At 43.3% G+C, this 127,490-nt stretch overlaps 2 protein-coding genes across 12 annotated transcripts; one reads left to right on the top strand and one right to left on the bottom strand.

Annotated features, from left to right (window-relative positions):
- The first annotated feature begins 11,038 nt into the window (after nt 1-11,038).
- POLR1E (RNA polymerase I subunit E) lies at nt 11,039-35,659 on the top strand. 2 transcript variants are annotated; one of them, XM_030884282.3, is made up of 12 exons: nt 11,040-11,228; nt 11,797-11,900; nt 13,095-13,171; nt 14,868-14,953; nt 18,723-18,781; nt 19,563-19,707; nt 21,439-21,546; nt 22,170-22,266; nt 23,768-23,910; nt 32,897-32,978; nt 33,962-34,093; nt 35,246-35,659. In XM_030884282.3, the coding sequence occupies exons 1-12, from the start codon at nt 11,153-11,155 to the stop codon at nt 35,403-35,405; spliced, it is 1,269 nt and encodes a 422-aa protein (XP_030740142.1). In that variant the 5' UTR covers nt 11,040-11,152; the 3' UTR covers nt 35,406-35,659. The 2 variants fall into 2 exon arrangements, with proteins under 2 accessions (XP_060156720.1, XP_030740142.1); XM_060300737.2 differs by lacking the exons at nt 33,962-34,093; nt 35,246-35,659 and adding an exon at nt 33,669-33,954 and having other exon boundaries at nt 11,039-11,228.
- Nucleotides 35,660-36,592: 933 nt separating this feature from the next.
- Nucleotides 36,593-117,800, bottom strand: FBXO10 (F-box protein 10). 10 transcript variants are annotated; one of them, XR_009564285.1, is made up of 13 exons: nt 117,659-117,799; nt 77,926-78,516; nt 74,038-74,859; nt 69,412-69,561; nt 66,775-66,911; nt 62,054-62,124; nt 60,240-60,392; nt 58,778-59,047; nt 56,731-57,041; nt 55,432-55,613; nt 52,859-53,243; nt 41,004-41,073; nt 36,593-37,391 (listed from the first exon to the last, which is right to left on the bottom strand). XR_009564285.1 is itself a non-coding variant. In XM_030884277.2 (12 exons), the coding sequence occupies exons 3-12, from the start codon at nt 78,508-78,510 to the stop codon at nt 53,069-53,071; spliced, it is 2,856 nt and encodes a 951-aa protein (XP_030740137.1). In that variant the 5' UTR covers nt 78,511-78,516; nt 114,509-114,601; nt 117,659-117,783; the 3' UTR covers nt 51,190-53,068. The 10 variants fall into 10 exon arrangements, 6 of the variants coding, with proteins under 6 accessions (XP_030740137.1, XP_069901821.1, XP_060156719.1 ...); XR_009564283.1 differs by lacking the exon at nt 41,004-41,073 and having other exon boundaries at nt 36,595-37,391; XR_009564287.1 differs by lacking the exons at nt 36,593-37,391; nt 41,004-41,073 and adding an exon at nt 48,567-48,668.
- Between the last annotated feature and the right edge of the window lie 9,690 nt (nt 117,801-127,490).

Below are 127,490 nucleotides of genomic sequence, written 5' to 3'. Positions count from 1 at the left end.
GGCGCCTCCGACGGCAGAAAGAAGCCCACCTTCCCCATGCGAAGAGCAGACAAGGAAGTCCGTAAGGGGCCTTCCGCGGCGGGAGCTGTCGGGAGCTCGGCGTGGCTCCGGAGACAAAGGCAGGCTGGGGAACGCAGTTCGGTTGTTTTTTGGGGGGGTGGGTTTGGGGGAAAAGACTATTTTTAAAAGGGAACACCCCACTTCTTCAGAACTCAACACCCAGTTAACATTAGAGCTGATCCATCCCTTCAGACCATACACATTGGAAATGTTGTCCTTGCAATATTGGGGTTGGGGTTTCTTTCTTTACGGCCTCAACGAAGTCTGATGGTAAATTGTGTTCATTAAGATTCCCTGACATTTTATTGCCCTTGCATGTATTTTACTGTCAGATTGGGCTGCTTAAAAAAAAAAAAAAAAGAATGCTGACAGTAAGCCAGGCAACGTGAGAGGTCCTTTAACATATGTGACCCTTACAGACATACTGTGAACTAGATGTTATCTCATATATACAGAGTGGCAAAAATTAAAAAGATTTGTACGTTTAGTACTTAGGAGAGCGTGTGAAAAAAGTCCCATCCTGTATCGTTGTTGGGAGTATCACTGCTGTTCTCTGAAGATAACTTGGTATCTTCAAATTTTTAAATTATGCATTCATTACCTTCTCGCTGGCAATTCCTTTCTAGAAAGTCTACTTAAATAAACAAATGTGGAAAAGTATGCACGAGACTTTGATCAAGCTTTATTAGCGGAAGAAAAAAAGAAACAATGTGAAATGTGCATCCATAGAGGATTACAATACATTGATATACACTGAGTATGTATTATGGCTCCTTTATTACTAATGATCCCATATACATACAAAACAAAACCAGAAAAACCCTGCGTGTGGATGTACACATAAAAGCTTGTAAATGTATGGCCAGGTATGAAAGGATACTATCAAACTGTTTGTAAAAATTACCTCAGTGAAGGGAAGTTAGGAGGGGGTGATGATAAGGAAATATTTTAAGAGGGCCTTCTTAATTTTTAGCCTTTACATACTTATGTATTAATTTAATTTTTATAATGACCTTTATTATTTTAGTAGTATATATGAAAACCAGGATTTCTTTTTTTTTTTGGTACGCGGGCCTCTCACTGTTGTGGCCTCTCCCGTTGCGGAGCACAGGCTCTGGACGCGCAGGCTCAGCGGCCATGGCTCACGGGCCCAGCCGCTCCGCGGCATGTGGGATCTTCCCGGACCGGGGCACGAACCCGCGTCCCCTGCATCGGCAGGCGGACTCTCAACCACTGCGCCACCAGGGAAGCCTGAAAACCAGGATTTTTAGGTTGAGTTTTCAACTCATTGACAAAATTATTCCTAAATTAGGCTATAAATTTCCCAATAAAAGTATCACTAAGGTACTTTTGGCTTGCACTGTTGGTGGGAATGTAAATTGATACAGCCACTATGGAGAACAGTATGGAGTTTCCTTAAAAAACTAAAAATAGAACTACCATACAACCCAGCAATCCCACTACTGGGCATATACCCTGAGAAAACCATAATTCAAAAAGAGTCATGTGTCACAATGTTCATTGAAGCTCTGTTTACAATAGCCAGGACATGGAAGCAACCTAAGTGTCCATCGACAGATGAATGGATAAAGAAGATGTGGTACATATATACAATGGAATATTACTCAGCCACAAAAAGAAAAAAATTGAGTTACTTGTAGTGAGGTGGATGGACCTAGAGACTGTCATTCAGAGTGAAGTAAGTCAGAAAGAGAAAAGCAAATACCGTATGCTTAACACATATATATGGAATCTAAAAAAAAAAAAGGTTCTGAAGAGCCTAGGGGCAGGACAGGAATAAAGACACAGATGTAGAGAATGGATTTGAGGACACGGGGAGGGGGAAGGGTAAGCTGGGATGAAGTGAGACAGTGGCATGGACTTATATATACTACTAAATGTAAAATAGATAGTGGGAAGCAGCCACATGGCGCGGGGAGATCAGCTCGGTACTTTGTGACCACCTAGAGGGGTGGGATAGGGAGGGTGGGAGGGAAACGCAAGAGGGAGGAGATATGGGGATATATGTATATGTATAGCTGACTCACTTTGTTATAAAGCAGAAACTAACACCATTGTAAAGCAATTATACTCCAATAAAGATGGTAAAAAAAAAATAGAAACTAACATACAAACCTAATAGTCAAAAACCAGAATGAATAGAACCATCTCACTTCTCTTAAGCATAATCTTTCCCTAATTTGAGGGGAAATGACAAAGATCACCCTATAGCTAATACAAAATCAAAGCAACAATAACAACAAAAAAAGATACTTTTGGAAACTAGACACTGATTCTAAATTCATAAGAGAGGATAATATTGCAAGAATAGCCAGGAAAAATGAAAGCCAGACAATGACACTACAAGAAAACTACAGATCCATATCCCTTATGAACATTAATGCAAAAACTCACAATAAAATATTAGCAAACTAAATTTAGCAGCATATCAAAAGGGTTATACACCATGGCCAAGTCGGATTTACTCCTGGAATGCAAGGATAGTTCAATATGTGAAAATTGATCAGTGTAATACATCACATGATCATCTCAAATGATGCACACAAAGCATTCAACGGAATTCAGAACCCTTTTAAAAACACTCAACAAACTAGGAATAGAAGGAAACTACTTCAGCATAATAAAAACCATATATGATAACACCCAGCAAACATACACATTGGTGAAAGACTTTAAGCCTTTCCTCTAAGATCAGGAAAAAGACACAGATGCCTACTTTCACAACTTCTATTCAACATAATGCTAGAATGTCTAGATAGAGCAATTAGGCAGAAAAAGAAACAAAAGACATCCAACTTGGAAAGGAAGATGTAATATTATCTCTGCACATGATATATTCTTATATGTAGAGAATCCTAAAGATTACACACACACAACTGTTAGAGCTAATAAATTCAGCAAAGTACAAGTTATAAAGTCAACATACAAAAATTAGTTGCATTTTTATACATTAACAATGAACAATCTCAAAAGGAAATTATGAAAATGATTTACAATAGCATCTAAAAGAATAAAATACTTAGGAATTAACCAAAAGTAAAGACTGGTACAAAGAAAATTACAAAATGTTACTGAAAGAAGAATTAATGGAAACACATTCGATGTTCATAGATTGGAAGACTTAATATTATTAGGATGTCAATGCTACCCAAAGCAATCTATAGATTGAATGCAATCTCTATAAAAACTCTCAACGATGTTTTGCCAAAATAGAAAAACCCATCCTAAAATTCATATGAAATCTCAAGGGATCCCAAATAGACAAAACTATCTTGAAAAAGAAGAACAAAGCTGGACGACTCACATTTCCTGATGTCAAAACTTACTAGAAAGCCACAGTAATCAAAACTGTGGTACTATCATAAAGACTAATGTATAGACTAACGGAATGAAACAAGGAGCCCAGAAATAAACCGTTGCATATACATATGGTCAAATGAATTTTGAAAAGGATGCCAAGACCATTTAATGGGGAAAGTTCAGTCTATTCAACAAGTGGTGCTGGGAAAACTGAATATCCACAAGTAAAATAATGAAATTGGACCCTTACTTAACACCACATACAAACATTAACTCAAAATGGATCAAAGACCTGAATGTGAGACCCAAAACTATAAAACTCTTAGAAGAAAACATAGGATAAAAGCTTCATGACATTGGATTTGGCAATAATTTCCTGGCTATGTCACCAAAGGCAGAGATAGCAAAAGAAAAATAGTCAAACTGGACTTTCATGAAAAATTTAAAGTATTGTGCATCAAAATCAACTGAGTAAAAAGGCAGCCCATAGAATGGGAGAAAATATTTGCAAATCATATATCTGATAAAGGATTAATATCCAAAATATATAGAGAAGTAAAACTCAACAACCAAAACAACCAAAAGACATAACTCAAAAATGGGCAAAGAAGTTGAATGTATATCCCTCCAATGAAGATATACAAATGGTCAATAAGCACATGAAAAGATGCTCAACATCTCTGATCATTAGGGAAATGCAAATCAAAACTACGAAACACCACCTCATACCCATTAGGATGGCTACGATCAAAAAAATTAAAAATAACAAGTGTTGGCAAGAATGTGGAGAAATTGGAACCCTTGTGCATGGTTGGTAGTAATTTAACATTATTACATTAATATAATATATGTATAATATTAATATTACATTAATATAACATTGTACAACTGCTATGGAAAAAAGTAAGGCTTAATATTGTACAGCTGCTATGGAAAAAAGTAAGGCGGTTCCTCAAAAAATTAAAAATGGAATTACCATATGATCCAGCAAGTCTACATCTGGATATGTACCAAAAATCCTTGAAAGTGGCATCTCAGAGATATTTCTACACCCATGTTCATAGCAGCATTGTTCATAATATCTAAAACATGACAGCGGCCCACATGTCTATCAATGGATGAGTGGATAAGTAAAATGTGGTTATATTCATACAGTGAAGTATTACTAATATCAGCTAAAGTGGACTTCAGGACAAGGTCTATTATAAGAGATAGAGGAGAATTCTAATGATAAAAGTGTTAATCCATCAAGAAGAGAGGACAAGCCTGAATGACCACCATCCTAATAACAAAGGTTCAAAACAAATAAAGGCAATAAAACTGACAGAACTGAAAAGAGAAGTTGTAGAGACTTAACAGTATCTACCCTCGAGCGAGCGTGCTTTTTTCCATTTTTGTGTTCCTCCTAGGAAGTTAATTCCTGAGGGCAAGGATAGTGTATTTTCATTCTTATATCTTCCAAAGTGCCTTGGATAGCGTTAGAATCAGGATTTGTAAAAGATCTGAAAATATTCTGGAGAAAAATTTGGCAGGATGTGTTAAGAATCTTTTTTTAAATGTTCATGCTCTTTGATTCATTAATGCAAGTCTTAGGACTCTATCCAAAGGAATCCATCCAAAAAAGCAGTTTTATGCTTTAAAAATTCACTGAAATATTCCACATAACAGTGAAAAAATTGGAAACAGGTTAAGTGTTCTACTAGAGGATTGGATACATAAACTCTGTGACAACATTCAATGTACTATCATGTGAGATTTGAGAAAATGCTTACAAGATAATGTTAAATTTCTAAAAGGATACAAAATTGAATACAATATTATACCAGTTATATAAATATACATATGCGCAGAGAAAATGTAGAAAATAATAAAACCATGTTAACAATGTTTGCCTTCAGGTGGGGAAGGGACCGTGGGTCAGTATAATTGCATTCTTTATGTTTTTCTATGTTTTCCTCAATATTGGACATCAAATATGTATTGGTTTGATAATTTTTTAAAATTCATAAATGTTATTGGGGAAAATTAAAATATCTGAACAGGGGCTTCCCTGGTGGCGCAGTGGTTGAGAGTCCGCCTGCCCCGGTCTGGGAAGATCCCACATGCCGCGGAGCGGCTGGGTCCGTAAGCCATGGCCGCTGAGCCTGTGCGTCCGGAGCCTGTGCTCCGCAACGGGAGAGTCCACAACAGTGAGAGGCCCGCGTACCGCAAAAAAAAAAAAAAAAAAATCTGAACAGGCTGAATCTAACACAATTAAATTTAACAGGCCTTCATTTAAGGTCTGAATCTTTGTTTTTAAAAAATTGCAGGGATGATGTGACTTAGCAGAAGCAAAGTCAAGAATTTTTGTTTATTGTTAACCCTAAATAAGTTAACCAAACAGTATAGATGTTTAGAATAAAAGCACTTATTGGTTTCATCAGGAGAGGCATGGCAAGTAGCACAAGGGAGGTGATGGATCCTTTCTGCTCTGTGTTACCCAGTCCAGAGCTAACGTATTGATCTGTGTGGGGTCCCACAGTGCGAGAAGGATACAGAGATATTGGTGTCTGTCCAGCAGTGGTAACCAGGATGAGGAGAGACCTAGAAACTTTGGTGTGGGAATTAGCCAAGGGGCTGGGGGGAGTTGCTGAGAAGGAGAGGAGCAGATAAGTGGAAAGCATGATCAGAGTATTCAGGCTTTTGAAGGATTCAGGGCAGAGGAGTCGGTCATGCTCTGTGTGGTCCTAGAGAGCAGAACTAGAACTACAGGGGAAGCTACAAAAGGCAGATTCAGCTTTGTGTAAGGAAAAGTCTGTCCAAGGTGAAAAGTCTGCTTTATAAGGAATAAGTCATCCATGTCTATAGGTATGCAAGCAGCGTCTGCATCAGGAATATAAAGGAAGAGGAAAGGGAAGAGAGGGAAGAACAGGAGAGGGAGACAAACACAGAAAAAGAGACAAAGGAATAAAAGAGAGAGGCAGAGAGGCAGAAGATACAGTTTTGAAAGCTCTATGTGAGTTACAGCAAATGACCTGACCTGCCTTCACGTCTTTGCTAGTGATATCCAGAGACGCCAGCAGATGGAGGTATTATCCCAGGAAAGGAGGACTCTGCCTGACCCCACCCGAACCCTCCAGTTCCTTACTTTCAAAAAATCATTTTTCTCCTCTGAAAAATAATGCCAAGAGAGAATTCCAGAAGTCTCCAAATTTACAAACTAAATTTATAAACAAACATTTTGTGGTAAATCCTGCCTGTGATTATCCCTGACTGTAAGTTAGAAGAGGTCACTATAGCTTTTGGCATTTTGGTCACTGCCTGAGTAGGGCTCCCTCCACCTTGCCCCATCACAGTTATGTATGCATGTATGTATATGTATATGGTATCTGTGTATTTAGAATCATTGTTAAATAGTTAAACAATATAGGGGTATACTACAGTCCCCTTCCCAATCACCTTGCCATTAATACTTTCCTTCTCCTGACAGATACTTTCCTTCTGACAGTCTGTCACTTTGAATTCTTGCCTGTGGTAATTCTGGGAGCCTTTGCTCTCAAACCATGTGTCATAGTCTTCACTCTTCCACTCAGCTGTAAAGCGGCAAATTCTGAGGGCTTTCACAGACTTTGACTGGTAAAGATGTGCCTTAAAAGGGAAACGTTCTTGTACAGCAGTGCTCCACAAACTTGAAGGGCGCATTAGTTATCTAGGGATCTTGTTGAAGTGCAGATTCTGATTCAGAAGATTTGATAGGGCAGGTTATTCTGCAGTGCTAACGAGTTCCCAGGTGATGTTGATGCTCTTGGCCCAAAGATCATACACTTCGAGTAGCAAGGGACATATAATATGTCCCTATATCAGGAGGGGCCAGGACACTGCTCTCAAGAACTATAATTGATTCTTTGTATCCACTTCTGTCTTCTTTGTCACTCGTTAGCTTTTTTAAATTTTTTTTTTTTTTTTTTTTTTTGCGTTACGGGGGCCTCTCACTGTTGTGACCTCCCGTTGCGGAGCACAGGCTCCAGACGCGCAGGCTCAGCGGCCATGGCTCACGGGCCCAGCCGCTCCGCAGCATGTGGGATCTTCCCGGATCGGGGCACTAACCCGCGTCCCCTGCATCGGCAGGCGGACTCTCAACCACTGCGCCACCAGGGAAGCCCTAAAAAATATTTTTTTTAATTATATTTTAGTCTGCGCTGGGTCTTAGTTGCAGCACGCATGCGGGATCTAGTTCAGCCACCAGGGATCGAACCTGCCCCCCCCCCCCCCCCCCCCGCACTGGGAGTGCAGAGTCTTACCCACTGGACCACCAAGGAAGTCACCTGTCACTTGTTAACTTTGATTTAACTGTTCATGTTTTCATTCAACCAACCAATGTTTACGGAGAATCTGCTATTTGTAAACTCAATGCTAGTTAAATTTAAGCAACTTTAGTGTCTTTGAGCTCCAGTCCCTATGCTAGGCTCCTAGGATTTGTGATGATTCAGACTCATTCCTTACCTTGTCACTCATTCATTCAACATTTATTGAGGGTCTACTATGTGCCAGGCACTGCTCCAGGAGCTGAAGATATGGCAGTGAACAAAACAAACAAATCTGTTTATTGTTTAACTCCAAATGAGTCTGTCTCCAATGGGGGAGACAGGCAAATAGTTAGACAATTAAGATTTTTTTTTCCTTCTTCCTTTTCCCTTCCTAAGCAATTCAATCTGAAAGCCATTTGGTGGGTAGTCTTCCACTCAGAGGGGAAGGGGAGCCTGCAGTGGCCTAGAGCAAGAGTACTGGAGTCCAAGCAGGATGAGAAGTTTATCCATGTGGAAGGGGTGGCCTGATACAGTGTCTGAGCCTAAGCTAGGTGAGACAGGCATCTGGGCAGGGGGCAACCTTGTGAGGGTTGTCAGAGCCTGATCAGAGTAAGGAGGGCATCTGGGATGGTTATCTTTATGTGTCAACTTGATGGGCTTCCAGGGTGCCCAGATTAAATATTATTTCTGGGTGTGTCTGTGAGGGTGTTTCCAGATAAGATTAGCATTTTAATCAGTGGACTCAGTAGATTGCCCTCCCCAAAGTGGGTGGGCATCATCCAATCTGTTGAGGGCCTTAATAGAACAAAAGTGGAGGGAAAAGGAATTTGCCCATGTTTTTCTTTCCTCATCTGTGAGCTGGGACATCTCATCTTCTCTGGCCCTCAGGTCTTGGAGCTATACTGTCAGCATCCCTGGTTCTCAGGCCTTCAGAGTACACCACCAGCTTTCCTGCCAGTTTACAGATGGCAGACTGTAGAAACTTTCAGCCTCCATAATCCTGTGAGCCAATTCCTCATAATAATCAATCAGTCTCTCTCTGTATCTCTCTCTGTATCTCTCTCTCGTTCTGTTTCTCTGGAGAACCCTAACTAATACAGCATCCATGCAGGGGCTTGGGCTTGGTTCAAGGTGGGAGGCTGAATGGGATAAGAAGAGCCTTCATGTCAGGTGATGGTGATGAGAGGTGTGTTACTTACAGGGGAACTGATCAAATAAGTAAATATATTAAGGCTAATTGGAACCAGGTTTCCCACTGTCAGAGAAAGAAGTTATAAATATGGGGGGGAAGAAAACCAGAATGAACCTTATGGTGATGGACTGGAATTAGAGTTGAACTTATCATTTCCAATATATACAGATTTAGAAATAAATCACTTTTAGTTGTAAAATTGTGTCTACATATATTCCCTAATTCGGTTAATTCAGGCCTGGGAGGAGTGACATCCCAAAAGCAGACCATACCTAACACGTAGCTCTTGGTCTCTAAATACCATTCCCTACCAAAAGAAACCAGAACTTGGAGAAATGGGTGATTTCAGGGCTGAGGCAGGGAAAGTACAGGGTCAACTGAAATATCTTGTGCCAGAAAGCAAAGATGTTCAAAAAAATGATATGAAAATGTTAAAAGCACACAGAAACCAGCTTATGGGGTCCCACTGGCCCAATCTGGGAAATTTTGAACTTAAAACTAAATGATGATAGTAGCAGATTCTATTCTATTGAGTAAAATAGGAATCCACAAGTCCATACTGATATAAATAAATAAATAAGTAGGAAGCGTGACGAACAGGATACTTTCTAAGTCTATATGTACCTGCCCACAAAATACTTATTAATTACAAAGGGAAAAGAATAAACTTTACAGTGGAGAAGCCTGGTTAATACCACTTTAATAAAGTGATCAAAGTTACTATAGCCAGTAATGGGACAAATCGAAATTGTCTACCACCTGACATGATACAATGAGAACAGCGTCATATCTGTAATATTCCTGCCAAAGATGCATAAACTGAGACTAATCACTTGAAAACATTAGATAAACCCAGATTGAGGGACATTCTACAAAATAACTGGCCTATAAACTTTAAAATTTAAAATTCAAAGTCAGTGAAGAACTGTTCTGGGTTGAAGGAGACTATAGAGCTATGACAGCTAAATGCAACATGTGATTCTGGACAAGATCTTTTGCTATAAAAACATTACTGGGACAGTCGGTGAACTTAAATGGGGCATGATGATTACATGGTAGTAATGCAGCAATGTTAATTTCCTGATTTTGATGGCTGTATTGTAGCTATTGAGGGATGTTCCTGTCTGTAGGAAATATTATACATGATCTTCAGGGGTGATGGGGCATCAGGTTGGTAACTCATTCAAAAAAGTTCAGGGCAAAAAAAGTTCTTTGCACTGTACTTGCAATGTTTTTGTAAGTTTGAGATTGAGTAATTAGAAAAGAGTGATGTGCTCAGGGAAAGGGGAGCTCAGGTGTTAAGGTTATTCGGATTGTGTTGGAGGTATGTGTGGGGGGAGAGGATGAGTCTCGAAAGAAGGCAATTTGGAGAACAGAGATTAGTCAATACGGTTCTTTCCCTTCAACAGCATTTGCCTTTGACTGGGCAAAAGGGGCCCTGGCTTGGGTCCAGGCTCAAAGGCCCTGCTTTGACCCTCCTTTTGTTCTAATAACTCCCCATGCAGTAGGGAGGGTTGAATCCACAGGGATGAAGGGACATGCCCATCAGATTAGGTTTCCCTTCTAGTTCACCCCAGAATCCTTGAGCCTGCTGGGCTTCTCCCTCTGGTCCATCCTCGGTGGGTTGATTGAGCCACAGTATGCACGTCTAGACCCGAGAACTGATCATGGTGCTGTTTACAGAATTGTGGACCAAGTTTTGGGGCTTAAGGACTGATGTCCAGGTGTGTGGAAGGAGGTCCTGGAGAATTGCTGTTCTCCGCGAGTCTCCACATTTAGCTGGAGCTCAAGGATTGCCTATCAGAGAATTCTAAATTTGAACTCGGACTTTCAGATCTTAGTAAGACATATTTACACCGTAGTAGAGACAGACCATAACCCTACCTAGACAGGGCTGAGGAAGAAACCCCACACAACATTTAAGCAAGACTTGCGTGCGCTGCTCACCCTAGAGGTACACAGCCTGAAATGCGCAGGCCGAGTGCTGGGCCAATCAGTTGCTGCGCCTTGGAGAGGCCGGCGGAGGAGGGAGCGGGACAGGGTGAGGATGGAGACCACGCCTCTCCGCGAGGAGGGGCGGGGCGAAGAGTGGGCGGGGATGGCGCTTCTCAGAGCTCAGGGAAAGAGCGGGGCGGTGCCTGCTGGGGGGCGGAGCCACGCGTCGCTGAGCGTGCAGGGCGGTGCCCGGCGAGGCCCTGCCTCTTCCGGCCCGGAGCGTTTCCTGCGCGTGTGCTTAAACGAGCTACTGGACGCGGCTGTTTTAGCTCCTGGGCTTGGCGTCTGGAGAGGCGAGATGGCGGCGGAGGTGTTGCCGAGTGCGAGGTGGCTGTACTGTGGAGAGCCTGACGAGAGCCAGAGAGCTCTACTGGGTAAAGACTGCGAAGCTGGAGCAGAGTTCCCCATAACTTCCTCCCCTTCCGTCTCGGTACCGCTACAGCCCTCCACTTCCCACATCCGTCGGGTGCCCGTTCCCAGATGAGCCAAGATCCCTTATAGTCTCCCCCACTACTTGGGGTTCGGCCAGGGCTCCTCTGTCATTGCACCATCTTTCTGGTACCACCTCCCACCTGGATGAGGAAATCCCAGTTACCCCCTCTCCAGGACTGTATGTACCCAGGAGCCCGTCATCTCTTCACCCACCAGGTCTCACACCTGCTCTATTTCCTTCTCTCTGCTGGCCAGGGATTCCCTCTGTCTTTCTAGATTTGGCCTAGGTCTCCTCAGTCAGCCCCATTCCCCTAATTATTCCCTCCTGTCAGAGCCCTTCCCCAGCCCCTCTTCCCACCTGGACCAGGACCTCCTTCAGTTCCCCTGTGGGTCAGGACCTGGGGCTCCTTGCCATACCCATTCCTCCAGTCACTCCCTCCCTTTGACAATCCATTTCCTCCCCACCATACTCTTGTGCTCTCATCTCATTCTTGGGCTGCAATCTTACAGTCCAGTTCTCCAACGGGAAGCTACAGAATCCAGGCAACATGCGCTTTACCTTGTACAAGAGCAATGATTCCACAAACCCCAGGAAGAGAAGTCAGCGGATCCTGGTAAGTGCTGCCGTGGCCAGTCGCCCCCACTCTTCAGGCCTCAGGAGGCCTCCTGGGTGTGGGTGGAGGTAGGAGGGAGTGAGTGGAGGAAAGGGGGGATAGCAAGTGAGCCTTTGAAGAACTTTGAGCCCCAGGTGGGGACAGGTTCCACTGAGTTTCACACTTGTGGTGAAGCGCTGGCCTTTTATTCATTTGTTCATTCAACAAGCATTTATTGAGCCCCACTGTGGCCCTGAGCTGAAAGCTGCTAGGGAAGAGCTAAGTGAGAGCTGGCCCCACTCTGAGGGAGCTCGTACTCCAGAGCAGCGTTTCCCAGTCTCAGCACTATTGACATTTTGACCCAGATAATTCTTTGATGTGGAGGCTCTCCTGTGCAGCACTGGGTATTTAGCAGCTTTCCGGGCCTCTACCCATTAGCTACCAGGAGCACCTCCCAGTTGTGGCAAACAGAATGTCAGACATGCCTAGATATCCCCAGAGTAATTCCCTGGGTTGAGAACCACTGCTCTAGAGAGGTGAGAACTGGATGTGAGGGACACTCGTACAGAAATAGATAAAGCTCAGAGTCCCTGGGAGAGAGAGTACAGAGCAGGGCAGAGTGGGTTCAGTCAGTGAAGTTTCTGCTTGCTAGGATGTCTTCCTGGGGGAGGGTGCATGGGAGCTGAACCCTGAAGGATGGAGGAGGGTTTAACAGCTGAAGTTAGTACTCCAGGTGAAGAGGATAGCCAGGGCAAACAAGGGGAAGCAGGAAAGCCTGGCTCTGATTGAGGAGTGAATTAACCATTTCCATGGTCCTGAGAGCATATAAGGAGCAGTCATGATAGAGGAGAGCAAAGAGGTTCAAGAAGGGCTTGGACTTTGGGGTTGCCTGCAGAATCATTTTGTTGCATGCCTCTAAGTGCTGAGAGCCCTGGGCCCATCTTCCAAGTCCTGTGGTACAGCTCCCCCAAGAACTTCTCAGACCAGCTAGAAGCAAGCACTACCTGGGACTTTTCAAAAGTCCTCTTGCCTTTCCCCCAGGGATACCCCAGATTCACTTAGACATAGGGAGCTGGATCATCTCAAAGAGGCTCTCGTTCTGATCCACCTGTGGTTTGGATTCTAAAGCTTCTACAAACGTGGAAAAGGGAGTCAAGATATTTACTATCTTTCAACATTGGTTGTAACGGAGCTTCCCCCCGCTCTACATTTTAGGCAGCTGAAACAGACAGACTTTACTATGTGGGAAACAATTTTGGAACTGGAGCCCTGAAATGCAACACTCTCTGCAGGTAGGGACAGGGGAAAGGGATTGTGGGAAGTGGGGGGGGGTGGCCCTGGCACTGCTCTTCGCTGTCTTTATTTTAGGGGCAGTGGGGGAAATCTAGAGAGATTTACCAAGTTCCTGTGTTCCCAGACCCCGGGGCCCTCACACCAGCATGTAGACATTCCTGAAACTGAAAAATGACTTACATTTGTTTAATTTCCTGAAAACCTCATTCATTTGTAGTCTTAAAAAAATTTTTTTTGTAAATTAATTTATTTTTGGCTGCGTTGGGTCTTTGTTGCTGCGCACGAGCTTTCTCTAGTTGCGGTGAGCGGGGACTGCTCTTCATTGTGGTGTGAGGACTTCTCATTGCGGTGGCTTCTCTTGTTGCAGAGCACGGGCTCTAGGCATGCAGGCTTCAGTAGTTATGGCACACAGGCTCAGTAGTTGTGGCTCGCAGGCTCTAGAGCGCAGGCTCAGTAGTTGTGGCACAGGGGCTTAGTTGCTCCGCATCATGTGGGATCTTCCTGGACCAGGGATCGAACCCGTGTCCCCCATTGGCAGGCAGATTCTTAACCACTGTGCCACCAGGGAAGTCCCCCCAATTTTTTAAATTGAGATATAATTGACATATTATATTAGTTTCACGTGTATAACATAATGATTCAATGTATGTATATATTGTAAGATGGCCACTACAGTGTCTAGTTAACATCCACACATAGTTACAAAATTTTTTTCTTGTGATGAGAACTTTTAAGACTTCCTCTCTTAACTTTCAAATATACGCTACAGCATTATTTTCTATAGTCACCATGCTGTACATTACATCTCTAGGACTTATTTTATAACTGGAAGTTTGTACCTTTTGACCACCTTCATTATTTCTGACCACATCATTAACTTGCAATATTCTTTGCTTATAACTATCTTGTTCCCGAAAGGCAGCTGTCTCCACTAATTTGGAATGTGTGATCAATAGGCCAGAGTTTACCAGAAGTCTGCCTTGGGACTAACTACAAGAAAAGGATTTGGTAGTGTCTGAGGCTCCAGAATTTCTGCCTAGCTCTGGAAAGATTACTGAGTTGGGGCAACTCTGCCCTTTACTGACCCCCAGTCTACTCCTCGGTACAGTGAAGATTGTCTAGCCTGAACAGTCTTAAGTGTCAGGGGTTGGCATAATGCAGTGTCCTTGTGAAGGTAGCCATCAGTGAATCACAAACAAGCCCCTTTTAGGGTCCCCCCTGAACCACCCTGATAGAAGTCAGATTAGTGTGTATATGCTTGAAACTTTTAACTTTTATCATCCCTTTACAAAGATTTTCTAGTTTAAACTGGTCTCATAATTACCAAGGTTTTACTTGTCTTTGCCTCCATAGAATTTATACATGCAGTAAATTCTAGTGTTTAATTCTAGATTCTTACATTCCAGGAGGGTTTCCCACTACAGCAGTGAGCCCAAATGTGATCAGCTACAAGAATCACCTGGTAGCTTCCCCCACTGCCCCCAGAGCCTCTTCATGAACCCTTTCCTCCTTTCCCTCCCCATGCAGAGAATTGCTGCTGTAGGGGATTATTGTTACTCATGAGCAAGTGATGTCTTCCTCATGTGTATTGCGGCAGAAAGAAGGTTGAGAACTTCTAAGTGGAAAAAAGGAGGTTGTATAAACAATAACTTTTGAATAATCCATTGTCACTGGTATTATTCCTTTTTTATTCAGGCACTTTGTGGGAATTTTGAACAAGACCTCTGGCCAAATGGAAGTATATGATGCTGAATTGTTCAATATGCAGCCACTGTTTTCCGGTAGGTCTTAGTCATGAAGGCTCAAAGAAATGCTGAATATTTTAGGTTTCCTGGATGAGTCGGTTTGACTTTTTGATTTGTAAAATACATCTTGTAGCTAGTTTTTCAAGGTTTTTTTTCCCATTTGAAAAAGTTTTAAAAGTGCTTTTACTCAGCAAATATTTATTGATGACCTACTGTGCTCCAGGCACAAGTTAGGGGCTGTGAATATAGCAAAACAGACACAGATCCTGTCCCTACAGTGTTTACAGACTTAAGATCAGGAAACTAATCTTAGTTAAAGCAAGTTGAGCACTGATCTGAGCAGAGTATTGGAGGGCATATATGATACTCTTTTCCATCGAGGGCCTTTCTTAATTTTTAATTGTTCTAGTTGGGGTAGAGGTTTAACAAAATTTTTTTTAATTTAATTTATTTATTTTTGGCTATGTTCGGTCTTCGTTGCTGCGTGCAGGCTTTCTCTAGTTGTGGCGAGTGGGGGCTACTCTTCGTTGAGGTGTGCAGGCTTCTCATTGCGGTGGCTTCTTGTTGCGGAGCATGGGCTTCAGTAGTTGTGGGTTCAGTAGTTGTGGCACACGGGCTTGTGGCACATGTTGCTTTGCAGCATGTGGAATCTTCCTGGACCAGGGCTCGAACCCGTGTCCCCTGCATTGGCAGGCGGATTCTTAACCACTGCGCCACCAGGGAAGCCCTGGAGTAGAGGTTTTAGAATCTCTGGTAGATGATAGAAGTTGCTTATAGGTTGGACAGTAACTTCCAGGTCGATGCAAAGTCTCTACACTTTCTAATTTGGGAAGAGATCCATTTTCTCTCTAATCCACTGGGAGAAGTTATAGTACTTCTCCAATTTGGCATTTTAGAATGTTCAGGGCTAGAGTGGGGTCTTCCAAAATGATAGATAAGAGGGTCAAACTCAAGGGGCTCCTGTTCCTAAATCTTAAATACTGAGAACCATGGTAGGGGAGGGAGTTAGATAAGGATCATTAGGATCATTGTGAATCTGCTCGATACCTTCAGAGGCATTAGTTCTAATAACTTCACTCTCTCAAAGCAGTGGTCTCAGCCCTTTTGAGAATCTCATAAGGACCTGGACCTACCTCCTAGAAATATACGTAATTTACAAAAAATATGAGATTTTGCATATAATTTTAAAGGGCTCTTGCATCCCAAAGCCTAGCTGTGAATTTCCTAGGGGTCCATAGTCTGTAGGTTAAGAATTCCCTGCTTTGCAAACAAATATAACTGCATATAAGTTATCCTCCAAACGCTCTTCTGTCTTCTGAGGAGGCAAAGAAAATTGTTCATTAATTTGTTGATTAAACACGTTTTTGTTTTTACAAGTAAAAAATTTGTAAATATTGGTTAATTCTAACCAGCATATATCAGAAATACGCACAGCATTTATTGGGTTCTTACTATGCTCTGGGCACTGTTCTAAGCACTTTCAATGCACTACGTCATTTACTTCACATAACAACCCTGTGGGGTAGGTATTGTATTCCTTTTGTTTAATCAATGATGAACCTGGCCCAGAGGCTAAATGGCAGGATCCTACTGCTGGCGTATATGAGAGACCTGGGATTTAAATGTGGCACCGTCACTCCAGAGCTTGTGCTTCTGTCCACTAGATTATATTGCCCCTTACGTGAATACTCTGTGGGAGATTACAGAGCTTCATGTAAATAATACATACCTCATGTTTATGCCTTGCTTTTAGGTCTTGAAAAAAATTTTTTTTTAAGTTTTAAAAAAAATTGAAGTATAGTTGATTTACAGTATTTTGTTTCAGGTGTATGGCATATGATATATATATATTTTTTTGGCAGATTATATTCCATTATAGCTTATTACAAGCTATTGGGTACAATTCCCTGTACTATACAGTACATCCTTGTTGCTTATCTGTTTTATGTATAGTAGTTTGTATCTGTTACTTCCATACTCCTTATTTGTACCTCCCCCACACCCTTAGTAACCATAAGTTTGTTTTCTATGTCTGTGAGTCTGTTTTGTTTTTTTTTAATTTATTTAAATTTATTTTTGGCTGCATTGGGTCTTTGTTGCTGCATGTGAACTTTCTCTAGTTGTGGTGAGCGGGGGCTGCTCTTGTTGCAGAGCATGGGCTCTAGGCGTGCAGGCTTCAGTAGTTGTGGCACACGGGCTCAGTAGTTGTGGCTCACAGGCTCTAGAGCACAGGCTCAGTAGTTGTGGCGCATGGGCTTAGTTGCTCCGTGGCATGTGGGATCTTCCCGGATCAGGGCTCAAACCTGTGTCCCCTGCACTGGCAGGCAGATTCTTAACCACTGAGCCACCAGGGAAGCCCTGTGAGTCTGTTTCTGTTTTGTATATACATTCATTGGTATTAAAAAAAAAGTTTTCTAATTAAATTATTTTTATACAGTTTTTAAAGGTTATTTTCCATTTACAGTTATTATAAAATATTGGCTGTATTCCCTGTGTTATACAGTATATCCTTGTAGCTTATTTTATCCATAATAATTTGTACCTCTTACTCTCCTACCTTTATATTGCCCCTCCTCCTTTCTCTTTCTCCTCACTGGTAACCACTAGTTTGCTCTTTCTGTGAATCTGCTCTTTTTTGTAATATTCACTAGTTTGTTTTATTTTCTAGATTGCACATATAAATGATAGCATACAGTATTTGTCTTTCTCTGTCTGACTTCACTATGCGTAGTGCCCTCCAGGTCCATCCATTTTGTTTCAAATGGCAAAATTTCATTCTTTTTTTTATGGCTGGGTAGTATTCCATTGTGTATATATGTATAATGGCTAGAATAAACCAATATTTACAACTTTTTTACCTATAAAAACAAAAATGTGTTTAAGAAATTAATGAACAATTTTACATACACACACAATGGAATGTCCTCAGGGTGTGGTGGCCGCTATTACCTTGATATGGGGTGTGGTTGGTGTTGGGGGTCTAACGCCCAAGGAGGGTGTGAGGTGGTCCTTCCTTTCTGCCCCATGGCTGTCACCTCCCTGTCAGGGGCAGGGGCTGCTCCCCAGCTGCTAGACCCAGTCTTCTTCCAGGGGCTGGTTGGCCCAGATCCTGCACCAAGCTGTGGTATGGAGTGAGCCCATGCAGACCTTCTCTTCCTTTCAGATCCCTCTCAGGGCGGGGCGGGGGGTGGTCCCAACCCTACTACCTGGTTACGTGGAAATCTTTCTTTTTTTTTTTTTTTAATTTAACTTTTTTTTTATATGGCAGGTTCTTATTAGTCATCCATTTTATACACATCAGTGCGCTTTGGTTGTATAGGAATTCTTCTGCAGGTTTCCAGTTAGTTTTCTGTGAGAATTGTTCCACATGTAGATGTATTTTTGATATATTTGTCGGGGGAGGTGAGCTCCAGGTCCCCCTCTTGATCCCTCCTCCTTAGGTCTTTTACAAGGAGGGCAGAACTGTATACTGGGAGGAGCAGAGGACTTTTTTTCTAATCCCATCTCTGCATTGCCTGGGGCAAGTCATTTCACCTGGAGGCCTCATGTTTCCTTATTTGTGAAATGAAGGGCTTGGATCCGATGACCCCTTCACTTGACTCTAATTTATTCTCCAAATCCTCTAACTGTATACTGAAGCTTCATATTAAATATTCACAGTATACACATGTTAAGCTCTGGAAAGCCCTGTACTAAAGAAATCTGTTTTTCTTAGATTAACTGTTAAACAAATATTAAACACTATTATGGTCTGTAGGCCTTACAGTTTGCTTGTTTTTCTTTGTTTTTGTTTTGTGTTTTGTAGATGAATCAGTTCAGAGTGAATCAACACTAGAGAGTCACACCAAATCTTTTAGAGAAAAGGTAAGTATGACAGAACTAAGATGTGAGACCTAAAGTGAGTTCCTTCCAGGCCTTGGGTTTCTCCATCAGTAAAATGAGCTGGTTGAACACAGGGGTCTCCCTAGCTGCTCTCAGCTCATTCAGTCTGTGGTTCTCTGGACAATTCCTACCTGCACAGGCCTCCTTGGCGTCACAGACTGCAGACCTCCTCTCTGGGGCAGCTATACACAGCTCTGTGCCAGTGTCTGGAACTGGTTTTCTGGGCTGTAGAATAACACTTATTTTCAGGATTTAATCCAAGTTTCAGAAAATATTGGAAGCCTGGAAACTTCACATCAAGACAAAGTAAACTTTAGGATTTTCAATGTAGAAGCTTCCTACAAAGCTCATCTCACCCCAGGATGGCAAACTGATTGAATCTCCAGTGCTGCCTGGAAGGGAGTGAAGCTGTCTTCAGGCTCAGAGGGAGAGTGAGCGATCTATTAGTAATGTCTGTTTTCCGTGTAGGATTAGAAAACCCATAAGCTGTGTGCCCCAGATTTACCAACCCTAATTGTAGTCTTTTTTACAGGTGAAAACACTGTTGATTTATAAATAGCTCATTACAGTTTATAAAGCAAGTACTTCAAATCTCTTAATATCTTTTGGTTCTTAAAACAAGCCTATGAGGTAGTTAGGTATGAGTCAGCCCAATTTACGGAAGTGGTATTAATGGCTCAGAGAGGCTGTTTACCCGTAGTGACACAGCTAGGAGTAGCAGTGCTCAGCCCGTTCCCAGTGACCAAATTTGTCTTTTGCACAGATGGATTCTTGCATTGAAGCCTTTGGTACCACCAAACAGAAGCGGGCTCTGAACTCCAGGAGAATGAACAAAGTTGGCAGTGAATCTTTGAATAGTGCAGTGGCTAAAGCTGCAGAGAGTATAATTGATACAAAGGGTGTGACTGGTAAGCAGCTGGAACTTGGGGTAAGAGGCTGCTGGTGGAAACAGCTTTCCCTTCTCTTGAGATCTTTCACCCACCCCACAGATAGAAATGATGGGAGTTAGGGCTGGATTCCTTCCTGCTTCTCCCTGAGGGCCTTCTTAGGAACAGACTCTAGAAATCATAAGAAACATCTGACATGGCCTGCTCTCAGTGAGCTCACAGTCGAGTAGAGGAGACAGACATGGGAACGGTTATGTGCCCTCTGTGTCCTTGGTGCCAGGGCTACAGCCTGCAGGGCACAGAGGAGGGAGATGGCCTCATGTCTCTGTGAGTTACAGGGAGGTTTTCGTCAAAAAGGCTGATGTGATGATGATGAACGAGCCTCTAGAGACACTTTGGGGTCACTGGATCTTTTTCTTTTCCTAAATTCTTAAGCAGCTTGAGTATTAAATTGTATTATTTAAAATGTGTAATGTGTTTATTGTTCAAATGCATTATAGGAACATAAGAGAAAGTTATATATGAGAGCAGTTTTTCTATTCAAATGGAATTTTAATAAGTTTTAGAAAATCTTTTCATACCCGATGATTATGTATTTTCCTATGTTATCTTTCAGTACTTTCACAGTTTAACTTTTTACATTTACAATTTAATGATTATTTTTTTTTTTTGGTCTATGGTACAAACCTAATTTTATATTTTCCAAATGATTAGCCAGTTGTCCCCAACTCCATCCTTTCCTTTTGTAAAAAATGATTTAAAAAATCATCTGTATCATTTTACCACATTCTTAATTGTGTTCTCGCTCATCATTCTGACTGGCTATTCTTGTAGCAGCATCAGGTCCTTTTGATTGTAGTAGCCTCACCTTCCAGTTTGTTGTCTGATAGGGCAAATTTATCCTCCATCCTTATTTTTCACAAATGTACTGGTTATTGTAGCATGCTTATTTATTTGTTTGTTTATTTATTTATTTATTTATTTATGGCTGCATTGGGTCTTTGTTGCTTCACGCGGGCTTTCTCTAGTTGTGGTGATCAGGGGCTAATCTTCGTTGCGGTGAGTGGGCTTCTCATTGCGGTGGCTTCTCGTTGCGGAGCACGGGCTCTAGGGTGCGCAGGCTCAGTAGTTGTGGCGCACGGGCTTAGTTGCTCCACGGCATGTGGGAACTTCCTAGACCACGGCTCGAACCCGTGTCCCCTGCATTGGCAGGCGAATTCTTAACCACTGCACCACCAGGGAAGTCCTGTAGCATGCTTTTTTTCCCAGGTGATCTTAAGAATTATTTTGTCAAGTTCTCTCAAAATCCAATTGGGATTAATATGGGGAGAATCAGCATCTTTATAATATTATGTTTTCCCATCCAGGAACATAGAAACATGTCTCCATTTAGTCAAAGATATACTTTAATGTCTAAGTAAATTTTTCAATTTTTTTTGTTCAGTTCACAGCTACTAAAGGACATTTAAAAAAAAATAATTCACCCATTTTCCCATCATTCTACAAGACCAACTATTACAATTTTCCTGTTTTCCTCTCTGTTCTTGTCTGTGTGCATACTTAATTTTTACATGGTTATTCCTGTGTGATAGTTAGCTTTATAATTTGATTTTTCTTTTTCACTGACAATATGTGAAGTTCAGATGAGGGGGTTCTGGGCGACGATGATCTTGAGTGCACGGGTTGCAGAGTGTTGGGGAACTTGAAGCCGAGCAGGGTGACACTGACACTGACTCTTCCTTCATTGAAAAGCCCTGGTCAGTGACGCCATCCACGATGACTTGCAGGATGACTCCCTCTACCTCCCTCCCTGCCACGCTGATGCCGCCAAGCCTGAAGACGTGTATAAATTTGAAGACCGTATCCTTCTTGTGGGAGAAATGCCACCTCATTTCCCAGGTTGGGATATGCGCACAGGAGTGGCATGGCCAGGCTCTCTGAGGGTGTCAGTGGTCCTGTGATACTCATAGAAGCTCGCCCCAGACTCCTGCAGTTGCCCCAGCGCTATTGCTGGGAAGTCAGCGAGGCTCCCTCACTAGCTGAGGCACCTGCTGCAGCAGAGGCCTCTCAGGCCTTGTAATTCAAACCCATCCCTCAGCAAAATGCAGAATGCCCACGGTTCGGCCCTGTGGGGGGTCACCTTCCGTGAAGAGTCAAAATACGACTTTTAAGTTGGCCAGTGCCCAAAGTCTAGGGCAGACTGGTTGTATAAAGAAGGGTTGGAATGTAGAGTTTCCGTACTTGTGGTTCTATTCAGATGGAAAGTGCCTGCAGTGGCTTTGTGATAAGAGAAGGCAGAAAGCCCAGGCAGGCAATGAGCTCTGGGCTGGGAGTCTGGAGAACTGAGTCCTGAAGCTCTGCCCGGACATACTGTGTGATCTTCCCCTCTCTAAGCCTCAAATTTTCCCATCTGTAAAGTGTGGCCGATATAAGATGATCTAGCTAGTTGGATGTTTCCATTTTTGTTCTTGACCTATAACTAGTTCTTTCCCCTGCGGAGTATGACGCTCTTCAGAGCCCTTCTGAAGCTTTCAGGAATGTCACCTCAGAAGAAATACTGAAGATGATTGAAGAGAACAGGTACCCGAATTGGGCAGATGGAGTGTCTCGGGAGTGATGTTGGGATACAACAGTAGTCAGACATGAAGCAGACCTTGGGTGTTAGTGAGAATATACGTCTGTTCAGCATTTGAACATGAGCAAGCTAGTGTTTTCTCAAATGGTTGAGCTCCCAGGCCTGTTGTCCCAAGGCTTTGGGTGGCTTTCAAGGGAGAGAATTGGCCTCTGAGTATGTGGAACCTGTGACTGGGCAGAGGGTGGTGAGGCCTTGTAGTCTAGGGCTGGGAACTGGAGCTGACCTGTATCGGTCCCACCCCCACCCCCAGCCAATGTTATGTTGTTGCCGATTGTCACTGGTGGGGCCCAAGTGCTGGCCTGGGAGTAGGTGCCAGCTGAAGTGATGGTTTATCTGTGGTGATGTGCTGAGTGAAAGTTAAATTATGTATTTTAAATATAGTATATTTTAAATCAGAGATGATTTCCTCTCCTCCCTCCACCCCTCCCCCACTTTTTGGCTTTTAAAACACCTTTTTTTTTTTAATGATAGGTTTTTTTTGCTTTTGAGTTTTTTCTTTTAATAATTTTATCTTGAGAAAATAAAAAGTTGTCAACCCTAGGTTAATTCCCCCAATTTTCGTTTGGAAATTTTACTGCTCAGTGAAATCCAGTCTTGGAAAATACATGTTTTTCCCTCTCTCCAAAGAAGTGCTCTTTACTGGTTCTTCGTTGCGTTAATGTGATTGTGGCTCAGGGGCAGGTGCAGGAATGAGTTCTGGGCTGGGAGTCTGGAGAACCGAGTCCCCATCTGCCTCATGGACTGTGTGATCTTCCCCTGTCTGAGCCTCAGTTTTCCTATAAGTAAAATGAGGCCGATACAAGATGATCTTGAAGAGCCTTTTATCGCTGCGAGTTCATGATCCTGACAGTGGTAGAACAACAGTATGTAAAAATAATAGCCAACATTGCTGGAGCTCCTACATGTGCCAAGCACTGCTTTCCTTGTCTCATTTAATCCACAAAAACCCGTAGGACAAGGGTACTATCATTGGCCTTAATTTACAGGTGAAGAAACCAAGGCAGAGATGTTCAGAAGCTTGTCCAAGCCACTGCATGGCAGAATGGGGATTCAAACCCAGATAGTTGAGAGGCTGTGCTCCAGACCGCCACATCAGGATTGGGCCCACTATGGCCCGAGTGCCGAGTCTGGCCCACTGCCTGTGAATAAAGTTTTATTGTAACGTAGCTTCAGTCATTTATTTATATGTTATCAATGGCTGCCTTTGCATTACAGTGGCAGTGACCATGTTGCCCACAAAATGTATAATATTTGTTATCTAGACCTTTACTGTCCCTGCATTAAATCATGCTCCTCCTATTATAAGGGGCTGGTTGGATGGCTGTTCCTCAGCTGTTGACTGTGTACCAGGTGTGAGGGGGGCCTGCTGTTTTCATTGTGAAGGAGTGAATGGCTCCTGACAGAGCCGGTCTTAACACATTTCTCCTTTTCCCTCCCTTGTTTTAGTCACTGCTCCTTTGTCATAGAAGCGTTGAAGTCTTTGAAGTCTTTGCCATCAAGTGAGGAGAGCCGAGACCACCAGGCCCGGTGCATATGGTTTCTGGACACTCTCATCAGATTTCGAGCACAGAAAGTGATTAAGCGGAAACGTAAGTCCATGCTAGACATTTTTTTAAAAATTGAAGTATAGTTGATTTATGTTGTTAGTTTCAGGTGTACAGCAAAGTGATTCAGTTACATATATATTTATACATATATATGTTCTTTTTCAGATTCTGTTCCATTATAGGTTATTACAAGATACTGAATAAAGTTCCTTGTGCAAGGAACAACAACAAGGACACTAGGTCCTTGTTGTTTATTTTATATATAGTAGTGTGTATCTGTTAGTCCCAAACTCCTAATTTATCCCTCCCTCCCCCCCTTTCCCCTTTGGTAACCATAAGTTTGTTTTCTATGTCTGTGAGTCTGTTTCTGTTTGGTAAATAAGTTCATTTGTATCATGTTTTTAGATTCCACATATAAGTGATAGCATATGGTATTTGTCTTCCTCTGTCTGACTTCACTTAGTATGGGAATCTCTAGGTCCATCCATGTTGCTGCAAATGGCATTATTTCATTCTATTTTATGGCTGAGTAATATTCCATTGTATATATGTATACCACATCTTCTTTATCCATTCATCTGTTGATGGACACTTATGTTGCTTCCATGTCCTGGCTGTTGTAAATAGTGCTGTGAACTTTGGGGTGCACATATCATGACAGACATTTTATTCTAATTATTTTCAGTCTGTTATTTGTCTATAATTCTTAGACTAGCTCTAGTGAGAGAGGAAATGGACATGTCTTTCCATGTCTTTATTTATAACTGTGTAACAGTGGGATTCTGATTGGTACTGCTGACATGCTGAGAGAACTTGCCAAGCCCTTTCCTTGGAAAATAGGGTCGGGTTGGATTATACGATTGCTCAGAGCTAACGTTCACTACTTCTGTGTTAGGCAAAGTTGAATATCCAGTCAAATCAAATGAACGTTTTAAGGGACAGTTAGACAAAGAGTTATATGGGGAGAAAAATTGGCCTTGCTTGTGAAGGCTTGTGGCACGTTGTTGTGTCAGCCATTTCTGACTGGGAAAGAAGTCAGTTTCTGCTGGTAACCCATGCCACTGATCGCCAGGGCATGGGTGGCTGCCACACACGCACATCCATCCAGAGTCGGAAACCCAGAGGGAGACACCTGTGGTTTTAGGCATAGGTGCATGCAGTCATGTTCCTGTGATTGGGCACCTAAGGGTCTGTACAGACACACCTCGTTCTATTGTGCTTCACTTTATCGTCCTTCGTAGATATTGTGTTTTTTACAAATTGAAGGTTTGTGGCAACCCTGTGTTCAGCAGGTCTGTTGGCATCATTTTTCCAAGAGCATCTGCTCACTTTTGTGTCTCTTTGTCAGGTTTCGATAATTCTCACAATACTTTAAACTTTTTCATTGTTATATTTATTATGATGGTCTGTGGTCAGTGATCTTTGATGTCACTACTATGACTCGCTGAAGGTTCAGATGATGGTTAGCATTTTTTAGCAGTAAAGTATTTTTTAATTAAGATATGGACTTTTTTTATCAGATGGTTTTTATTCTTCAACTTGTTAATATGGTGTATCATATTGACTGATTTGCGTATATTGAAGAATTCTTGCATCCCTGGGATAAATCCTACTTGATCATGGTGTATGATCATTTTAATGTGTTGTTGGATTCTGTTTGCTAGTATTTTATTGAGGATTTTTGCATCTATCTTCATCAGTGATGTTGGTCTGTAATTTTCTTTTTTTGTCTGGTTTGTCTGGTTTTGCTATCAGGGTGATGGTGGCCTCATAAAATGAGTTTGGGAGTGTTCCTTCTTCTGCAATTTTTTGGAAGAGTTTGAGAAGGATGGGTGTTAGCTTTTCTCTAAATGTTTGATAGAATTCACCTGTGAAGCCATCTGGTCCTGGACTTTTGTTTGCTGGAAGATTTTAAATCACAGTTTCAATTTCATTACTTGTGATTTGTCTGTTCATATTTTCTGTTTCTTCCTGGTTCAGTCTTGGAACGTTATACTTTTCTAAGAATTTGTCCACTTCTTCCAGGTTGTCCATTTTACTGGCATAGAGTTGCTTGTAGTAGTCTCTTAGGATGCTTTGTATTTCTGCAGTGTCTATTGTAACTTCTCCTTTTTCATTTCTAATTTTATTGATTTGAGTCCTCTCCCTCTGTTTCTTGATGAATTTGACTAATGGTTTTATCAATTTTGTTTATCTTCTCAAAGAACCAGCTTTTAGTTTTATTGATCTTTGCTATTGTTTTCTTTGTTTCTATTTCATTTATTTCTGCTCTGATCTTTATGATTTCTTTCCTTCTGCTAACTTTGGGTTTTGTTTGTTCTTCTTTCTCTAGTTCCTTTAGATGTAAGGTTAGATTGTTTGAGATTTTTCTTGTTTCTTGAGGTAGGCTTGTAATAGCTATAAACTTGCCTATTAGAACTGCTTTTGCTGCATCCCATAGGTTTTGGATTGTCATGTTTTCATTGTCATTTGTCTCTAGATATTTTTTGATTTCCTCTTTGATTTCTTCATGATCTGTTGGTTATTTAGTAACGTATTGTTTAGCCTCCATGTGTTTGTGTTTTTTACATTTTTTCCCCTGTAAATTGATTTCTAATCTCATAGCATTGTGGTCAGAAAAGATGCTTGATATGATTTCAGTTTTCTTAAATTTACTGAGGCTTGATTTGTGACCCAAGATGTGATCTATCCTGGAGAATGTTCCGTGCGCACTTAAGAAGAAAGTGTAATCTGTTTCTTGGATGGAATGTCCTATAAATATCAATTAAATCTGGTCTACTGTCTCGTTTAAAGCTTGTGTTTCCTTAGTAATTCTCTCTTTGGGTGATCTGTCCACTCGTGTAAGTGAGGTGTTAAAGTCCCCCACTATTATTGTATTACTGTCGATTTCCTCTTTTATAGCTGTTAGCAGTTGCCTTATGTATTGAGGTAATCTTATGTTGGGTGCCTATATATTTATTTATTTTTTAACATCTTTATTGGGATATAATTGCTTTACAATGGTGTGTTAGTTTCTGCTTTATAACAAAGTGAATCAGTTATACATATACATATGTTCCCATATCTCTTCCCTCTTGCGTCTCCCTCCTTCCCACCCTCCGTATCCCGCCCCTCCAGGCGGTCACAGAGCACCGAGCTGATATCCCTGTGCTATGCGGCTGCTTCCCACTAGCTATCTACCTTACCTTTGTTAGTGTCTATATGTCCATGCCTCTCTCTCACTTTGTCACAGGTCACCCTTCCCCCTCCCCATATCCTCAAGTCTGTTCTCCAGTAGGTCTGTGTCTTTGTTCCTGTCTTACCCCTGGGTTCTTCATGACATTTTTTTCCCTTAAATTCCATATATATGTGTTAGCATACGGTATTTGTCTTTCTCTTTCTGACTTACTTCACTCTGTATGACAGACTCTAGGTCCATCCACCTTATTACAAATAGCTCAATTTCGTTTCTTTTTGTGGCTGAGTAATATTCCATTGTATATATGTGCCACATCTTCTTTATCCATTCATCCGATGATGGGCACTTAGGTTGTCTTCATCTCCGGGCTATCGTAAATAGAGCTGCAATGAACATTTTGGTACATGACTCTTTTTGAATTATGGTTTTCTCAGGGTATATGCCCATTAGTGGGATTGCTGGGTCATATGGTAGTTCTATTTGTAGTTTTTTAAGGAACCTCCATAACTGTTCTCCATAGTGGCTGTACCAATTCACATTCCCACCAGCAGTGCAGGAGTGTTCCCTTTTCTCCACACCCTCTCCAGCATTTATTGTTTCTAGATTTTTTGATGATGGCCATTCTGATTGGTGTGAGATGATATCTCATTGTAGTTTTGATTTGCATTTCTCTAATGATTAATGATGTTGAGCATTCTTTCATGTGTTTGTCGGCAGTCTGTATATCTTCTTTGGAGAAGTGTCTATTTAGGTCTTCGGCGCATTTTTGGATTGGGTTGTTTGTTTTTTGTTATTGAGCTGCATGAGCTGCTTGTAAATTTTGGAAATTAATCCTTTGTCAGTTGCTTCATTTGCAAATATTTTCTCCCATTCTGAGGGTTGTCTTTTGGTCTTGTTTATGGTTTCCTTTGCTGTGCAGAAGCTTTGAAGTTTCATTAGGTCCCATTTGTTTATTTTTATTTCCATTTCTCTACGAAGTGGGTCAAAAAGGATCTTGCTGTGACTTATGTCATAGAGTGTTCTGCCCATGTTTTCCTCTAAGAGTTTGATAGTTTCTGGCCTTACATTTAGGTCTTTAATCCATTTTGAGCTTATTTTTGTATATGGTGTTAGGGAGTGATCTAATCTCATACTTTTACATGTACCTGTCCAGTTTTCCCAGCACCACTTATTGAAGAGGCCGTCCTTTCTCCAGTGTACATTCCTGCCTCCTTTACCAAAGATAAGGTGACCATATGTGCATGGGTTTATCTCTGGGCTTTCTATCCTGTTCCATTGATCTATATTTCTGTTTTTGTGCCAGTAACATACTGTCTTGATTACTGTAGCCTTGTAGTATAGTCTGAAGTCAGGGAGCCTGATTCTTCCAGCTCCGTTTTTTGTTCTCAAGATTGCTTTGGCTATTCGGGGTCTTTTGTGTTTCCATACAGATTGTGAAATTTTTTGTTCTAGTTCTGTGAAAAATGCCAGTGGTAGTTTGATAGGGATTGCATTGAATCTGTAGATTGCTTTGGGTAGTAGAGTCATTTTCACAATGTTGATTCTTCCAATCCAAGAACATGGTATATCTCTCCATCTATTTGTATCATCTTTAATTTCTTTCATCAGTGTCTTATAATTTTCTGCATACACGTCTTTTGTCTCCTTAGGTAGGTTTATTCCTAGCTATTTCATTCTTTTTGTTGCAGTGGTAAATGGGAGTGTTTTCTTGATTTCACTTTCAGAGTTTTCATCATTAGTGTATAGGAATACAAGAGATTTCTGTGCATTAATTTTGTATCCTGCAACTTTACCAAATTCGTTGATTAGCTCTAGTAGTTTTCTGGCAGCATCTTTAGGATTCTCTATGTATAGTATCATGTCATCTGCAAACAGTGACAGCTTTACTTCTTCTTTTCTGATTTGGATTCCTTTTATTTCCTTTTCTTCTCTGATTGCTGTGGCTAAAACTTCCAAAACTATATTGAATAAGAGTGGTGAGAGTGGGCAACCTTGTCTTGTTCCTGATCTTAGTGGAAATGCTTTCAGTTTTTCACCATTGAGGAAGATGTTGGCTGTGGGTTTGTCATATATGGCCTTTATTATGTTGAGGAAAGTTCCCTCTAGGCCTACTTTCTGCAGGGTTTTTATCATAAATGGGTGTTGAATTTTGTCAAAAGCTTTCTTTGCATCTATTGAGATGATCATACGGTTTTTCTCCTTCAATTTGTTAATATGGTTTATCACATTGATTGATTTGCATATATTGAAGAATCCTTGCATTCCTGGAATAAACCCCACTTGATCATGGTGTATGATCCTTTAAATGTGCTGTTGGATTCTGTTTGCTAGTATTTTGTTGAGGATTTTTGCATCTATGTTCATTAGTGATATTGGCCTGTAGTTTTCTTTCTTTGTGACATCCTTGTCTGGTTTTGGTATCAAGGTGATGGTGGCCTCGTAGAATGAATTTGGGAGTGTTCCTCCCTCTGCTATATTTTGGAAGAGTTTGAGAAGGATAGGTGTTAGGTCTTCTCTAAATGTTTGATAGAATTCGCCTGTGAAGCCGTCTGGTCCTGGGCTTTTGTTTGTTGGAAGATTTTTCTTTTCTTTTTTTTTTTTTTTTGCGGTAGGCGGGTCTCTCACTGTTGTGGCTTCTCCTGTTGTGGAGCACAGGCTCCGGACATGCAGGCTCTGCGGCCATGGCTCATGGGCCCAGCCGCTCCGCAGCATGTGGGATCTTCCCGGACCGGGGCACGAACCCGTGTCCCCTGCGTCGGCAGGCGGACTCTCAACCACTGTGCCACCAGGGAAGCCCTGTTGGAAGATTTTTAATCACAGTTTCAATTTCAGTGCTTGTGATTGGTCTGTTCATATTTTCTATTTCTTCCTGATTCAGTCTTGGCAGGTTTTGCATTTCTAAGAATTTGTCCATTTCTTCCACATTGTCCATTTTATTGGCATAGAGTTGCTTGTAGTAATCTCCTGTGATCTTTTGTATTTCTGCAGTGTCAGTTGTTACTTCTCCTTTTTCATTTCTAATTGTATTGAGTCTTCTCCCTTTTTTTCTTGATGAGTCTGGCTAATGGTTTATCTATTTTGTTTATCTTCTCAAAGAACCAGCTCCTAGTTTTATTGATCTTTGCTATTGTTTCCTTCGTTTCTTTTTCATTTATTTCTGAACTGATTTTTATGATTTTTTTCCTTCTGCTAACTTTGGGGTTTTTTGGTTCTTTTTTTAATTGCTTTAGGTGCAAGGTTAGGTTGTTTATTCGAGATGTTTCCTGTTTCTTAAGGTGGGCTTGTATTGCTATAAACTTCCCTCTTAGAACTGCTTTTGCTGCATCCCATAGGTTTTGGGTCGTCGTGTCTCCATTGTCATTTGTTTCTAGGTATTTTTTGATTTCCTCTTTGATTTCTTCAGTGATCACTTTGTTATTAAGTAGTGTATTGTTTAGCCTCCATGTGTTTGTATTTTTTACAGATCTTTTCCTGTAATTGATATCTAGTCTCATGGTGTTGTGGTCGGAAAAGATACTTAATACAATTTCAATTTTCTTAAATTTCCCAAGGCTTGATTTGTGACCCAAGATATGATCTATCCTGGAGAATGTTCCATGAGCACTTGAGAAAAATGTGTATTCTGTTGTTTTTGGATGGAGTGTCCTATAAATATCAATGAAGTCCATCTTGTTTAATGTATCATTTAAAGCTTGTGTTTCCTTATTTATTTTCATTTTGGATGATCTATCCATTGGTGAAAGTGGGGTGTTAAAGTCCCCTACTCTGAATGTGTTACTGTTGATTTCCCCTTTTATGGCTGTTAGTATTTGCCTTATGTATTGAGGTGCTCCTAATTTGGGTACATAAATATTTACAATTGTTATATCTTCTTCTTGGATCGATCCCTTGATCATTATGTAGTGTCCTTCTTTGTCTCTTCTAATAGTCTTTATTTTAAAGTTTATTTTGTCTGATATGAGAATTGCTACTCCAGCTTTCTTTTGATTTCCATTTGCATGGAATATCTTTTTCCATCCCCTTACTTTCAGTCTGTTTGTGTCTCTAGGTCTGAAGTGGGTCTCTTGTAGACAGCATATATATGGGTCTTGTTTTTGTATCCATTCAGCCAATCTGTGTCTTTTGGTGGGAGCATTTAGTCCATTTACATTTAAGGCAATTATCGATATGTATGTTCCTATTCCCATTTTCTTAATTGTTTTGGGTTCGTTATTGTAGGTCTTTTCCTTCTCTTGTGTTTCTTGCCTAGAAAAGTTCCTTTAGCAGTTGTTGTAAAGCTGGTTTGGTGGTGCTGAACTCTCTCAGCTTTTGCTTGTCTGTAAAGGTTTTAATTTCTCCATCAAATCTAAATGAGATCCTTGCTGGGTAGAGTAATCTTGGTTGTAGGTTCTTCCCTTTCATCACTTTAAATATGTCCTGCCAGTCCCTTCTGGCTTGTAGAGTTTCTGCTGAGAAATCAGCTGTTAACCTTATAGGAGTTCCCTTGTATGTTATTTGTCATTTTTCCCTTGTTGCTTTCAGTAATTTTTCTTTGTCTTTAATTTTTGCCAGTTTGATTACTGTGTGTCTCGGCGTGTTTCTCCTTGGGTTTATCCTGTATGGGACTCTCTGTGCTTCCTGGACTTGGGTGGCTATTTCCTTTCCCATGCTAGGGAAGTTTTCGACTATAATCTCTTCACATATTTTCTCGTGTCCTTCCTCTCTCTCTTCTCCTTCTGGAACCCCTATAATGCGAATGTTGTTGCGTTTAATGTTGTCCCAGAGGTCTCTTAGGCTGTCTTCATTTCTTTTCATTCTTTTTTCTTTATTCTGTTCTGCAGCAGTGAATTGCACCATTCTGTCTTCCAGGTCACTTATCCGTTCTTCTGCCTCAGTTATTCTGCTATTGATTCCTTCTAGTGTAGTTTTCACTTCAGTTATTGTATTGTTCATCTGTTAGTTTGTTTTTTAATCCTTCTAGGTCTTTGTTAAACATTTCTTGTATCTTCTTGATCTTTGCCTCCATTCATTTTCCGAGGTCCTGGATCATCTTCACTATCATTATTCTGAATTCTTTTTCTAGAAGATTGCCTATCTCCACTTCATTTAGTTGTTTTTCTGGGGTTTTATCTTCTTCCTTCATCTGGTACATAGCCCTCTGCCTTTTCATCTTGTTTGTCTTTCTGTGAATGTGGTTTTTGTTCCACAGGCTGCAGGATTGTAGTTCTTGCTTCTGCTGTCTGCCCTCTGGTGGATTAGGCTATCTAAGAGGCTTGTGCAAGTTTCCTCTGGACATTGTTTTTTAATTTTCATTTTTAATTAATTATTGGACACTTTTTTTTAGACATGATACTATTGCATACTTAATAGACTACAGTATACCATAAACATAACTTATATGCACTGGGAAACCAAAAAGTTCACGTGACTCACTTTATTGCGGTGGTCTGGAACCAAACCTGCAATGTCTCTGAGCTATGCCTGTACTCATGGTTTTCACTATTTGCTTAATTCTTATTTTCACATTCCAACCTCCCTTCCTTTCCCTCTCCCTGGGCTTTCTCCACAATCTGTTTTGCTTTCTAACATCTTTTGAACTCTCTATCTTTAGGCCTCACTGGAGTCTGCTTTTCTTTCCTGTCACTGCCCTGTCATGAACATCTCTTGTGCACGTATGGTCTGCAGGCTGAAGCATACCTGAGCACGTGTCCATTTGAAAGTGGCTGTTCTGTTTCACAAGCCCCTTCTTCTCTTCCCACATGCCTCTGTTTATTCCAGTGGCCCAACTGTTGTCTGCTTTTCCCAGCTCATAGGTGAGGTGTGTCCTGAGAGTTTTGAAAGAAAACGATCAGACTCTATTTTGTGTTGTAGGTGCCCTGGGACCTGGAGTTCCCCACATCATTAACACCAAACTGCTGAAGCACTTTACCTGCTTGATCTACAACAATGGCAGGTCAGGGGGCTTGATTTCTCGGCTTCTGCCTGTAAAGGAGAAAGCAGGACAGGGAGGGTGGTGAGAGTGGGGAGGGGGGCTTGGATTGCAGTCTGTATTCACGGAGACACTATGCTGAAGAGAGCACTGCCATTTGGAGGGCTCCTGGGGTCAAGTGAGTTTAGGCAACACTGTAGTACAGACTCTGTCCCTTTGGGAGAAGCTCATGTTAAAGGCTCTGGGAAGTCCTGTAACAAAGACTTCATGTCACACGCTTCTTCCAAGGACCCCTGCCTAATGTCCTAATGTTGTATGGAGAGGCAGTGTTGCAGGAAAGGGCAGGCCAGTGGGATGACTTTGAGGACAGCACCCCAAGCAGCACACCTGGGCTTCCTTCCTGCCGCTTGCTTGCAGTGTGTGTCCTGCTCTGAGTGTGCTTGGAAGAATCATCGGCAGCTGAGTTTGGGATGACTGTTCCCAGCAGCCCTGCTGAACAGGCCGGGAGGATGGGGAGGGTCCTCGCCAGTGCGAGGCTCTGACTGTGCCTGGGGAAGGTGCGGCCTTTTCTGTCCGCTTGGAGGGACACTGGCATTGGCTCACCGCTCCATTGTGCATGAAGGCTTGGGCAGCACAACAGGACAAGGGATGTTGCTCTAATTCCTTTTCTTCTCCCTGGGATGAGAAGACTTTTTATTTTTTTGTGATACGCAGGCCTCTCAGTGTTGTGGCCTCTCCCGTTGTGGAGCACAGACTCTGGACGTGCAGGCTCAGCGGCCATGGCTCACGGGCCTAGCCGCTCTGCGGCACGTGGGATCCTCCTGGACCGGGGCACGAACCCGTGTCCCCCACATCGGCAGGCGGACTCTGAACCACTGCGCCACCAGGGAAGCCCGAGAAGACATTTTGAATGCATAAGGGAACAGGCTTGGATGTTTTTCCTTTGCTTTTGGAGAAATCATCTTGGAGTTTAATTTTGCCTCTCTTTTATTGCCACTGATTTGCAGTTTGCGGAACTTAATTTCAGACTCTATGAAGGCAAAGATCACCGCCTATGTTATCATACTGGCTTTGCACATAAACGACTTCCAGATTGACCTGACGGTGTTACAGAGGGACTTGAAGCTCAGTGAGAAAAGGTGAGCACAAAAGAAGAAAAAGCTCCCTTAGGGCGCCTTGATGTAGTTGTGGTACTGCTGGAAAGCATGAGGCACTGTCGAGGGACCTGGGGACAGTTTTCAGATGAATGAATAATTGATTGAATGGATGGGCAACCAGATATTACCGTGTGCCTTCGCTTTGCTAGGCACAGTACCAAATCTGTCATAATATCTCGGTGATGTCGCTAAGAAACAGTGGAGGAATCTTTGGTTCAGAGAAGTCAGTGATTTTCCCAGGGTCATGCAGCCAAGAAGGGGAATAGTTGGGCTTCAAACCTGAGCCTTCCATCCCTGTGTAACTGAGCAACCTCCAGTCTCCAAACTGCTGTCTCTGGGAAGAGGGACTCTGTATGGTTCCGATGGGGTAACCTAGGGGTGGAAGTTATATAAGAGAACGCCAATTTCAGCTTAGCATAAAGCACTTTGCTCAGTCAGATGGAAGGAGCTGCCAGGGGTTGTCCAAGGCAAGGCAGAGCTGCAGTTTGGCAGGGATGTCACACTTGGGCTTCTCTGACCTGACTGGGAGGGTTGGCAGAGGTGGCAACCTTTAAGGCCCTTTCTAGCCCTGCTAGAAGGGATGCAGACTGAGTAGGGAGCAGAGCCTCCCAGGATGCTGAACCGTGGGGTATATTGGCCTTTGTCAGTGATTTAGGAGCGTCTGACCTCTGAGGACCCTGATGGTATTTCAGGAGAGCCTAGGAAAACACCCTTATCTGGACTGTTCTAGCAGTCCAGAGGGGGATTATTCTGAGGACTCCACAGATGGCATTCTCATGAGTAGTGAGTTTGAACATACAAGAGAAACAGATACTTGAAGTCTGTAAAATTCTAGCAAGTGCTTAATCCTTGCTACAAGAAGTAAACACAGTTATCAGTAGGATCTAGATAACCTGGTTTTCCATCATTTATATAGATATTTTCTAATGGCAACACATTAAAATGGGAACCTGATGGCTCTCGAGGGGATCTTGTCTGCCTCTCTGCTGGGAGCTTTGCCCCTTGTGGCTCTCTTGGGAATTCTGTCTTCATGGCCTGGAGCACGAATGTGCTGCCCCCTCCTGCCAAGCCTCCCTGAGCATTTGCATTGAGGAGACTCTCCATTTATTGTATGTGTTTGTGTTTGTTCCTTAGGATGATGGAGATAGCGAAAGCCATGAGGCTGAAGATCTCTAAAAGAAGGGTTTCTCTGGCAGTGGGCAGGGAGGAGGATCACAAACTGGGCACCCTGTCCATCCCACTGCCCCCAGCCCAGGCCTTGGACCGTCAGTCAAAGCGGAGGAAAATCACCTAGAGGTGTGCTTTCCAGACAGAGCATTTTGGCCACATCATAGCCACTCCTTCTATCCATTTGCATTTTTATTTGTAAAGAAAGAGGGATAAAGCAGCCATGCTCTGGCACAGGTATGAAGCCAGAAGTCAGCCTATCAGTTGTGCTGGTCTTAAGCAGAAACATAAAGTGTTGGCCCTACTGGACTCCACCTCCCTCCTTTGGTGTCTCTGTGGTTGTAAATGGCAGATGGTTCGTGTGTGGGATGTGGGAGGGTGGGCCTGGGTTAGGCGGAGGCAAAAGATCTCACAGGCTGAACCTTGGACCACATCTGACGGATAAAGGTTAATAAAGAGAAATGTGAAGTGCTGTGGAAGGCCCAGTGGAGGAGTACGTGGTGAGGACAAAGCCCAGTGAGGGGGGAAGAGGAGGCTTCAGGTCACCAATGTGATGGGCTTGCCAAAACAGACTAATTTAGTTCCGGGCTGCTGAAACAGCAGAGCCAAATCAGAGGAAATGATTAACCCACTTGCTCTGCCTGGCTTAAGCCACACAGAGGGTAGGAGTCAGCTCTGAAAGCCACGTTTTTGAGGGGAGTGAATCAGTCAGAGTCGAGTGCAGAAAACAAATGGTCCTAGATATTCTTAAGGAGAAAGGAGTTTAATACATGGATATAAAGTACTATAAAATTGTTAAAGGTTGCAGGAGCGGGAGTCAGGAGGTTGCTACTGGAACTGCTGAGTTCAAGAACACAGCTGGGGTGGCCAGCCAGGCATGAAGAAGCCACTTGAATTCATGAAGCTACTTGAATTCAGCTGCTTCTTGAACTCATGAAGCTGGCAACTTGACACTGAAATTCTGGTTCAGCCACCCATGCTATCAGTACCCATGCTCTACCTCCTTGCTTGTCAGCACAAACAGCCAAAAGATTAAGAGGCTGACCTCCATCTTGTTTCCTTTTTCTCTGAGTTCATATTTAGGAACTTAATTTGCAACTAGAATCCTGCAGCAAGGGAGTCTTTGAAATAGGTTTCAGCCTCTAGTTACAGGAAGCCGTACCAGAAGTAGATGGGAAGGGATGCTGACTGCCACCAACCTTATCTGCCAGGGGGAGATGGAGAAGTCAGTGTCCAGAGGGGTGCTGTGAGGAACGGGACTGTGACATGGAGAGACTTAGGTATGTGGCTAATGCTCAGACTAAGTTCTTTTTTTTTTTTTTTTTTAAAGAGAAGGTGACTACTTAAAAAACATTTTTTTAAACATCTGTGTTTTTTATTTTTATTATTATTTTTTTTGCGGCACGCGGGCCTCTCACTGTTGTGGCCTCTCCTGTTGCGGAGCACAGGCTCCGGATGCGCAGGCCCAGTGGCCATGGCTCATGGGCCCAGCCGCTCTGCGGCATGTGGGATCCTCCCGGACTGGGGCACGAACCCGCGTCCCCTGCATCGGCAGGTGGACCCTCAACCACTGCGCCACCAGGGAAGCCCCTTTTATTATTTTTTAAATTTTATTTTTTGGCTGCGTTGGGTCTTCGTTGCTGTGTGCAGGCTTTCTCTAGTTGCAGCGAGAGGGGCCTACTCCTCGTTGCAGTGCGTGGACTTCTCGTTGCGATGGCTTCTCTTGTTGCGGAGCACAGGCTCTAGGTGTGCAGGCTTCAGTAGTTGCAGCACGCAGGCTCAGTAGTTGTGGCATGCGGGCCCTAGAGCTTGCGGGCTTCAGTAGTTGCAGCATGTGGGCTCAGTAGTTGTGGCTCGCAGGCTCTAGAGCGCAGGCTCAGTAGTTGTGGCACACAGGCTTAGCTGCTCCGCGGCACGTGGGATTTTCCTAGACCAGGGATTGAACCAGTGTCCCCTGCATTGGCAGGTGTATTCTTAACCACTGTGCCACCAGGGAAGTCCCCCAGACTCAGCTCTTCAAGGTTCTTCTGAGGCAGTGGGAGCAGCTCAGGTGTGTGGTGCTTGTGCTGGGGGCCAGGGACAGTGGAGGAAGGAAGACAGAATCCAGCTCTCTCTGAAAATGAGAAAGGAGGAAGTTTACACAGCAGCTGGGACATCCGTTAGGGAGTACATGGTAAAAATGGGCCTTGGATGACTCATTCGGGACAGGTGATCCTTACATTTCTTTGAGCACTGGGATGTGGTTATCAGAGCCACTTCTATGTCAAGGCCAGGCTTAAAGTGCACATTTTCCATGCTCTTGTCTGGCTTGTCCCCATTTGTATCTGATCCTGGGTAGCGGGCACTTGTAGCATACTTGATCTCCGTCCAGCAGAGATGTGAGCAGGAAATCTAAGTGCCTCTTGTTTTTCTTTACCTAAGCTGTTGTGAAATCAGGTATGTGACTCTGCATCAGAAAAAAAATAATATCCTGATCTGTCTCTGGGAAAAGAATTCCTAGTGTGCTTATGGCTTAAAATGTATTTTCATGCGTACTTTTTAGATTCTGGTGGTTTTGACACCTTGAGGCTTAATTTCCAGCAGTGATTAGATCACAGCATGTGACCTGGCCTCTGAAGAGCCTCTGTCCTAGTGGGGAAGCAGCTTTCTTTAGTCACTCACAAAGAGGAGTGATATTGATGGGGAAAAGCCTAGGATGGTAAATATACAATTGATCCTTGAACAACATGAATTTGAACTGCCCGGGTCCACTTATACATGGATTTTTTTCAATAGTAACACTATAGTACCATGCAAGTGGTTAGTTGAACCTGCAGATGTGGAACGGATATGGAGGGCTGACATAAATTATGTGTGGATTTTTCAACTGCATGGTCAGTGCCCCTAACCCTTTGCATTGTTCAGGGGTCAGCAGTATACTTGTGCTGGGTGACAACAGGTATACTTCACTAATTGTAGGTGATGCAGTCCCAGAGGTTAACTGAAACGCAAGTTTCTGTTCGTCAAGGGGTTTGGGGTCAGAAGGCTCAAAAGAGGGCCTTTTTCAACAAGTCTCGTGAGAGGGTGCCTAACACAGTGCCTGGCATATAAGCGCCAGTGTCTGTGGAATGAATCATAGTGCATGAGCTGCACCTTCTTTCCTTGGCAGAGCTATTAGGCAGTAAACACTTGTAGAATAATGGGATCGTACTAGGTTTTTCCTAGCTCTAAAACCCCATTTATTTACTGATCCATTCACAGAGGATTCCTTGATCCAACCAAGTTATTTGCCATAATGTTGCTTGATGACCTCTTTGAAGAAAAAGAGACTGTGGGCTAGATGCTTGTACCTTTAATAAGATTTGCAGTTCGTGGAATAACTTACGGGTGTTAACAGAATGAAGTCTGTTCCCTGGAGGGAAGTTTCTGTGGCCCTGACCTGCTGGACATTTAACAGTGATGAAGTCAAAGAAGGTGTATTTAACATACCTGCAGAGGACCCAACCTGAAATAGCTAATTAGGTAAAATTTTTTAAAGTGCCTTCTTTTAAGAACTTTATTTTGATATAATGTCACACTTAGAAAATAGTTGCAAGAATAGTACAAAGAACTTCTGTATATCCTTTACCCAGATGCTCCAACTGTTCATGCGTTGTCCTATTTATTATTTGCTTTATATATTTATATATCTTTTTGAACCATTTGGGACAATTTGAGAAAAGCACCCTACCCTTTTTATCTTAAGTACTTCAGTATATATCCTAAGAATAAGGACTTTCTCTTCCATAAGCACATTACACTTACCAAAAGCAGGAACTAGAGCAATGATACAATACCAGTATCTGGCCCACAGCTCAGATTTTGTTGATCACATCTCTTTGGTCTTACTTAATCTAAAACAATTCCTCAGTCTTTGCCTTTCTTAACCTTGATATTTTGAAGAGTAAATCAGTTATTCTGTAGGGTGTCCCTCTATTTAGATTTGTGTGGTGTTTCCTTGTGATTGGATTCAGGATATACGTTTTTGGCAGGGAATTCACAGGCATGGTGCTGTGTCCCAAGTGCATCACAGTAGATGGTTTATCTTGGTTTATCTTGTTCTCGCTGATAACTTACTCCTTGGTTAAGGTTATGTTCTCTCCACTGTGAAGTTACTACTTTTCTTTTTGTATTTACTAAGTAATTTGTGGAAAGATACTTTGAGCCTCTAAATGTCCTGTTCCTCATCAGACTACTACCCATAAGTTTTAGCCTGGATTGATCATTTTTGCTGAATCAGTTATCAGGATGGCTGCAAAATGGTGAGTGATTTTCTAACTAACTCCCATAATTTCTTATATAGTTATCATGGTATTCTATTATGTGGAGAAGCTTTCTTTTCCATTAAAAATTGTGTTCATTTAGTTATCAGTATGGACTCATAGATTCTTATCCTGTGAACATTGTTATCATTTATTTTGATACTCAGATTGTACCACGTTTGGTCAATCTGAGTTCCTTCAAGCTAGCTCCTGTATCCCCATCATTTTAAGGGTGCTTCCTTAATTTCTGCCACAAGATATTCTAGCCGTCTTGTACTTTGCCTGCTCCAGCCCTGGAATCAGCCTTTTATCCAAGGAGCCTGGATAGGTGGCAAATGATGGGCCCAAACCAAGAAGTGAAATACCATCCTGACAATTAAGACAGGGCCTTCGGCTGCACTCAGGCAAGTACTGGTTTCTGAGCAGGGGTGACAGTTGTGTTGTGAGTCACTCAGATTGCACCAGACGGCCATGCTAGGCTTGACTGCATTTTAAAAGGACGATAATCATGGAGAATGGGTTCCAGAGCCCCACGGCCATAACTGCACCCTGCAAAGTTCTGGACAGGAAGGGAGAAAGAACTAGTGGGATGAGGGTGTTCATATCAGGAGACTACTCAGGGTTGGAACAAGCCCAGCAGGCCCCATGTGAGTCCACCATGAGGAACCATTTGGAGAAGAGACTTTCTCTGTGCTGATGGAAGGAAGGAAAGGGAAGAAGGTAGGGTTCAGGGCTGTTGCTGAGGATAGTGTAGGCTCATGTGCTTTTCCAAGACCCAGCTCTGGCTCTTGTCTGGTCTGGCCACAGCATGCCCACCATTCCCTATAGTCAGGGTCTCCTCTGGCTACAAGGGGCAGTGGCCTCAACAGGATTGGGAGGTCTGGATGATGAAGTTGTATTGGTCTTTTTTTTTTTTTTAAATTGAGGTATGGTTGATTTACAACGTTTCAGGTATAGAGCAGTGTTTCAGTTACTATATGTGTGTGTGTGTGTGTATATATATATATATATATTCTTTTTCAGATTCTTCTCTATTATAGGTTATTACAAGATACTGAATGTAGTTCCCTGTGCTATACAGTAGGTCCTTGTTGTTTATTTTACATATAGTAGTGTGTATCTGTTAATCCCAAATTCCTGACTTTTCTCCCCTCCCCCCATATTGGTCTTTGCTGTGCTTGTACACTTCTATCAGCAGGCATCAATATTTGGGCCTGACTGGCCAGCAGGGAAGGCCAGGGAGGCCACAGTGTAAGCTGCTTGGGTGGGGGGCAGCTGAGACCTGTGAGCTCTGCACAGGGGTTTAACTTTCACCTGTGGGAAGTCACCCTGCGGAGGGGACTTAGCTACTGCAGACTGAATCAAGCGACCCCAGGGAAGCACAGCACCATTAGAAAATCCTATCTTCTGATCCATAATTGCTGCACGTAAGAGCTGGGACATACCTCCTGAGGCACAGGATGAGACTCCCAAACTCTGCCTTCTTTGGGCTCTCCCAGAGCCACTGGAGTGGATCTGGAAAAATGACCAGATGGTGAGGAGACAGTCTCCAAACTGGCATGTGTGAACGGAGGGCAGGAGCAGGGTGGATCCCAGGGGGATAAGGATGCTGTCTGTAAATCTCTGGAGAGTTGCCACAGACAGAGGGAAAAGATGTCCTTTGGGGGCTCCAGAAGATAGAAATACTAGGAATGGGGTTGGGTTTGTTTCCTTATCCATCCATCTATATGTCCAATACTTAATGAGTTTGCTGGGTGTTAGGTATAGAGGATCAACAGTGCATGACCTCACAGGGCATGGGAGAGGGGGGAATCAGACACATCAACAGACTTTTTCAATGCAGAGGATTTCAGTGCCACCATGGGGATAACACAGGTGGGTAGGGAGGAAGGGCACATAACTAAGATTTGAAGAGATTAAGGGAAGTGTTCCATGGAATGATGATGAAGTAGGATCCTGAAGTATGGGTAGGATTTAGCCAGGGAGACAGATTTTTGGCTCAATCAGATGGAGTAGGTTCTCTTGGGCGGGTCTGGCCTGTGTGGGAGAGCAAACCCTGCACAGTCAACCAATGCAGGCTACTCAGAGCAGTCTCCTTCCAGATGCTTCCCCAACCACGGAAGAGCAAGGGTAGGATAGGTGTTCTGTGTTCCTCCCACTTCTGCCTCCAAATGACTTGGCGGAAGATGGGCACTATATGTGTGTGTGTCCCAGCTGCTCCTATTACAGAAGCCCTAGATAACAGCCTTACTCATACGTCTTCTGTATACAAGCTCTTAACATTTGATAGGGAACGTTCAACTACTGGCCTTGACAGGCATCACCACTCAGAACTCAGTTCCTTCTGGGAGAGCAGTCGAGATGGCGGAGTAGTAAGATGTGAAGCTCACCACCTCCTTTCACAAATACATCAAAAATACATCTACATGTGGAAAGGTTCTCACAGAATATCCACTGAATGCTGGCAGAAGACCTCATACCTCTGAAACAGCAAGAAAATCTATAAGTGGGTAGGACAAAAAGGAAAAAAGTGACAAAGGAATCAGGATGGGACCTGGGCCTCTGGGAGGGAGCTGTAAAAGAAGAAAGGTTCCTGCACCCTCGGAAGTTCTTTCGCTGGCAGAGAGATCAGCTGTTATAAGAGGGAGCTTCAGAACCTTGGAGTAGAGCACAGCAACCAGTCTGCAGCAGCTAGAACGGAGAGAGAGCTGCACAGACGGTCAGTGCCACTGCTTTGCACTTCCCAGCCTGAGATGCGTGTCTAGTGGTGCGGGCAGGGGCTGGGTGAAGAAGCTCGGGCTTTGGCGATCAGACCTGGGGAGAGGACTGGGGTGGGCTGTGCAGAAACAGCCTGAAGCGGTCGGAGTCTGGTGCAACCCTACCTGAGGCTGTATGAGGAGGAAGCCTGGGCCGCCTTAGAGGCCAGGCACCATTGTGTGGGCAGTGTGCAAGGGGAGGGGCAGAACCTGCCATTACAGCCTTTTCCCCTGTGCAAGCTCTCAGCAGAACACTTCTTACACTCACTGCAGGAGCTGTCTCGAGCTGCTGACTCTGCCCTCCCGGGGAGCAGAGTTGTGAGCTGCCTCTGCTCCCATGGCATGCTCCAGGGCCATGCATGAGCTGCCACTGCCACTGAGAGTCCCACGACTGGGCACCAGCTGCCACATCTGCACAGCCCGTTAAGGGGGTAATGGCCAGCAAGTGCTGAGGAAAGAGGCGATAGGCAGCCATACTAAGAACAGCCCTTGAACCAAAAATGTTAAACCCACACAAGCTACACAGGGATGCCCCCACATATAAAGAGCCTCCTAAGACCACAGTAGATAATTGTTTCTCCTAAACTCACAGAATAAGAGAAATACAAGTAAAATGAAGAAGCAGAGGAGCCACTCCCAGTTAAAAGACCAAGAGAATTCCCCTGAAAGAATAATGAAACAGACCTCTTTAGTCTAACAGACACCAATTTCAAAAAGACACTGATTTCAAAAAGATAATAAAAATATTGAAGGAATTAAGGCTATCAACAAAAATGCAGAGCACTGTAAAAAGGAACTGGAAACTATACAGAGGAACCAATAAAAATTAGAGAACTCATTTACTGAGACAAAAACTGAATTAAAGGCAATGAACAGAATAAATAATGCAGAACGAACAAGCAACCCGGAAGACAGAATAATGGAAATCACCCAATCAGGACAGCAGACAGGAGGCCAAATGAATAAAAATGAAAGCAATATAAGAGACCTATGGGATAATACAAAGCATGCCAATCTAGGCATAATAGGGAATCCAGGAGGGGGAAAAAGAGTAAAGGGGATTGGAAATGTATTTGAAGAAATTATGGCTGAAAACTTCCTAAACCTAAAGAAGGAAACATCCAGGTACAGGAAGCACAGAGGGTCCAAAACAAAGTAAACCCAAACAGACCTACACCAAGACATTTTATAATAAAAACGGCAAAAATTAGACGATTCTAAAGGCAGCAGGAGAAAAAGAGTTAATTACAAGGGAAGCCCCATAAGGCCATCAGCATTTCTCTACGGAAACGTTTCAGGCCAGAAGGGAGTGGGAAGATATATTCAAAGTCCTGAAAGGGAAAAATCTGCAACCTAGAATACTTTTGCCCAGCAAGATTATCATTTAGAATAGGAGAGAGAAAGAATTTCTGAGACAAGCAAAAACGAAGAGAATACAGCAATACTAAAACGTATCCTAAAGAAAATATTGAAATCTTCTCTAAATAGAAAGAAGAATATATAGGAAAGAGAAAATCACAATTGGAGAGAAAATCACCTATAAATAAGCCAGTACACAGATTTTTAAAAAATCAAATTTCTGTGAACGTGATGATAACCACAATGAACAGCAAAAGGATGAACATGAAGATGTAAAAGAGGACATCAAAATCATAAAATGTGGTGGAGGAGAGTCAGAAAATGTAGATTTTTTTTTTCATTTCCTAGAATGTGTTTGAGCCTCTATGACTACTAGTCTAAGGCAAGGAGATAGAAGATGGGGTTAACATACTTGAAAAACAGGGTAACCACAAATCAAAAACATATGACAGATTCACAAAAACCAAGGAGAACATAAGTATAATACAAAAGAAGAACATCAAACCACAAAAGGAAAAACAGAAAGGGACAAAGAGGAAATATAAAATCAACAGGAAACCAAGGTTAAAATGGCAATAAATATGTATCTATCAATATTTATTAGTGGACTAACTACTCCAATCAGAAGACACAGAGTGGCAGATTGGATTAAAGAAACAAGAGCTTACAATATGCTACCTAGAGGAGACCCACTTTAGGGCAAAGGACAAACACAGATTGAAAGTGAGATAGAAAAATATTTCATGCAAATGGAAATGAAAAGAAAGTGGGGGTTGCAATACTCATATCTGACAAAATATACTTTAAAACAAGCCATAAAGAAAAAGGACACTATGTAATGATAAAAGGATCAATACAAGAAGAGGATTTTACAGTCATCAACATATATGCACCTAATATAGAAGCACCCAAATACATAAAATACTAACAGACATAAAGGCAGAAATTGACAATCATACAATAATAGTAGGAGACTTCAGCACCACACTTACACCAATGGACAGGTTTTCTAGACAGAAAATCAGTAAGGCAACAGAGATCCTAAATGATACAACAGTCAGAACTAATTGATATTTTCAGTACATTACACCCCCCAAAAATAGAATACACATTCTTTTCAAATGCACATGGAACATTCTCTAGGATTGACCACATATTAGGGCACAAAACTAGCCTCAACAAATTTAAGAGTATAGAAATTATCTCAAGCATCTTTGTGACCGTAAGAGCATGAAACTAGAAATCAACCACAGAAAAATCAGAAACAATTACATGGAGACTAAACAACATACTACTAAAAAAACCAATGGGTCAACGATGAAATCTAAGAGGAAATTTAAAAATACCTTGAGACAAATGACAATGAGAACATAACCATACAAAATCTATGGGATGCAGCAAAAGCAGTTCTTAGAGGGAAGTTCATAGCGATACAGGCCTTCCTCAAAAAAAACAAGGAAAGTCTCAAACAACCTAACCTACCACTTAAAAAGAAATTAGAAATAAGAACAAACAAAACTGAAAGTCAGCAGAAGGAAGGAAATAATAAAGATCAGAGAGGAAATAGAGAATCTCAAAAATTATGTTAAAAAATCAATAACCATATGAAAACATCTGTCTAAATGTCTAAATATTTACAGAAATCCAAATTATCCATAAGGACAAAGAAGGACTTGCCTAAAGTGGAAAGACAAAAGTGGAGTCCCACAGGACAACAGTTATGACAGCACATTCTGTATATTTCATAAAAATAGAAAATATTTTGGCATGGAATGGGAAACACCTAAAAAAGAGTGCTTCCCAAAGGTTTCCTAAAGAATGTATTAGGAAAACTCATTTCCTCCAAAGCATAATAAAAGAGCAATAGTAAGTCAAAAAAAAAAAAAATCAATAAAGCCAAGAGCTGGTTTTTTGAAAGGGTAAACAAGATTGACAAACTCCTGTCCAGGCTCATCAAGAAGAAAACAGAGAACCCGAATAAGAAATGAAAAAGGAGAGATAATAACCAATACTGCAGAAATACAGAAAGCCGTAAGGGAATACTATGAACAATTATATGCCAACAAATGCTACAACCTAGAAGAAATGGACAAGTTTCTAGAAACATACAGCCCACCAAAAATGAACCAAGAAGAAATAGATAAATTTGAACAGACTGATCACTAGAGGTGAAATAGAATCTGTCATTTAAAAACTCCCTACAAACAAAAGTCCAGGACCAGATGGCTTCACAGGCGAATTCTACCAAACATGCAAAGAACTTATACTGATCCTTCTCAAACTCTTCCAAAAAAACTGAAGAGGAAGGAACACTCCCAAAGACATTTTATGAAGCCACCATCAGCCTGATACCAAAACCTGACAAAGACACCACCAAAAAAGAAAATTACAGGCCAATATCTTTGATGAATTGATGAATATAGACGCAAAAATTCTCAACAAAATATTAGCTAACAGAATCCAACAACACATTAAAAAGATCATGTACCATAACCACATGGGAGTCATCCCAAGTTCACAAGAATGGTTCAACATATGCAAATCAGTCAATGTGATACACCACATAAACAAAAGACAAAAACCCACAATCATCTCAATAGATGCAGAAAAAGCATTTGACAACATTCAATATCCATTCATGATAAAAACTCTCACCAAAGTGGGTATAGAGGGAATATATCTCAACATAATAAAACCTATTTATGACAGACCCACAGCCAGTATAATACTCAACAGTGAAAAGTTGAAAGCCTTCCCACTAAAATCTGGAACAAAACAAGGATGCCTACTCTCACCACTTCTCTTCAACATAATATTTCAAGTCCTAGCCACAGCAATCAGACAAGAAAAAGAAAAGGTATCCAGACTGGAAGAGAAGAGGTAAAACTGTCACTCTTCGCACATGACACGATTCTCTCTCTATACAAAGAACCGTAAAGACTCCACACAAAAACTATTGGAATAAATGAATTCAGCAAGGTAGCAGGATACAAGATTAACATACAGAAATCGGTTGCATTTCTTTACGCTAACTATGAAATATCAGAAAGGGAATATAAAAAACTATACCTTCCAAAATCTCACCCCCCAAAATAAAATACTTATAGGAATAAACCTGACTAAGGAGGTGAAAGACTTATATGCTGAGGACTATAAAACAATAAAGTAAACTGAAGATGATTCAAAGAAATGGAAAGATATCCAATGCTCTTGGAGGAATGAATATTGTTAAAATGGCCATACTACCCAAAGCAATCTACAGATTTAATGTGATCCCTATCATACTACCCATGACATTTTTCACAGAACTAGAACAAATAATCCTAAAACTTATATGGAATCATAAAAGACTCAGAATTGCCAAAGCAATGATGATGAAAAAGAACAAAGCAGGAGGCATAACCCTCCCAGAGTTCAGACAATACTACAAAGCTGCAGTAATCCAAACAGCATAGTATTGGCACAAAAACAGCCATATGGATCAATGGAACAGAGTAAAGACCCCAGAGATTAACTCACACCGCTATGGTCAATTAATCTTAAAGAAAGAAAGAATATACAGTGGGAAAAAGTCTTTTCAGCAGTGTTGGGAAAGTTGGACAGCCGCGTGTAAGTCAGTGAAGTTAGAACACACTCACCATACACAAAAATAAACTACAAATGGCTTAAAGACTTAGACATAAGACTTGACCCCATAAAATTCCTAGAAAAGAATATAGGCAAAACATTCTCTGACATAAATCGTACCACTGTTTTCTTAGGTCAGTCTCCCAAGGCAACAGAAATAAAAACAAAAATAGACAAATGGGACCTAATCAAACTTACAGGCTTTTGCACAGGAAGCCATAAACAAAACGAAAAGACAGCCTACAGAATGGGAGAGAATATTTGCAAATGATGCCACTGGCAAGGGCTTAATTTCCAAAATACAAACAGCTCATACAACTCAACAACAGAAAAACAACCCAATCGAAAAACGTGCAGAAGACCTAAAGAGACATTTCTCCAAAGAAGAAATACAAATGGCCAATAGGCATGTGAAAAGATGCTCAACATCGCTAATTACTAGAGAAATGCAAATCAAAACTGCAACAAGGTACCAACTCACACTGGTCAGAATGGCCATCATTAAAAACTCTAGAAACAAATGCTGGAGAGGATGTGGAGAAAAGGGAACCCTACTACACTATTGGTGGAAATGTAAGTTGGTACAGCCACTATGGAAAACAGTATTCCATTCCTCAGAAAACTAAAAACAGAATTACCACATGATCCAACAGTCCCACTCCTGGGCATATATCCAGACAAAACTCTAATCCAAAAAGATACATGCAGCCCTATGTTCATAGCAGCACTATTCACAACAGCCAAGACATGGAAACAATCTAAATGTCCAGTGACAGATGAATGGATAAAGAAGATGCGGTACATATATAGAATGGAATACTACTCAGTCATAAGAGAACGAAATAATGGCCATTTGCAGCAACGTGGATGGACCTAGAGATTACCATACTAAGTGAAGTCAGAGAAAGACAAATACCACATGATATCACTAATAATGTAGAATCTAAAATATGACAAAATGAACCTATCTACAAAACAGAAACAGACTCATGGACATAGAGAACAGACTTGGGGTTGCCAAGGGGGAGGGGGTTGGGGGAGGGACAGTGGGAGGCTGGGGTTAGCAGGTGTAAGCTATTATATGTGGAATGGATAAACAACGTCCTACCATACAGCACAGAGAACTATACGCAGTATCCTATGATAAACCATAATGGAAAAGAATATAAAAAAGAGTGTAGGGCTTCCCTGGTGGCGCAGTGGTTGAGAGTCCGCCTACCGATGCAGGGGACACAGGTTCGTGCCCCGGTCCGGGAAGATCCCACATGCCGTGGAGCAGCTGGGCCCATGAGCCATGGCCGCTGAGCCTGTGCGTCCGGAGCCTGTGCTCCACAATGGGAGAGGCCACAACAGTAAGAGGCCCGCGTACTGCAAAAAAAAAAAAAAGATGTGTGTGTATATATATATATATATGTGTATGTATGTATAACTGAATCACTTTGCTGTACAGCAGAAATTAACACAACATTGTAATTCAACTATACTTCAGTTAAAAAAACAAAGAACTCAATTCCTTCTGTAAAAAAGGGGCAATAGCCTCACCAAGTCAGTGCTTAATATACTACTGATGGGATATAAGATGATTTTAGTGGCATGGGGGTGTATCAGGATATATGAGGTTATGCTGACTTGGCTAAACTGCAGTAACAAATTTCCCCCAAATGTTTGGTTTCAACAAAGGTTTAGTTGCTTGTGATACTGTGAATATTTTCATTTTAACAGTTTAGTGTGTATTAAAACCACTAGCTTTTCATTTATAGGAGTGAAGTCTTTTTAGTTAAGTTCCTGGATAGGGTCCTGGAATGGAAAAAGGACACTAGGTAATGACTAAGGAAATATGAATGAACTGTGGACTTTAGTTAATAATAACGTGTCTACTGGCCCATTAATTTTGACAAATGTACCATACTAATGCAAGGTGTTAGTAACAGGGAAGCTCGGCAGGAAGGGTAGTACGGGAACTCTCTACCACCTATCTCCTCACTTTTTCTATAAATCTAAAACTTATAGACACTCTTCAATAAGGGGTGCTGGGAAAACTGGACAGCTGCATGTAAAAGAATGAAATTAGAACATTTTTGTGTGTATGGTTTTAGAAAAACTGTAATGGATTAAAGACCTAAACGTTAAGACCTGAAACCATGAAACTCCTAGAAGAAAACACAGGCAGAACACACTTTGACATAAATCGTGCAATATTTTTTGGAGCTGTCTCCTAAGGCAAAGGAAACAAAAGCAAAAATAAACAAATGGGACCCAATTAAACTTAAAAGCTTTTGCACAGCAAAGGAAACCATAGACAAAACAACAAAAAGACAACCTACTGAATGGGAGAAAGTACTTGCAAGTGATATGACCAATAAGGGGTTAATATCCAAAATGTATAAAAAGCTCATACAACTCAACATCAAAAAAAAATCTGATTAAAAAATGGTCAGAAAACCTAAATAGACATTTTTCCAATGTCTATTTGGAAATGTCTGATACAGAAGATACAGATAGTTAACAGGCACATGAAGAGATGCTCAACATCGCTAGTCATCAGAGAATGCAAATCAAAACCACAATGAAATATCACCTCACACCTGTCAGAATGGCTGTCATCACCACAAATAACAAATGTTGGTGAGAACATGGAGAAAAGGGAACCCTTGTGCACTGTTGGTGGGAATGTATACTGGGGAAGCCACTATGGAAGACAGTATGGTGTTTACTCAAAAGACTAAAAATAGAACTACCATATGATCCAGCAATTCTACTCCTGGGTATATATCTGAAGAAAAGGAAAACACTAATTTGAAAGATACATGCACCCCAATGTTCGCAGCAGCATTATTCATAATAGCCAAGATGTGGAAACAACCTAAGTATCCATCAACAGATGAATGGATAAAGAAGATGTGGTACATATATACACAATGGAATACTACTCAGCCGTAAAAGGTAATGAAATTTTGCCATTTGCAACAAGGATGCACTTGGATTCTGATTCACTTTGTTATAAAGCAGAAACTAACACACCATTGTAAAGCAATTGTACTCCAATAAAGATGTTAAAAAAAAAAAAGACGCACTTGGAGGGTATCGTGCTTAGTGAAATAAGTCAGAGAAAGGCAAATGCTGTATATCACATGTGGAATCTAAAAAATAAACTAGTGAATATAACAAAGAACAACATGCTCTCATATATAGAGAACAAATTAGTGGTTACCAGTGGGAGGGGAAGGGGGGTAGGGGCAAGGCTAGGGTAGGGGATTAAGAGGTATAAACTACTATGTATAAAATAAATAAGCTACAAGGATATATTGTACAGCACAGGGAATATAGCCAATATTTTATAAATGGAGTATAACCTTTAAAAATTGTGTATCACTGTGTTGTACACCTAAAACATACATTATACATCAACTATACATGTTAATAAAAAGACTTAAGAGAAAAAATTCTAAAAAATAAAGTCTTTTTAATTAAAAGAGGATTTAAAGAAAAATATTAAGTACTAGCTTTCTCCTCAGCTGACATGTGGATATGGCAAACACTGTAAGATGCTAAGTGACTGAAGCTGGGAAAAATGTGGTCATGGATCTCATGTCATCCACACCAGGCACCTCACTGTTACTCTTCACAAAACCCAAGGGGCAGGCAGGACTGCAACTACAGTCCCTGACTGACACATGAGGACACAGACCTTGGAACTTGGAATCAGGTGGGAACAAGCTGGATGGACAAGATGGCCCTGGTCTCATGTCTCGTTCAGTGGAAGCAGTGGTGCCTCGCAGGGGCAGAGTGGTGAGAGGCCTACATCCAGCACTCAGGAACCCTAGCACATACCCAGACCAAGGAAAGTACCCCGAAAAGTGCCTTCTTTAAAATAGAGAACTTTATTTTGGTTGCTGAGATTTTCATAAGCACTTGGTTCACAGAAAAGTCATTCGTTACAAAATAATAAAAGGCAGCATTTTGTACAGCGACTCACACTGGGGCCATAGGTAAGTGCAAAGGACAGCGCTGGGGATGGGAGGGGCCCACGCTCTTGTGCCCGAAGTCCTCAGGGGGTAGCCAGTGCTCCTGGCTCCCTCTAGCCCAACCTACTCCACCCGGGAGAGCAGCACCGGGGGCCTGGCAGAACCAGCCTGGGAAGCCATCTGTGAGGTGCACGACAGTGACCCTACCAGGCTGGTGAGGCCCCACATGAAGGGCCGGGTGGGTGGCAGGCTGAACCAGGCCTGCGTCGGGCCCCTTTCCTAGAGCAGTGGGTCTGAGCCTGCCTGGCTCTGGAACCTTAACACATTCACAGTTGGGTTCAGCACAGCCCTTTGGGAGCCAGCCTTCCTCTCCTCACTCAGGCTGCTAACCCTACCCCCGGGCTGGGGACTGGGGACACAGGTGGTGACCCTAATGGAGCTAGCTTACAGGCAGGTCAGTGGGACAGGGATGGGCCCGGGTAACTCCTAAGCAAGGCAGAATATACCCTGTGGGGGCAGAGAAAGGGCAGAGGAGGCTCAGAGAGGGCAGAGCACTGCCATCCAGGTGGCAGTGTCAAGCCTGGAAGAATGGGTGGGACCTAGGCATGTGTAGCTGGCGAGGAGGGTGCACCCAGAAGAGGGGAAAGCGTGAGCCAAGGCACAGAGTGGGAAACCTTGGTAGGGTCAGTAAAGGCAGGTGGTCATCCATGAGAATGTGGACACAGACGAGGGCCCTAGGCACCTCGGTCTCCGCCAGTCTTGCGCCCAGGAGGGGCAGCTGGTTTGGGTGTGCTTGTGGGATTCGAATCCTCTCTGTGCAGCAAGCGCTGAACCAATGTCCTCCTGAATCTGGGAGCAACCTGAAGGTAGAGCAGTCAGGTGCATCTCTGCACCACCCAGCCCAGCACGCGCCTGCACACCTAAGCCACTTGAAGGAAGCCTTCTCCACATGCCCCTTCCTGTTTTCAGCATGTCCCTGTCATTCCTGGGGCAGCCTTTCAAGAGGGGCTCCTTATCCCAAGCCCCTTCCTCCCTCACAGGTCCATGTCCAAGAGAACTGTGTCCTTAAGGAAACCAAACCCAACTCCGCCAGCCTCCCCAGGCAGCAGGGTGGGTGTGGCAGTGTCCCCGGAGGGTCAAAAGTGAGGTCTAGGAAAGGGGAAAATCTGGGGCTCTTTCCATCTCACTAGAATCACTTCTCTCCCTTAGAAGTAAATCCGTTCTTCCCTGAGAAGATTCTGGGTTTGGCGTATATAAAACGCAGTTCCCTGTAACTCAAACAGAAAACCCTGACCAACGTTTTCGTTATCGATTTCCCCAACTTTTCATAATCTCTATAAGACCTCAAGGGACTAGAAACCCACCAACTTCGGTTCCCCTTTTCTCCTTGAAAAATAATTCCAGGGAATTCCCTGGCGGTCCAGCGGTTAGGACACTGCACCTTCACTGCTGAGGGCCTGGGTTCAATCCCTGGTCGGGGAACTAAGATCCCATAAGCCACATGGCGCGGCCAAAAAAACCAACCCATCAACAAACAAAAAATCCAAGTTCTTTCCTGCTGAGGGTTGTGGAGCCAAAGGGTTTTGAAGGTACCTTGTTCTTAGTCCCCAGAAGACTTGGGAGCTTGTTTTTCAGGGCGGTGATAAGGAGACCAGGAGCCTTCACAAGCACTAATTCTTCCATCCCAAAGGCCACAACCTCTCAGCTTGGCTGGGCAGGGCCTGAGCCTGAGAGCAGGGTATGTGCTTCCTTCTCGGAGTCTGAGGACAGCCCCCAGCTGCCCCACTCCGTGGCTCTCCATTCTTACAGGATGGTGCAGAAGATGCTGCGTTTGCTGTGGTAACCACCTTCCACGTGGGCTGTGATCCTGGTTGCCATGGCTGTCACCTTCTGCCCACTGTGGGCAGCAGAGGGGCCTCGGAGAGAGTTTTCAAGGTGAGGCCGTGCTGGTGGGTTCGCCAGGCACCACGTGTCAGACCTGGAGGTGCAAAATGAGAGTGAACCCTTTGGGAGTCTACAGCATCTGCTGAATGCCCTGCACAAACTTACCTTTGGCTTTGTTTAAATCTGGGTATAGGTTGCATCTCCCTAGTTACGTGATAGCAAAAGGAGGTGGAACATGGGCACAACTAATTCTAGTTCTAGCTCTACCTTCAGATTTACATGTAACCTTGGATAGGTTCCCTCTTGTCCTCTATTTCCCCATCTTTAAACAAGGATCTAGATAAGACCAGTGGCTTGCTTGTGTTTCTTTCATTCCCCCAGCCCCATTTTTTTCCCCACCTGTATGACTGTAAATGTCACGCAAGCTTTATTCACAGTCACCAAAAAATTAGAAACCACCTAAATATGCTTCAGCTGATAAACAGATAAACCGTGTGGTACGTCCATACAATAGAACACCACTCAGCGACAAAAAGAATGAATGACAGATGCCACAGGTGAATCTGGGATACACTGGGCTAAGTGTCAAGAAGCCAGACTCAAAAGACTGCACACTGTGTTGTTTCTTTTACATGACATTCTGGAAAGTGCAGATCTATAGGGGACAGAAGTTGGTGGATTTCCAGTCCCTCGAGCTCTTGTGGAGATTACGAAGGGTTGGGGAAAATCAAATTGTAGTGATGTTTTGATTAGGGCTTTCTGTCCTAAGTTACAAGGAACCTGTCCTGAGTTACAAGGGATCGCCTCTTACACACATTAAATCCTAAATTGCTTAAGCCAGCAACATTGGCTTTTACGTATTTTTATGATAATAATGTTACGAGTGGGACTGTAATTAAAGGTATGGGTAGAGTCAGAGGCTGGCTACTGTGGGGTGAGTAAAGGCCTGGGGCTATGTTCAAAGATCTGCAAGCATTTGCATTTGGCAGCAGAGTGAGCTCCTGAGAAGAAGTGATGAAAAGAGAGGAAATTAGGAGCGGACAGTGCACAGGAGACAATGCCAGGCCTACAGGTCTGGGCTGTACCCTGTACCCTGGGGTCTCCAAAGCTGGAGAAGGAAGTGGACCCCAGGGAGTCTACAATGTGATCTGCTGGGATTTGGGAAGACAATATTAGAATTTCTACTATATCATACTTTATAAGTTATGACTATATAAATATACATACTGAGGGGGTTTCCTCAAAAAATATTTGTTACTGAGAAAGTGTATAATAAAAAAACAGAGTAGAGATCATTACTATAGAAAAAGAGGCTCCATCCAGGGTTTCTGACCATGCATGTGACGTGGCCAGAGCTGATTTAGAAAGATTACTCTGGCAGGATGCAGAGGACAGCCTGCAGGTCGGGGGTAGCCCAAGCGCAGGGGGACCAGGCAGGAAGCTGCTGCAACAAGACAGAAGGATTAACAGTGCAGGACTGATACCAACAACAATGGTATCAATAATAATTACTAATTATTATTTTTGCAACCAGTATGGCAAAGTATCAACCAACCAGAACAGAGTCCATCCATAAACAACTGAAACAGCGGTAATGGGAACAGGGGCCATGGGTCAGGATGAGGGGTGCTGACCCGAACAAGGGTGGCAGCAGTTGGGAAGAGGAGGTGCCAGGTACAAGAACATTTTAGAAACAGAATCAAGAGAACCTGGTAGCTGACTGAACTTCAGTGTCAGGGAGAAGGAGAGGCAGAGGTTTTGCTGCTGGAACAGAATGGATGGTGATGTCATCAAAATGAGGAACAGGGAAGGACAAGGGTTTGGGGAAGGTGAGTGTGAAGCAACTGTACACTGAAGCAGAAATACCAGAAACAAGGGGCAACAGCAGCCACAGCAATGAACACTTGTGTGATACCTCAGATATGCTGCTAGGTCACATGATCCTATTTAAACTGGTGCTACAAAGCAGACATTATTAACTAGATTTTACTAAGGCTCAGAGATGTTGAGTAACTTGCCCAAGGTCACACAGCCAGTAACTGGCAGAGGTGAGATTTGAAACCACATACCCCTGACTGTTTTAAAGCTTATTCCCTCCTAGGGAGTCACGCTCAGGTCCTCAGCCCAGGCCTGACACAAAACCCAAGCACAGGCCTTTACCTGACCAGAGCCGAAAGCTAGCAGGACTAGGGAGCAAGGGCAGCTGCAGTCTCTGAGCCTGGCTTCCCCAGTGACCTCACTGTGGTTCTAGAAGATTGGTTTAGGCAACCCCATGCACTTACTTTTTCTTGAAGACCAAGAACTTGTTGTTCTGCATGATGCATTCTTGGTTGTTTGAGATCTGCTGAAAGATGGTCTTGTTGGTCTTGCCCTGGAAGACGGTGTTCTCCTGCAGCAGAGCCTTGGCACGGCCCTGCACGGCAATGCCGTAGGCCCGGAATGAATGGATCCGGTTCTTTATTACCTGGGAGAGGCAGCCAGAGCTTGTCACACCTCAGGGACTCCTAGACTGGTAGGGGAGCCAGGTAAGTGAATCACCAGTTATAAAACTGAGGGGTAAGAGCATGCTAGGTAGGTCAGCATTGAGCCATGCGAGCTCAGGGAAAGGCTATCGAGACCAGCCCAGAGAGAACCAGGAAAGGCTTTCTGGAGGAGGTGATGGGTAAGCGGTAGGAGTTTATCAGGTAGAGAGCAGAGGAGAGTTGTTCCAGGAAGAAGGAACAATGTGCAAAGACCCAGCAGATGGGGTGTGAGCCACTGGCGACCCAACTGAGGTAACAGCGAGCCCTCCTCCCCTCCTCTGCTCCCACAGTGCCCGGATGCAAAGCCAAGGGATTCCTTACTCCTTGCTGAAGTCACTGACTCATGAAGTCACAAAGCCGAAAAGAGGCTTTGCGACTGTAACTTCACAAGGGCAGGGATTGGGTTTGTCTGGCTCAACACTGAAACCCTAGCACCCAGCTCAGTGCTTTGCGTAAAAACGGAGCTCGGGGCTCAAGGTCCTGTGGGGAAGAAACACAGGCGAAGGAACAGACACAGAGCACTGTGGGAAGTGCCCTGTGAAGGGTGGGCATAAGCACCTTAGAAGTACAAAAAAAGGGCACCTCAAACAGCCTGGGGGGTCAGAAACGGCTTCCAGAAGAAAGGGAGAGCCAAGCTGTAGGACTTGGTAGGTAGGAAAAGGGGAGAGAAGGCTACTCCGGGTATACAGGGAACAGTGGGTGCCAAGGCCCCGAGGCAAGACTTCTCTCCATTAAGCATATACTGCATACCGGGTCCTGTGCGAGATTATTCTGTTAGGAGAAGAGAGCTAAAATAGCCCTGATCTTGAACTGAAGACCATGAAGATACCTCGGGTGGCACCCCGGCCCCAGCTTCCTGCCAGTACCCCCTGTTCATCCTTCAGGGCCCAGTTCCTGCGTCCCCTCTTGCGTGAAGTCCCCCTGCATCTCCCAGGCTGGGTTTTGGCAGCACCCTTGCAGAGTGCTGAGGGTTTAAGGTTCTGCTTCTCAGCAGAGAGGGCACGAGGGCTCTCCTAGGGCCATGCCCTGCATGGGCACACACATCACACACATACATACCTTCGTGTCGGACGTGGGCAGCAGCTGCAGCCCGCTACCCCGGTTGCCAATGATGTCGTTTTCAATGACAGTGCTGTCACCCTTGGTGATGATGCCATGGCCTCTGTTGTCATAGATACCATTGCCTCGGAACTCCACTTTGCACTGGGCCTCCACCTTGACCCCACTCTGGTGATTGCAGGAGATGCTGTTGTTGGCCACACGGGTGAGCTGGCTGCTCTGGGCCACAGTGATGCCTCTGTCCCCATTAGCATGGATCACGTTGGTGATGACATGCAGCAACTCACTACTCTGGACATAGAGTCCTGAAGCTGTGGGTAGAGGGGTTGGGAGCAGAGAAAACACAGGGTGGTCCCAGAGTCACTGCTGACAATACCACTAGGAAAAGCCTTCCCAGAACTGTGCACCCAGGAGAGGGGGAGGGGGAGGAGAGGTCGCAACATGTAGAACCAGCCTTTGGTGGTTGCATCTTCCAAGCTGGATGACAGAGCAGGAGGAAACCCAGGACCAGCAAGGAAACTCTGTTCCTTCTGCACCAAGTCCTCATTGAAGTGGCCAGGGAAACATGATGTGACGAGATTCCTTAGGCTCAGCTGGTCATCTGGCCCAGGCTCTCGTCCTGTGCTGGCATGCCTCCTCCAGCAGCCTCATCCTACCCCCATCTGCACCACCTGTGACAGGAGGCTCACTACCTGCTCAAGGCTGCCCACTCCACCTCTAGACAGATCCACCTGCTAGAAAGTTGTTGTTTGTTTTGCTTTCCATTCTGAGCTAGAATCTGCCTCCCTACTATTCTGGGAAATTTTCTTATTTCTTAAGAAGTAAGAAATTTCTTAGTGACACTATGTGTTTGTAGAAAAAAGCACAAAATCAGCAGGCTTAGAGCCGTGTGGGGAGAGGCAGCATGGCATGTGGACCCGGGGTGAGCAGGAGTTCTCCCCAGTGGTAAGAGGCACCGGCAGCACCAGGAGGAGGCTGTGGGAGGATGCCGACTGCGGGGTCACATGGGAGCATTCTGAGCTGTGAGCTTGCAACCCCGAACCTTTTGGTGCCAACTGCCTGTTGCTTCTCCTGGCTTGGTTGAGAACAGCAAAATTAAATCAAGTATTTGTGGATTTATGTGGCTTTGCTTGTCCTACTGGACAGCATGGCCACGTAGAGGAAACCCTGAACTGGGAGGGGACAGAACTCATTTTCCGGATAAGTGGGCTGGGGCCATTGGCTACCCATCTCCCTGCCTCTGCCACTCCCAGGGGGATGAGCTTACTAGGGCCCAGGGACCTCTTTATAACAAGCTTTCCTCCATCAGCCCCCCAGAGTAATTCTGATAATCAGCCAGGTTTGGGAGCTGTGGAGTTGGATGAAATTCACAATAATTTTTTTTCCAATTCAATAAACATCAAACACCTACTGTCATTTTTTAAATCAAGTTTAAGATAACATGGATTTTAAATACTCTTATTTTCTGTGTTCTCTAAGAAAGAAAAACCACTGCCAATTAAACCATGATATGCCATCAACTGTAAGGTGCATCTCATCAGATGTTAAAATGTGAAAACTGTGTCTCAGAACTGATTGGAAACGTGTCTGCCAGGTGTGGGACTGGTACTGAGGGGAGGGGGCACCAACAGGAGTGGGATTCAGTTCCTTGCCTCAAGTTCACAGCCTTTCAGAGTGGATGAAACAGCCACAGAAACAAATACAATCCCAGGCCCCCTAACAAGTGCCACTGGGGCTGGGGGAGAGCACAGGTCAGAGGAGAGAAGAACAGAGGGTGAGGGCGAATTTGCAGTGGGCTCTGAGGTTCGAGTTATTTGGGACGTGTGGATGGGAGAAAGGGAATTTCAGGCAAGAGAAACAGCAAGAGAAAGGCAGGGTGGGGTGGGTGGGAACAGAAAAGAATGGATTCAAGTCAAGGGCAGTGAAGTCCAGGGGGCTGGGGTACTGGGTAAGTGGCTGAAGGAAGTGGCTGATGAGGCTAGAAGGGCCTTAGGGCAGGCAGAGCACGGGAGGCTCTGGAGCAGGGGCTGTAGGGAGGGGCACTCACCTCCGTTGTGATTAACAGTGTTAGACTCGACCAGAGCTGTGGCGATGGGCCGGCGCAGCAGGTCGTCATCCTTCTCCAGCTCCGTCTCCCAGAGGGTGGCGTCCCCGTCCTCTCCGAAGTTCTCCTGGGCCACATGGCCTCCAGGGGACTCCCCGGAGCCATCCTTCTGGCTGAACACTGCCACTCCATACACGCCATTGTAGCTGACGTGGTTGCTGGTGATGTGGGGTAGGCTAGACGACATCATCCACACACCACAGCCCTTATTAGCTGGGACAGTGAAAGGAGCTGGTCACTGAGGCCGAGTGACAGGCGAGGCAGCACCCAGTGCCTCCCCGAGAGGGGAAGCAGGAAAGGTGCTGGCCTGGAGACAGAGTCCCTGATTTGCAAATGGCCTCGGACAAGTCACTTTACGGCCTGGCTGCAGGCTTCTTCATACAAGAGGGGTAGTAACAGGTCAATCTCACAACGGCAATCATTCCATGGGGTATAATAGTGCTCTGGGAACTGTCAAGGCCCCACTTCCAGATGAGAAGCACACAAGCCCATGGTGACAGTGCCAAAGGGGCCCTCAGAGCTCATCCAGCCCAACTCCTCCCTGCACAGAGATGGAGGTGGCCTCAGTTTGAGTTCCAGCCCTACCACTTCCTAGCTGTGTGACACTGAGCAGGTTATTGAACCTCTCTGTGCCTCAGCTTCCTCACCTTTAAAATGGGGTTACAGGAATTCCCTGGAGGTCCAGTGGTTAGGACTCCAACACTTCCACTGCAGGGGGCATGGGTTCAATCCCTGGTTGGTGAACTAAGATCACGTAAGCCACACAGTGTGGCCAAAAAATTAATTATAAAATAAAATAAAATGGGTTTAATAACTGTACCTACCTCAGAAGGTAGTCATGAGGATTAAATGTGCTAATGCATATAAAGGGCTTGGCAAGAGTCCAGAGCCTGAATGTAGGTTAGTATAATAATTATTATTATTAGAGATGCAGTCCAGAAAGATGGAAGCTTTGCCCAAAATCACAGAATGAGTGAGAACACTTTTCCTTCTACGATTACCCTATTTCTCCCATTATATTTTTAGTTCTCTGGATCAAAAGAAAGGATAAGAGAAGTTAGACGTCCATGTGTGAGAAATTAAATGGCCCTGGCCTTATGCAAGATCCACTCCTGCCTTCTGCTGTTTTAAGTGGGGGATAACGCTCTCTGCTTTGGGGTCAAGTGACCATGGGGTCAATCTGCATTAGAAGGTGATTTATGAGAGCCTCGTGCCTTCTATGTGGGTAAGTGTAGGGTCTATGTGGCTGTGACCTGAGATGGATGCTATTCTTTAAGATGAGATCTCTGAGGCCCAGGGAAAGGCAGCAACTTTCTCAGGACCCACAGGCTGGAGATGGAACCTGGGCTGCCTGTCTCCAGGCTGGGCTGGGTCCCAAACCCCTCACCCAGGAATGTGCCCTCACCGTAGATGGTGTTTCCTTCTAGCAGGCCTTTGCCTTCATCCCCGACAACAACACCATCGGAATAGCCAAAGCAGATGAGGTTGCTCCTGAGGATGGGGACCCCTCCTCGGCGGATGTCCACACCTCCCCACTGATTCTCTCGGATGACATTTTCTATGGGAAGAGGCAGAAAAGAGGGTCAAGAGTCACCTACAGTGCTGGCAACGAGGACTTGGACAGCTGATAGAAAGGCAAGTCTGGACAAAGATGCCTAGGCCTTCCCGTCAGCAGTCAGCACCCCGAATCTTGTCTGGTGTTTGACTTTCTAGGGACTTGTCTACTGTCTGCTTTCCTCAAGGGCAACGTTCATGTCTGTCTTGTGGTCTCCTACCTCCCCAGCATCCACTGTACCCAGCGGCCTGGACGACTGATGACTAAGAACAGACTGGCTTTAGAGTCCCTGGACCAAGGCCAGGCAGGACTGTTCTGTCCTGGGGGGCTGTCCTTGGGAGGGCTGAAGCAGAATCCAGCCATTCCCCCACATGCCTGGGAAGGCGCTAGCCTGTCCTTCTCAGCCTCAGCTCTGGACTGACCACAGCCTTCCTCTCCTCTCCCCTCCACCATGTCTCTGGGAGTGAGCGGGCTGAAGAGCCACAAGTTAGAAGGGGTGTCCTGGGACACTGCTGCCCCAGCATGGTGGCAGGGCAGACTCTCAGTCTCCTGCAACAGGACTGCAATGGCTCATGAGACCTTGTGTGGCTGGCCCCTCCCTGCCTGCCTCTGGGACCCCATCTCATACTCCTTGCCCCTTGCTCACCACACTGCAGTCAAATGAGCAACCTCTGTGCTCCTCAGGCATGCAAAGTCTATCCCCACAGGTAGCCCCGTGTGGAATCCTCGTTCTTTTCCTGGGCTCCTTCCCATCATCCAGCTTCTGGCTTACATGTCACCTTCTCAGAGAGGCCTGCCCTGACCATACAATACTAAATACCCACACAGTTCCTCTATCACCTTATTTTAATTATCTGTAAAGCACTTATCACCCTCAGATATGACTTTCCCTGGGGAAAAAAATGCTTTTGTTTTTTTCCCCTCCTAAAATGTCAGTTCTTGACAGCAGAAATCATGTTTTGTTCACTGCTGTATCCCCAGCTCCCGCATACAGCGTGTACTCAAAAAACGTCCGATAAATGAAGGAAGGCTGGATCCAGTCAGGGGGATTCACTGGCCCAATATTTACTGAATCTCCTTAATGTCCTAGGTATGGCTACGCTCTGTGCTGAGGCTACACTGACGTACCAGACAGACTTGATCCTTGCCTTATAGGATACAACAAAAGAGACTGACATTAAACAGATCACAAGAAATTAAGTAAAATGTCCTGCAGAGCAGGCCTACTGGGTAGAGTGAGTGTAGATGTATAATGGGAGGTCAGGGCAGACTTCCCCCAGGAAGTGACACTTAGGCTGAGACTCAAAGAATGAGCAGGAATTGGCCAGGCAGAGGGGAAATGGGGATGGACTGCCAGAGCAGGCACAAGCCCGTAAAAGCCAAGAGGAGGGATTCAGACAGTTTGTGTGGCATGAATGTTTCTGACAGTGTTATGTCAGAAACGGCCATCCATTCAGATCGTGTAAGCACCAGGCCTGGCAAAGAGCAGACGCTCTCTCCCTGCCTGATAAGCATGGCCAGTGCATGGAGCCGGCATCCCCAAGTGCTACCCACTATCAAGGAGGCCAGTGTGTCAAGGTGAAGGACTGGGTGGGTGGGAAGCCTGGGACCTTGGCTTGGCTGTAGTCACTGGGGGCTTCAGCTCCAGGCAGTCCCACCCCTACCTGTGATGAGGCCTCTGCCATTCTCATTCACAGCTATGCCGGCTGCACTGCCCTTGAAAATGTGGTTCCGGCTAGAATGGAAGGAGAAGACAAAAGGTGAGACCAGACCAATGTCATGTATCAAAGACAAAGCCCATCCAAGGTGCCTGCCTTCTTTTGTGGGCTTCCCAGATGGCTCAGGTCCACAGGGGCATGAAGCACCTCCTCAAGCCCCAGAAGCCAGGCAGTTAGCAACCTTCAGTTACCACTGACCCCAAATAACCTACAACTATGCCACAGAAGCACATATCATTATATCCATGTCTCTGAAGCCTCTCTGGACTGTTATCCACATATAAACACCATTATTTTATTTTATTTTTTATTGACGTACCGTTGCTGCACCATATTATCTAAGTTGCAGGTGTACAATATAGTGATTCATGATTTTTAAAGGTTACACTCCATTTATAGATATTATAAAGTATTGGCTATATTCCCTGTGTTACACAATATACCCTTGTAGCTTATTTTATACCTAATAGTTTGTACCTCTTACTCCCCCACCTCTATATTGCCCCTCCCCGCTCCCCACTGGTAACCAGTAGCTTGTTCTCTGCGTCTGTGAGTCTGCCTCTTTTTTGTTATATTCACTAGTTTGTTGCATTTTTTTAGATTCCACATATAAGTGATACCATACAGTATTTGTCTTTCTCTATTTCACTTAGCATAATGCCCTCCAAGTCCATCCATGTTGCTGCAAATGCAAAATTTCATTCTTTTTTATGGCTGAGTAGTATTCCACTGTGTTTATGTGCCACATCTTCTTTATCCACTCCTCTGTTGATGGACACTTAGGCTGCTTCCATATCTTGGCTATTGTTAATGATGCTACTATGAACACTGGAGTGCATGTATCTTTTTGAATTAGTGTTTTTGTTTTCGGATATATACCTAGGAGTGGAATTGCTGGGTCATATGGTAGTTCTATCTTTAGTTTTTGGAGAAACCTCCATACTGTTTTCCACAGTGGCTGCCCCAATTTACATTCCACCAACAGTGTACAAGGGTTCCCTTTTTTCCACATTCTTGCCAATACTTGTTATTCGTATAAACACCATTTTAAACAAATGTCATCACGGTGCATGATCACAGGTAAAGTCTTGGTAGTGTCAAGAATTCCTAGGAGGCTGTGTTAAGCTTGTCTGGAAGTGATTTATGTCCCTGAATCAGATTCTGACTGTAACAAGCCTAGTGTCTTCTGTTTGTATCCAGCAGCTACTCTTCAGCTTATTTTCTGTTAACTCAGTTGCCTATCCACTGAATGAAAACAAAATAATGACATGCCTTATAAGAAGAAAACCAGATTTTAAAAAGAGGGTTTTAAGAACATCAGACAACACATATGTGAAACCCCATGGGCTGGGCTACACACAGCCCTACTACCATGGCAAGGCCTCGTGAATATGTTCCTTAGAACCAGACACCCGAGCACGTTAAAGGACATGCATTTCTCTCCAGTCTCTCTACCTTGGTTTCTTGCCTGTAAATACAGAGCCAGTCACACCCAGACCCTAGCAGAACTGGGTTATTCCTGGAGCATACACATTTGCTGTTTGTTACTTTTACTACCAGGAATGCTGTGTTCTCCTTCCCTACTGGAGGGGCACCGGCCCCCTCTCTTAGGAGGTACCCTCCTACTTCCTACCATGCATGCAGTGGAAGGATTTAGATCCAAATATTCACCTGGCTCTTCAGAGCCTAACATAGGGCCTGGCTCCTCACAGAACCCCAGTGATTAGCAGTTGGCTGATAAATCTTCCCATCTCCTAGGGCAGGGTCCAAATGGTTTACTTCCTTCGGGGGAAGTCAAATGCCAACTGCATCTACATTATGTGTTTGGAGTAGAACAAGGTTAAAAACATCCTTATGTTTTTATTCAGACAGATCTGAAGTATCTGCTTTGATGTGATTACAATTTAATCAGCTGATGGTTACTGTGGGCTTCTAGAATTCAGGGTCAGATGTAGTCCCTGGGCAAGGCACGCCTCATCCATATTTCTGAGAGCTGTGCCATAGCAGCAAATGCATGAGTGGTATACTTTTAATACAAATCTCACTCACCTTCAGAAAGGATCCATGGCCACTTGGAGAAACATGTATGTGTGTGTACACAGGGTGGGCAGAACAAAGATAAAAGAGGTATCAGAAAACAGTAGGAAAAGGGGACAGATCGCTGTTCCAAGAACCAAGGATGGGATATTAACGACAGATGAGCCAGTCTGAGTCCTGTGCTTCCTTGCAGCCAAGGCAAAAAAAGAGAAACACCATAGGTTATATAACTCACCGGCAAAAAAATACGCTGTGGTTTGCCTTATCTAGGCCACTTCAGGGATCTCGAAATTCATTCTGTATCCTCCCACAGATCCCTATCCGCCATCACAGAGAAACATAAAGGAAAAAAGCACAACCTATTCTCTCAAAGCGACTGTTTTAAAAACCCAAGACACTGATCTCGTTGTAATATTCCTTGCTCAAAACCCTTCAACAGTTCACCAGCACCCGCAAGTTCTGGGTGTATGGCTGATATAACAAATTACCACAAACTGAGTGGCTTAGAACAACACAAATTCATTATCTTCCAGTTTAGGAGGCCAGAAGTCCAAACTGGATCTGATGGGGCTAAATCAAGGTGCCAGCAGACCTGTATTCCTTCTGGAGGCTCTAGGGAAGAATCCATTTATTGTCTTTACCAGCTTCTAGAGGCTGCCCATATTTCCTGGCCTGTGGCCTCATCACTCTGACCTCTGCTTCTGTTGATGCATTTCCTTCTGACTCTGACTCTCCTGCTTCCCTCTTCTAAGGACCCTTGTGATGACACTGGGCCCACCTGCATAACCCAGGATACTCTCCCCATCTTAACGTACTTAGTCACATCTGCAAAGTCTCTTCTGCCTTGTAAGACAGCATATGCACAGGTTCCAAGCATTAGGAAATGGATACATCTGGAGCGCCATTATTCTACCCACCACACTTGGTATTCGAGGTCCTCCGTGCTCCAGCATCAACCCCACTTTGTAGGCTGATCATCTACTCAGCCCCCCGGGCATCACATGCCCAGACATACCACCACATTTTTTACACCATTTTCCCTGGACATACCCCAAATTTCACTGCCCCAGGCCCAGAATGCCTTTTCTATGGCCATAAAATCCACCTCATCCTTCAAGCACAACTCAAATGTCAGTGCCCCACGTGCCCTGCCCTGACTTGCTCAGCTGAAATTGTGGCTGGGCTCCTTCTGCACCTGCATGAAGACCTATAAAGCATATGCTTTGGTGAGTCTTCCCTCACGGCTCCCGTCCCCAGAATGAGACTGCATGCTCCACGGAGGAGAGACTATTTGTACACACTTTTTATACTGCCGTCCCTTTACATGGAATAAACCCTCAAATGTGTGTTAAATGAATGACATGCAAACCCATACTCTTATCTTAAGGCAATAATGCAAAAGATGGAAAAAGAGCTCTGTGATCACTAATTGTTTTTAGTAAGCTGTCTATAATAGCGAAAAAATAGAGGCCTAGCAGTAATAGGTCCCGCAAGCCATGCGGCGTGGCCAAAAAAAAAAAAAAAAAAAAAATCCAGAGGAACAGTAATAGGACTGGTTCAAAAATGAGGGAATATCAAAACAATGGAACAGTTCTGAAACTGTCCAAAGTGATAAATACAAAGGTTCTGCAAAAGCATGGAAAAGTACACATGGAATAATGCAGGGAAAAACTCTCAGAATACATTTGCTGAACATTAATGCCAGTGATTTTTGTAAACTGCAGATGTAACTGTGTGGGTCTTCTACTCCAAATCTTAACGTTCAAGCTGCAGTGACCAAAGGATCCAAGATTATCAGGGACAGTCCCAATTTAAGATGTTTTATACTAACGTCACAACTTGTGTCAGACCTTTTCTCAAGCGCCAGTGGGCCGTGTGCTACCCCTGAATCTGCTGCGCTCTGCTGCTTTACTCAAGCTGCTTCCTTTACTAGGAATGTCCACTCCCCATCTCCATGAGAGTCCAAAAGCTCTACCTGTATTTCAAAGTCTAACTCCAATGCCACCTCCCAAATGAGGCCTCCCACAGCCCCCTAGTCAGAATGATTCCCCCTCTCTTGGTACCACTTTGATAGTATTTATCACAGTCTGCGCCATATGACAGATGGGAAGGCAAATCCACGGCCCCTCCCACCTACAGCTTACACCACTGATTGATCACAGCATGCTTTCATGCTGAGGTCAGATGTAGCCTCCAGATCTTAATATAGCATCCCAGGTAGCCAAAATAACTGACCAGAGTTGTCAGGTGAGTTGAAATCTCTATGTCATTCCCATCTTAGCATTATTTCTGAGCACACATGTCCTCCAGACTAAAGTAAGCTCCTAGGGAGCGGAGTCTGCCCTTGTTTACCTTTGTTATCATTATTAGAAGTTAGAAGTCCACCTAGTTAACTGGAAGGAAACACAGACACAAAAGCACAGAACACAGATGCAATACCACAAAAGGTTGTGTGACTGAGGTGGGATTATGGGTGAAGTCTGTCTCTTCCCTGCTTGCATCTGTACAGTTGTTTTCATAAACAAAAATGGTTTCAAATGAAGCAAAGACAGAGAGTAGGGAAACACAGAGATCAGAGAGGAAAGAGGGACCATGGGTGAACAGGATGGTCTGGGTACAGTGGCACATACCTCACGACTGGATTTCCGTGGTACAGGATGTAAATGCCAGCCTCCTTGTTTGAAAAGATTTGATTATTCCGGATGATGCCTTTCCCATTGCCAAGGACAACAATGCCAGAGCGAAGGCCGTGGTGGATCTGGTTACACTGCAAGTGAACACGAGACACCACAGAAGGCAGCTCAGACACGCCACTGAGAAGCAGAGTGCTCATTGCTGCCCCACCGCAGGGCCAGGATGAACCAGCAGAGAAAACTACGTTGCTGGAAGATCCCTAGCACAAAACAAAGTGAATGGGTTTCCCTGGTGGCATGGTCGTTAAGAATCTACCTGCCAATGCAGGGGACGTGAGTTCGAGCCCTGGTCAGGGAAGATCCCACATGCCGCGGAGTAACTAAGCCCATGCACCACAACTACTGGGCCTGTGCTCTAGAGCCCGTGAGCCACAACTACTGAGCCTGCGTGTCACAACTACTGAAGCCTCTGCACCTAGAACCTGTGCTCCACAAGAGAGGCCACCACAGTGAGAAGCCTGCACACTGCAATGAAGAGTAGCCCCCGCTTGCCGCAACTAGAGAAAGCCCGTGCGCAGCAACAAAGACCCAACGTAGCCATAAAGTAAAAAAATAAATAAAATTTTAAAAAAAGAAACAACAAAAAACAAAGTGAATGGACGCGGCCCTGCCCTCTGCGCACAGGTGCACACGTTGACACCTATGAGGGAGACTCCCAAGAGAGGAGTCTTCCCCACCCAGACTCTTGGGATGTAGTTACGCTGGCACTTACTGCTGAGGGCTCCTGCCCTTCATCTGCAATGCACACTACTGAAAATTTCTGAGCCTCCAAAGAGTCCCCAAAACACACGATCATTGGCTAGGCCATGTCATCCCAGGGCGCCCACCTCTCAGAAGGGGGCAGTGCCCCAGTACATGGGAACTTTGGCTAAGCGCAGTCCCAAGAGGCCACCCAGGGAAGGAGTGGGTCACTGGCTTCTAGTCTCCCCTTCTCATTTGGGGGGGGACCTGTGGAAGGTACAGCCCCAGGGAGCTTAGGTGTCCCATGAGGCATGAGGTCACCAGGTGTACGAGCTATAATGACCCTTGGAGATTTTCATACCGTGCAAATGGGAAACAGGCCCAGGGCCATATAGTATGTTTGTGGCAGGGCCGGATCTGAAACCTAGTTTTTCTGTTTCCCAGTCAGTTAGTTGCTTTTGAACAGTGATGAAAATTTTAGGTTATAATAAATTATAATAAAATTGTTTCACTCTGATTGCTAATTTATAGCCTAAATACAATCCTATATTTAAACCAAAAAGCTAGCTGTTTCTCTTCCAAAATTATTTAATGGAAACACAGTTCTAGTTTGCTTTAAAGTGTTTCATGCTGCAAGCTCTCCTATTCTTACTCACTTTTCAGATTTTCCCCTGAAGGATTTGGCAGACTCACCAGAGTAACCGCTGCCTACAGAAGTCCCTCACAGGGTTGAAAAGCACAGGGAGAGAGGTGTAAGCAATGGTATTTCTATCCTGCACTGTTTCACAAAGGCAGGTAATACTCCCTTCCCCCTCCACCTGCTACACTGTCCTGTCCCCCCATCCCTGGGAAGGCAAACTCCTCTCATCTCTCTGGCAACAGTGGCAATAATTTCCTAAGCCAAGGCCATGCATCAAATATCAGTTGCATGGCAGAAAGAGTGAGAGGAAGGGGCTGGCAGAGGACACTGGCCAGGCACGTCTCTTGAAATATAGTTAAGAACTTGCCTTTCTCTGCATTTGCAAGGGCAGTCTAGATATACTGGGTTAAGAACATCCACCCTGAGTCAGACTGCCTGGATTCAAAGGCCAGCGCTAGCACTAGATGTGTGATTTAGGGCAAGGTCCCTAGCGTCTTTGTGCCTCCGTGTCTTCACCTATGAAATGGGAATAATAATAATTCTATCTCACAGGGTTGTGTAAGAGTTAAACCATGGTTAAATAAATATATACCAAGTGCTTAGAACAGTATCTGGCATATAATAAGCACTATGTATAGGATGGATATTATTTTTCCAAGCCCATAAAAAGTCCACTATGTTTCTCAATTTCTGGGAAACCTGTCTCTCAGAGAAGGCTGGAGCAAAACTATGGGGCAGGTCTTTCATGTCACTGGTCTCACATTCTAGGATTTTAAGTGGTTTTCACACTGGCTAAGATCAAAGTCACTATGGCCTCACGATATCCATGAAACAAGTTATCTTCAGAATAAATATCCTACGTGTCCTTTTAATAGTAAAGAATGAACTAATTTGGTGTATTATTTTTGATCCAAGTGTCTTTCATGGCAGACATATCTTTATTCTTACCGAACTCAAAGCCCACAAGAGCATATCAGGGCTGAGGGAGGGAAGGCCCTGTGAATTTCCCTGTCTATCCAGTCCTCCTCCTTGCTAGGGGAGACTGCAGGGACGTACGTGACTTATGCAAAGTCACTCTCAATACATGGAGAAAGAGACCCAGAGTCACAAGGACACACAGAGAAAAGGGCAGGAACTACCTGCAAACAGGAAGCAACAGAAATTCAAGATGGCAACATTTGCTTAAACATCCTCAGAAAAGGCTTCTGAGTACCAAGAGCCACCCTGAAAGGGCAAGAAGATGGAGGAAGTACCAGAATGAGAGGGTTGGACTTTTTCCGGATGTCTACGCCGGCCTCCGCGTTGTCATAAATGTTGTTGCCGGCGATCAGGCCTCCGCCCTCCAAGCGAAGAAAGATGCCTGACGCTCTGCAGTGGTGAATGTGGTTCCTGAGCATGATGATCTAGGCAGAGGAGAGAGAGCCATTCATTTTCCTGTCACAAAGGTATTTTAGAAAACTGCTTGGGGAATACCTGAGTCTTCCTTCCCGTCTGGTCCGTGCAGTTCTACCTGATGCCAGACCAGCCACTCTCCGCCGTGTGCTCACGAGGACTGAGCCATTTCCGTGTCCTTCGTGGCTCTGCCCTACAGGCACTGCACCAACCTCACGCCAGTTCTTTACTAAAACCTGGATGGAAGCCTGGCTCTGAGCTCCACATTCACAGCCTCTGAGCAGGATAAATAACTGGATGACGGCATGGAAAGGACGCTTGGAGAAGGTGGGATTTAGTGGTCTGCAAACTCTACATGCAGTGCAGTTACATGAAGATTTCCAGTGGTCCAAGGGCACAGCTACTTTGAATGGAATCGAGTGCCAGATCCACCACTTCCACACACACCTTTGCTGAACTTCACCTGCCTGAGGAAGCACCTGAGGGTAAAGTACCTCGTAGGCTGTCCTCTCCCACCTTCCCTTTTGCTTTCCACTTTTAAGACAAATACCCATTGTTGCCCGCTTTGCATCTCTTTTGCTGTATTATTATCCTGGGGTGGAAAAACCAATGGAACTCCAAGCTAAGAGACAATTGCAAGTGTTGGTATAAGATAAAGAAGCCTCTTTAAAACAAGGTACCATAACTCAGTAAACAGCTTATTAAGGGGATGCACTGCCACTTACATTCTCTTTTTAGCAATACTAAAAATCTAGAATACATATTGTTTTAAACAACTATGTATTAACAATGAAATGTACTACGTTAAGGTAAATTGTGTACTAACAATAAACACTGTACTACATTAGGATAAAACTCTGGGAGGGGTAAAGTATAATAGAAGTACAATTTCAAGGAGAAGCTTTCTGCTTAGAATGGGGCAAGTTGGAAAGAGCATTGCTCCCACACTTACAACAAGAAGATACAAAAACGTAACCTTTCTTGAATCCATCAGCGAGCTGAGGTTGCAGGACAACCAACTAGCCTGGAATCTAAGGGAAACAGGCACCTTCAAGGACACGAGATGTGAGTACTTGTTTGTCTGAAAAGACACAGATGCCATACTGGCCAGTAAGAAGAGTTCAGCTAACCGTTTCCATGAACTGTTAAAGGCCAGCTGTTAACTAGTGAGAGCACAGAAGCCCCGGGAGCAGCTGCATCTATTCACTTCTCCATGGACCTCGCCAGGTGCTCATGGAGAAAGACCGAGGGCAGGACGAGAGACGGGAGACAGCCTCCCTCCTGGTGGGCGCTTGGGGGAAAGTACAGCCACTGTGGGAAAAGCACTAAGCCCCTCCTGTCCCAAAGAACAAGCCTTAAGCAGCTGGGGGAAGGGCAGCAAACCCTGTGGCTCTCAAGGGAGGGAACAGAAAAACAATAAACCCTTTACCCCTCAGGGAGGTGGGAGGAAAATATCTTGGGCCTCGATCATTAGAGCCCCCCTAGTGCTGAGGGCTGAGGCAGGACCACTGAAAAGGGCCTAGTGCCAAGGTCCTAAATCCACTGACACAGCACCTTCCTAAGACTAAGGATAAATGCAGACACGAGAGGCTCCCTATCACCCACTGTGCCACGAGGCTGGCCAGCCAGAGCCATGGCAGTGCCCTGCTGCTGGGAGGGGCAAGAGCACGGAGGAGCAGATGCAAAGGGAAGAACTAAAACAGAAAAGTCCACTGGCAAACCAGCCAAAGTAATGCAGGAGGAATCAGGAGCCTGTGGTTCACTGAAGGTAATTGTAACAACAAAATCCAAGCATCACAGAAGAGGCATGCCCATTCCCACACATAAACACCATTTACCTCTGTCTCCACCGTCTATACAAGATACCGCACTTCCAACTAAAAATTACCAGATACCCAAAGAAGCAAGAAAAAAAAATCATGGTCAGTGATACTTTTCTTCATTCCCTCTGCCAGCCTCTACCCTCTCGGGAATGTTCTGGAGGGCAGAGGTAGGGCGGTTGCCCTCTGGCCACTGGATCAAGGGCTTGCTCCTGGCCACAGGGGCCAGCTCAGTAAGCCGGCACTCCCGCCCACAGCTCCCCACTTGTATTAATGCCATTTGATATATGTGTTCCCGGAAGCTGCGTACTCATGAGACACCATGGGTTGTTTTAGTCAAAAGCCAGCCAAAATCAGCTTTTCAGGTTCCTTTTTGGAGACTCACTAGGAACAGTTGGCTGCACAATTCCTGCCACAAGTTCCCTGGGGACAACAGTTCCAGAGGGCTACAACGAAAGCTGTTTGACTTTTTGTCTCTCCTTGTCCATGACTCCAATTACCACCTGCTCCCAAGTCTGCATGTCAGGGCACATCTCTCTTCAAAGCTCCAGCCCCCCGTAACCAGATGGCACCTCTGCCTGATGTCACTGATGCTCCAAACTCAACGTGCCCAGAACTGCACTCAGCATCTTTCCACATCCTAACCTTCTCGGCTTCTCAGTTCCTGCCTTTGCCTCAGCCACTCACACCAGAAATCTAGGCCACATAACCTCGACCGCTCCTCTCCCGAGGTTCTCCTCGCCACCTCTCCAGACTGCCCTGTTCCTCCTCTCCATGTACGGACCCTAATTATCCACTGCCCCGCACTGATTGTGTCTCCAGTCTTGTTCCCCTCCACTCCATTCCACACAAAGCTGACAGAAGGAGCTTTCCAAATGCAGATCTGACCACAATTCTCTGCTTAAAATCTTTCAGTGTGTTCCCACTGCCCTCAAGACAATTCCCATCTCTCTGACGAGACACCTGCCCCTGAGCTGACTGACTCTTGCTGACTAGCCCTCACCTCACGCTCTGGCTGTTGAGGTTACTTGCGACTCCCTGAGTGTCCTGCGTCCTATGTCTGGGCCTTCCCGCATGCCTCCTTTGCCTCACAGCTTCACCCTGCCAACTCCTAGTCTTCCTAGACAGCTTGGCCAGGCACCAGTCCTCCGGGAAAGATTTTTTTTTAAGTCTTAAAAAACACCAAACACATTTATGGAGTACTTGCTATGCACCAGACACACTGCTAAGCACTTTATATATATATATATATGCATATATATGACCTCAGTCAATCCTCACCACACCTTGGAGTAGGTAGTATCATTAGTCCAAAGGGCATATAGCTAATAAGGGGCAGAGCCTGAATTTGACTCAGAAGCCACACTCTTACTAACCATGCAAGGAGGAAAGCCCTCCTTGAGGGCTCACTCCAGATCCTTTCATTGTGGTCCCCCTGAGAGCAAAGCTGTCACCCACCCCTTTTATTTGACCTTTATCTTTTGTTCTCTGTTCATAGCACAGTTTTATATTGTGTTTCCAGGGTAACACCACCTGAAATCCTCTTTGGAAATGGGTAAAATACAATTAAGATGCAATTGCTATTAATCATTCTAGAAGCCTTCAGAGACCTGCAAGACTCACATGTGACATCTGTACAGTGCCCTTCAGTTTTCTAAGTGCTTTGCCAATATTATGGCACTGGATCCTCACAAACCCCCAGTCGAAGAAGTGGGGCAGTATTTTCATTTCACATGAGAGGAAGGTAACGTTCACAGTGAATTAGAGGAGAAGTGAGACTCAAACCTAGGAGCTATGTCATGCTTCCTTCTAAAAGGCCATGTCTTTCCTTTTAGAAGCCTCTCCCATCCTGAGCTGTTACTGTCCTGTGGTGCCTGAGGGGGTTGCAGGTACAAGGCGCTGATGGCATGCAGAGTAGGATGATCCATTCTTAGTATGAAGTCCATACATCTCAACGGGGCTTTCTAGGCCCTGGGCAACGTGGATTCTGCTTACCTCCCCTGCTCATTTTCCAGCGGTCCCCACCACACTGCTGAACTTGGCCTCACATCCAGGCCCCAGCACAGGATGTGTGCTGCCTGAACCCTCACTGTGCACCTCCTTTTCACCACACGCAGCCCATTTTCCTTGGTTCTCCTCGCCTCATCCTACTCAACTTAGACATCTCCTCGTCTGGGAAGCCTTCTCAACTACCCACACAGTTTGGATCACAGGCAGCGATCACGTCTCCCAAAATTATCCTGCATCCAGGCTAAAGAGCCCTTGTTCCTTCTACCAGGAGTTGGGTGACATATTTGAGAAGCAGCATAACATAGAGAAAGGAGGTGGAAGACCTGGGTTCTAGTCCCCATTCTGTTTGGCCTCTAACCTGCTGTGTGATCCTGAGTGAGTCACCTTCCTCCCTAGGCCTATTTCCTCTTCTGTAAAATGGGAAGAATAGTTTCTGCCTCATCCAAATCAGATGACGGACATGAGGCAAGTGTGTGTTATAAGATTAAAAGATGATTTTTAAAAAAAATGCATACTAGCACCATCCAAGCCCTCCTGCGTACAGCCCCTGAAGCCCTCTCACCACTCCAAAATCATGTTCCTTGTGACCCAGCGAGGCCTCATGGGTCTGTACAGTAAGCCTTATGACAGCACCTTGTTATTATGTATACATCGCACCTTGCTATTATGTATACATCGCACCGCATAAGTCAGGTTCCGGAAGATGTTTCCTTCCATCTTGGCTCGGCCATAAGAGCAAACGAAGACGCCTCCCTTCCCGTCCCGGAACAGGCACTTGCGGATGAGGCAGCCCTGCACAGAGCTGGCCAGCGCCATGGCCTCCCTGTCCTTCTGCAGCTCCTGGTGTAGTGAGTTCAGCACCAGGCAGCTGGGCAGCTGGATGGATGCTCCCGGCAGTGGTGGGCCCAAAAAGGAGCCCCCTAGAACCGGCCGCGGTCCCTGCACTTGGTAGGACAGTCTGTACGTGAGCTGGTCCTCATCCTCATCCTCACCGCTGGGACTCAGGCCTCCATCGCTGCTGTCTGGGGTCCGGGCCACCCTTTCCCCATCGCTGCCCACCTCTGCCTCCTGTGAGCCAGCCTTGGGGGAGCCAGTTGCTGGGCTGGTAGGGCTCTGGCTACCCTCAATGACAATGCCACAGGTTCTTGGGCTCCAGGCCTGGTCCCTGCTTTCCAGGTCCAAGGACATTAAAGAGTCAGAGTCCTCTGTTGGGAGCACGCTGGGAGAGGACCTGATAAGCCCTAAGAGATGCGTGTAGGCCCAGTTGTTCTCTGAGGATGGGTGGCCCTCAACAGTCACAGAGTTGTTTTCACTGCCCACAAATTCACAGTTTTCCAGGACACACAGGGGCACATTGTGCAGAAAGACATGGGTGTTTTTGAAGGTGCAAAACTTCACTTGGCAGGTGCCCGGGCCATGGACCTGGATGTGTCCATTCTCAAAGTTGCAGTTGTCAAACTGGACGTGACCTGAAGTTGTCTGGGGAACGAAAGAGAGAAAGTGGGTGTAACAGGGGTAAGATCTGTTTTGCTAGTCAGAGCTCTAACTGTTCCGTAAGGGGATGGCACCTGGAAAGGCCATCTGTCCTGCTGGTCATGTTCCCTTCCCCACAGGGCAAGGGTCCTGCCAGCCCCAGGAGGAACCAGGAGCTGCTGTGCATCAGAAGGAGGATCATTCGGAGCTGCCTTCCCTCCCCTCCTTCCAATCCCAAAGGGCAGGAGACAAGAGTGGAAACGGATAATGGCAGAAAAGTTCACTTTCTGGAGCAGGGCCCTTCCCCAAACCCTCAAATCTCAAGTAAATTCCACCAGTGCTCATGAAGCGCTTAATGAGAATAAAGAGTCTGGTGTGGGGGGTGGGAGGTAACATGGAGAAGGCGGAAGATGCTGAATGCTCAGAGGGATGCTACGTGAAATGGAATCGACTCAATACTGGAGATGAACCAGGAGACGGTCGCTCAAGGGAGAAATGATGAGGGAGAGCTTTGGATTCTCACAAACACAGGAACTGGCTGGGATGTGAGCCCAACTTTACCAAGCCCTCTGATGGGTGAGGGTCCCACGTGGTGTCTCGGTTACATGGAGACTGTGTCCCACCAGGTGGTGTTCCTCCGGGTCTCTCCTTCCAAAGCACTATCCCTTCATTCGAATCCTCCCTTGGCCCTGCGAGCCTGCTTCCACCTGAGCCTGCAGCCCTGAGGTTCACCACATAGGCCAGTCTGGAGTGCGGAGTCAGGACAGAGCTGGGCAAAGCCAGAGGGCTGACAGAGGCCAGGGTGGGCCAGGAGGGGCTGAGCTCTGCTGGGGCTGGGCCAGCAGTGGGAGGCCCAGACACAGGTGCTGGGAAAGTCTGCGTGGGAACTGGTGCTGGTGGAGAACTACGGCAGGAGACAGCAGGCCACGTCCCTAAAGAGGGGGACAAGGTGTACTGCCGTGACCGGGTGAGTGCCCTGAGCAGTGGCTAAGAGTGCGGGCTCTGGGGGTCCAGCTGCAGGGCCCAGCTCCCAGCTCTGCCTCTTCCAGGTGTGTTATCTTGGATAAACACATCACTTCTCTAAGCCTCAGTTTCTCTGTCTGCAACACAGGGCTCACGAACTAACAAAGCACCAGGCACGGAGCCATGCACAAAGCTGGCACGTGAGAAAAGCCAGCTGTTATCATCTGGGGTCAAGGGACGTGGAGAGCAGAGAGTTCTCTGGGGTGGGGGTACTACTCAGCCCTACGGAACAGCCCACCTGAGACCCTCAGCCTTCCAGGCCTGACGGAGAAGACCAGCCACTCTGCATTCCTGAAAAAGAGCTGCTTCTGGATTCCACACCAAGCTCCATGAGATGTACTTGAACCATAAAATGAGGTAGTAGTGTCTCATGATCCCACTTAGTAATCCCTGGACAATTTTACATTCTCTAGCAGTGACCTCCCTTGAGAGCTTGTCCCAGAACTTAACTCCCCTTAACCTCTCTAGTTCTTCCCTATGGCTAACCTAACTTTTTCTTGCTGCAGTTTAAGTCTATTTTCTCTTACTTGGTCCTCTCTGTAGAAAAACCCTGGCTCTCTAGAGACGCAGAGTCATTGCTAGAGTTCTCCTCAGAAGTCATAAAAAACGGCTGTGAAGTCACCCTGGCCTTTGCATTTTTCAGGCAAGGTCATCCTAGCCCCCTGTCCTGCTTTTAGTTAAAAGACAAGCATGGACTGAGCACTAATATATGCCAAGCACAAAGCCAGATGGTGGGCTGGGCTACAAGGTCTACGGCCAGGACCCACCCCTTGAGGATCTGCAGCTGCACTTGTGAGGGGGAAGTGGAGGCTGAAGAATAAATGACTATGAAATGTGGAAGGTATGGAAACGAACCGTTCTTCCAGATCTGCAGATGAGCACAGAAGGACTCCATCGGTTCTTCTGAAATGTTCTAAGTAGCGAACAGCCTTTTAAGCTTCCAGGGAATGCAGAACAATGTAATTTCAAAAGGGGTTAGACTCAAAGGCCTGGATTTGAGTTCTAACCTCACTAATTATCCACTTGAGAAAGTTACTCAGCATCTCTGAGCCTCAGTGTCCCTCATCTGCAAAATGGGGACACACCTACTCTGTCTACCACAACTGTTTGTTGTGGGGATCAAATGAGGCCACAGATGGAAAGTCACCTATCTTATGATTACAGGCTTTGGACCCTACCTCTGTCCCTTACAAAGTCTGAGACCCTTGCTGAGGCTCCATCTGCTCATCAATAAAGCCAGCTGACACTGCCCATCTTAATCATGGCTGTAAAGCACGTGGCTGGCAAAGAGTAAGTGCATCATAAGTGACTGGTGGCATAATGATCATTACGAACGTGAGAGACAATTTGGTTGTTATTGGTAGAACAGTGGCAATATAATTTTTGTTGACTAGGTACAAAATCCATGTATCATAATCAGTTTCTAGGCAATGCAGCTCCTGGCAGTCTATAGCTATTAGCTCTAGACTGTTCTGCCAGAAGCTACCAACATCCCAACACATGCTTTTCTTTGGAAACAACTGCTCTGCTCCTAGAAGGAATGTGTTCTCCTGATATTTCCTGACCCTCTCTCCAGTCAGCCTTGGCAAAAGCCTGACCTTCCTTGACCCTCTGCAGAGTGGGGCTAATGTGCTGAAGGTCACTGGCCTGCAGAGCCCCCCTCTTTGGCCATCTCTCTGGGAACGCTGTCTGTTCTCTGCTTCCTGTCACCATGTGGCATGTGGCATGCTCCCGGAACCTGGCTGCTCTACCTGTGGTCCAGTTGGTCCAGGTTGGAAAGGAAGAAGTACAAAGCAATTTTGGCCTCCAGTGCAAGGCTCATTTTTTTAAGTACAGCTTTTTCAGGAATAAAGCAGAATATTGATCTCTACTGATCCCTGTGCCTCTTTCTCAACTGGTGCAGAACTCACAGGAGTGTGTTATAGGACTAATGACTGAACTCTCTCTCTTTTTCTAATTCCAACAAAAAAAGGGTTACAAACCCACTGAGAAGAGGGCAAGGCCCAGGGTCAGGCCGGGAGAGGCTATCCATCTGAGGTAGACACCCACCTTAAACATGAAGGGTGAGAACCAGGCTGGCATGAAGACGAGGTTGCACAGGCGTGTGGTTGAGCACTGCTGGTCAATGCTGGCTAGCAGGGCCACTTCGCCCAACTTCCCGTGGCCTACGATCTCCACGGGCACCTTCAGGATAATTTCACCTTGCTCTTCGTGCAGACCTGGGAACAGCAGGATTCGGTCAAATAGGCTGGACATGGCCAGGGCACTGCCTAGGCTGTGAAACTCATGGCCTGGCCCGACACTCAGGGTACGACGTGTCCTCCTCCGGCGAAATAGAGAAAAGCAGACAGAGGTCTCCAAGATCGCAGCATTCTTGGTCCACATCTTGGAGGCAAGGTAATGCTGCTTGAAGGCCTCCCTCCAAGACTCAGGTTCCACATCAGGCTGGTTGGGCCAGTTGGGGTGGCGGCACTCAGTGTAGCCCAGATACAGCTGCCGCCAGCGAGTCCTATCAAGACTGAGGATCAGTTCATACCAGGCCCTGCACACTAGGCTGCAACGGCCCAAGTCGGGAAGGGGCAAGTAGGCTAAGATCATGCGCCACAGCTCCAGGGGGAGGCTGCCAGCCTCCATCGTCACCTGGGAGACAGACACAGAACAAAAGAGTTTTTGTCTACGCTGCTTACAGTCCCCCTTCTTAAAATATCCCCTGCCTTCTGACCCCAGGGGTGAACAGGCACCTAGGCCCAGCCAATCACAGGACTCCACCCACTGAGTCAGAATCCTTCCCTGGGATTTTTCTACCTGCAATCAGCAGGGAAAACTTTCTTTTCTCTTAAAGACACTATAAAGATATGACCTAGTTTAGACTAGTTTAGTTTGGACTAATACAGAGGGAACCCACCTTTGGCTGTTACTGTCCTAGAGCTGTCTCTACTCATCACGGATCAAATCCTCATGGGAGGCAACCTCAGGAAAACTGCTGCTGAGGTTTCTGGTCCTGGCTCTGCCACTGGTTACTCATGTAACCCTAGTGTCCCAAGCATCTACTGGGCTAGCTGCCCAACCATCTGCTCCCATGATTTTTTGGGGGAAAATATCCCTCCCCCCACCAACAGTTTACACCACTTGCTTATAGAGGTAGGGCTTTCCGCAGCCCTGTGTGTGGAATAACACTATCCAGACCCTTGGCTGCAAATGACTGGACTCTGGATGGCTCCACTGGGCCACTGAGATCTTTAGGGGAATGTGAGTTACAATTCTAGAATCAGATTGACTTCTTTCCTGAATGGAGGGGAATGAGTGGCTTGTTTCCTAAGCTATAAACTCAGGAACAGTTGTTGGTGACCATTTTCTCTGGGGGCAGGGGAGGGTGGAAGCAGAAGCTGGTCTGCATTGAGAGGAGGATGAATGAGAGACACAGAAAAAAGCAGAGAAAAGGGCAGAAACAAGGGGCATCCCAGTGTTTCTCCAGCACTGCAGGTCACAGCTCCAGTCTACTCTCAAAGCTCAGCTCCATCCTTGCCTTTTGAATCCCTTCAGCTACCTCTGTACTCTTCTAGCAAATTCTCCTTTTTGCCTAAGCTGGCTTCACTGCATTTCTGTTGTTCACACCTAGTTTAAGCTCTATCAGCGTCAGTTTCCCCACCTAAAAAACAAGGCGGCTGAATTAGATGACCTAGAGCAACTTCCAAGTCTGAACCCTGTAAGGTCTCTAGACAACTAGAAACTAAAACTGGAAACAGGGCCGACTCCATCACTGACTTTAATAATCAAGTTGTCCACCTCTCCAGGGCCTTAGTTTTCCCCTCAATTTTATAAAAATGATGATCAAACTGGTCAGCCATTAGCCCCAAGAAGGCTAAAAACACAGATGTGTGATTACATCTGATAGAAATTCTAAGCCTCCTCCAGACAGGTATGGCTTTAACTCTACAGATTAGTATCAGAGCCCAGATATGCAGGTTCTTCCATCATGATCACCCACTGAGACTTTATGAAGTTCTCAGTAGCACTGGAGAAGAACTGGCTCTGGACTGGTAAGCATGATGTAGAGAGGAAAGAAAGGCTGGGCTCCTGATACTGCAACTGCCCCAGGCAAATGCAATTTTACTCATGGTGGTTTCTGTGACACCCATGTCTCCTGTTCCTCATCCCTTCTTTAGCCACACCTTCCCAGCCTTTTAAGGAGAAGAATGTTTTTCTATCCCTTCTCTAACCATTCTCTAGCTAAGCGATCACATTCATTCCCTTGATTTCAACTACCAGTGTAAATTCAGGACCTCAAAATCTGAATTTCCAGCCCCTGCTGTCTCTTTCAAGCTCCATACATGAACACCCAATTGCTGGCCAGACGTTTCTACCTGAATGTTCCACAGACACTAAAAACTCAGCATCACATCCAAAATGGAACCTCACCTTCCAATTTAGGCCATGACAGAATTCCTAGAACTGGATTCTCCTGCCTGCCACAAACGAGGGAATAAAATCCATGCTCTCAGGCACTGAATAGCAAGCCACAAAGGACTGTGATCTTAGAGAGCAAGGAAACAGGAGGAAAGTGCATGACTGCTCCAGCTGTCATCTTGGGGTACCTTCTCATTGTGGGGTAGGGAGATGGAGCCCAGGCAGAGTGATAGTCTACTGAGCAGGCAGATTTGAGTTCTGGGCTGAAGTGGCTGAAATCTGCCAGGCAGGGTATCCAGAGGGCGTGAGCGACACAGCGTGGGGGTGGGTTTGGCGGGCAGTTTCTTGGCTGAAAGCTGGACCACACGCGTACAGGGTGGTACTTCCACAGACCTAGTAGAAATTGCCTTCTCTGGGGTAAGTGGTGATACTAGAGATCAGGCAGAGCTGGGAGATCATGGAATTCCACCCAGAATATGGAGCATTCATACTGAGACTCAGAAAGGATGTGCCATGGGAATAAATTCAAATCGGAAGAATAAAGTCAAGCTTCATAGGATCAAAGGGTTCTTCCAGTAACTTATGCCTGCTAGAATGAAATTTAACAGTCCTAAAAAAAAAAAAAAAAGGACAACATAATCTCGACTCCCTCAACATGTCAGCTACAAGATATTGTGATGTTGGCATAAGAAAACTAGAGAGTCCTAAGACCCAGTTCCACCCACCTGCGGGCAGGCACCAGTCCCTCCCACCAGGAAGCCAGCACAAGCCCTTGGACCCTCATCCACCAGGGGGCAGACACCAGAAGCAAGAGGAGCTACAATTCTGCAGCCTGAGGAATGGAGGCCACAAACACAGAAAGTTAGACAAAACAAGATGGCAGAGGAATATAACCCAGACGAAGGAACGAGATAAAACTCCAGAAGGACAACTAAGTGAAGTGGAGATAGGCAATCTGCCTGAAAAAGAATTCAGAGTAATGATAGTAGAGGTGATCCAAGATCTCGGAAAAAGAATGGAGGCACAGATTGGGAAGATACATGAAATGTTTAACAAAGAGTTAGAAGATTTAAAGAACAGAGATGAACAATATAAGAACTGAAATGAAAAATACAGTAGAGGGAATCAATAGCAGAATAAATGAGGCAGAAGAACAAATAAGTGAGCTGGAAGATAGATGGTGGAAATCACTGCTGCAGAACAGAATAAAGAAAAAAGAATGAAAAGAAATGAGGACAGTCTGAGAGACCTCTGGGACAACATTAAATGCACCAACATTCATATTATAGGGATCCCTGAAGGAGAAGAGAGAGAGAAAGGGCCTGAGAAAATATTTGAAAACATAATAGTTGAAAACTTCCTTAACATGGGAAAGGAAACACTCAAGTCCAGGATGCGCAGAGAATCCCATAGGGGATAAACCCCAGGAGGAACACACCAAGATACATACTATTCCAATTGACAAAAATTAAAGACAAAGAGAAAATATTAAAAGCAACAATAGAAAAAGCAACAAATAACATACAAGGGAATCCCCATAAGGTTATCAGCTGATTTTTCAGCAAAAACTCTGCAGGCCAGAAGGGAGTGGCATGATATATTGAAAGTGATGAAAGGGGAAAACCTACAACCAAGAATACTCTACCCAGCAAGGCTCCCATTCAGATTCTAGGGAGAAATCAAAAGCTTTACAGACAAGCAAAAGCTAAGGGAATTCAGCACCACCAGACCAGCTTTACAACAAATGCTAAAGGAACTTCTCTAGATGGAAAAGAAAAGGCCCCAACTAGAAACAAGAAAATTACGAATGGAAAAGCTCACCAGTAAAGGGAAACATACAGTTAAGGTAGGAAATCATTCACACACAAATATGATACTTAAACCAGTAATTGTGAGAGGAGGAGAATACAAATGCAGGATATTTGAAACACATTTGAAATTAAGAGATCAGCAACCTAAAACAATCATGCATATATATAGACTGCTATACCAAAACCATGGTAACCACAAACCAAAAATCTACAATAGATACACACACAAAAGAAAGCAATCCAAACACAACACTAAAGACAGTCATCAAATCACAAGAGAAGAGAACAAAAGAGGAAGGGAAGAAAAAAGACCCACAAAAACAAATCCCAAACAATTATCAAAATGGCAATAAGAACATCCATATTGATGATTACCTTAAATGTAAATAGATTAAATGCTCTAACCGAAAGACACAGACTGGCTGAATGGATACAAAAACAAGACCCGTATATATGCTGTCTACAAGAGACTCACTTCAGATATAGGGACACAAACAGACAAAGTGAGGGGATGGAAAATGGTATTCCATGCAAATGGAAATCAAAAGAAAGCTGGAGTAGCAATACTCATGTCAGACAAAATAGCCTTTAAAATAAAGGCTGTTACAACAGACAAAGAAGGAGGTTACATAATGATCAAGGGATCAATCCAAGAAGATATAACTGTAAATATATATGCACCCAACATAGGAGGGCCTCAACATATAAGGCAAATGCTAACAGCCATAAAAGGAGAAACTGACAGTAACACAATAATAGTAGGGGACTTTAACACCCCACTTACATCAATGGACAGATCATCCAGAAAGAAAATCAATAAGGAAAGACAGGCCTTAAATGACACATTAGATCACATGGACTTAATTGATATTTACAGAACATTCCATCCGAAAGCAGCAGGATACACATTCTACTTAAGTGCACACAGAACATTCTCCAGGATAGATCACATGCTGGGCCATAAAGCAAGCCTTAGTAAATTTAAGAAAATTGAAATCATATCAAACATCTTTTCTGATCACAATGCTATGAGATTAGAAATCAACTACAAGAAAAAAACAGTAAAAAAAGCAAACACGTGGAGGCTAAACAATATGTTACTAAACAACCAATGGATCACTGATGAAACCAAAGAGGAAATAAAAAAATACCTAGAGACATATGAAAACGAAAACACAACAATCCAAAACCTATGGGACGCAGCAAAAGCTGTTCAATTAGGGAAGGTAAAAGCAATACAATCTTCCTCAGGAAACAAGAAAAATCTCAAACAACCTAACCTTACACCTAAAGTAACTAGAGAAAGAATAACAAACAAAACCCAAGGTTAGTAGAAGGAAAGAAACCATAAAGATCAAAACAGAAATAAATGAAATAGAGGTGAAGAAAACAATAGAAAAGATCAAGCTGATTCTTTGAGAAGATAAGAAAAATTAATAAACCTTTAGCTAGACCCATCAAGAAAAAAAGGTAGAGAGCTCAAATCAATAACATTAGAATGAAAAAGGAGAAGTTACAACCGACGCCACAGAAATACAAAGGATCATAAGAGACTACTACAAGCAACTATATGCCAATAAAATGGACAACCTGGAAGAAATGGACAAATTCTTAGAAAGGTACAATCTTCCAAGAATGAACCAGGAAGAAATAGAAAATATGAACAGACCAATCACAAGTACTGATATTGAAACTGTGTGTTAAAAACTTCCAACAAACAAAAGTCCAGGACCAGATGGCTTCACAGGTGAAGTCTATTAAACATTTAGAGAAGAGTTAACAGCTATCCTTCTGGAACTATTCCAAAAAACTGCAGAGGAAGGAACACTCCCAAACTCATTCTATGAGGCCACCATCACTCAGGTACCAAAACCAGACAAAGATAGCACAAAAAAAGAAAATTACAGGCCAATATCACTGATGAACATAGATGCAAAAATCTTTAACAAAATACTAGCAAACCAAATTCAACAATACATTAAAAGGATCATACACCATGATCAAGTGGGATTTATCCCAGGGGTGCAAGGATTTTTTCAATATCTGCAAATCAATCAGTGTGATACACCACATTAACAAATTGAAGAATAAAAACCATATGATCATCTCAATAGATGCAGAAAAAGCTTTCGATAAAATTCAACACTGATTTATGATAAAATCTCTCCAGAAAGTGGGTATAGAGGGAACCTACCTCAACATGACAAAGGCCATCTACGACAAACCCACAGCTAACATGGTACTCAACAGTGAAAAGCTGAAAGCATTTCCTCTAAGATCAGGAACAAGGTAAGGATGTACACTCTTGCCAATTTCATTCAAGATAGTTCTGGAAATCCTAGCCATGGCAATCAGAGAAGAAAAAGAAATAAAAGGAATCCAAATTGGAAAAGAAGAAGTAAAATGGTCACTGTTTGCAGATGACATGATACTATGCATAGAAAGTCCTAAATATGTTACCAGAAAACTACTAGAGCTCATCAATAAATTCAGTAAAGTTGCAGGATACAAAACTAATGCACAGAAATCTCTTGCATTTCTATACACTGACAACAAAAGATCAGAAAGAGAAATTAAGGAAACAATCCTATTTACCATTGCATCAAAAAGAATAAAATACCTAGCAATAAACCTATCTAAGGAGGCAAAAGACCTGTACTCTGAATACTGTAAGATGCTGATGAAAGAATTCAAAGATGACACAAACAGTTGGAAAGATATACCATGTTCTTGGATTGGAAGAATCAATATTGACAAAACAACTCTACTACCCAAGGCAATCTACAGATTCAATGCAATCTCTATCAAATTACCAATGGCATTTTTCACAGAACTAGAACAAAAAATTTTTTAATTTGTATGGAAACACAAAAGACCCCGAATAGCCAAAGCAATCCTAAGAAAGAAAAATGGAGCTGGAGGAATCAGGTTCCCTGACTTCAGACTATACTACAAAGCTACAGTAATCAAGACAATATAGTACTGGCACAAAAACAGAAATATAGATCAATGGAACAGTATAAAAAGCCCAGAAATAAACTCATGCACCTATGGTCAATTAATCTACAACAATGGAGAAAAGACAGTCTCTTCAATAAATGGTGCTGGGAAAACTGGACAGCTACATGTAAAAGAATAAAATTAGAACATTCTCTAACACCATACAGAAAAACAAACTCAAAATGGATTAAAGACCTAAATGTAAGACTAGATACTATGAAACTCTTAGAGGAAAACATAGGCAGAACACTCTTTGATGTAAATTGCAGCAATATCTTTTTGGACCCACCTTCTAGAGTAATGAATATAAAAACAAAAATAAACAAATGGGACCTAATTAAACTTTAAAGCTTTGCACAGCAAAGGAAACCATAAACAAAATGAAAAGACAATCCACAGAATGGGAGAAAATATTTGCAAATGATGCAACCAACAAGGGATTAATCTCCAAAATACACAAACAGCTCAGGCAGCTCAATATCAAAAACAAACAAACAAATCAAAAAATGGGCAGATCTTAATGGACATTTCTCCAAAGAGGACATACAGATGGCCAAAAAGCACATGAAAAGATGTTCAACATTGCTAATTATTAGAGAAATACAAATCAAAACTACAATGAGGTAGCACCTCACACTGGTCAGAATGGCCATCACTGACCATCACTGAAAAGTCTACAAACAATAAATGTTGGAAAGAGTGTGGAGAAAAGCAAACCCTCTTACACTGTTGGTGGGAATGTAAATTGGTACAACCGCTATGAAGAAGAGTATGGGGGTTCCTTAAAAAACTAAAAACAGAACTACCATATAATCCAGCAAGCCCACTCCTGGGCATATATCTAGAGAAAACCATAATTCAAAAAGATACATGCACCCCAATGTTCACTGCAGCACTATTTACAATAGCCAAGACATGGAAGCAACCTAAATGTCCATCGACAGAGGAACAGATAAAGAAGATGTGGTACATATATACAATGGAATATTACTTGGCCATAAAAAAGAATGAAATAATGCCATTTGCAGCAACATGGATGGACCTGAGATTATCATACTAAATGAAGTAAGTCAGACAGAGAAAGACAAATATCATATATCACTTATATGTGGAATCTAAAAAAATGATACAAATGAACTTATTTACAAAACAGAAAGACTCACAGACTTCAGAAACAAACTTATGGTTACCAAAGGGGAAAGGTGGCGGTAGGGAGGGATAAATGCATATATACAGTCTGTATGTACACATTACTATATACAAAATAGATAATCAGCAAGGACCTGCTGAATAGCACTGGGAACTCGACTCAATATCCTGTAATAACCTATATGGGAAAAGAATCTGCCAAAGAATGGACATATGCATATGTATAACTGAATCACTTTGCTGTACACCTGAAACTAATACAACATTGTAAATCAACTATACTCCAATACAAAATAAAAATGAAACTAAAAAAAAAAAAAAGAAAACTAGAGAGTCCAGAAATAGATTTGTACGTATATTGGTCAACTGATTTCTGACAAAACATCAATGCAATTCAGTGGATGGAGAAAAGTCTTTTCATCAAATGGTGCTGGAAAAATGATATCCGTATGGAAAAAAAAAGAACTTTTGCCTCATACCTTACACCATACATGAAAAAAAGTAACTCAAGATTGATTATAGACATACACATAAAAACTAAATCTATAATGCTCCTAGAAGAAAATATAGGAAAATACATTTGCAACCTTGGGGTAGGCAAAGATTTCTGAGAACACAAAAGGCATTAATCGTTAAAAAAAACCTAGTAAATTGGTCTATCAACATTAAAATTTTCTGTTTATCAAAAGACATCATTAGGAAAAGAGAATGATAGAACGGGGAAAAATATTTGCAATACAACATACACAGGACAAAGGGCTTGAATCCAGGATATATTAAGAAATCCTACAACTCAGTAATAACAAAACCCAATAAAAAATAGGCAAAGATTTGAACAGAAACTTCAAAAAGAAAAATGAACAGCCGATAAACTCATGAAGAGATACTCAACATCATTAGTATTCATTATTACTCAATTTGTATTAAAACCATGATGAGATAAATGTGTGTTTCACACACACTAAAATGGCTAAAATTAAGAACACTGAAAGCATCAAAGATGTGAAGTAACCAGAATTCTCATACATTGTTGGTAGGAGTATTAAATACTAGAAGCACTTCAGGAAACTGGCGATTTCTTCTGCAGTTAAAACATATACCTATCCCGGGACTTCCCTGGTGGTCCAGTGGTTAAGAATGCTTCTTGCAATGCAGGGGACACAGGTTCGATCCCTGGTCGGGGAACTAAGATCCCACAGGCCGTGACGTGGGGCAACTAAGCCCGCACACCACAACTACAGGGCCCATGCGCTCTGGAGCCTGCAAGCCACAACTAGAGAGAAGCCCATGCACCACAATGGAAGATCCTGTGTGCCGCAACTAAGACCCAACACAACCAATAAATAAATAAATAAATATTAAAAAAACAAACAAATCAAAAAAACCACATACCTATCCTGTGACCTAGAAATTCCACTCCTAGATATTTACCCAAGTGAAAATGTACATCTACAAAAGGACTGATTTTAGAATGTTTACAGCCGCTTTATTCCTAATAGTATAACAAACAGACAGAAAACTAGAAATAACCCAAATGTCCATCAACAGAAGAGTGGATAAACAAATAACGGTGTATTCGTACAATGGAATACTATTCAGCAATAAAAAGGGATGAACTGCTGATAACACACAACATGGATGAATTGCAAAAAGAATGTGCTAGGCAAAAGAAATCAGTCACAAAAGACTACATATTGTATGATTCCATTTAGGTGAAGTTCAAAAACAGATAAAATCATCTATGGTGACAAAAATCAGAACAGTGCCTGCCAATGGGGTAGGGATTGACTTGCGGGGGTCAAGAGGAAACTTTGGGAGTAAAGGAAAAGCTTTACAGCTTCACTGGTATGTAAGTTATATAGGTACATACATGTAAAAAAACCTCACTGGACTGTATGCTTCCATTCTGTGCATTTTATTGTGTGTAAACTTTGTCTCGAATTTAGGGAAACCTCCTTAATTTCTCTTCTGTCTCCTTCCCTCCCTCTCTCTCCCGGATAGCCTCTCAAGCCTTATGTTTCTGCCTCCTTAAGTACTCTCAAATTAGTCTTTGCTCTCTACCCTCTCTGTCACTGTGTTATTTCTGGCTTCACCATCTTTAGTCTGGATTACTACAGTAGAGTCTTAACCGGTCTCCCTGGAACCACTCCTGCCTCCATCCAATCCATCTGACATTCAGCTGCCAGAGGAATCTTTCTAAAATATGAATCTGGTCTGGTCGCTTAGTGTGAAATTCCTCAGTGGCCCCCCACGGCTTCTAGGATAAAGTCTAGTACAGAAGACAGGTCATGAGCTTGCTTATTTCTCTGGCCTCATCCCTGACATTCTTCCCACCCTACCCTCACAATCCCAGTAATATCTCTACAGACGGCCTTTCCTCATCCTCTCTCCTTAGATATGAAGTGCCTCTCTGGCTTCCAATGGCAACCTGAGAACAGCTCTATCACACAGCCTGTTTAAAATGTAAAACAAGACAGAGGACACAAAGCAAATGTGTAGGTTAGCGAATTGATTTATAAGGCAAACATCCTGTTAATCACCTCCTAGGTCAAAAAACAATTTTGCCAGCCAGAAGCCTCTCCATGTGCCCATCCCAATCCTGCCCCCCAGAGTAAACATTTTCCTCCTGACTCTGTAGTAATCCCTTCCTTAGGTTTCTTTGTGGTTTTATCACCTAAGCATGCATTCTTAGATAGTATAGTTTTAGTTTTGTCCTTAGGTTTTTAGCTTGATAAGTGTTTGAGTCTCATTCCACCTAAAGGTTCCCCTTCCATCCTTTTCTTTTCTTTACTACATATCTGTTGAAGAACTTGAACCATTTGACCGAAGTTTCTCAGTCTGGACTTTGCCGACCGTGTATGTTCTCGTGGGAGAGTTCACTTTTTCACCCTGTCAGCTGATTTCCTGCATATTGGCAGCTGGATCAGGGGCTAGACTAAACTCAGGTTCCATCCCTTTAGCAAGTCTACAAGTGGTGGCGTATCTTTTTATCAGGAGATGTCCACAAGTCTGGCTGTCGCTTTTTGATGTCAGTGCCCACTGACGCCCAATGCCTAGACCCATTCATTTCCCTGAAGGTAAAAAAACGGTGAAACTCCAACTGGATCATCTGGTTTTGATTTATTTGCTGAAATAACTTTCAGCAAATAGGAGAGTCTTCTCTTCATCCATCATTTGGTTACTCAGAGGTACAGTCCACTTAGGAAATGCCAACTTGACTCTTTCATTTCCCAGGTTTCAAGATGATGAATTTGTCCCGTTATACTTTGAAGGTAACCAATTTGGGTTTGTGTGTGCATGTGTTTAAACTATTATTATAAACACATGGATTTAAACATATTGTATGGCTTTCAAGTCTTTGAATTTGCTATTCTTCCTGAAGCTCAAATTGAGCCAGCGTTGGCCTCGATTTAGTTCCTCAGTGCTTCTGGCACAACCACAGTAATCTTTGATCGTTTCTTTGCTATGTGGTACTTCAAGATGTTCCTAGCTCACTTTTTACATTTCTTGCCCAGACATAGTATCAGACAATTCTCTAAGAAAGAATTTGTGTTTATTTTAAATTGAAATTTTTACTGAGATAATTGTAGGTCTGTATGAAATTGTAAGAAATAATAGAGATCTCTTGTATTCTTTGCCCAGTTACCCGCAGTGGTAACATTTTGCACAACTACAGCATAATAACACAACCAGCATAGTGACATTGAAACAACCCACCACCTTATTCAGATTTCCTGTTTTACTTATACTCGTTTTTGTGTGTCTATATTACATTCTGTACAATTTTTATCACCTGTGTAGGTCCTGTATCCACTATCCATAGTCAAGACACTAACAGTTCCAACACCACAAGGACCCCTCATACTACCCTTTTATAATCACACCTACCACCCTCCTGACTCCTCTTCCCATCCCTAATCCCTGACAACCATTAATCTGTCCTTCATTCTAAAATTGTGTCACTTAAAAATGTCATGTAAATGGAATTTTACAGTGTGTAAGGATGGGACTGGCTTTTTTCTCTCAGCATTATTCGTTGGAGATGCAGTCAAGTCTCTGTATCACTAGTTTGTTCCTTTAGAATGCTGAGTAGCATTCCACAGTGTTGATGCACCAGTGTACATTTGCAGAATTTTGACAAATGCATTCACACATCTAATCCAAACCCCACCAATACAGAATATTACCGTCACCCCAGAAAGTTCACTCATGACTTTTCTTAGTCAATCCCTAACCCCAATCCCAAGAGGCAACCACTGTTGTGATTTTTCTACCATAGATTAGTTTTGTCTGTTCTAGAATTTCATATAAATGGAATCATGCAGTATTCTTTTGGGTAAGGCTTCTTTCACTCAGAAGAACATTTTGGAGACTCATCCATTTTGCTGCATGCATCAGTAGCTCATCCCTTTTTATTGTTGAGTAGTAGTTCATTATATATTAAAATATCACAGTTTTTAAAAAAATCAATCCTCCTATTGGTAGAAAGCAAAACTGTTTCCAGTTTGGTGCTATTATGAATATGCTGCTGTGAATATTCTTATACAAGTGCTTTGTGGACATCTGTTTTAATTTTTTTTTGAGTAAATGCTTAGAAGGGGGCTTCCGGGAAGATGGCGGAAGAGTAAGACGTGGAGATCACCTTCCTCCCCTCAGATACACCAGAAATACATCTACACGTGGAACAACTCCTACAGAACACCTACTGAACACTGGCAGAAGACCTCAGACCTCCCAAAAGGCAAGAAATCCCCCACGTACCTGGGTAGGGCAAAAGAAAAAATAATAAACAGAGACAAAAGAATAGGGACGGGACCTGCACCAGTGGGAGGGAGCTGTGAAGGAGGAAAGGTTTCCACACACTAGGAAGCCCCTTCGTGGGCAGAGACTGCGGGTGGCGGAGGGGGAAAGCTTCGGAGCTGCGGAGGAGAGCATAGCCACAGGGGTGCGGAGAGCAAAGTGGGGAGATTCCCGCACAGAGGATCAGGGCCGACCCGCACTCACCAGCCCGAGAGGCTTGTCTGCTCACCCACCAGGGCGGGCGGGGCTGAGAGCTGAGGCTCGGGCTTCGGTCGGAGCACTGGGAGAGGACTGGGGTTGGTGATGTGAACACAGCCTGCAGGGGGTTAGTGCACCACGGCTAGCCGGGAGGGAGTCCGGGGAAAAGTCTGGACCTGCCGAAGAGGCAAGAGACTTTTTCTTACCTCTTTGTTTCCTGGTGCGCGAGGAGAGGGGATTAAGAGCGCTGCTTAAAGGAACTCCAGAGACAGGCGCGAGCTGCGGCTAAAAGCGCGGACCCCAGAGACGGGCATGAGACGCTAAGGCTGCTGCTGCCGCCACCAAGAACCCTGTGTGCGAGCACAGGTCACTCTCCACACCCCCCTTCCGGGGAGCCTGTGCAGCCCGCCACTGCCAGGGTCCCGAGATCCAGGGTCAACTCCTCCGGGAGAATGCACAGCGCGCCTCAGGCAGGTGCAACGTCATGCTGGCCTCTGCCGCCGCAGGCTCGCCCCGCACTCCGTGCCCCTCCCTCCCCTCGGCCTGAGTGAGCCAGAGCCCCCGAATCAGCGGCTCCTTTAACGCCGGTCGTCTGAGCGAAGAACAGACGCCCTCTGGTAACCTACACTCAGAGGCGGGGCCAAATCCAAAGCTGAGCCCCTGGGAGCTGTACGAACAAGGAAGAGAAAGGGAAATCTCTCCCAGCAGCCTCAGAAGCAGCGGATTAAAGCTCCACAATCAACTTGATGTACCCTTCATCTGTGGAATACATGAATAGACAACCAATCATCCCAAATTAAGGAGGTGGACTTTGAGAGCAAGATTTATGATTTTTTCCCCTTTTACTTTTGTGAGTGTGTATGTGTATGCTTCTGTGTGAGATTTTGTCTGTATAGCTTTGCTTCCACCATTTGTCCTATGGTCCTATCCATCCTTTTTTGTTTGTTTGTATTTTCTACTGTTTAAAACATTTTTTCTTAATAATTATTTTTTATTTTAATAATTTTATTTTACCTTACTTTATTTTATTTTCTATTGTCCCCTTCCTTCCTTCCTTCCCTCCCTCCCTCCCTTCCTTTCTTTCTTCTTTCTCTCCCTTTTATTCTGAGCCGTGTGGATGAAAGGCTCTTGATGCTGCAGCCAGGAGTCAGTGCTGTGCCTCTGAGGTGGGAGAGCCAACTTCAGGATACTGGTCCACAAGAGACCTCCCAGCTCCACGTAATATCAAATGGTGAAAATCTCCCAGAGATCTCCATCTCAACACCAGCACCCAGCTTCACTCAACGACCAGCAAGCTACAGTGCTGGACATCCTATGCCAAACAACTAGCAAGACAGGAACACAACCCCACCCACTAGCAGAGAGGCTGCCTAAAATCATAATAAGTCCACAGACACCGCAAAACACACCACCAGACGTGGACCTGCCCACCAGAAAGACAAGATCCAGCCTCAACCACCAGAACACAGGCACTAGTCCCCTCCACCAGGAAGCCTACACAACCCACTGAACCAAGTTTAGCCACTGGGGACAGACACCAAAAACAACGGGAACTACGAACCTGCAGTCTGCAAAAAGGAGACCCCAAACACAGTAAGATAAGCAAAACGGGAAGACACAAAAACACACCGCAGATGAAAGAGCAAGATAAAAGCCCACCAGAACTAACAAATAAAGAGGAAATAGGCAGTCTACCTGAGAAAGAATTCAGAATAATGATAGTAAAAATGATCCAAAATCTTGGAAATAGAATAGACAAAATGCAAGAAACATTTAACAAGGACCTAGAAGAACTAAAGATGAAACAAACAACAATGAACAACACAATAAATAAAATTAAAAATACTCTAGATGGGATCAATAGCAGACTAACTGAGGCAGAAGAACGGATATGTAACCTGGAAGATAAAATAGTGGAAATAACTACTGCAGAGCAGAATAAAGAAAGAAGAATGAAAAGAGCTGAGGACAGTCTCAGAGACCTCTGGGACAACATCAAACGCAACATTCAAATTATAGGGGTTTCAGAAGAAGAAGAGAAAAAGAAAGGGACTGAGAAAATATTTGAAGAGATTATAGTTGAAAACTTCCCTAATACGGGAAAGGAAATAGTTAATCGAGTCCAGGAAGTCCCATACAGGATAAATCCAAGGAGAAATACGCCAAGACACATATTAATCAAACTGTCAAAAATTAAATACAAAGAAAACATATTAAAAGCAGCAAGGGAAAAACAACAAATAATACACAAGGGAATCCCCATAAGGTTAACAGCTGATCTTTCAGCAGAAACTCTGCAAGCCAGAAGGGACTGGCAGGACATATTTAAAGTGATGAAGGAAAAAAACCTGCAACCAAGATTACTCTACCCAGCAAGGATCTCATTCAGATTTGATGGAGAAATTAAAACCTTTACAGACAAGCAAAAGCTGAGAGAGTTCAGCACCACCAAACCAGCTTTACAACAACTGCTAAAGGAACTTCTCTAGGCAAGAAACACAAGAAAAGGAAAAGACCTACAATAACGAACCCAAAACAATTAAGAAAATGGGAATAGGAACATACATATGGATAATTCCCTTAAATATAAATGGACTAAATGCTCCCACCAAAAGACACAGATTGGCTGAATGGATACAAAAACAAGACCCATATATTTGCTGTCGACAAGAGACCCACTTCAGACCTAGAGACACATACAGACTGAAAGTAAGGGGATGGAAAAAGGTATTTCATGCAAATGGAAACCAAAAGAAAGCTGGAGTAGCAATTCTCATATCAGACAAAATAGACTTTAAAATAAAGACTATTAGAAGAGACAAAGAAGGACACTACATAATGATCAAGGGATCGATCCAAGAGGAAGATATAACAATTGTAAATATTTATGCACCCAACACAGGAGCACCTCAATACATAAGGCAAATACTAACAGCCATAAAAGGGGAAATCGACAGTAACACATTCGTAGTAGGGGACTTTAACACCCCACTTTCACCAATGGACAGATCATTCAAAATGAAAATAAATAAGGAAACACAAGCTTTAAATGATACATTAAACAAGATGGACTTAATTGATATTTATAGGACATTCCATCCAAAAACAACAGAATACACATTTTTCTCTAGTGCTCATGGAACATTCTCCAGGATAGACCATATCTTGGGTCACAAATCAAGCCTTGGGAAATTTAAGAAAATTGAAATTGTATCAAGTATCTTTTCTGACCACAATGCTATGAGACTAGATATCAATTACAGGAAAAGATCTGTAAAGAATACAAACACATGGAGGCTAAACAATACACTACTTAATAACGAAGTGATCACTGAAGAAATCAAAGAGGAAATCAAAAAATACCTAGAAACAAATGACAATGGAGACACGACGACCCAAAACCTATGGGATGCAGCAAAAGCAGTTCTAAGAGGGAAGTTTATAGTAATACAATCCTACCTTAAGAAATGGGAAACATCTCGAATAAACAACATAACCTTGCACCTAAAACAATTAGAGAAAGAAGAACAAAAAAAACCTGAAGTTAGCAGAAGGAAAGAAATCATAAAAATCAGATCAGAAATAAATGAAAAAGAAATGAAGGAAATGATAGCAAAGATCAATAAAACTAAAAGCTGGTTCTTTGAGAAGCTAAACAAAATTGATAAACCATTAGCCAGACTCATCAAGAAAAAAAGGGAGAAGTCTCAAATCAATAGAATTAGAAATGAAAAAGGAGAAGTAACAACTGACACTGCAGAAATACAAAAGATCATGAGAGATTACTACAAGCAACTCTATGCCAATAAAATGGACAACGTGGAAGAAATGGACAAATTCTTAGAAATGCACAACCTGCCAAGACTGAATCAGGAAGAAATAGAGAATATGAACAGACCAATCACAAGCACTGAAATTCAAACTGTGATTAAAAATCTTCCAACAAACAAAAGCCCAGGACCAGAAGGCTTCACAGGCAAATTCTATCAAACATTTAGAGAAGACCTAACACCTATCCTTCTCAAACTCTTCTAAAATATAGCAGAGGGAAGAACACTCCCGAACTCATTCTACGAGGCCACCATCACCCTGATACCAAAACCAGACAAGGATGTCACAAAGAAAGAAAACTACAGGCCAATATCACTGATGAACATAGATGCAAAAATCCTCAACAAAATACTAGCAAACAGAATCCAACAGCACATTAAAAGGATCATACACCATGATCAAGTGGGGTTTATTCCAGGAATGCAAGGATTCTTCAATATACGCAAATCATTCAATGTGTTACACCATATTAACAAATTGAAGGAGAAAAACCATATGATCATCTCAATAGATGCAGAGAAAGCTTTCAACAAAATTCAACACCTATTTATGATAAAAACCCTGCAGAAAGTAGGCCTAGAGGGAACTTTCCTCAACGTAATAAAGGCCATATATGACAAACCCACAGCCAACATCATCCTCAATGGTGAAAAACTGAAAGCATTTCCACTAAGATCAGGAACAAGACAAGGTCGCCCACTCTCACCACTTTTATTCAACATAGTTTTGGAAGTTTTAGCCACAGCAATCAGAGAAGAAAAGGAAATAAAAGGAATCCAAATCAGAAAAGAAGAAGTAAAGCTGTCACTGTTCACAGATGACATGATACTATACATAGAGAATCCTAAAGATGCTACCAGAAAACTACTAGAGCTAATCAATGAATTTGGTAAAGTTGCAGGATACAAAATTAACGCACAGAAATCTCTGGCATTCCTCTACACTAATGGTGAAAAATCTGAAAGTGAAATCAAGAAAACACTCCCATTTACCATTGCAATAAAAAGAATAAAATAGCTAGGAATAAACCTACCTAAGGAGACAAAAGACCTGTATGCAGAAAATTATAAGACACTGATGAAAGAAATTAAAGACGATACAAATAGATGGAGAGATACACCATGTTCTTGGATTGGAAGAATCAACACTGTGAAAATGACTCTACTACCCAAAGCAATCTACAGATTCAATGCAATCCCTATCAAGCTACCACTGGCATTTTTCACAGAACTAGAACAAAAAGTTTCACAATTTGTATGGGAACACAAAAGACCCCAATAGCCAAAGCAATCTTTAGAACGAAAAACGGAGCTGGAGGAATCAGGCTCCCTGAATTCAGACTACACTACAAAGCTACAGTAATCAAGACAGTATGGTACTGGCATAAAAACAGAAAGACAGATCAATGGAACAGGATAGAAAGCCCAGAGGTAAACCCACGCACATATAGTCACCTTATCTTTGGTAAAGGAGGCAGGAATGTACACTGGAGAAAGGACAGCCTCTTCGATAAGTGGTGCTGGGAAAACTGGACAGCTACATGTAAAAGTATGAGATTAGATCACTCCCTAACACCATACACAAAAATAAGCTCAAAATGCATTAAAGACCTAAATGTAAGGCCAGACACTATAAAACTCTTAGAAGAAAACATAGGCAGAACACTCCATGACATAAATCACAGCAAGATCCTTTTTGACCCACCTCCTACAGAAATGGAAATAAAAATAAACAAATGGGACGTAATGAAACTTCAAAGCTTTTGCACAGCAAAGGAAACCATAAACAAGACCAAAAGACAACCCTCAAAATGCGAGAAAATATTTGCAAGTGAAGCAACTGACAAAGGTTTAATCTCCAAAATTTATAAGCAGCTCATGCAGCTCAATAACAAAAAACCAAACAACCCAATCCAAAAACGGGCAGAAGACCTAAATAGACATTTCTCCAAAGAAGATATACAGACTGCCAACAAACACATGAAAGAATGCTCAACATCATTACATTAGAGAAATGCAAATCAAAACTACAATGAGATATCATCTCACAGCAGTCATCAAAAAAATCTACAAACAATAAATGCTGGAGAAGGTGTGGAGAAAAGGGAACACTCTTGCACTGCTGGTGGGAATGTAAATTGATACAACCACTATGGAGAACAGTAATGGAGGTTCCTTAAAGAACTACAAATAAAACTACCATATGACCCAGCAATCCCACTACTGGGCATATACCCTGAGAAAACCATAATTCAAAAAGAGCCATGTACTAAAATCTTCATTGCAGCTCTATTTACAATAGCCCAGAGATGGAAACAACCTAAGTGTCCATCATCGGATGAATGGATAAAGATGTGGCACATATATACAATGGAATATTACTCAGCCATAAAAAGAAACGAAATTGAGCTATTTGTAATAAGGTGGATAGACCTAGAGTCTGTCATACAGAGTGAAGTAAGTCAGAAAGAGAAAGACAAATACCGTATGCTAACACATATATATATGGAATTTAAGAAAAAAAATGTCATGAAGAACCTAGGGGTAAGACAGGAATAAAGACACAGACCTACTAGAGAATGGACTTGAGGATATGGGGAGGGGGAAGGGTAAGCTGTGACAAAGTGAGAGAGAGGCATGGACATATATACACTACCAAACATAAGGTAGATAGCTAGTGGGAAGCAGCCGCATAGCACAGGGATATCAGCTCGGTGCTTTGTGGCCGCCTGGAGGGGCGGGATAGGGAGGGTGGGAGGGAGGGAGACGCAAGAGGGAAGAGATATGGGAACATATGTATATGTATAATTGATTCACTTTGTTATAAAGCAGAAACTAACACACCATTGTAAAGCAATTATACTTCAATAAAGATGTAAAAAAAATATTTTAAAAAATGCTTAGAAGGGAAATTGCTGGGTTCTTTTTCCAAAGAACATTTTACACTCTCACCATGAATGTATAAGAAACACCACTGCTCCACAACTTCACTAACATTTATTGTTGTCGGTCTTGTATCATTCTGGTGGACATGTAAGGTACCTCATTAAAAAAATTTTTTTATTGAACTATAGTTGATTTACAATATAGTGTTACAAATTCAGATTCTTTTCCATTACAGGTTATTACAAGATACAGTACTGAATATAGTTCCCTGTGCTATACAGTAGGTCCTTGTTGTTTATCTATATTATATATAATGGCATGCATCTGTTAATCCCATGCTCCTAAATTTATCCCTCATTTACAATATTCTTCTCTGTCCTTGCTTCACTTCTTTTTTCCTTATTATATTGCTACTTCAATTTAAAACCACCAGAAGAACACTGTTATCACCATTTTAACAAGTTCCTATAGAAAAGAATACAAACTGTCAACCACCCAAACATTTCTACCCAGACGGTGATCCCATACCAGGAAGGACCACTTGCTGCATGTGGAAGGAGTATCTTTCAGTCATTATTAAGAACTCTGACCTACTTCTCAGACTCCTTGCTCTCCTCATCCCTACCTCTCACTTTCCAATTTATTAGCATCTTTGATTATAACTGTATGCTGTTCTTCCAGGGGCACCATCTACTGTGTACTTTCCAACGTGCCTTATCCACAATGTTCTTTCCTTCTATAAGGGACAACTCTGACAGGTGTTCAAGAGTGAATCAGAGAATCCTAAAGAAACGCAATCTCGAAACCCAATCTCGACAGCCTTCCAGGTGACAGGCTTCCCTATGGCGTCATGCAAGTCTGCCCAGGAGGGCCCTCTCTGGGACCCAATGCTAATGGTCACTACTCCAATCCTCAGGAGGATGTAGAGACCCAAATCACAGTTACTCAAACTACGACCACCAAGCCTGATTACTGCATCCAACCTCACTGCTGACTTGAACCTATTTCACTATCTATTAGCGTTCAACCCAGTCAACCCGCTGAATGCTCCATGCGACATCCCACAGTACCCAGCACTGCCAACTCCTGTCCCAGATGAGTCGCCACAGCAGCCCATCAATAAGGAATACGCTGGGCCACCAAAATTGAGCTACAGAGAATACAGCAAGAACCAAACACACCATCTAATACCTAGCACAAAGCATGACTTTAAGTAAATGAATAAACAGAAGTGAATTGCCATCATACCTCTACCCCAATTTTTTGGTGAATAATTAGTTCTTGCAAACTTATATAAATTTACTATATAAACACAGCTTCAAGGGCCCTCCCTCCCCCCACAAAATTCCTGCACCTACACAGAAATTCTTACATAGAAATTCTTAAAGTTTCACTGTGAATTTAAAAAATTAGAGAATTAAAAATCCCTTTTATTTCTCGTTCCTTTGTTTTGCAAACATAGCCCTTACGGAGTGTGAGGGATTCTAGGATGAGAAAGAAGTTGACAGGAAATGGACACAGCTAATAACAACCTGAGAGAGAAAGTATTAAGCATAATTGCAGCTTACAGAGCTCAAGAGGAAAGAAAATCTTTAAACCAGACTTTGTGGGACTTCCCAGAGGTTCTTAAAACATGGCTCTTGACCATTCCTCCTCAGAATCACCCAGGGCCTGTTCCTAGCCCCACTTCAGATCTCCAGAATCAGAATCTCTGGGGTGGGAATGTAAATTGGTGCAGCCACTATGGAGAAGAGCATGGGGGTTCCTTCAAAAACTAAAAACAGTACCACCATATGATCCTGCAATCCCATTCCTGGGCATATATCTGGACAAAACCCTAATGTGAAAAGATACATGCACCCCTATGTTGACAGCAGCACTATTTACAACAGCCAAGACATGGAAGTAACCTAAATGTCCACTGACAGATGAATGGATAAAGAAGATGTGGTAGGGCTTCCCTGGTGGCGCAGTGGTTGAGAGTCCGCCTGCCAATGCAGGGGACACGGGTTCGTGCCCCGGTCCGGGAAGATCCCACATGCCGCATAGCGGCTAGACCCGTGAGCCATGGCCGCTGAGCCTGCACGTCTGGAGCCTGTGCTCCGCAACGGGAGAGGCCACAACAGTGAGAGGCCCATGTACCGCAAAAAAAAAAAGAAAAAAAAAAAGATATGGTATATATATACAATGGAATATTACTCAGCCATAAAACAGAATGAAATAATGCCATTTGCAGCATCATGGATGGACCTAGAGATTATCATATTAAGTGAAGTCAGAGAAAGATAAATATCATATGATATCACTTATATGTGGAATCTAAAAAAATGATACAAATGAACTTAAGTTACAAAACAGAAATAGACTCAAAGAAAACAAACCTTTGGTTACCAAAGGGGACAGTGGGGGGATGTGGAGATAAATTAGGAGTTTGGGATTAACATATACGCATTACTATATATAAAATAGGTAAATAACAAGGACCTACTGTATAGCACTGGGAACTATCCTCAATATCTTGTAATAACCTATAATGGAAAAGAATGTGAAGAAGTACATGTATCTGAAAAAGTGTGTATATATATATATACCTGAATCACTTTGCTGTACACCCCAAAGTAATAATAATACAACATTGTAACTTAACTACGCTGCAATAAAAAAAAATTAAATTAAATATAAGAAAAAAAAGAATCTTTGGAATGGAACCAATTACCTGCAACTTTACCAAGATCCCTGGTGACTGTAATGAAAAGCACCCCCTTTCCCCACTTTGATGCAGCACTCCCAATAAAGGGCTCTCAACCCTTTATTGGGAGCTTCAACCGTTTCCGTGAGTGGCTCTCCCAGTATCCTGCAAAGTCAGAAGACCTAGGATTAAGTGGTATGAAAGCCTGAGCAAGTCACTTAACCTCCCTGGGCCTGGTTTCCTCATATGTAAATAGGGGAGCTTGATACCACCCCAAAGGATTGCTGTGTGGATTAAAAGATCTAATGCATATTGTGTTGATAATTAGTTCTCTTTACCAACTATTTCCAGTTTCCCCTCATTTTGGCACATGACAGGATTGCACTCTCGGTCCCTCCTGTGGTTGGTTGGGTAGGGTCACGTGACCAGTACTAATTAATGAGTTTTGAGAAGGGATGTGTGCCACTTCTTAACTGGAGCACTTCACTGCCTGTGCAAGATCATCCAGAGCTCTCTTCTTTCCAGCACAGCAACTGGCAACATTTGAGATGATGGCTACTCTGGTAGCCTGGGTCCTTGAGTGATTAGGAAAAGCAGAGTCCCCTTGCCAACCCAAAATGGATACCATGCATGAAACATAATCCTGTGTGTTGGGTTAATAGAATTTGGGGACTGTTTATTACTACAGCATAACCTAGCCCTTCCTGACTGATAAGAGCACGTGAAACTATAAAGAGTGCTATTATGGAGCTCCTAGAGACCACCCATTCCATGGTTTGTCTGCAGTGATTCAATATCATATTTCCCAATACTGAGCTGAAATCTAGATCCTAGTTACTTCCTCAGTTGGTCCCTGTTCTATCCTCCTGGGGTCACTGGAGTTCTGCTCTCTTATATATGCTGCATATTTGATATAAGCATTAGATGACAAACTCAGAAGCTTGTACTCTACTGTAGGTTCCTCAGGAGGGAGTGGCCTGATTAGAGCTGCATTTTAAGGAGATCATCCAGGAGAGTAACGTTGGGTGGAACACTGAGGGAAGAAACTCACAACTTTGCAAATATTAAATGACAGCTTCTTTCCCTCAGGATGATGTGAGGGTCTCTGGAGGATTTGGGGCAAATGTCCCTGACACAGAAACTACTAGGGCTTCAGTTTTCTTGGGATTCCGAGAAGCTCACCCCACAGTGGGAAGCAAAGGGTACTGGATCTGGCCTCTTGCAGGAAGGAGGATTTCCCAGCAGGGGATTTTTCCATCCTTCAGCAGTTGTCTTCCTCCAAAATTTCCCATGTCCCCAACTCTAGGCAACACCCCAAGGCTAGATGGAGACTGGGGCTGACAGTTCTCCCCTCAAGAGCCCTCTGAACTTAGAGAGGATTTCCTTTCATGAAAACGTCCTATTCTCTGTTGTTCCATTTGGCATTATTTACTATATCTTTACAACACTAATCCATGGGGATCCACAGAGCAACAGAGATTTCTATAACCAGCTAACATTTTAAAAAAATGTATTCCCGGGCTTCCCTGGTGGCGCAGTGGTTGAGAGTCCGCCTGCCGATGCGGGGGACATGGGGTCGTGCCCCGGTCTGGGAGGATCCCACATGCCGCGGAGCGGCTGGGCCCGTGAGCCATGGCCGCTGAGCCTGCGCGTCTGGAGCCTGTCCTCTGCGACGGGAGCGGCCACAGCAGTGAGAGACCCACGTACCGCAAAAAAAAAAAAAAAAAAAAAAAAATGTATTCCCACATGATCATCTCAATAGACACAGAAAAAGCATCTGACAAAATGCAACAACCATTCATGATAAAAACTCTCACCAAAGTGAGTATAGAGGGAATATATCTCAACATAATAAAAGCTATTTATGATAAGCCCACAGCAAACGAAATACTCAACAGTGAAAAGCTGAAAGCCTTCCTGCTAAATTCAGGAACAAGACAAGAATACCCACTCTCACCACTTCTATTCAACATAGTACTGGAAATCCTAGCCACAGAAATCAGACAAGAAAAAGAAATAAAAGGTATCCAAATTAGAAAAGAAGAGGTGAAACTGTCACTATTTGCAGATGACATGATACTCTCTCTACACAAAGTCTCCACACAAAAACTATTAGAATAAATGAATTCAGCAAGGTAGCAGGATATAAGATTAATATACAGAAATCTATTGTATTTCTTTACACTAACAATGAAATATCAGAAAGAGAAAGTTAAAAAGTGACCCCAGCTAAAATCATGTCAAAAAAACAAACAAAACCAAAAAACCAAAAACAGAACTTAGGAATAAATTTAACCAAGGAGGTGAAAGACCTATATGCTGAAACCTATAAAACACTGATAAAGGAAACTGAAGACGATTCAAAGAAATGGAAAGATATCCAATGCTCTTGGATTGAAAGAATGAATATTGTTAAAATGGCCATACTACCCAAAGCAATCTACAGATTTAATGCAATCCCTATCAAAATACCCATGACATTTTTCACAGAACTAGAACAAATAATCCTAAAATTTATATGGAACCACAAAAGACCCAGAATTGTCAAAGCAATCCTGAGAAAAAAGAACAAAGCTGAAAGTATAACCCATCCAGACTTCAGACTATACTACAAAGCTACAGTCGTCAAAACAGTGTGGTACTGGCACAAAAACAGACATATAGACCAATGGAACAGACTAGAGAGCCCAGAAATTACACCACCCAGAAATAAACCCACACACCTATAGTCAATTAATTTACAACAAAGAAGGCAAGAATATACAATGGAGAAAAGACAGTCTCTTCAACAAGTGGTGTTGGGAAAGCTGGATAGCTATATGTAAACTCAATGAAATTAGAACACTCTCTCACACCATATACAAAAATAAACTCAAAATGGTTTAAAGGTCTATAGGTAAGACATGACACCACAAAACTCCCAGAAGAGAACATAGGCAAAACATTGTCTGACATAAATCATAGCAATGTTTTCTTAGGTCTCGCAAGGGAAAAGAAACAAAAGCAAAATTTAGCTTTTGCACAGCGAAAAAAAACCATCAACAAAATGAAATGACAATCTACAGAATCAGAGAAAATACCTGCAAACAATGCAACCAACAAGGGGTTAATATCCAAAATACATAAACAGCTCGTACAACTAAATATCAAAAAAATAACCCAATCAAAAAATGGGCAAGGGCTTCCCTTGTGGCGCAGTGGTTGGGAGTCCACCTGCCGATGCAGGGGACATGGGTTCATGCCCCGGTCCGGGAAGATCCCACATGCTGTGGAGCGGCTAGGCCCGTGAGCCATGGCTGCTGAGCCTGCGTGTCTGGAGCCTGTGCTCCGCAACGGGAGAGGCCATAACAGTGAGAGGCCCACGTACCACAAAAAAAAAAAAAAAAAGGCAAAAGACCTAAATAGACATTTCTCCAAAGAAGACATGTGCCAACAGGCACATGAAAAGATGCCACACATCGCTAATTATCAGAGAAATGCAATCAAAACCACCACAATGATGTATCACCTCACACAGTCAGAATGGCTATCATCAAAAAGTCTACAAATAAAAAGTGCTGGAGAGGGTGTGGAGAAAAGAGAACCCTCCTACACTGTCGGTGGGAATATAAATTGGTACAATCACTATGGAGAACAGTATGGAGGTTCCTTAAAAAACTAAAAATAGAGCTACCATATGATCCAGCAATCCCACTCCTTGGTATATATCCAGAGAAAACTCTAATTCGAAAAGATACATGCACCCCAATGTTCAAAGCAGCACTATTTACAATTGCCAAGATAAGGAAGCTACCCAAGTGCCCATCAACAGACGAATGGTTTAAGAAGATGCGGTATATATACACAATGGAATATTACTCAGCCAATTGCAGCAACACGGATGGACCTAGAGAATATTCTACAATACTTAGTGAAGTAAGTCAGACAAAGACAAATATATGATACCATTTATATGTGGAATCTAAAAAAAACAGTACAAATGAATCTACACACAAAATAGAAATAGGCGCACACAGAAAACAAATTCATGGTCACCAAAGGGCAGGGGGGAGTAAATTAGGCATATGGGGTTAACAGGCACAAACTATTACACTATATATAAAGTAGATAAGCAACAGGAATTTACTGTATAACACAGAGAACTATATTCAGTATCTTGCAATAACATAATGGAAAATCTAAAAAATAAATACATATAACTAAATCACTCTGTATACCTGAAACTAACACAATATTGTAAATCAACTATACTTCAATTTTAAAAAATGTATTCAAGTTTTGCCCTTCTTTTTGCCACTGGGGCCTCTGAGCTATGGAATTAAAAGTAACAAATATCCCCTATGGCCTGTGCCTGTAAAGAAACAACAGTGGGAACTTGTTTGGATGGGAGGGAGCAGGTCCTGAGGTAGACCTCAAGCTGTTCCTTTTTTAATGTGTTCCCAAGAGTGTGAGAACTCAGGGCTTCTGTGTGGCCTCTACCTAACCGCACAGTGGAGGGATCCGCATGCCTCTGGGCCACTTGGTGTCCCCAGCCTCAGTGGGGAAGGCAGAGGCCACTCTCTTGGGAGGTGAGTCCCATGAAACTTGGCTCTCGACAAGCAGGCTCTACTGTTTCCCAGCCCCGTGACTTGAGGCAAATCCTTTAACCTCAAGTGAGGTTAAAGTTAGCCTATTTCCTCATCTGTAAAGAGGCTAATGATGGCTATCTTGCTACCCCTCATGAGAATTTTGAGAATTTCCAAAGGAAAAAAATCATTTATTCAACAAATATTCGTCGATTTGTCTACTACTGTGCTAGGCACTGTTCCAAGTTCTGACAAGCAGTAAATAAGACAAGACCCTCAGGGACAGGCAATACATTTAAAAAATAATAACATAAGTGCTAAGAGGAGAAATAAAGCAGGCTAAGGCGTGTATGTGGGCATGCACACATATGCTATTTTATTTTTTTAATATTTATTTTATTTATTTATTTTGGCTGCACCGAGTCTTAGTTGCAGCACATAGGATCTTCTTTGTGGCATCTGGACTCTTAGTTGCAGCATGCAGACTTCTTAGTTATGGCATGCATATGGGATCTAGCAACCCGACCAGGGATGGAACCCAGGCCCCCTGCGTTGGGAGCACAGAGTCTTAGCCACTGGACCACCAGGGAAGCCCCCCACATGTGCTATTTTAGATAGGGTTGTCAAGGAAGGTCTTTGAGGAAGTGACATTTGAACAGAGACCTGAATGACATTTAAAGCCATGGCGTAAGATCACTAGAGAGAGTGAAGATGACCAAGGCCTTGCCGCCCTAACATCTAAAGGGCATGAAATAGAAAAGGACTTGATAAAGGAGAGATTGGGATTGAACCCTGAGAAAACTGTACAGAACTCTGGTCAACGTGAGGCACCGGAACCAAAGCATTGCTGTGCTTTGTCCTGCTGTCTAGGCTGCCACTGCTTCTGAGAGGGTGGCTGCTGTGCCCATTTAGGTCACTGAGCATTATGATGGGTCGGCAAGTTAGGGTCAGGAATAAAACCTCTAGTGACATCTCTGCAGCTCACTAACGCTTTTGTGTGAGTGGATGTGTGGCGTGGGTGAAGGGGACGTGAGGAAGGACCGAGTTTACAGCACAGGGACCACCCCTGTGAGAAGTGAGACAGCACATGCAGACGTAGGGTGGCCAGGTGAACACCTGCTGTGAAGAAATTCACCGTGACAAACTAGACATTCTCTGCCCTCAAGGAGCTTACATTTTATATAATACTTTTATTTATTGTCTGTCTCCCCTGAGTAAAATATAAGCTCCTTGAGGGCAGAAACTCTGTATCACTGCTTTGTATTATGCCTAGAACTATGCCTGACCCACAGTAGGTGCTCGATAAACAATGAATGAATGATCACCATCATCATTATCTGGTATATTAGAACAGCTGAGACAATTGAATAGCCTCAGCTATAGAATCCATACTGCGAGATAGATCCTTGTGGAATAAAAAAAAAGTAAATAAAACCCAAGTATGTAGTCAACACTTGCTATGTATAGGACTGCGTGGTAGGCACTGCGAGGAGTCAGGAATCAGATAAAGACCCCACCATCAAGTCTGGTAGGAGACAAAGATATCACTCCCAACGCACCACCCCCACCCCCGCAGAAAACCCCACAATACAGGGGAAAAGTGCTCAGTGCCATAAAAGAGGGAAAGCCCGTTTGTAAATAAAAATATGTATGAATAAAAATGTGACCCTTAGCTAGTGGAATCAGCCAGTTATAATAGAAGGCAACAAAAACATCAGGAGCTACTGTTTACTTAGCACAACTGTCTGAAGGGAACAGCATTAAGCACTTTTCATGCTTTTATTCTCTCAACATCTCTTCAAAGCCTTACAACTCAGAATGTTGTTTCCAGGACCTAAGAACTGGTTAGAAACGCCAACTCCTGGGCATCATTCCATACCTACTGGATCAGAATTGACACTAACAATTTCACCAGAGAATCCATATGTACCATATGTTTAAGAAGCACTGATTTAAAGTATGTGTCTTCATTTTACAGATAAAAAAACTAAGTGAGAGAACTTAGGTGACAAACGGCTTACCCCAAATCACTCTGTTAGACTGTAGCAGAGCCCCCTTTTGAAGCCAGACCTGACCCCAAAGTCTGGGTTTTTAACCATTAAGCCAAGCTTCATGGGAGAGCTGGCATCTGAGCTGGACTCTGAGATATGGGTAAAATTGGTGCATCCAGAGAATGCAGGAAGGGGGACTGTGGGCAGAGGAAACAGTGTCAGCCAAGCCTCCAAGCAGGAAACTTCCAGCTGGGCTGAGGACACAGTAAGGAGAAGCTCCGTCTGGCCGAAGCTCTGAGAGCCTGAAGGGGTCAGGGAGAGAGATCAGCTGGATCAGTTCACACAGTTTTTGTTAACCTGGGGGGCAGTGACGAGCTGCCTCGAGACCCAGCGCAGATGGCCCTACCCCATACTGAGATGAGTCAGACAAAAGGGACACAAATGGCTTCTAGTTGGGGCTCTGCCTCTCTCTCACTGCGTAATCTTGAAGGCAGGGACTTAACTCTGCATTCATATCCCACCTTTGTATAATAAAAAAGAATGCACTTACTTCCTACCTAGGGGAGGCCACATCAGTATCAAAGTGGTGGGAATTTTGCTTTTAATAAAAAAGGGGCGGGGGGAAAACCAGGACAGTTCAGAACTTTATTTAATATTTTCAAGGGAAAAAAATATATTTTCCTCCCACATTATGAGACATACTAAACACCAGTGCAAATAACTATTATACAAACTGCATTCATTGAGGAACTGTAATGGGTTAAGGATTTTAGATTTTTCTTCAAATCAAAGTACATTTCCTAAAGTTTTGTGGATTTTAGTTTGAAAGTACAGAGATTAAAATACGGTGAACCATGAAAGAGCCCCATACATATACCTACACCTACACACACTATTGGAAAATGAAACAAAACTTATAATTTTGAAGATGACAAAAATCTCATCCAGGCTTTCTATCATTTCTTCAAATCTCAGTTCTCTTCAGCCTGAGAGATAAACACTTTCTTATTTTCCGCTCTGAAATCTGATAACACAGACCAGAATGCTGTGTTCTGATGCACGTATAGTGCTTTCTGATTGTGGCTGGGAGCTGTAAGGACCCTTTCTCCCTCCTTCAATGCACTGCCCATTCATTCTCACCTAGGAGAGTGCCCTGGGTCAGGAAACCCAAAACCTGGGTTTTAGTCCTGATTCTGATTCACTGGGTGACCTTGAGGGGGCAGGGAAAGATGTGTTGAGAGCTTATTAAATACCAGGTGTTTTTTGTATGTCATCTCAATAAGCACTTCTAACAACCAGAGAGGTGGTAGTCTTCTTATGCCCAATTCCAGGAATAAATGGATAAACCATTTTTTATTTAGTTAGTAAGCAGCACAGCTTCTGTTCCCAGCCTGGACTGAGTCCAAAGCCCCTGCTCTTTCCACTACAACAGCCTGCCTCCTAGTTTCCTGCTTCCTAGTTTCCTTTCTGAGGTTCTGGGGTTCCTAACTTGTGACATGATAGTCAAGGACCTTCTATCCTCACCATTACACATAAACTCACAGATCATGAAATAAGGATGAGTTTACTCCTGCAACTGTTACGCAGTAGAGTATCACACAGTGTCTGAGTTGGATGTGACACAGCAGTACTCTGTTAGGAAGCCTGGCCCAAAGATTTAGGACCTCAAGCCAGATTCTGGGAAAATCAAGGCACCTGTGCCCAGCAGCAGACCTGCGCCCAGCAGGGAGCTGTGCAGCAGCAATGAGGAACGAATACAGACCTTAAGCCGGCCCCAACCAACCCGCACCAACTACCCCAGATAGTCCCACCAGGCCAAGCGCTGGGTGTACAGGATTCTTTATTGTAACTGAGCTAACAACGTTTGTAGCTGCCGACCATCTGATGGCAAAGAGTGTGAGTTTTCTTTTCAGAACTGTAGTACTGGAAGAGCACTGGCAGCAATAGCAATCCACCCATGTAGGCACTGCCCCTAAGTTCTGAATGTCTGTTCTACTGAGTCTTCTGACTACAAGTACAAATAAGGGAGAGCTTATCATAAGAGTATATGTGGTATTAAGGGTACAGGATTTTATGGAAATACAAGAATAGGGCTTCCCTGGTGGCGCAGTGGTTGGGAGTCCGCCTGCCGATGCGGGGGACAGGGGTTCGGGCCCTGGTCCGGGAGGATCCCACATGCCGCGGAGCAGCTGGGCCCGTGTGCCACGGCTGCTAGGCCTGCACTCTGGAGCCCGCATGCCACAACTGCTGGGGCCCGCGTGCCTGGAGCCCGTGCTCCGCAACGGGGGAGGCCACCGCAGTGAGAAGCCTGCGCACCGCCATGAAGGGTAGCCCCCGCTCGACGCAACTGGAGAGAGCCCGAGCGCAGCATCGAAGACCCAACGAAGCCAAAAATAAATAAATAAATAAAATAAATTTAAAAAAAAAAGAATAGAACCATAGTAGGTCTGGGCTTCCCAGAGTCTAGAAAGGTCTGGATCAATGGCAGCCCCAAGGCCCTCAGCAGTTGGAGTCTGGGTCTTCACTCATCGCATGATTCAGTCACTCTCCAAGGGTCTGCTCCATTCTCTTTTTGCCTGGAGGCTACACAAAATTTTCTCTACCTCATTGCTTCTGCTTCCTCCTAAGATCACTAGCCAAGACTCCTCAAAGGCTTGACTCTACCTCATGGCTTCTTTCTATATACCATTTCAGCTTCGATTTCTACAGCTATGTCCAACTGTAGTCCCCAGTTCAAATTTCTAAGAGAACATGCATCTTTCTTTCCACTAGGTCACATCAGAGGTCCCCGGTGAGACTATGAATTGGCTGTTCTTGGGTCTGACGTCCATCCCTGGTTCCGTAAGTTCTGACCAGGGGGCAGGGATAGAGCAAGATTTTATGGTAGAAACATGGATGTCTCGGGCTGCCCCTCCATGAACAGGAGTTGTGGATGTAGAAATTTCTCTTAGAAAAGGCTGGGGGAATAGCAAGCACCACGGCTGACATGTTGAAAACATCTCCACATACTAGAGAGCCCCACACCTCTGCTGCTGTGGACCACCAAGATGTCCTCAGCCAACAATGGTGAAGTGCCCAGCGGCTGGTGGGTGAAGGAGGTGGTTGTTTGACCGGCCTCCTCCTTCCCTGTCAGTGGGCTCATGAACAGGTAATGTCCTCCCCTTTTTCTTCTTGTACAGATTAACTGAGTTAATTCCAAAAGCAACCTCTCTAAACCTCTTCTTTCTTTGTATCTCTCCTTCAGCCATTACTCAGTGTAGGGATGGTTGGTAGCTGTAACTTTTGTCTGCCTGGCACACCTTCCCTCTTTTGGTTTCTTAGAAGAACCCCACTCCCACTTCATTTAGTCCTGGTGGGGCTGTCATTCAGAGTGCCTCAGTCCTCCATCCACCAAGGATGGATACTTGACCCAAAGTAGGTGATCAGAATATCCCCTCCCCCTTGCCAGAGATAGGGACAACTCAGAAGAGTCCATCTGAGGAACAAAGCCAAATTAAGACAAGCAAGGTTGAGTGACTGAGAGAGACAGAGAGAGAACCCTAAAAATATTTTTTGAGCCCCTATTTCCAGCTATGCAGTTTTATAAGCCAATAGATTTTCTTTTTAAAGTTAAGAGTGCCTAAGCTGGTCACTTGCAACCAAGAGTCCTGACAAATATACACATAGTTTTCTCAAGGAAATTCTCTGCTCTCTCACTTTTTTCCTCCCTCATCTCATTTGTTCCATTTGTGGGTGCTTAAATGACTCTAATCAAAGCTGACACATTGTATTACAACAAGTCTACCACTAAGTGTCAAGGGGAAAAGACAGTTCAGATGGTCTAATGTCCTGGTACTGTCCAAAAGAAGAGTAGTGCTATTTATCACTTCCATAATTTATCAGCTTTGGTTAAGTTAAAATTTCAAGGGTAACCATTAAAGAAGAGCTAGTGCATAATGTCCAAACTAGAAGGAAAAAAGCAAATCATTAAAAATAGTGCCCCACCCACCTCAAAAAAAAGGGAAAAAAGAGCTAAAATGAAATGGAGTTCTCGCAGGACAAACACACTGAAAGCATAAAATATGAAGACAAACTTAAACCTAAATACATCTGTGGTTATATTAAATGAATATGGACTAAATGTTCCAGTTAAGAGACAAAGGCTATAAAAAACCAAAACCCAATTATATGCTATTTATAAGAGACATATCCAAAACACATATATACAGAAAGGATGAAACTAAAAGGATGGAAAAAGATATACCCTGCATAGATTAACCAAAAAAGATGGCGTAGCTATACTGATATCAGATAAAATAGAGTTTAAGGCTAAAAAAATTCTTTTACTAGAAATAAAAAGGGCAACTTCATAATGATAAAAGGTTAGCACACTAGGAAGTACAACAACTTTGTACTTGTATGCACTTGATAATTGGGCTCAAAGATATAAAGCAAAAAATTAAAAAGGGGAAATAGACAAATTCATAATCACAGTTGTGTACTTTAACACATTTCTCTCTATAATAGCTAGAATAGGCAAAAAATCAGTAAGGATGAAGATTTGAATATAATTAATAAACCTGATCTAGTGGCATTACATAGAACCATTACATAAAATCCAATAACTTTAGAATTCATATTATTTTCAAGCACACATGTAACACTTATAAAAACTCACCATAAACAGAACCCTAACAGAAATATCAACAAATTTAAAAGATTAAGATTATACAGAACAAGCTCACTGACTACAATCAATTAATAAAAGATAACTAGAAAATACTCATGTTTGGAAATTAAGAAACACATTTCTAAGATACCTATGAGTCAAAGGGGAAATCACAATGGGAACTAGAAAATATTTAGAAATAAATGATTAAAATACTACATATCAAAACGTGTGAGCTCTTGCTAAACGGTATTTGGAGAAAAATGTTTAACCTTAAATGGAAAGAATAAAAATAAAAAGTATAAAAATTAATGGAACTAAGCATCCATTTCAAAAAGTTAGAAGAAAAACCAAAATGTATACAAGGAGAGTGAATTTTTTTTTAAAAGAGTAGAACTTAAAGAAATAGAAAACAAACTTACTACAGAAAAAAACCTATGAAGACAGAAAACAAACTTACTACAGAAAAAAACCTATGAAGACAGAAGTTGGTTCTTTGAAAGGAACCTCTACTGAAGCTCAAGAAGAAAAAAAGAGAGAAAGCATAAAAATGAAATCAGAATGAAAAGGGGATATTGCTACAGATGTTGCAGACATTAAAAGAATAATAAGGAAATATTATAAACTTTATATAAATTTTAAACCTTAAAAGAGACAAATTCCTAGAAAAATATTACTTACTAAACTAACTTAAGAAGAAATTGAAAAAATTGCCCTAGCACCATTAAAAAGGTTGAATCTACGGTTAAAAATAACATAAGAAAATAAACTTCCAGACCAAGGTGGCTTCATCACTGAGTTCTCTCCAATATTCAAGGGACAAAGGAGGGGAAACTAATATGGATGGTGGAGGTGGAAGAAGATGGGCATTAGTGTGATCTCTGGACTAACCGCAGCAGCAGGGATTGTAGTTTGTCCCACTAACCTTCCTCTTGTAAGTTTCCCCAGAAATTGTGACCAACCAGAATCCTGGAGAAGTTGTATCTGGATGGAGTGAATTTAACATAGAAGGGAATGTATCAGATGGACTATAGAGAAAACCATTGGTGTCCCACCCAGATCCTCTTTACTGGCTAGCACATCCATTCCCCAGATAGAAGTGTCAGCTGATCACAACACACAGAGGTCCCTTCTCCAGAAAACTGCCACCTCAACTAGTTCTCTTCCTCTCCTCTTCCCATCCTGCTTCCCTTATTCTCTTCCTGAGCACTTCTCTCAGTATACCATTTGAGCATGAATCCCCACTTCAGGTCCTGCTTCTACAGAATAGGGTCTAAGATATCAACATTTAAGAGGATGAAAAGAGACGCACGGCGGGCTTCCCTGGTGGCGCAGTGGTTCAGAGTCCGCCTGACAATGCAGGGGACATGGGTTCGTGCCCCAGTCTGGGGAGATCTCACATGCCGCAGAGCGGCTGGGCCCATGAGCCATGGCCGCTGAGCCTGCGCGTCCGGAGCCTGTGCTCCACAACGGGAGAGGCCGCAACAGTGAGAGGCCCGCATACCGGAAAAAAAAAAAAAGTCACAGAGTAACAGATACTTTTAAAACATATAACTGACAAGGAACCACTAACCAAAATTTATAAAGAACTCCGATAAATCAATAAGAAAACTGAAAAACAGGGAAAAGACTTAATACGCAGTTTACAAAACAGGTCATCTGATTAACCAACAAAAAAGTGCTCATCAGTAGTAACCAAGGAAAGAAAATTAAAACCACAGAGATATCATTATACACCCATGAGAATAGTTTAAAAAATTTAAACCAACAATACCGAGTCATTTGCAAGGATAAGAAACAACTAGAACTCTCATATATTGCTGGTAGGAAAGTAAATTGGTACAATCACTTAGAAAACTATTTGGCATTATCTAGCAAAGCAATTCCACTTCAACATATATAAACTCATTCACATACACAATAGAAAATGTCTAAGGATGTTGTTCTTGGCTGCACTGTTCTTGTGTTGCTTATAGTTTCTGAATACCAAGTGTCTGTCACCTATAGGATGAATAACTACATTGTGACATTCACAACATAAAACACTTAGCGATAAAAATAAGTGTGGTCAACACATGGATTCAGCTCACAAATAAGTTGAGCAAAAGAAGCAAACACAAAACGCACACAGTATGATTCTATATGTATGAAGTTAAAAAACTAGTAAAAATGAACTGTATTGTTTGGGAAGGCAAACATAGGTGACAAAACTACAAAGAAAAGCAAAGAAATGATTATCATAAAAGTCAAAATAGTGGTTTCTTCTGGGGAGGCGCTTATGATTTAGAAAGGGTACTGAGTACTGGCAATGTTCTATTTCTTGACATAGGTGGTAGTTACATGTGTATTTTCCTTAGAATTGTTAAACTATACATTTATGGGCTTTACTCACTTGCATTCTTGTTGTATCTCATATTTTTAAAAGTTTAAAACAAAGACAATGAAATAGACATACTGATTATTTTCTGGTTCTTAGGCAAGTTGAGGGAACTGAAAATCCTTCATTTTTAAATTAAAACCTGGCACCCCCAAATCCCTAACAGGATACATGTCAAGTAAATTTTCAATAATGCCTACTTCTCTTAGGACTATAGGTGGACAGAGTCTCTCAGGAACAGATATACGCTTTCCCAAGAGTCACCAGAGGATTCCTCTTACCTACGAAAAGTGAAATGAGTAGGCGTCCAAAGTCCTGGAGTAGATATCTTGGTTAAAGGTTAGCATTCCTGAGTATCCTCAGTAGGCAGAATCCTGGAGAGGAGTAGAAGCAATGTGCCAAAAAGCTTTGGGTTAGGGTTAGGCAGAGAAGGGATTCAGCCTCCAAACCCTGATAAAAGGTTTGAAAATTGGGAAATCTATTGGGTGATCTGGAGTGACCCTGACCAAGGCTGCTAGTAAGAAAGGGCCCTATGGGCCGCCCAAACAGGGGAGACTGGAGGAACCCAGCCTGGTGACAAGCTCCACACATGGCCCAGAGTGCGGTGCTTTGGGAGAATGGCTAATCACGTCAGCACAAACTGAAAAAGCTCTAAACTTGGAAGCCAGGCATGGTATCAAGCTGGCAGGAACGTGGTCCAATAAAGGCACTGAGCAGCAGTGACCACACATCCTTAGACCGTGCAGGGCAGCTCTTCAACTGTGATATGATACAGCTGTGTCAGAAATAACAATGTGGGTGGACGGCTCAGACTCTGCAGTTCTCTCCCCTCTGGAGAGTGAAAGACTGACTTCTTTGGAGTGTTTGAGCCCCCGTGGGGCTTGGAAGTGGAAGACATCAGAATTCTCACTAAAAAGGGTATTAAGGGGACTTGGGAGGTTATTTGGAAAAATAAAGAAACATGTGACTGCTTAGAACCCAACTGGTGAAATGAGACACACAGGTTAAACATCCAAAATGAAACAGACAAAATCTTAACCAAATGTCTCTGCTTATCTACCTTCATGTACACAATATCATGTGTATGAGTAGGAAACTAATACATCACTAAGCTAACAGAAAGAGTAAAGAGAGAAATAAGGAAACATCTCAGACAAAGCCCATGATAGGTGACTTAAGAGAAGGTTCATTCATTAAGGCAAACTGAAAGAACAAAATGCTTCTTGTACTGTCTATTTATTACTATGTGACTGACATACGTAAAAGGAACTTGTTTCTTTTAAATCTTCCCTGAAAAGCTTCTCAATATGTGATGTCTTCTTGGTTGCCCAAGACAGGATCCTTCCCACCTCTGAAAGCTCTTGCTGGCTTGCAATCTACATCTTTATCAGAGCCCCACTGATTTGCCCCTTGCATGTGGTAATGCCTTTGGATTATCCCTCCAAAGGTTCTGAGATACCTAAACCAGGGTCTATATGTGTTTTTATCTCTGTTTCTACTTATTCCCACTCCTCTTGGCCCTGCCACTGATGCACTATTGTTAAAGGAAACAGGTGGGGAGGGAGGAAAGAATAGTATGACTGCACTGTAACTGAAAAAAAAAAAGAGAACCACCACCAGAAAACAAACCCATAGGGAACGGGGACTTCTTGACCATGTATTACTTAACAGCTACTTGTGCTATCATAAAAATACAATTCATCTGATAACCATGGAAACCAAAATGAAGGCACTGTGGTGAGGGTGGCTCTTTTCAGGAATCTAAAAACAGTAAGAGGCCTGAAATCAGAAAAAGAAATCCAAGCGCTGCAGGCCAGAGGAAATCCTTTACTAAAAGCCCTGACAAAGCAGCATTTTCTCCAGTCTCTAAAATCTCACCAGGCTTCAACAAGGGCTCTGGGACTGCTGTGACTGATCATGAAACAATTCAGGCCTCTCTGTGTGCTTCTCTGTCCCTTGGGGCCAGCTGCTATGAAGAAGGCTCACTGGGAGCTGGAACTTATTATTTTAAATTGTACCAAAAACCAGCAGAGGAACGTGTGTGCGTATTTCCTCTCCAGCTCCTAGCAGGTATACAAGCACGAAGTGCTCCATAAATACCTGTTGAATAAATGAAGAAACAGGCTAGAACTCACGGAAAGCAAAGCGTCTGGTAAACAGTGTGTGTTCTTTCCACCACCCAGTGCCAACATTCTGTTGGGTCCTGAGAAAATCAAAGTCCTGTCCTCAATTCTGGGTCCAGTTTCTCCATTTGCCTAAGGAGACAGCTGGATTAGATGGTTTCTCAGGCATCTTCCAGCTCTGACAGTCAATCACTGTATTGTGCTTTTTTTGGTGGCAGCACATGCCTGGCACTTTTCTTTCCCCTCAGAGGGAATCTGATACCCATCTGCTCCAGTAATGTTCCCATCCTGCCTGACTCATTTGGTAGAAACAACGGGTTCACATGCCAATTGTAAATGAGAAGGCAAAGGGGACCCAGACAGAAAAAAGAGGAAAGGGTTCCACTTGGTCCCTTTCTTAGGAAATCAAAACAGCACTCTTTTTAGGACTAAATACACAGAAACGGATGTGTGATTATTCTAAACATCCCTCACGTGAATGTCCCTCTAGCTTATTAATACTTGTACTAACAGCACTAATTACTGAGCATTTCTCTGCCGGACACTGTGCTAAGTCCTATTACACTCAATCCTCACAACAATCTCATGAGCTGTTAAGGTTATTATCTTCTTTTAACAGATGAGGGTTCTATCTGGCTCGAGAACGCACAGTAAGTGGCAAAACTAGGATCTGAACCCAGGTGTAACTGACTCCTGAGTTCTGGCTCTTCAAATGGCTTTTCCATCTGTTCTTCACTGTAGTCTTGTGAGCAAGGGAGGTCAGGGGTTATCACCTTTACTTTAAAAATAGAGAAACCGAGTCTCAGAAGAGGTCTGCGACTTGCACAAAATACAGAAGACACTTAAAAGGTGCCCGGCCTCAGACACTCGCTCCTGCGTTCCTAGGTGAGGGTTCTTCCCATCTCTAGTCTGCTTCTTCCTCTTCCACTTTCACTAACACACTCGCAAAACCTCAAGGCTGAAGGCAACCGCAGAGACCCACCTTCCCGGCCCGGTCGTTTCACAGGAGGAGAAACCAAGGCACAGCTGTTCTCCGGCGCAGCTGAGCCTCCAGGTGCCAGCAGAGAGCGGGAGCGCGGGGCCCAGGGCGGCCTGAGAGCACCATTCCTGGTCCCGCTGGGGCCAGGTGCTCAGCCTCCGGCAGGACCGAACCGGACCTCCTCGGCTGGGCGCCTCGCAAAGCGCCCTAGGTCCCCGGGAGGCAGCCCCCGGCCGCCCGCGCCCCCTCCCGCGGGCCGCTCCCCGCTCCGGGGCCGGGGCATCGCGGGGACGCGGTGCCCGCAGCCTCCGCGCGCTGTCCCCCCTTACCTTGCCGGGAGCTCTCCGGGACACTCGCCCACAGAAGCGCCAGCCGCGGGCGTCGGGGCCGCAGCGAAGACGGCGGCGCGCGGCCACGGACCGCCGGTCACGGGCTGCCGGTCACGCCTTGAGCCCCGCCCGGGGGCGGTATTTGCTGGGCAGGTATTTGCTGGGCCGTTGAGAGGCGGGCTGTCACGTGACGCGCAGGGCGGGGGATGACGGGAGCGGCGGTCGCGCGGCAGGGCTGGGCTTCCGGACCACCGCCGCGGAAACGAACTCTGCGGAGTCTGCGCAGCGGCGTTGGATGAGTCTTCAGATGCTGCGAAGTCGAGTTTGCGAAGGGGCAATTAAGGCTTGTACTGCGTGGCCCCACAGGGGCAGAAATAGAATCACTGGGTGGAAATTGCAGGGAGGCAGCTGGGGTCGATATAAAGAAGATTCTTCCAATCACCAGTTATCTATCAGTGTAATGGGATGTTCCAGGAGGTAGTGAGCAGCTTTGTAGGTGTGCACATAGGGGCTGGGTTTACACATTCAACAAACTGACCGCTGGCTATGGTCCAAACAATATTCTGGGAGTGTATATTAAATAATTTTATGTATAGCACAATACCTGCCACATAGTAAATGTTATCTAAGTGTTGTTGCTGCTGTTATGGGCACAGAGGTGAACAAAAATGATATGGTTTCTGTCCTCAATTTTTGATTGGAGAAGGTAGACATTAATCAGATAGCACTTAAATAAATATATATTTAATTTGTGGTAAGTGCATTGAAGGAACCCAGATTTAAAACTAGGGGGCAAGGGAGGGTGGTCAGGGAAGACTTTTCAGAGAAAGGTAAGGAGTTAGCCAGCTGGAAGAGAGGCAGGGAAAACCTGTGTGAAAGCTCTTGGGTGGGGTGGGGCAGAGGAGAGAAGATTGCTCTTTGGGTAAATGGAAGATGTCCAGTTTGTCTGAAGCTTATTGTGTTGCCAGAGAACAGTGTAAGTGAAATTAAAGGCAGGTAGGGACCAGATCATGCAACATTTAGGTCACAATAAGGATTTTAAAATTTTATATAAAAGGAAGGCATTGAAAGGATGGAGGGTGTAAGTGATTTGACACCTTTTTTTTTCTTTTTAAAGTATGATATTTTGAAAATAAAAATTGGAAAAAAAAAGTATGCCAGCTACTATGTGGAGAATAGACAGAAGAGTGGAAGCAAGTAGATTGGTTAAGACTTGGACTGGAGTAATGGTAGTGATGGTAGTGAAGATGGAGAAATAGATTTGAGATACTTTTTTGAGGTAGTCAACCTGGCTTGATGTGGGAAATTAGGGGGATTCCCCAGTGTTCTAGCTTAACCTCCTGACTGGGCCCATGAAAGGGCTATTTAGTGAACTATTGTAAGGGGAATATATTGGGGAGGAGGGTGGAAGATGAAGAACTCAGTGTTTGACTTGTTAAATTTTAAATGCCTGTGTGCCATCCAAATGAGATCAAAACGCATTTGGATACAGACCTCTGGATTTTAGAAGAGAATGTAAGCCTCAGAAATTTAACTTAAGACTGCTGTGAAAAAGAAATCATTGCACCAGACTGAGGTTTGTAATAGCTGATCTATATGATCCCATTGACCTATCTCAGTCCTTAGTTCTACAGAACGTATTCTATAAAAATATATTACATCTATTATTACCATATGATGAATATAGTATTATTACTAAACTCAGGTGAGGCCCAAGTTACTATGCAGCTTCTCTTTTATAAATGGAAAAAAACACAAACACACACCCTAAGGCCAACAATTTATTTTAAGCAAAGACAAAGCTGTACACACAGTAGCTAGATACAAATAGTAGACCACTCTGACTTAGGTCAGATCCGATGAGAACAGGGGAGGTTCACGCTACAATGAGCATGATGATTTATCTCATTATGTATGACTGGCAAAGCTATAACATGTTTAATCCTTTGAAGAGTGTCCCATTGTATGAAACTGGTAGTCTAGATGTCTGTCAAAAAGCAATCAAAAGCCCGACTTTCCGGATTTGTGTCAGCCAACATTATTGTTTTGGCATTTGTATAAAACAGCTAAGCCTTTCAAGGGAGTACAACAGCCGCTTTCTATAAGAGCATGCTGTCTGTCTTTCTCATTAGTGGTGCAAACATCACTTGTCACATAGAAAATTTGTTTTTAAATATAAGTACTTAACTATAAGAACGTCATTTGTAAAGCACAGTTGAGTCCCCTCTTCTTTCTGCCCTCATCTCACCTGTGCTTGCCTCTATCCTACCACTTGAGGTCTACTGATTTCTCTCCTCCATTAGACTGGAGAGGACCTGCTCATCTTTTGCATTCTGATACATAGTTGGTATTTCTTATAAAAAGAGTAAGTACATATACAGCATCTCCTCAGTCATGTGAACTTTACTTACCTTGTTTTATGGAAAAGGGAGGCTCAGAGTGATTTGCCCAGGGTCAACATAGTAGACATCTGTCATTCCTTTTTGGCTGTCCAGTACCTGAACTCCCTTCCTACATTTGGGAATTCCCCATCTTATGAGCGCTTGTTGGGAATCAGAGCATGCCTTTCACTACAGAAGCTGAAATTGATTTTTTTTTTTTCTCTACTTCTCCACGTGACCCTGACGCTACAAATTAAATATTCCTCGGACTTTGAATTGGGAGCCAGAGGCACAGCAAAGTTGTTATCTTGGAGTAATTCTCTTTGGTGACCATGGCAAATGCAGCAAGATGAAGTTCTTTGAGCAATACTGGCTGCTATCATAGTCCAGGGAGCTGCGGCCTTGGTAATAAGCAGTGGCATCTAATCTTCTGCAGAGATGGTGTCCTCACTGCACCAGTTGTATGGAGTGACCAGGTGACAAAGGGTGATATTCCAGTTGCCTAGTCTCCAGGCCTCCTGGTGATGCTAAACTACCTATAATCCTTTTAATGAATTACTTTTCTCCTTAAATCTACTAAAACTGGATTTTGGTGTTTACAAGTTAAAAATCTGACTCATATAGTCACATAACAGCAGAGCTGAGGACTTTGAACTAATTCTAGTGTTCCTTCCTAACATAAATCTGTATTCTCCAACAACCCACACTTTCTACATTACATATCGATGTCTCTAAATCACCCTTTGTTCACCAAATTTATCTTTTAATGTCAGCTGATTAATGAATATTTTAAGCAATTGTATGGTGAGGCAGCTGCCAGTGGAACATTCAGTTTCAGATGTAGCAGTATCACTGTACAGTTTATGTAATATTGAAATTTTTTTTGTATTTTTGTCCGTTATAGGCATAAAATGGAAAATGAAAATACTACTACTAATGTGACTGAGAAAAAGCTGAAAATAATCAGACATGCTTAAAGCAGATCTTTAGCCTTAGCAGAATGCTTATTGGACTAAAGCCAGCTGTGTGTTTCTGAAGAAAACAATTTAAGAACCTTTTATAACTCTGAAAATATTTTATAAGATACCGTGTTTAAAAGACAAAGTGTGTAAGTGGTTGTGTAATGTTTTTACCTCTCAGTAACAAGTCTGTTCAACTTTTATACATGTGATTTCTGTGTTTTCATGAACTTGCACAAAAGCAGGCAAATGACACCACATAAGCATAGCTGTAAAACTGAGCGCACAGAAGTAGCAACTGTTCATGGTCTCCTGGGTGACATCTATAATAGAGTAGGGAAAAGACCTGGTACTTTATTTCTAATTTATTATTGTAGCCTTTAAAAAATAAGGTTACTAAGCCTTTGTTGTGTAGTATATTTTGGAGTTTTAGTATATATACTAGCCAGCAGATGTCAGCATAGGATCTCTTTCTTAAGACTGAAGTATGAAAACACAATAAATAACAGGAGTTCCTGAAAGAACAGAAGTTCTTCTTGTTCTTCTGTATACAACACACTTAAGTCACACTTGCCTTCTTCTTCCTTAAACATATATGCTTTAACACTTTTTCAAAGCCCACTCCCCCCCCTTTCATGTGGACAGTTCCTATTCATCCAAATCTTACTTCGTCACTTCCTCAGGGAGCCCTCCCTGCTTCTTCCCCAACCCAACAGGCCAGGCTCCTTTATTCCATGTTCTCACAGCTACCTTTACTTCACTCTCCTAGCAGTTTATATAATGACATAATTATTGATGAACTTAGGTAATGTGCAACTCCCCTGCTATTTTGTAAGCCTCTTAAGGATTGGTACAATGACCGCATTCTTCTCTTCTGTATCCCTCACGTACCACAGTGCCTGGTCCTCTGTAGTCACTAAATAAATAAATATCTGTGATTGTGAACACCTCCACCAGGTAGACTGGGAATATTTTTTCGGAGGCCTGGACAACAGGTAGTATCCGAAAGCCAATCTTTCCGCCTTCAATTCAGCCCCTTCTTTGTAAAGATATTATGTGGGGCAGAAGAATGTGGGATAATACTTGTATTCAAGAGGAAAAGACAATGACAAAAACTTTTCCCTCACAGTGGCAATCCCTTCCCTGCTGTACGGTATCCATGTTCAGCTTCTTACACATTTCCAGTGAAGAAGTGCCCCTTCTGTGACCCAGCTCATCTTGGTCACAGTAGTTGTTAGTGAGTTCAAGAAGGAATCTTCCCTCTTGGCTTCCAAACCTTTACCCTATTGTGCCTTCTGGGACCATTACTTTCTTTGACATAACAACCCTTTTAGTTTTTAAAAAACAGCTCTCAAACTCCTACTATAGGTCTTTTCAAGGCTAACCACCTCTAATTCTTTCAATCATCTCTCTAGCAGCATGGTTTCCAGACACCTTCAGTACTCTGCCAAACTCTACTCTGCCAAGGGGGGCTACTCCTGAGGAGTCTGTTAGACCTGGAGACCTTAGTGTTGTAATTTTACTGATGCAAGCTAAAAAATTCCTTTCATCTTTAATTTTGCTTGATCTTATTCCTAAACCAGTCCAGAATTTCAGATTTGAAAAGACCTTAATTTAAGGTCTGGTTACCCAAAGCAGAGCCTGGGCCAATTAAGTCACCTGGATGCTTTACAAAATAGAGTCCTGTGCTCCATCCATAGCAATTCTGATTCAGTAGGTCTTTGTTTAAAAGTTTCTTGTGTGGTTTGCAGCTTGTTTTCGAAAAGCCCTCTGCACATGATGCCTGACACTGCCAGTGTTCTTTTCCCTATTATACTTGAACTTCTCCTTTGGCAGGTATCTGTGCATGAAAATGCTCCCAAATGCCCCTAGTATGCATTCTTTAATTCCCAAGTACATGACACCTAGCACCCATTTACTCTTAAAATTTTGTGTGAAAAGAACATGTTACCCATAAACATGGAGACATATTTATCTTAAGCCCCTTTCCTACCAAGAAACAAGTATTAAAAATATGCTATTTTACCATCTTATTTACGCATGGAATTGGGAAGAAGGAAATAAGTGATAGTCTGAGTCTATAGTATCTAGCAGTTTCTAGGCTCCCCCCAGTTCTTCCTCTGCTATTCTGTGTAAACTCAAGGAAGGTGAGATAATTAAGAGTGATCTAAGTTCAATACACTTAACAGGCTGAAAAAAATTAAGTACTTTCTGTCAGATCAGGAATAAGCACCTTGCAACTTAGGGAACAACAATGTAAAAAATACAAATTCTTTTTATGGTGATGAACTTTTTAAAAAATTAATTTATTTTATTTTATTTTATTTATTTTTGGCTGCATTGGGTCTTGTTGCTGCAGGCAGGCTTTTCTCTAGTTGCGGTGAGTGGGGGCTACTCTTCATTACTGTGCGCAGGCTTCTCATTGCAGCGGCTTCTTTTGTTGGGAGCATGGGCTCTAGGCACGCGGGCTTCAGTAATTGTGGCACACGGGCTCAGTAGTTGTGGCTCGCGGGCTCTAGAGCGCAGGCTCAGTAGTTGTGGTGCACCGGCTTAGTTGCTCCACAGCATGTGGCATCTTCCCGGACCAGGGCTCAAACCTGTGATCCCTGCGCTGGCAGGCAGATTCTTAACCACTGTGCCACCAGGGAAGCCCTATGGTGATGAATTTCTAAACAGTAGTAGAAAGCTTGCTAACAGGGTTAGGTTAAAGAGGGAAAAGTAGGTGTTAAACTAAGTGCCTTTCTCTTCAACTTCTTTAACAGCATCATTGTTTCACTAAGCTAACAACAGTATTTTACTAAGAATGATTTTTTTTTGATTTAATAGGTTTGAGATTTTACTTACACTTTTATGTTCAGTAAAGAATCCTTGTCATTTGTTTCATATGCTTGTGACCAATGAAAACAATGGATATTACAAAAATTGAGTATGAAATTCTACAATTGATGTAAAGATTCAATAGTAAGCTTATTAAATTTTACTCAAAAGTACACTGAAAACATATAAATGCTGAATTTTACTAATGATGTTAAGATGAGCAATTTATTTGATCATCTCCTGGCTTTAATTCTTATCTACCACATTTCTAAAACCTTTTTTTGCAATATCTTTATTATTTTAAGTAATCTCTATATTGCTTCCCTTCTATCAGCTCAAATAATCAGAGACAATGCAATTTGAATTTGGGGAAGAAAAGCATCATATAACCTCCCATTGCCGTACGTATCACACCCAGCAGTAGTCTTCATTATGTTTCGCATTGTCCCATAAAAATTAGTCTTCAGTCTCTTGGTATCATGAACATATCTGCACTTAGCTACTTTCTTTCCTCCTAAATAAACATATAACTTGGGGGAGGGTAAATTGTGGTAGTAGGTTAGATGTGGTCCTTGTCAGATTACTCCATATATGCTTAGCTGTGAAACAGACAAACTCTGATCTTGTACTAACAGCCTGAAAGGCCACAAGTTGGAGATTACGTCTCGCTTCGGAAAACAAAATGAATGGATTCTGTTTTTCAGGATAGGAACTTTTCTCTCCAATGAAAGTGAAGGAAAGGAATTTTGGGCATAACAGGTCTTCAGGGCTACTTCCCATTCCTACAGCTGCCCTCAGCAGGAACTGACCCTTCTGTTTTCTTCCTGGCCATCAGCTCCCTCCTTCTTTTTCCTCCTTATCCAAGCTTAGATGCCTTGTGCATTATTTCAGTCACTCCCTGACCCTGTCAGATCACCTTATCCACGTGGCAAGCCCCACCCCCGGAAGAATCCAACCCTCCACCTTCTCTGAGCTTAGGCAGCAGAGCAGTGCTAGAGAAAAAGCCCACATCCAAGCACTGCAAATTCATGATCACCTATCTTAACTGGGGTTCTAATACCATCTGACATTTTTCTAGTTAGCTCACTCTCACACTTTCCACAACTAGTTTAAAAAAACAACTCCACTCTACTTCCATTCTATTATTCAATGAATACTGAGTGCCTACTAGGTGCCAGGCACTCTTCTAGGTACTGGGATACTACAGTGAAACATAGTAAGACAAAACCCCTGTCCTCATCAAGCATATATTTAGCGAAAGGAGACAATTAACAAAATAAATTAGGAAAAAAGTAAGTGCCAGGAAGAAAAATAAAGAAGGGGGGTATAGAGTGCCGAAGAGCTTGTAATAAAAAAAAAATATGTTGAAATATAATGTAACTACAGAAAAATGCAAACATCCTAAGTCTACAACTTGCTGGGTTTTCACAAATTGAAACATCTTATAACCTTTAAAGGAGTTGGTAAAGGCCTCAATGGAAAAATGCCATTTAAGCGGAGACCCAAGGAGAGGGACTGAGGCACTTGGAAATCTAAAGGAACAGAGCATCCTAGGCAAAGGAAACAGCCAGTGCAAAGACCCTGAGGCAGCAGCATGTCTGTTTGTTTGAGGAAGCAAGAAGGCCAGTATGGCCAGAGTGCAGTGAGGGAGAGGAGAATCATAAAAGATAAGATCAGAGAAGTAATGAGGACCAGACTGTACAGAACTTATGGGCAACCAGAAGCACTTTGGCTTTTATTCTGAATAAGACAGGAAGCCACTGAAGGTTTTTCAGCTGTAGTGACATTTTCTGGCTTAAATTTTCAGAGAACCATTGATTGCTGTGTTGAGGACAGACTGCAGAGGGGCAAGGGTGGAAGCAGGGAGTCTAGTTAGGAGGCTGTTGCAATAATTCAGAAAAGTGATGATGGTGGATTGGACCAGGGTGGTGGCAATGAAGTTAGTGAGAAGAGGTCAGATTCTGATTCTGACTCAGGGGCCAGTAGGGTTTTCTGAAGGATTGGTGTGGGACGTGAAAGAGAGGAGTCAAGGCTGACACTTGGGGTTTTAGTTTAAGCAACTGGAAAGACAGAATTATCATCTCCTGTTACTGAGAGGAGTGGGTTTCATGAAAGGGGACGACTGGGAGTTTGTTATTGGACAAGTTTGGAATTAAGGGGAGACGTGTAGGCTGGAGATATAAATTTGAGAGTTCTCAGCCCATAAATGGCATTTAAAGCCAAGAGATCAGGTGAGATCACCAAGAGTCAGTGCAGAATCTATACTGTAAATAAAGAGGTCTGAGGAATAAAGCCTGGGGCACTGCAAGTTTCAGAGGTTAGAGATGAAGAACCAGCAGAAGAATCTGAGGAAGGGTGGATAAGTGGAATAGAAAGGGTGGATAAGAGGAAAATTAAGAAGGCCCACAAGGTGGTTAAAATAGTAAGAGGTAGTGTGTTAAATGCTGCTGACAGGGTAAGACAGGTCAGTGTTAACCTTGACAAGAGCAGTTTCAGAAGATTCGTGGGGATGCAAACCTAACTGGAGTGGGTTCAGGAGACCATGAGAGGAAGGAATGAAAATAAAAGCCACCTTATTGAGGCATTTAACTGAGAGCACAGAAATGGGATGGCAGATGGAGAGGGCTGAGGATTCAAGAGGACTATGGTAGATGCTGTGCTGAACCACCCAGATCTCAACTTTGGGACGAAGAAACTCATTCCCCCAGCAGCTAGGAGTGTTAGCTGCTGACACCTCACAGCTGCATCCCCCTCAGCTCAGCTGAAGGAAGCTGCCTCCACTGAAATACACCTGCCCACCAGGCCCTACGCAACGGCTAGTTGATGCAAGGGTCCAAAGGCCCTGCCCTCCTGCCTTGTTCAGGACTTCTCTGAAGGGCCATCCCAGCATCAGTTACCTGTGGGACTGACTAAAGGTGCTTTTGCAACTAGGGCGACCAAACATTCTGGCTTGCCCAGGACTGAGAGGTTTCAGTGCTAAAACTGGGACAGTCCTAGGTGTCCGTATTTGCAGCTGCACCACAGTTCAACTTCTCCTGCCCAAACTTGTTTCACGTGCACTCTAAAGTGTTTTTCCCAAAAATATTCCCCCCAAAACCTCCTGCACAAAATCTCAGCATCTGCTCCAGGGAACAGACTGGCAACAGGGCTTTTAAAAAAAAATTCTTTTTAAAATAGAAGAAATCACAGCCCTTTTGAATACTATTGGGAATGATCCAATAAAGAAAGAAAAGTAAGGGAGAACTGCTGGATCATGATCCTTGGGTAGTTGATGCGGGTGGGACTGATTGTGTGCATGTGGGATGGGTCTGGCCTTAAACAGGAGCCGACTTTCCTAACAGGAGGGAGGGAACAAATGCTGGTGGGTGGGTTATCAAGGGGTAAGTTTATGGAAGCTTTCCTCTGGATGCCTCTATTTTCTCAGGGAAAGAAGAAGCAACATCATCAGCTGAGCTTTAAGATGAGGGGAGATCCTGGAGGTTTGAGAAGGTATTAAATGTTTATCTACTGGAGAAGAATGAACTAAGGAAACATAGTGGTCCTGCAGGACCCAACTGAGGTTCAGCAGTCATTATTTTCCAGGTAGAACCTGTCAGGATGTTTCTTTCCAAACACTTTCCACTGCACAGAGTAGGCAAAGAGCTGGATTTAACCAAGGTGGGGTTTTGCCAGAAA

Source organism: Globicephala melas, chromosome 6 (assembly GCF_963455315.2).
Source record: "Globicephala melas chromosome 6, mGloMel1.2, whole genome shotgun sequence".
NCBI classification, from domain to species: Eukaryota; Metazoa; Chordata; class Mammalia; order Artiodactyla; family Delphinidae; genus Globicephala; species Globicephala melas.
Note: the sequence above shows the minus strand (reverse complement) of the source record. Positions and strands in the feature narration are given on the sequence as shown.

Excerpts from the sequence above, each read along its gene's own strand:
- POLR1E (XM_030884282.3), top strand. The coding sequence starts at position 11,153 with ATGGCGGCGGAGGTGTTGCCGAGTGCGAGGTGGCTGTACTGTGGAGAG. Across the intron at positions 11,229-11,796 it reads GAGCCAGAGAGCTCTACTGG|TCCAGTTCTCCAACGGGAAG; the intron begins GTAAAGACTGCG and ends GCAATCTTACAG. Across the intron at positions 14,954-18,722 it reads TATGCAGCCACTGTTTTCCG|ATGAATCAGTTCAGAGTGAA; the intron begins GTAGGTCTTAGT and ends TGTGTTTTGTAG.
- FBXO10 (XM_070045720.1), bottom strand. The coding sequence starts at position 78,510 with ATGGAGGCTGGCAGCCTCCCCCTGGAGCTGTGGCGCATGATCTTAGCC. Across the intron at positions 66,912-69,411 it reads AGTCCAACCCTCTCATTCTG|TGTAACCAGATCCACCACGG; the intron begins GTACTTCCTCCA and ends GTTCACTTGCAG. Across the intron at positions 62,125-66,774 it reads CACGGAAATCCAGTCGTGAG|CCGGAACCACATTTTCAAGG; the intron begins GTATGTGCCACT and ends CTTCCATTCTAG.